At 36.6% G+C, this 107,769-nt stretch overlaps 1 protein-coding gene and 1 non-coding gene across 2 annotated transcripts; both read left to right on the top strand.

Annotated features, from left to right (window-relative positions):
• The first annotated feature begins 33,102 nt into the window (after window positions 1–33,102).
• On the top strand, window positions 33,103–104,885 carry Rlf (RLF zinc finger). The gene is given in 23 exon segments (XM_047566927.1): window positions 33,103–33,348; window positions 58,802–58,956; window positions 60,322–60,403; window positions 64,589–64,721; window positions 70,845–71,047; window positions 88,132–88,268; window positions 94,156–94,297; window positions 99,993–100,212; window positions 100,215–100,322; window positions 100,325–100,882; window positions 100,885–101,441; window positions 101,443–101,511; window positions 101,514–101,709; window positions 101,712–101,795; window positions 101,798–102,143; window positions 102,145–102,341; window positions 102,344–102,796; window positions 102,799–102,834; window positions 102,837–102,923; window positions 102,926–103,726; window positions 103,729–103,809; window positions 103,812–104,447; window positions 104,450–104,885. Coding segments are annotated over 23 exon segments (5,700 nt in total). The 5' UTR covers window positions 33,103–33,108; the 3' UTR covers window positions 104,629–104,885.
• Trnal-caa (transfer RNA leucine (anticodon CAA)) lies at window positions 43,164–43,237 on the top strand. The gene has a single exon. It is a non-coding gene; the product is annotated as a tRNA-Leu (tRNA).
• Window positions 104,886–107,769: the final 2,884 nt, after the last annotated feature.

Genomic DNA, 107,769 nt, shown 5'->3' with positions numbered 1-107,769 from the left:
CATCTATATATTCATGTATTTCTAGTGGGCATTGACAAGAAAAATGAAAATAGGTGTATAAAGATATCTGGGACTTAAAAGTTATATTCTTTTTCTTAACATTTTTTTAGTTATAGATGGACACAATACCTTGATTTTATTTTTTTATGCAGCGCTGAGGATCCAAACCAGTGCCTCACAAGTGCTAGGCAAGTGTCTTACCATTGAGATACAATCCCAGCCCAAAAGTTATATATTTTTTAAAAATATTTTTAGTTGTCAGTGGACCTTTTTTATTTATATATGGTGCTGAGAATCAAACCCAGTGCCTCACACCTGCTAGGCAAGCACTCTACCACTGAGCTACAACCCCAGCCCAAAAGTTGTATTCTTGAGAGATGTATTATAAGGAACTTTCATTTTTTACTTTATAAATTTCTGTACGGTTTGAATTTTTACAGCAAGGATATGTAACTTTTATAATCACAAAAAATGAAGATATGAACATATTAAAATTTAATGCATGTAAACGTGCTGCACCTGCGAGGGTGGAGCCTGATTTTGTTTGGGCACCTGGGAGAAGCTTGCACCCCACCTTCCTGAGGCTGGTGGTGGCAACACCCACACCCCACAAAGGCAGAAGCCAAGGCAGCAGAAAGGGAAAAATCACTGAACTTCTAGGTTAAGAGAATAGAAGAAATTGAGACTCATTTTGAAGCTGAGTATTTGGTTGGTTTTCAAACATGTTCCACGTGTGCTTGAAAAGTCTGTCATTGTACATGCGATGGGTTCAGGTTTCCATGTATGTCCCTTAGATCTGCTGTTTGTGTTCATCATCTCTTCTACACAGTTATTGGTCCATTTCATTATTGAGTTTCAGGTAGTGATGTTAATATCTATTATAATTATGGATTTTTCTTGTACTTCTATTAGATTGCTTTCCCCCCATAAGTTTGTGGACATATTTTTTAAGGTGTTTGTGTGCTATGAAGCCTTATATCTTACTGAGGAGTTACTTCTTTATAATTTTTCCCTCAACTTATTATTTAGTATAGTTTTTGGCATTTGTTTGACATTATTTTTTTTTTAATTCTTGAACACTTCTGTGTTTTTTTCACAATACCTTTATTTTATTTATTTATTTTTATGTGATGCTGAGGGTCAAACCCAGTGCCCCACACATGCTAGGCAAGCACTGTACCACTGAGCCAAAACCCCAACTCCAACATTAATTTTTAATACTGACTTTTGGTTCATATTTGTCTAAGGTGTACTTTTTCATCCTTTTTTCCTTCTTTTTCTTTCTTTTTTAAATCAGTTTTTCTAAAAATACAACAACAAAAAATAATACATTAGTTTTTCTTAGGAAATTATCATTACAGATACAACGAAGTCCCTCCCTTTTCACCTCCTTTCTTCCCCACAGGTAAATCTCCTGAATTTAGTGTTTATTATTCTGGTACACGTTTCCATACAATTACTACAAATGCATGCATGTATCTGTCTGTAACAATGAGTGGTATTTTATGTACTTTTTCAATTTTATATTAATGGATTGTTACTATACTTGCTTTGAAAGATTTTTGTTCAACATTATTTTGAAGAATTTATCTGTATTAATACATTCTGCTCTGTTTCACTGAGAGTAAAAATAGAAAATGGAATAAAGCTGTCTCACAGACTCTTTCCATTAATATCTAGAAAGTTTAAAAAGTTGAACTTTCCACCACAAAAAACAAAGGGCAACAGCTCCATATCTTAAATGTCAACAAGTGGCAGTCAAGGAAGGGAACAGAAGATTCTGGACTGGTGCATGTCAAGGCTTCCTGTCCTTCCCCCATTCCATCAAATCTGGAGCAGTTAGGTTCATGATATCCTGAGAATTAGCGTACACATATGCATATACATTACAAAAAAGAAGAAAACTAGGCAGTTTCCTTATTTTCATCTCTTCTCTTTGGAAAAGTAAAAATGGCTACTGGGGAGAAAAAAGTGAGTGGATATTGTGGCCTAGATTAACCCTTGAAGGTGGCCTGAGGGCTGCAGGAAAGCATACTGAATTGGAGGAGGTTCAAGGATTGAACTGTTCTCCCCACGGGAATGGTATACACCAACCACTGGTAGAGTGAATTCTGGAGCAGACACAACAAAACCTCAGAAAAAGCTGCACAGGATCTCTCTTGAGTCCTGACCCCTCCCATCCGTTGGACAAGCTTATAAATCACAGAAAAAATGTATGTAGCATAAAATAACAGCCTTCGAACTACAGTTCAATAGGAAAGACACATTATTTTCAGATAAAGTTGAGAGCAATTCGAAGGCAAGTACATAAAAAAAAAATCACTCCAAGTGCTTAAGCTCTAGAACAACCAAATAAGACAATGAGTCACAACAGAATTAGAACTCAAAAATGAAATAATAGGACTAGAGACATGGCTCATTAGTAGAGTGCTTGCCTAGCATGTGCAAGGCCCATAAGAAGAGAGAGAAATAATAAAACAACTGAAATAAGTGAATAGGGAATGTATACATCTGAGAAAGCAAACATGTCCCTTCATAGAACTGATTAATAACACTAAACCCAACAAGAAACAGAGTAGACATGACTGGTAATGTAATTACAGGCATCCAAGTAGGGGGAAAAAAAAAGACTGTTTTCAAATTTCTCAATAGCAGTTTCCAGAGACAGAAGAAGACAACAGAGCATGGGCCACAGGATTCTGAAAGAACAAAAGTGTGCTCCCAGGAGCTGGGGTGTGGCTCAGTGGTAGAGCTCTTGCTTAGCATGTGTGACGCACTGGGCTCCATCCTCAGCACTGCTTATGAATAAATAACATAAAGGTATTGTGTCCATCTACAGCTAAAAATTTTTTAAAGTGTGCTCCGAGTATGCTAAAACCAGCCAAACTGGGTGCGATGGTGTATGTCTGTATCCCAGCAGCTTGGGAGGCTGAGGCAGAGGGATCACAGTTCAAAGCCAGGCTCAGCAACTTCGCAAGACCCTATCTTAAAATAAAAAATAAAAAGGACTGAGGACGTGGTTCAGTGATTAAGTGCCTCTGAGTTCATTCCCCCATACCAAAAAAAAAAAAAAAGATGTCATTTGTAAATAAAGGTACTAGACAGAGTCCCACAAATATGAAAGAACTCCTAGAAAAATGCTCTCAAATTCTTGAAAAAGTACTTCAAAGTTAAATTCAGCCAATTAAGAAATAGGATAAGCCAGGCACCATGGCGCATGTCTGTAATTCCAGTGACTTGGGAGGAGGCTGAGGTAGGAGGATCTCAAGTTTAAGGTCAACCTCCACAACTTAGTGAGGCCCTAAGAATTTCATGAGATCCTATCTCAAAATTTTAAAAAGGCAGGGGGAGGGTGGTTCGTGGAGACTGGAGTTGGGATGTGGCTCAGTGATTCCCAGTACAAAATAAATAAACAAACTGTCTTCCTACACCTACCTCCTTTTACTCCCACATTTGACAGAGCTAATCTATAAGGATATTCTCCTAAATCCCTGCTTCTGTTTCTTTATCCAAATCATTTCTACCATCTGGAACAGGCTTAACATCTTTATTCTACTTAAACAAATGCAGCACAGTGCACACAACTCAACCTGTGGTCCATCTCTCCCAGTGACTTCCCCAGACTCCCAACATTTTTTTTGTTTGTTTGTTTGTTTTTTGGGTGCTGGGGATCGAACTCAGGGCCTTGTGCTTGCAAGGCAAGCACTCTACCGACTGAGCTATCTCCCTAGCCCCCCAACATTTTTTAATCAAAGAATTAAAAGGATGCATGTAGAGAAGTACAGAATTCTTACTTCCTCTGGATTTGGTTTCAGGAGGAACTATTCTGTGGGAGACAAGCAAAGTTCTCTCAATTTAAGTCAATTCCTGAATTTTTTTTTTAATAAGCAGCCTCTGAAGCTTATTAAAATGGTACAGGAAGTACGAACTTGCAAAGCCTGAATTTCAACGTAACTTCAAAGAGTACTGAAAGTTAATAAGGTGCATATCAGATATTCCTTGAATAGACTCTACAGTACAGGGAACAATGGGAACATAAAGAAGCATATGAATGTTCAAAAGTTTTAGATTTCTTTTTTGCCTGCAAGAAATGATAACACCGTATAGATTAGAAATTTTTAATAAAGTTGCTTGCTTTAAAAAAACAAACTTATTGTAGGCCTTTCAATAAAATGAGATGAAATTTCACCATCTGACTAAAAACAGGAAATACTCTTGGACGGAGACACAATCTACTTAATCATTTGAGTCGTGAAAAAAGGCTGCGCGTGTTGCCAATACCCGTGGCAGCAATGAATACAAGCAACACCAAGATTTTTTGATTTGTCCTATTGAGGGCTCCAAAAGTGACATTAAAAGTTGGGCTGGGGGTGGAACTCAATAGAAGAATACAAGTTTAGCATATGTGAAGTTCGGTGTTCAATCTCCAGCACCAAAAAATTTTTAAAAGTTATATTAGAGAGGCTGGGGTTGTGGCTCAGTGGTAGAGTGCTTGCCTGGTATGTGTGAGGTACTGGGTTCAATCCTCAGCACCACATATAAATAAATGAATAAAATAAAGGTCTATCAACATCTAAAAAATATTTTTTAAAAAAAGTTATATTAGACATGCCATCTATACTAAAACCTTCTAAGAAAATGCTTTTATCTATTTTCTTGCCAAATGGAAAAGAAACATTTTTCTGTACCATTAAGAAAACTTCTAAAGCTTTCAAAAAATGCTACCATGTGTACACACGCGCGCACACACACACACACACACACACACACGCTGCTTAGAATTTAAGATTATGAAAAAGAAGATAAAGCCTCTTTTTCTCCCTATTTCTGCTATTTAGTTCTCCTTATTTCTTCAATCGGTATAATTATTTATTGATTTACCAACTTTGTATCTCCTCCCAGTGAAAGATAAAGAAATTAACAATTTTTCCTTCATTCCACCTCTCTTTTTCATCTCTAAATTTTAATCATTGTAAACATTTATAACATTTATATTATTTTCTGTGACTAAATTAAGTCTTCTGTGACTTGCATGTACATTAACTAAAATTAAAAACTCAAACCCAGGGGGCTGGGGTTGTGATTCCGTGGTAGACCGCTTGCCTAGCACGTGTGAGGCACTGGGTTTGATAGTCAGCACCACATAAAAATAAATAAATGAAATAAAGGAATTGTGTTCATCTACAAATGAAAAAAAAATACTTTTAAAAAACTCAAACCCAGTATTTGCCATATTATAATTTTATATATGTTATATATATGTATATATAATAAATGGCATGATATAATAAATAGTGATGGAAGTATAGTGCTATGTCATTAAAACTTTGAAACTCAAAAGGGAGTGTTGTGTGCATCAAGATCTTAGGATCTTACTTTTTTCACTTTGCTTATATACCTGCATTATTTATATCCCCTGGGCTCCTCTTAGATTCCTGTTCTCCCCTCACACCATCCCTTCTCCCTCTCTCTACTGAGGATCAAAAGGAGAACCTCAGGCATGCTAGGCAAGTGCTCTACCTCTAACCTATAGTCCCCGCCCTAGATCCCATTTTCATTTTGTTAAAGTCTGTCTTTGAGAGATTTTCACATGGAGCATGTAACATACTCTGACAAATTCTGACAAACTCTCTCTTTGATCAAACTTTGGATAGATTCCTCTGAGCTCTCTTTTCACCTGGGCCTCATCCTTAGTCCCGGTCCTTAACCTGCCTTGCCCAGATTTAGACTAAGAATCTTGCTAAGTCATTTAATGAGAAACCCTCCACCCTTGATATCTGATCACCATTAATATCTGATTCCCCACCCTCAGTGTCTTAAGTCCTTGGTCTACCTTTAGCAAGAATCCTGTTAGGCCAGTTTACCAAGAATACCCTCACCCTTGAGGTCTCTCTTGTAATTCTCTACCCACTGACACCTCACTGTTTGTTGGCTGTAGATCCCAGCCATTTTAGCTGTTTTTACTATATTCAAAGTTCAGCTCAGTTTTACTGAATTTATCTCTTTTATTGTAATAGTACTGAAAGAAATCCCTCTTAAGGACCTTTAACTAATGTATGGCCCTGAATCTCTTGAAAAATTCTAGGGTTAAGTACTTCTTTTTCTTTTTTTGGGGGGGTGCTGGGGATCGAACCCAGGGCCTATGTGCTTATAAGGCAAGCACTCTACTGACTGAGCTATCTCCCCAGCCCCTAAATACTTCTTACCTTACAACTTTGAAGACATTCTTTGTTAAAGATATCTCATTTCTTTAAGGAAACTTGGGTTTCTTTTGTTTGCTTGCTTGTTTTTTGTTTGTTTTTGTTTTTTCTTTTGTCTTGTTTTTTTCCTCTTTGGATGCCTGGTTGCCCACTCGACAGTCCTGTGGAGCAAGATACCATGGGTATTCCTCTGAATGGGTGTTTTCCCCTTAGGCCTATCCCAATCATGGGCTCTATGAGAACAGGAAGAGCATATCATCACATAGGGTGTTCACAGGGTGCATGGATGGGGAGTGGCAGCAGTGGGTGACTTTCATAAGTGACTCTATCATGAGGGGAGTGGAGCCATTGCATAAAACACTCCTGAGTAAAAGCTGCTTCTTCTTTTTACCCCCCCCCTCTTCCTTTTAAGGAAGTCTGATGTGTTTTCTGTCAGGTAAAATATTCTCTCTAGGAGATTTAAATCCCTTCTGTCTTTAGAGAGCCATTCTCATACATTGGCCTTTGGGCAAAGGATACCAGTACTAGGTACTCTTACAAAGGAATAAAGACCCAACTGTCCCATTTTTTTTCCATTTAAAAAATGTAGTACTTTAATAAATTACCTAATATTTAGCTTGAATCTCACTTTTGATCTTTTCAAAACTTCTTGACTCTGAGAGCCACCCGAATCTTCAGTACTCATCTCAAGCACTTTTTTTTTTTTTTTTTGCGGTGCTGGGGATTGAACCCAGGGCCTTGTGTTTGCAAGGTAAGCACTCTACCAACTGAGCTATATTCCCAGCCTGAGCATCTTTCCTTTACTAGACACTCCTGTGTTCTCCCATAGCCCTCTTGTGCTCAACTTGTTTAGAGTTTCTGCATCCATCTATTTACTTCAGTCTTTCCATGAAACTGGTAAATTCTCAAAAGTAGAGGCTAGGTCTTATTCACTTTGTATTCAGAGGATCTGGCCCAAGTTTGGTGCTCCACACATTCTTATTTAATAATTGATGAGTATTAAAAGCAAACATTGCAAATGTGAAAGTCCTTCAAAGGACAGCTGTCCAGGTTGTAGTCTGAGGAAGGGGGACCTGGGGAGCCTGCAGTCTACTCATCTGCAGTTGCTGAAGGAAAAGCCCAGGTCCCTTCTCTGTGGCCTCTAGCACAGGAAGGAAGTTGATCATAGGCTCTAGGCAGTTGAAATTTTTAAAAATTCAATTCAGGAGCTGGGGTTGTAGTTCAGTAGTAGAGCACTTGCCTACCACGTGTGAGGCACTGGGTTCAATCCTCAGTACCACATAAAAATAAATAAATAAAATAAAGGTATTGTGCCCATCTACAACTAAAAATATATTTTTAAAAGAAGTTGGTACTCTTTTTATTTAAAAGAAGTTTCTTTTTAAAAAATTTTCAATTCATATAAGTACTGTGTGCTAACAGATTGCACAACTGGAGCCACTGTAAAAAAATTTCAATTCGGATCACACCATTCCTGTATCTAAACTCTTCAATTATATCCAATTTATTCAAGTATAGAGAAGGAACTTGGGGTACTGTGGTCTACTAGACCATATTCTGTAGGCCCTCAATATCTCTCCAGGCCAGTCTGGCAGTCTCTCCATCCTTCTCACACTGACCTCACCGGACTTCTGTCTGTTCTTCAGATGAGTTGTGTATTAGTCATCTTCATGTTACTATAATTAAATCTTCATGTTACTATAATTAAATCTCTGACATAATTAACTTATAAAAAGAGTTATGCAGGGTACAGTGGTGCACACCTGTAACCCAGAGCCTTGGGAAGCTGAGGCAGGAGGATCACAAATTCAAGGGCAGCATCAGTGACTTAGCAAGACCCTCAGCAACTTGGCATGACCCTGTCTCAAAATAAATAAGAATGGACTGGGGATGTAGTTCAATAGTAAAGCACTCTTGGATTTAATCCCCAGTGAGGGAGGGAGAGAGGAAAAGAAGGAAGTGTTATGTTAAGAACAGACCGATCACCACTGAGAAGTTCAAATTTGAGAGTCTTTATTAAGCCGGTCGGCTGACTGTCTCACACAATGCCCCAAAAAATGGCTATTGGGAGAACAGACCCGACCACAGGGTTGTAGGTGTTCTTACACCAAAAATCACATTAATCATCTAAGTGTCTGTTGCTATGATTCAAAATTACACATTGCATGAGATCATCAACAGATGGGGAAGTGGGTCAAAATGACACTTATGAAGGTACAAACTAAAGAATCGTTACTAACATCCACACAATCACTGTTCACATGGTACATTGTTTAGGAGCAATAGGAATCAAAAGAGAGCAATTCTTTACTACATAGGAGTTGCCATTGTATATTATTAAACAGGTCACACCAAGTAACTGATGATGGGCACAGAGGCGGGGTGTTCCCATGGGAGAAGCTTATTTCCTTCATAACATGGAGTCTCAGAGCGAAATGGAGTCTGTTTAGTCATTTCCCTTAGAGTCTGGCCTATAACATTCTCATGGAGTCAGATCTGTCAGTCCATCATGGAAGAAGGAAGGAAGGAAGGAAAGAAGGAAAGAGAGAGAGAGAGAGGAAGAAATAAGAGATAAGAAAGAACGATGGATTTATTTTGGCTCACAGTTCTGGAAATTCCAGTACAAGATCAGGTGGCCCATTGCTTTGGCTCTCTGGTAAGGGTGGCACATCATGATGGGTGGATGGCAGAGAAAACCACTTACATCATGCGTCAGAAAGTAAAGAGAGCAAGAGGAAGAGACTGGGGTCCCACAATCCCCTTTGAGGGTACAAGAACCTTCCACTTGGCCCCCTCTCCTAAAGGTCCAACCACCTCTCAATAGCACCACCTGGGGACCAAGCCTTTAATATATGGGCCTTCGAAGGACATTCAACATCCAAACCATATCATAGTGCTTACCTGAAATTGAAATCGATTCTGGCTGACATGAGTTAAACAGCAAATGAACTGGAATGTTCCTGTGATACCTCAGAGAAGTGACAGAAGAGTTGAACAATACAGTCCTGGGAAAGGCAGGTAATATGGCATCTCTGAGGATATCAGAACTAGGTTTGTGAATCTTCTCAGATAAAGGCTTCAATTAAGATGACATAGGTCTGGCTGGCATAGGTTGCAGCTGAGTGGTTGAGCGCTTGCCTAGCATGTGTGAGGCACTGGGCTCAATCCTCAGCACCACATAAAAGTAAATAAATAAAATGAAGGCATTGTGTCCATTTACAACTTCAAAACATTTTTTAAAAAGATGACATAGGCCTAAGGAACTTTCTATCTCTGTCTCTTAGTTCAAGATTCCAGTTCTTAGGAGAAAAATTTGGATTTGCCTATAGACTGGTTTTGTTTGGGTCTCATAACTCCGAACCAATGTGCTTTAGTGTTTTAGATTAGATTCCTCAAGAGCAGACCTTGAGATAAAGACTCACGTAAAAGTGGTATATTAAAAAGTATCCTGGCTGGGGTTGTGGCTCAGTGGTGAAACACTTGTCTAGTATGTGTGAGGCCCTGGGTTCAATTCTCAGCATATAAATAAATAATAAAGGCCCATTGACAACTAAAAAATATCTTTAAAAACAGTGTATCTTGGCTGGACACAATGACGTACACCTGTAATCCCAGCAGCTCTGGAGGCTGCTCAACAATTTAGCGAGGTCCTAAAGCAACTCAGCAAGACCCTGTCTCAAAATATAAAAAAGGACTCGGGATGTGTCTCACTGGTTAAGCATCACTTGGTTCAATCCCTGGTACCAAAAAAGAAAAAAAAGTACCCTGGTCAGGGACTGTGGCATGTGCCTATAATCCCAGCAACTCGAGAGGCCTTCAGCAACTTAGTGAGAATCTGTCTTAAAAGTTAAAAAGTTTTTAAAAATGTCTAGGGGTGTAGCTCAGAAGTAAAGTGGCCCTGGGTTCAATCCTCTATACCAAAAAAAAAAAAGTATTCTGAAGAGTAAGAGATATGACTGGAAATGAAAGGAGTCTAAGTGTTATGGCTTGGATCTTAAGTGTCTCCCAAAGGTTCTTATTTTAAAGGTTTGATCCCCAGCTAAGGATGCTTTTGGGAGCTGGGGGAACATGTAAGAGGTAGGGTCTAGTGGAAGGAAGTGGGGTCGTTGTGGGTGGGCCCTTGATGGACAGGTATGTTTCCATCTTCATTTGTCTCCAAGTATATTGGGACCTCAGCCCCTTCCTCTCTTCTGCTTCCTGGCTGCCATGAGGTGAGCAGCTTTGCTCTGCCATGCACTCCCTGCCATGATATTCTGCCTTGCTACAGGCCCAAAACAAGGGGTTCAAGCAACCATGAACTGAAACCTCTGAAAGCACAAGCAATAACCCAGAAGAAATCTTTCCTCCCTTTAGGTTGATTAGCTCAAGTAGTTTGTCACAGCAACACAAAACCGACAAACCCAGTAAGCAAAGGTGTGATATCAGCCAGTCTCACAGATATTCAGTTTGGCTCAAGCCCACAGGAGACCCCTGTAGACTGTTATAGTAACATTTCAGGGTTTTGTCCCAAATGGGACAAGGGAACTGGAGTATTTAAATCTCCTTGGACTCATCAGCCATTGATTAAGGGCTGCTTCCAAGAATTACTACATTTCTAGGCATATCTGGTTCTTCCTCAGCATGTACAAGGAAGGCCCTCCAGCCTAGGAAGCCCTCCAGCATGTACAGATGTAGACATGAGCCACGGCACCAGGCTCTAAAGGATGAATTCTTGGCAAGATCTAAGGTTTGTGTTGGATGTGCCCAGCTCTAAGTCATCCATCAATTTGGCTTTTGTCTTAGGCATATCAAGATGAAGGTCAAGGCAACTGCTTTTCTTTAAAATGTTGCTGAAAAGTCAGTGTAATAACATTGTAGGATATTTTTTAAAAACTAACCTCTACAATCTTCCAGCAAATATTGCAACTATTTTAATTATTTGTACACTGACTTCCAGATTTTGTCCACAGGCAGATAGAACTCTTTACCCTACTTTGCAAACACAGAGGACACCATCAAAACTTTTTCCTTATAGGTGGTCTACTGTAATCCCAGCTACTCAAGGGGTTGAGGCAGGGGGATTCCAAGTTCAACCTGAGCAATTTAGCAAAAACCCTGTCTCAAAATAAAAAACAGAAGGGCTGGGGAGTAGCTCAGTGGTGGGGTGCTTGCCCAGCATGGATGAGGCACTGGGTTCAATCTCCAGTGCCACAGGTCTGGACAAGGGTACTGCACAGCTATAATCCCAGCACCTCAGGAGGCTGAGGCAGGAAGATCACAAGTTCAAAGCCAGCCTGAGCAATTTGGCGAGGCCCTAAGCAACTTGGCAAGATCCTGTCTCTAAATAAAACATTAAACAAGGGCTGGGGATGTGGCTCAATGATTAAGCGCCCCTGGGTTCAACCCCCCCACCCCCACCCCGCCACGACACACACACAAATTGGAATGGTCTTCAAGGTTCAAGGTTATGGATTTAAGATAACACACCTGGAGACTGGAAGTTGAAAAATCATCTCAGTCTTCTGATACTATGCAGTCAGCAGAAATACCAAGAATCTGGAGCCAGATAAGACAAGGTCACTAAAATCAAACCACTGACACAGAACAATTGGCTGTACTGTTCTGAAAATAATATTATGAACTCTCCCAGTTGATAAGGAGGCAGATTTCAGGTAATGAGGGGCAAACACAGTAAAAACTCACCCTGAGAAAGAGGGACCTAATGTGGTAATGAAACGTGCGTCACAAGGAGAGGCATGATGAAACACACAGAGGCAACTGAAAGTCCACGTCTACATGTGACAACATCAAGAGACCAGGTCCCTTCCTACCTTGTAGATGACATAAAAGCTGTCTACACCTTTGCCCTTTGTTTGAGTCAGTGTAGGATTTCTGTCCCCACGTGCTGTCTTCCTTATGCTCAGCAAAAGAATAAAGTCTCAGTCCTGCTTTCATCTGATTCTTCCGATAGCACAAGAATCCATGGAGGGGCTGGGGTTGAAGCTCAGTGGTAGAGCACTTGCTTAGCACATGGGAGGCACTGGATTCGATCCTCAGCACCACATAAAATAAATGAATAAAATAGAGTTATCTATTTCTACAAATAAAAATGTATATTAAAAAAAAGAATCCATGGAGTTGGTAACAAAGAGATTTCACTACCCCACATTCATTCCGCCCCTCCCCCCACCTAGTACCGGGAATTGAACTCAGGGGCACTTGATCACTGAGCCACATTCCCAGCCCTATCTCGTACTTTATTTAGAGATAGGGTCTCACTGAGTTGCTTAGGGCCTCTCTAAATTGCTGAGGCTGGCTTTGAACTCGTGATCTTTCTTTGTCAGCTTCCTGAGCTGCTGGGATTATAGGTGTGGGCCACCACACCCAGCTCCCACAGATGTTTTTGAAAAGCACCAGGCAAGGAGACAAATGGCTCAGCCCAAGATGTAAGGCAAGCGATGATCACTGGAGAAGCCAGATGTTACAGAGGGCAGGGGCTTTGCTGGTTTACTCATTCATCCAAAAACTATTTATTATACTCTACTATAGAATTTCATAAACATTTTTCTTGTTTCTACAGACTGACTTTTTTCTCTCCTTAGGACTGGGTGATGGACATACCATAATTTATTAAAACTATTCTGTATTGGATTATTGAGCATGTAAGTCAGACCCATTATTGAATCTTACAGAATTCTGAAATTAACTCTTCCTGCATGGAGCTTTCTACTTTCATTGTATTACTTCCATATAGTGTAGAATAGTGATTATGAGTTGTAGGTTCTGGAAACAGAATGTCAGTTTTTCAACACTAATTTTATGACTTACTATCTGTGGTAGTTCAGGCAAATTACCTGACATGTTTCTCAGCATTTCATTTGTAAAATAGAGTCATTAATACTATCTTCCTTATAGGACGGTTGTGAGAATAAATAACATGTTAAATGCTTGAAACTGAGTTAGTATTCGATAAGGGATAATTACTGTTATTGTTAATTATTGACCCAAGAGTAATTTCAAGGATATAATATCTTCAAGCCTGTTTCTAGGTTGTGGAAATAGCTGTATAACTGCAAAATATACTAAAAGTCATTGAACTATAATTAAATAAAATCTACCATTAGTTATGGCTATTTTGTTTTCCCAAATGGTATTCCTATTTTCATGTCTATTCTCATCTCAGTTTTGTCACTATCTCATCAGAAATGGGGGTTCTTGTTTTAAGTATAGTTTGCTTTAGTTGAGAAGGGCCAAATGGAGTGTTGAATGTGCTTTCTTTTTTCTTTTTTAAAGGATTCAATATCCAAAGCAATCAGGGAAATGCAAATCAAAACTACACTGAGATTCCATCCCACTCCAGTCAGAATAACAATCAACAAGAATACAAATAATAAATTCTGATGAGGATGTGGGAGAAAAGTTACAAAATATATTGCTGTTATGAATGCGAATTAGTACAACCATTTTGGAAAGTGATATAAAGATTCCTCAAAAGACTAGAAAGGGAACCACCATATGACCCCTAAATGTGCTTTCTTTTGCATTTTTTCCTCATTTCTAGCAAAAAAGAATATTGGTACATGTATTGTTTACTATTTATTTCCTCTTTTTTTTTTTCAGAGGCACAGGCAGACTCACTTAGGAAAGCCAACACACAGGAGAGAATGAGGGTTATCTAAAGGGAGAGATTTTTGGGGGGACAAAGTAGGAAATACTTATTTAAGGGAGAATGCTGGTCATCTTGAAAGTGAGAAGATTTGGGGGTAAAGCAAGGATTATACATTTAAGGGAGAATGAAAGCCATCTCCAGAGAGACAGCTTCATTTTCTTTTTTTCAAATGCTTTGTCCATTTAAGTATTGTGGTTAATGCTCTTCATATGTGTATATACAGGTATCTATCTATATATATATCTATGTATATATATGTATATGTATAGATATCTATATATATACACATATATGAAGAGCATCTGTATATATGCATATGTGTGTAGATATCTATCTATATAGATATATATAGATATCTATATATACACACATATGAAGAGCATCTGTTTATATGCATATGTGTATATGTTCATATATATATACATATGAAGAACATCAACCACAGCAGTTAAATGGACAAAGCATTTGAAAAACATATATATAGTATATATATTTGAAATATATATATATATTAGTTGTAGATGTACACAATACCTTTATTTTAGTTATTATCTTTATGTGGTGCTGAGGACTGGACCCAGGACCTCACACATGCTAGGCAAGCACTCTACCACTGAGCTACAACCCAGCCCGCTGCTCTTCTTGAACAACTTATTCCTTAATATGTCTAATTGAGTCATCCTGGTGAGTTGGTCTCTAATAAGGAGAGATTCAGAGGCCAATTGTTTGTTCCACAAAGGCCTCCTCATTGCTCTAGTAGACCCAGTTCCTCATTAGCCCAGGGTCTTTCCAGTAATTAAATCTTCTTCCAGTATTGTCTTTCCATCCTAATGCACCTGTGGCATTTTGCTTAGGGCCTGAACTCTAAAGACAGGCTAAGGAAAAGCCTTGAACACATGCATATATCCCTTTCTTCTTGATCTTTGTATCTGCTGATTGCTGTATGTTGCTCTTTGTGTCTGTTCTCTGATCTTCAGCAAGGTGCAAGGCTTCTTATCTATCTGGAGGAATCTGCTCCAGAAGATAAGTCCACATCATGCTCACAGGGAACCTTGGATCCAGAAGATTCCCATTTAGAGATCATAAAGCTTCAAATGAAAAGAAACTATACCGTTTCCTAGTAGGGTAATGTTTATTAAGATATATAGAATGCTATAACTTGCAATTTTGTCTAGATAAACTGGAGACGAGATGACAAGCAAGCTACCCAGATAAGGGTCTGCTAACCCAGGGTCTGAGCTCTGTTCATGTGCAGGAAGAGAATCAGGTTCAGAGAGCATAGTCATGATAACCAAATTCACAGGAGCCTAAACCTTCATAAAGGATTTCTGAAAGTTCTCTTTGTGATGGTCATGCCCTGAGAGATGAGGAAAGGGGTCCAAATGTTAATCTGCTTACATGGGAAAGGACTGAAAACCCTCTAAGAGGACTTCTGAAGCTACAGGTGACACCTTGGAATTTCCTTCCCAACACACAACTAAGACGTTGGTTTCCAGGAACAGTTGGTTTAGGAGGGGCCCTGGCAGAAACTTCATCCTGAGGGAGAACACTGTTGGGAAAAGAATGGGCAATTAGAAATAATGAGACTGTTGGTGCCATTGCTTACTCTTTTGTCTACTGGTGCCCAATAAATAAGCACCCTTCCCCCTCTTATTAATGGCCTCTTGTTTGGAGGGCTCTGTTTAATTGTCTCTAGTGGGTGGATTAAGAAGAATTGGAATTTCTTCTATCTTTAATTCTCCTGCCTCATTTGGGAGCCATTCAGAGCAAAACATGTCAATTTATTAGTAAATATTCTCTTTAATGAGAATGCTCTTATCTGCTGAGATGCAAAATAAAAATGGTCTAGCCCTGAAAAGCACCAGGAAGCTTGAAACTCAGCTTTATTGGATGTTAGCCAGAAACACGAAGCCATCAGAGTAAAGAGAATCTATTCAAGTAGACATGGTCAATTATTTACTTAGAACAAACAAAAATCTTATTTCTAAGTAAAATAGAAAATGCACATGAGATTCTTTCACTATAAAGCCAGTTATCAAAATTTGTAGACTTCACAATATTATTGAATTATATAGAACTCAGCAATCCCTGATTGGCTTGCTAGTTACCCTCAGAACTGTTTTTATGCTAACTACCAGAATTTTGTAAGTCAACCGTTAGTAATAGTTGAATTGCATTTCATAATACAATGGTTAGCAGCCCTTAATAAAATAATATAACTATGGTTGTTGGAAAAATATATCTTTAATTAAGAAGGAATTGGAGGAAAGCACTAAATTTTAAACAGTTTATGCAAAAATGTCACAATAAGAAAGAAACTTTTGCAGAATATAGCTTGACTGAAATATGCCTTCAATCCAGAAGTCATTAGTTTTACTGTCACTTTTGCCAGCAAATGTCAGTGTGCTAGGACTTCATCAGAGAACACAAGCTTCAACTCTCTGCTGTCAGCACCCATTAAAAGTCTATTATAGGACTGGAAATATAGATCAGTTGGTAGAGTGCTTGCTTTGCATGCACAAGGCCCTGGGTTCAATCCCCTGCACCACCAAAAAAAAAAAAAAAAAAAAGTCTATGATAGCTGGGCACAGTGGTACATACCTATAAACCCAAAGTGGTACATACCTATAAACCCAACAGCTTGGGATCCTTAGGCAGGAGGATCATGAGTTCAAAGTCAGCCTCAGCAATTTAGCAAACCACCCCAAAGTCTATTGGGGGGAGGGTTGGAGTTACAGCTCAGTGGTAGAACGCTTGCCTAGCATGTGTGAGACACTGTTCCATACTCAGCACCGCATAAAAATAAATAAAATACAGTTATTGTGTCCCTCTTAAACTATTTTTAAAGTCTGTCGTAGGATTGGGGATGTAGCTCAATGGTAGAATACTTGTTAGCATGTCTAGGGCCCTGGGTTCAATTCCAGACACCACAAAAACAAAAACAAAAATCTATTGTAGCCAAGCATGGTGGGGCATGCCTGTAATCCCCAATACTCAGGATCCAGAGGCAGGAGAATCTTAAGTTCAAGGACTGCCAGGGTAGCGCTCTCGCTCTCGCTCTCTCTCTCTCTCTCTATCTCTATCTCTATCTCTGTCTCTTTCTCTCTCTCTCTCACTGTCACCCTGCAGGCAGACACTCTGCCTGTTCGCTTAATAAAGTCTCTTGCATGGGAAAAAAAAAAAAGCACTGCTAGGGCAAATTAATGACACTCTGTCTAAAAATAAAGAAATAAAAAGTCCTGGGATGTAGCTCAGTAGTAGAGCACTTGGGTTTAATTCCCCCATATAAAAATAATCTATTAGTCTATTGAGGGATGTAGCTCAGTGGTAGAGCACTTGCCTAGCAAGCCTGTGGCCCTGGGTTCAACCTACTTGCCATAAAAAATTTTTTAAAAAGGTATAGATGGTGTCAGACTTAGCAGTAGAACTTAATTTAACAGTTTTCTACTTCATATTAAAAAAGGAGCACAACCAAAGAGAAAAGCAAAGAAAACTGTACCATACCAGAGAATTTAAATTAAAAATTGTAGGCAACAGCTCCATATTCAAATACTGAAAAGAAAATAAATCTACCTTCTTGACAAGTTTTGAAGTTATTTTGGTTTAAGGATCAAGAATGATGTGATCCTATGTGGTGAGGTTGTTCATTGCTACGTAAGATCTACCATAATTCATCCTTGCAATTTGGAGTTCTCCAAATTTTTATGAGCAAAATTAAATGCTTGATTTTCTGTAATTTGTGCACACATGTATATATGTTTATGTTTATAATGGGGTGTGTGGTCTGTATCTGCAATTATTTGGAAAATTTAGGGGCAAACCCAAAAATAAACAAAGATCAATTTCATTAATTTTGTTAATATAAATGTAATGTGTATCTCAAAATGCAATGGAGAGAAACGGGTAAGCAGGCTGCCCTAATGCCACCAAGGAATGCACTTTTACCTTTGAATCCTTAATATGTAAGCAATGAGATTCTGGGAACTCAGTTTAAACGGCTTGGCAACACTTTGGTGACTAGCTCCAGTGTCCTAGAGACCAGAACAGCAGTGTAAGAGAATACTCTGAATTTTCAAAAAGTTTTGTAAAGGTATGAGATTGTACTATTGGGTATAATTTGTAATATGTAATTTGTATTTTTAAAGTTCTGAATTTTGGAAAATCATTTGGAAACTTCATGTTGGCATTGAATAGTGAAAGCCCATATATATATATATATTTTTTTTTTTTTTCACACTTGAGATGAGATCTCACTATACTACCCAGGCTAGTCTCCACCTCATGGGTTCAAGTGATCTTTTCACCTCAGCCTCCCAAGTAACTGAGACTATAAGTATGTGCCAACACACCAGGCTCACCTATGTGTTTTTAAAGGCTTTAGAGATGGTCAAGCTCATTCAGTCAATTAATTCAGGTAATATTTATTGATGTTACTGAATACTGGGTACCATTTCAGGCACATGGATCAAATCAGTCAACAAAATGGACAAAAATTCTTGTGGTACTCAGTGAACACAGATGACAGCAATAAGCATACTAATAAGCAAAGTAAATAATAGGTTAGACAGTAATAACTGAAATCAAATTTTAAAAAATAGAACAGAGCAAGAAGGAGATGTTGTAAATTTAAATAAGATGTTCAAGGCGGGTCTCACTGAGATGGGACATTTATTTAAAGACTTGAAAAAGGAGAAGTGATTCAGTCACATAGTTATTAGGGGAAGAGGCTCTTAAGCAAAGAGAATAACGTTCAATGATTCCAAGGCAGAAGTGGATTTGGTGTGTTTGAGAAAGCAAATAGGCTACCGCTATTGAAGGAGAGTGAGTTGAAAGGGGAGTGAAGGGAGATGACTGTAGAGTCCCCCATTGCCAGATCAGTAGAGATTTATAAGCCATGATAAAGATCTTTCTTTTTACTCTAGATTGATCTGTCTACACTTGGACACTATTGACATTTTGGGCTGGGTATTTCTTTGTTGTGAGGGACTGTCCTACGCATTGCAAGCTGTTAAGTAGCATCCTTGGCCTCTTCCCATTTGATGCCAATAGCATCCTGCCAGTGTAACATCCAAAAATACCTCCAGTCATTTTAATGTTCACTATAATAAAATCCTCCTCTCCTCCCCACCCCGGTCAAGAACCACTATCCAAGGCACTGTAAGATCAGAAGCAGAGGAGTGATATCTGGCATATTTTTAAACTACTTTATTGACATGTAATTATTTACTAAACAATCTACCTGCAGTGTAAAAGTCAGTTCCTTTTAATATATCTAGTAATGCAACTATCACCAGAATCTAAGTTTAAACACTATTATCACCACCCGCCAAAATTCTTGTGCCTGTTAATAGTGACTTCCCAACTCCATTCTTTTGTATGTGGATATCCATTTGTCCCAGAACTTTTTATTGAAAAAAAAATTCTTTCTGATTGAATTGGTTTGACAACCTTGTCAAAAATCAATCGATCATAATAGGAGGGTCTGCTTTTGAGCTCAACTCTACTCTGTTGGTTTATATTTATTCTCATGCCATTAGCACACTTTTTTGGTTACTGTAGCTTTGTAGTAAGTTTTGAAATCAGGGAGTATGAATCCTGCAACTTTGTACTTCTTTTTCAAGATTGTCTTGACTTTTCAGTTCCTTTGCATTTCCTTGTGAATACTGGAATCAGCTCATCAATTTCTGTAAAAGAAATCCAGCCAAAATTTAAAAAAATTTTTTTCAGTTGTCGATGGACTTTTATGTATTTATATGCAGTGCTGAGAATCGAACCCAAGACCCTCACACATGCTAGGTAAATGCTCCAGCACTGAAACACAACCCAGCCCCTCCAGCTGGAATTTTGATAGGGCTTGCATTGAATCTGTATATTGATTTGGGGATATGTCCAACTTAACAATAGTAAGCCTTCTGATCCATGAATTATGTGTATCTCCCCACAAATTTGGATCTTCTTTGAATTTGTGGGGGTGGGGGAAGTACCGGGAATTGAACCTAGGGCCTCACACATGCCAGGCAAGTACTCTGTGCTGCATTACATCCCCAGTCTCACTTTAAAAATACATACACACACGATTTATTTTGAGACAGGATCTTGCTAAATTGCCCAGGCTGCCTCCAACTTGTGATCCTCTTGCTGCAGCCTCCCAAGTTTCTGGGATTATAGGGTTGTGCCACTGTGTCCAGCTTCTTTAACAACTTTCAACAATGTTTTGTAGTTTTCATTATTAAAATGTAAGCTTCTTTTCTTAAACTTATTCCTAAGTACCTTATTCTTTCTGATGTTATTTCATATGGTATTGTTTTTTACATTTCAACTTTGGGTTTTCCATTGTAGAAAGTTTTTGTATGTTAATCTGATATCCTGAAATCTTAATGAACCGGTCTATTAGTTCCAATAGTGTTGTGTTTTTTCCTTCTCTTTAACACAGTTCTGGTTTTCAAAGTCATACTTCCACTGTATCACAAGTAGTATAAAATAAGTCACGCCGAAGGACAACTTTTCTATTCTCCTCCTCACCTTCTGCCCCTTTCTATTCCCCAGTAGGAAGTGGTTTTTTGTTTTGTTTTGTTTCTATTTGTGCTTAACTTCATATTTCTAAATAATATACTGAGCCACTATTTATTATTTTGTCTTTTTACTATGATAGATCACAATTTATTTAAATATATCCCTTTCCCCTTCTTTCAATACAGTTGTGGTATTATTTTAGATACTCTATTCTCTCTCCTCTCCTCCACTCCACTCTCCTCTCCTCCCCTCCCCTCCCTCTTCTCTTTCTCTCTTTTTCTCTTTCTCTCTCTCTCTCCCTCTCTCTCTCTCTCTCTCTCTTTCCTCCTCCTCCTCCCTCCCTCCCTCCCTCCAGCATGGGAATTGTACCAAGGGCCTCATGCACAGTGGCAAGCCCTCTATCGCTGAGCTATATAGCCAACCCCTAGATCCTCTCTTCTTAGTTTAGTAATTCTAACTAGTGTGATTAAACACTTGTTTTATATCTACTCAATAATTTAAAAAATCTCTAGGTTCTTCATTTTATACAATGCTCCTATCAGTGACTTTTTCCCCTGCTGGTGCTAGAACTTGAACCCAGAGCCCTGCATATGCTGAGCACGTGCTCTACCACTGTGCTACACTCCCAGCCCGTATTAGTGACTCTGTGTTTCTCCTCATTATTTTTAACCTGCTTTCATTTGTACTGCTACTTTTACATCATCAACATGGAAAGCACTTACATTCAGACTTCTGGGCTTTGCCCGTAAGTTGATTCCACAAGTTGAAATCTATAGTCTACTAATTTGACTATGTAATTATTCAGAGCAAAGCCAAATCATAAATTACAATTTATATAAATTAATTAATTAATTTTATTTCCTTTGTGTGTGTGTGTTTGTGTGTGTTGTGCTGGGGATCAAACTTACAACCTCATGCATGCTGTCCCTGACTACATCCTGGCCCTTTGCTTTCTTTCTTACTTAAGTTTTTTTTTTCTTTTTCTTTTTTGTAGTGCTAGGGATCCACCACTGATTGAATTACATACTCACCCAGGTATTTCTTATTGTATTTTAAAATTTAATTATTGGCAAAACTGTTTATGGTAAAAATATGAACAAAGGAACTCATTTCCTCTCATTTACAGGAAATAGTCAAAGTAGATGTTTAAAGCAGGATTGTAGTGAAAAAATGAGGGCCAAGAACCAAGATCTGGAAGCAACACTCTCTTAGTGGTACCTTGGCCCAGAGGGATAACTCCCAAAGTCTGAGCCTCAAGCACAACTGTATTGAGGGCTTTGACTTTTATACATAAGCAAGTTTTGAGTACAGCACGGCAAGGAAGTTGGTGCGATTCTATTGGAGGGTGCCATTCAACATTCCTTATGTGGGTTCAAGTTTGTCAACAACCTAGGGACTTTTAGCTCATACAGCTTAGGGACTTTTGCTGCACTAAGCCTAAAGGATGATGGTTATGTCCCCATTGCTTTGTTTCCTGCTTCTACTACTGTAGTTGTTACAGGTACCTGTGCATCAGCATGCAAAACCACAGTCTGGCAGCTATTAAACTGCTAAAGTTCCCGTTGTGCTCTACCATAGAATCACTTAGTCAGTGGCCATGTATAGAACAATTTAAAAGAGGAGATGAAAATAAATGAAAAATACGATTCACATAGTAAAAATAACACAAATTTTAAGATATCTGATAAAATACGGGGGACCTCAATTTGTTGTTTAAGGGCTGCGCATATAGTTCAGGGATAGAGAGCTTGCCTAGTATATGCAAGGTTCTGGATTCAATCCCAGGCCACCACACACACACACACACACACACACACACACACAACTTTACTTTTTATTTTTATATTTTTAATTGGTACATTGTAGTCATACAAAATGGTGAAAACAAATTGTGCTTCAAGACTATTAGTGAAATTGCTGGGCCCAGTGGTACGCGTCTATAATCCTAGCTCCTTGGGAGCTGAGGCAGGAGGATTGAAAGTTCAAGGCTAACCTTGGAAACAGTGAGATACTGTCTCAAAGTTTAAAAACCAACTATTAATAACTTATTCTACTCTATAGGCATCAATTTGAGGTGGTGCAGGTTTTATGAAATGTTTCAGTGTTCCTTATTTCATGTAATGTTGTTTTTGAATTAGATGTGGTTTGTGAAATTATTCCATACGTTAGTTCAAATGTTTAACAGTTTATCCTACTGAGTCATTCAGTACTTGCCCTGATATAGTCATGTGCCACATAACATTTCAGTCATTGTCAGACCACATGTATGACAGTGGTCACCTAAGATATAGTGGAGCCCAAAACTTCTTATTGCCTAGTAGCTTCGTAGCTGTCATAATATTGTTGGAGTGTAATGCATTGTGGTGATGCTGATGTAAACAGACCTACTACATCGCTAGTCATATAAAAGTATAGCAATGCCTTAATGTGTCTTAGTGCTGGTCCCACTTCTATGTTTATTTTTTTTCACTAAATTTAGCATCAGGTGATATAACTAAAAACTGTTTAGTTTTCATTGAGATTTTGTTAAATTTACAAATTAATTTACACAATAATATGGTCCTTCTATTTGTAGAAAAGTTATTTTTTTGTTTCAGTGGTATTTTAATTTTTAATAGATCTCATTTTTATTGACAATCATATTAATATATTTTTTCTTACTGTTACATGTGAAATCTTTTCTTCCATTAAATCTCCCAAAAGATTGTTTGAATATATATAAACTACTGATTTTTGTATGTTGATTTTGCATTGGTAATCTAATTGAGCTATCTTACTGTTTGCAGTACCTGTTAATAAAATATCTTGAATCTAAAAAAAAAGTAAAGCAATGTAATTATAAACAATACACGATGTTTGTTAATGATGATAATCCAGGAAACTATGATACTGGCTCACGTATTTACTACACTATACTTTTTATTGTTGTGTTAGAGTGTTCTTCTTCTGTTTATGTATTTTTAAAATTATAATTGTAAAACAGCCTCAGGATTCCAGAATAAGGCATTGTTACCATAGATGACAGCTCCATGTGTTTTAGTGCTCCCAAAGGTCTTTCAGTGGGACAAGATGTGGAGGTGGAAGCCAGTGATATTGATGATCTTGACCCTGTATAGACTCAAACTACTGTGTGTGTTAGATTTCTTTTGTTTTGTTTTGTTCTGGTACTGGGGATTGAACTCATGGGCACTCAATCACTGAGCTACATCAGGGATAAATGTCTGTAAAGCTTTGGACTGCACTGTAATGTGTGTGTGTGTGTGTGTGTGTGTGTGTGTGTGTGTGTGTGTGTGCATGTGCATGCACACGCCTGTGTTAACAGTAGGGAGTGAATGCAGGGTGTCATATTGACTACTAAACACATGCTCTGACACCCTGAGCTCCAGTACTGTGACATTTTCCTAGTCTGATAATTTAAATATATGATTTGGTATGGTCATCTGGCATGTGTCCATGTTTGCCAAAGACTTCTGGGAACATACCTATTATCAAAGTTGTGCTTAATGGCTTGTTGAAGTGAGGGAGACAGTAAACTATTAGGTCCAAGGGACATCTCAGTTAGAGGGTGTCATAAAGGACATGCAGAGTTGGTTTTGGATGTGATGGTTTAGGGGAAAACTTAAGGAGTTAGAGTTCTGCTCTGAATTGGATGCTTTCAGGAAGCAGGATTAACTCCAGGTATCTTTTTTTAAAACTTTTTAAATTTCATTTATGAGTTTGTGTCTTCTTCTCCTCCTTTTTTTTTTTTTTTTTTTTTTTTTTTTTTACGGTACTGGGGATTGAGTCCAGGTCACTTCTTTACCACTGAGCTACATCCCCAACCCTTTTTATGTCTTATCTTGAGGCTGCCCTCAAACTTGCTATCTTCCTGCCACAGCCTCCTGACTCACTGGGATTATAAGGTGTGTGCCACACTGCCCAGCATGCCTTTGTATCTTAATGTTTTATCTAGAAGACAGAAGGTGCAGGGTTAAAGTTGTCCTTGATAAATAACACTAATCACATATTTTCCAGAAAAAAAAAAGATGGGGCATATTTAGTTTAGTTTCTGTGGATTAGATCATGTTCTTGTTTTTGTCTATTCAGACAGAATTGTGGAATAGTCTGGTTTTGTCTACTTCCATCATGACCATAGAGTGGCAGCCTTAGCTGATATTTATGTTCTGTAAAACTTTTTTTATGTTCAACAAGAGAATACCACTGCTGAACTGTGCATATCAGGTCAGCTCCCAGCTATGCTATGCCCCAGGTTGAATGCCAAAACAGTTTCAGATGTCAGGCTGTTCTCTTCCCATATGATATTAAGGATGTATATGGAATGAATAAACAATGTGTTAAAAATTAAAAAGCTAGCTGGGCATAGTGGTACATGCCTATAATTCCCACAGCTCTGGAGGCTGAGCAGGAGGATCATAAGTTCAAAGCCAGCCCCAGCAACTTAGTGAGGCCCTAAGCAACCTGGTGAGACCCTCTCTCAAAATAAAAAATAAAAAGGGGTGGGGATATGACTCAATGGTTAAGTGCTTCAGGGTTCAATTCCTGGTACCAAAAAAATAAAAAATAAAAATAAAAAGCTGCCAGGCATGGCAGTGAACACCTATAATCCCAACAACTCGGAAGGCTAATGCAGGAGGACAGTCAAGGAGGAGGCCATCCTGGTTAACTTATTGAGATCCTGTTTAAAAGTAAAAAATAAGAAGGGTTAGGGATATAGATCAGTGGAAGAAAGCTTGCCTAGCATGCACAAGGCTCCGGGTTCAATCTCCAGTACTGCAAGTCAAATTAATATAAAAAAGTTAGGAACATAGATAAGAAAATAAACATTAGGAGGTGGTATGTTGGAAAAATATAAGTACCATGGGAAAAATAGAGTAGGATATGGGAATCAGGAATGTTGAAGAGTGTGGATTGCTGTGTTAAATTATTAGAATTTTTAAGTAGAATTTTTCTATTTTTTTCTTTTCTTTTAGAAGAGAGGGTCTTGCTATGTGGGCCAGGCTGGTCCCCAACTCTTGGGCTCAGCAATCCTGTGTCTGGCTGAATTTTTACTTTTATTTAGAACTATTTATTTTAGATTAAGTAAAAGTAATGAGGTTAAGATTAAATTGAAGGACTGGGGTTGTAACTCAGTGGCAGAGTGCTTGCCTAGAATGTATGAGGCACTGGGTTTGATCCTCAGCACCACATAAAAATAAACAAATAAAACAAAGGTATTGTCTACAATTTTAAAAAATTAAAAGATTAAATTGAACTCAAGACTCTGAAATTTTTACTCTCCAGGGAAATGATTAGTATTTTGTTGTTGTTTTTTGGCTCTGTCGACACCAACCATTACTGAGAATGATACAAATTAGCCCCACTCCCCAAATCCTTCATATTATCCATCACCGAAAAGGACTAGAGCTTCTTAGAGAGCAGTCAGTGCCAAATCTCAAAGCAGAGAAACTCCTGGTACATCTTATTACTGATGAGAAGCATCAATTCTTTGGGGATTTCAGATATGGTGTTGGAGGGGACACACAGGACAGTTTGGGAAGATAGTTTCACACAGGACCAGTGAAGCCATGAGAAGTTGAATACTGCCAAGTGTAGTGAAGCATGCCTGTAATCCCAGAGATTCAGGAGACTGAGGCAAGAGGATCATAAATTCAAGGCCAACCTCAGCAACTTAGTGAGACAGTCTCAAAATAAAAAATTAGAAATTAACATTTCATAAAATGTGAAATGTTAACATGAAGTATAGTTAATATATAGTTGTAATACAAAAGTAAGTTATTGATACATATTATAAATATTTGGAAATTTTTTATTAATCAATAGTATTTATTGACTAAGCCAAATTAGGGAAAGTTCACCTTAAGGCTGTGGCCATAGCCAGATGTGCTAACACAAGCTTGTAATCCCAGTGACAGGAGGCTAAGACAGGAGGATGATAATTTCAAGACCATCCTGGGCAACTTAGTGAGACACTGTCTCAAAATAAAAAATAGGGCTGGGGAGACAGCTCAGCTGGTAGAGTGCTTGCCTCGCAAGCACAAGGCCCTGAGTTCGATCCCCAGTACCGCAAAAAAAAAAAAAAAAATTAAAAAATAAATAAAAAATAAAAAGGGCTAGGATATAGCTCAGTGATAGGGCATGCCTGGGTTCAATTCCTAGTACTGAAAAACAAAAACAAGCAAAAACAAAACTGTGGCCTTGATTTGAGTAAGCAATTATTAATACAAGGCAGTGCTGTACAATAGATATAAATGTTAGCCACGTAGGAAAAAAAACAGGTAAAATTCATTTAGTAATACAATTATTTAATCCAGTATATTTGAAATATAATTAAAACATGATCAATGTAAAATTATTAATGAGGTTTTTTTTTTCATTCTTTTTCGCATACTAAGAGTTTGAAATCTGGTATGAATTTTCTCTTTATAGCTTCAGTGTGGACTAGCCATACTTTGAGGGCTTAATTGCTATATGTGATCACACGCTGCCATATTGGGCAACATAGGCAGAGGCCTAAAAATAAGTTTAGCTGAAGAATAACCATGAAAATATGGTGCATATTATGATAACGAATTTCCCATCTATCTGAGTTATGAAGAAAGGTAAGATGTACCTAATAAAGGTGTGGCCTTCATAGGAAAACCCAGAAAAATCTCTTTATAATGATCAACAGTATTTTTTTAGCACGTTCTATCTGTCAGGCACTGTACCGTAGGCTCCACAGAATTTTCTCACTTACCTTAATCCTCACAACACCTGATAAAATGATGATACTAATAATATTCACATAATATTGTTCTAACCATTTTGCATATATTAGTACCTTTGCTCTTCAGGCAAACTCATGAAGCAGTTTCTATTATTTTCCTATTCTAAATATCTGAGGCATAAGAGTTTAAGAGATGTACCTAATAAGTACAGAATCACAGAATATGTATCTGTTTTTTTAATTTGTATTTTTTATTTTTAAAAGTTTTTTGTTTTAAAATATTTTGTAGTTGCAGATGGGCAGAATGTCTTTATTTTATTTGTTTATTTTATGCGGTGCTAAGGATAAAACCCAGTGCCTCACACCTGCTAGGCAAGCACTCTGCCACTCAGCTATAGCCCCAGCCCAATCTGTTTTTTAAAAATACACTATTTTTACTTTTTATTGTCTTAGAAAAGTCATGTTGAATAGTTTAATTTCAAGTGCATTATATTATTTAAACAAATAAATTAAAGATCATTTTATTCTACTGAGTGATACTTAAAGGCTGCTGTGAGTGTACAGTACTTGTTAAATTTCGTCCCCATGAATAAGATAAATCAAACCTATATCAAGAACCACTAAGTTCATGACTCTGAAAAAGCCTGTGGAACAAACCAACCAATGAGATAGATGCTCTCTTTTCTAACGACCAGAAATAGGGAAGATCTCATAAAATGTTGAGAAAAGCAAAGAACTGCCTACAAAAAAGTGCATAGTTTGACCATATTCTTGTTCTAATTCATTTTTTCCAATTCTTAGTTATTAGAGAATAAACTTGTCACCTTGCATAAGTAAGGAAAGTGGAGAAGATGACTTATTTTCAACAATAATAGCAGTTGCCACTTACTGAGCAATTACTATGTATTGAGCAACTTATTAGCACTTGCATGAATCTATCCAGGTCTCATTTGATCCTTACAACCTTGAAAGGTACCTACCTATTATTACCCCTATTTTACACATGACTCAAGAAGTACCACACGAACCTATCATCCATTTAGCAATATTCTAAAACTCCAGAGCTTCAGCTAAGTTCTGAACAACCCACTACACGCTTTTAAGTAGCAGTAAAGGAAGGCTTTCAACCACGTTCCCTCTCCATTCTCAGAAATAATTGGAATTCCCCCTGTGACTCTGCTGCAGAGACTGCTGACTTTGCTGTCTGTGCTGCCCTCTCCTGGACCATTGAACTTTTTATCTGTCACCCACTGCTATGCTGTAGTCAACCCAGGGATGATATGGAGCCCTCCTCTGTCTCTAGAGTGTCTGAGGAGCTCACAAAAATCCTCAGACTTTCTTGGGGTTCAGAATCTGTTCTCCCAGAAGCAATGCTCCTCTCAAGGGCAGTGCGAATGAACTCTTTGGAATAACCTAACGAGGTACCTCTGCCCAAGTTCAAATTCTATTACACATAAGGGAGGAACATAAGGGAGGCTCAGAAAAATTCAAAAATTTGGTCAAAATTACCAAGGAGTCAATACCAGAGCTATGATTTCAAATTCCCTCTAACTCCAGAATGACTTCTTTTCACTCTGTGGGGTTACTTTTCTAACTAATCATTAAACTAAGGAAAATAGGACATGGCCAGTAAGTAGTGACTAAATAAATAAATATATGTAGAGTACCTACTCTGAGCCAAATCAATGAAGTGAAAAAAGGGGGAAAGATACCACTTGGGAGAGGCACTGTCTTTTGGGGAAAGCCATGGCTAAATGAAAGCAGAGAAGCAACTGAGAATATGGGAGATTGGGGGATTTTGCTGATGACAGATCATGAGTTCTATGTATAACTCATTCAATCACTCAGACATTCAGCAAAACTCATACTTCCTATGACCTGGCAGTATGTTGGGCACTAACATAGGGTAGAGAACAAACAGACACAAACACTGTATGCAAGTTTATAGGCTAGTAGGGGATTAAATAAATGAATATTTAAATGTATAATTACAGATTTTGGAAAGTGCTATGAAGATATAAAAACAATTTTAGAAGATGAAAAATCAAGGGACTAAGTTTAAGAAAAGAACTCTGAAGATTAAGAATGAGCTGGATAGTAAACAATGTTTCAGACAGAGGGAAGAGCAGGTACAAAGGCCCTGAAGAAAGATTAATATAACTGGGTTTCACTCTTTTAGGACTAGATGACATCATTCCTTAATTCCATTCAGTACAAATAAGAGGGAGTTCCAAGAAGAAATGACAAATTGAACAGACACAAAGGCAGAAAAACTGTATATTGGGGGCCAGAGGAGCAACAGGTTTGGGAAACTGGCAAGGAACTCTGTGATCTTAGGAATAGCAGGTAATAAAGCTGGAGGGTCAGAATTAAAGGTAGGCTGAAGATTTTGAATCCATTTCAAGGAAGAAGGGGCTGAACAAGTTTAAACAGTAGAGTTAGGAAGACAAATCCCGTGGAACAAAGGGGATGAACTAAGAAATCTTTTCAATAGTTCAAGCAAGAAAAAATAGGATTTGTCTAAAGTTAGCAGTACAACGAAGGAACTGGCCATTCCTTAAAAGCCCTGGAGAGGAAGGAAGCATTCTCCAGAGGAATCTCTGGCAGGAGGGGAAAAGCTGAAAGAGCTAATAAAGTCTGTGAAATTTTGGAGTCATCCTCTCCTCTGAGGGTTCTCTGATTTTGGGCCCGCCTTCCTTCATCAAAACACAGCAATAAAACTTCTCAGAAAGGAACCATAAGCTACAGGGAGAAGCAAAGGAATGTTCCTGGGGTCCCAGTGAAGTGTTAATAGCAAATCTGAGGGTACCTGGAAGGTCATGGTGACAATCCCAGAGGGTAGTATTTATAAATGAGGTTCAGAAGCATTTACTCTCTTCCCCTCACCCAGCAAGTGTTTCTACTACCTTTAGAGGAATATGTTTTCATTCCCTAGGCATGAATAAGTAGAAATGGGTAAGAGAAAAGACAGATGAAGCCAGGTGTGGTGGTGCACACCTGTAATCCAGCTGCTCAGGAGGCTGAGGCAGGAGGATTACAAATTCAAGGCCAGCTTCAGCAATTTAGCAAAACCCTCAGCAACTTCATGATTCTTTGCCTCCAAATTAAAAAATAAAAAGGATTGGGGACGTAACTCAGTGGTAAAGCACACCTGGGTTCAATCCCCATGGTTCAAAAAAATAGGAAAAAAATGAATGAAAATTGTCTAAGGACAAATTGAATTGATAGTACTTGAAATATAACTTTACTAGATTTTGAATAAGTGAAAGAAAATACAAAATAACCATGAGAGAATTCTGAGTGTGCGATCAGTGGTGATTTAAGAACTTGCTTTCTTTAAACTGATTCCACCTTCCCTAAGTAAAACTTCTGGTGCTCATTTTGTTTACCAAGCTGATTTTTCTATAAGGATGCCATTGTATATCTTAAGATAAATTAGAAAATTGGGCTCTTGTGACTTAATCACTGCCTGTGTGAAATGATAGTTCTTGAACTTGCAAATTGGAAATTCTATCCCAATCAGTTCTTTTAATGATCCACAATACGGATCTGTCCCTTGATCATTCTGATATTCACAGGACCAAGTCATGAAAATAGATGGTTTCCATAATCAAAATATATGGAGCGTCTACAAGGGAAACTAAAGTTATCCTCTGAAACTGAACCTTGTAGAAGTACCAGTAATAACATTTATTGATTACTTACTACTTATATGGCACTGGCACTTTGGATATGTCTCATTAGAAGTTCATCTTATTATGATGTCCGTCTTAAAATGAGAAAACACCTGGGCCCCAATATTGCTGCCTAGGGATTCAATGCTTCCTTTCTCTGTTTGCATTTGCCATGGTGGCAGCAGGTGTGGCCTTGACATGCAGGACACCAGCAAGTTGGTGTAGACCTCTATTTGCCAGCAAAAATGCCCCACCAGCAGTCACATCACAGATGCCAAGGACCATGTCTCCATTCAGATGAATGGAGGTTGACAAGATCATGGTGCTGTAGTTTAGATCTAAAGTGTCCCCTAGGGCTGGGGGTTGTGGCTCAGTGGTAGAGCACTTGCCTAGCATGTGTGAGGCACTGGGTTCGATTCTCAGCACCAAATATAGATAAATAAAATAAAGTCCATCAACAACTTTAGAAATATTTTTAAAAAGAAAAAAATGAAAGGCTGGGGATGTAGTTGTAGAACACCCCTGGGTTCAATTCCCCATATTGAAAAATTAATTACCTAATTCATCACTTGTAAATGTCTTACTGATGGTGTATTGAGAAATAACTAGGGGAAGCTGGTACGGGGCACACGCCTGTAATCCCAGCAACTGGGGAGGCTGAAGCAGGAGGATCACAAGTTTGAGCCAAGCCTCTACAATTTAGCGAGATCCCATCTCAAAAAAGAAAAAAAGTTGGGACTGGGAATGTAAGTTGGTGATGGAGCACACCTGGATTCAATTCCCAGTATCACACACACTGAGAAAGAGAAAAACCAGGGGAACTGGGAGTATCTGAACTGGGTACAAGTAAAGAAAGTTACAATTCAATTAGCTGTATTGTAACTCCTAGAGGGAATGGAATGAAAGAACACAAAAATCAGGACTTGTTTTATTCTGTCCTTAAGACAGAGCCTGAACTGGATTGGACAGGGGCGAGTGAAGGGAAGGAAGAGGGGATGGGAATGAGAAAGTCAGTAGAATGAATAGGACATAACTTTCCTACCTTCATATATGATTACATGGCCAGTGTAACTCCACATCATGTACAACCACAAAAATGGGAAGTTATAATCCAGAGTGTATGATATGTCAAAATATTCTGTCATGTATAACTGAAAAGAATAAAAAAATTAAAAGAGCCTGAAACATAACTGCCAATAAATATTTGTTGAAGAAACTAATAAATGCCACTCAACATTTAGATTGCCCTGCAATCTTCCTGCACATATCTAGTATGTGTTCTTCCCTAACTCAAACAACTCTTAAAGTTTTTCTTTCTCCCCTAATTCAGTTGATTTTTATCTCACAGTTCAAGGAGAAAAAAAAATATTCAGGAAACGACTCCCAAATTTCTCACTATCCCATCTACACACCCTGTACCCATACTCTAAATTTCCCTTTGTTGAAATAAAAATGCATTTCTAATTTCTATTCTAATCCAAATCTCTTTTTGTATTCTGGATGCTATCTCCTCTTGCCCGCTCCAAGACTTTTCTGCTGCTGTTTCCCCCACTCTTTCTCTTTTCTGCATCATATTTCCCTCCATTTTTCTGTATCATTTCCATACATATAACCATGCCCTTTAAACTCATTTCTCAACACTTCGTCCCACTCCTTGGGGTCCAGTCACCTTGACCTTGCCATTCTAAAACAAAATAGACCCCATGACGTTTGCACCTACTATTTCCTGTGCCTGAGAAGCCTGTACTTTAAAATTTTTTTTAACTTTTTTTTTCTTTTCGTTTTTGAGGTCTTTAATCCATGTGAGCTTTATTTTTGGATATGGTTTGAGATAGAAACCTAATTTTATATTTTCCCTTTCGGAAAAGCTGTCTCAGCGCTATTTATTGAAGTATATCTTTCCCCTCACTGACTTGTAACACAATCTGTGTCATAAGCCAAGTTCCTTTGGAGATAGTTTCATTTCGGCCTAACAACCTAGGCTTCCTATTTTCCTTCGATCGGGCACGCTTTTCTCTTGGTTCCTCTCAGGGCCACCTTCCCCTCTCTTTCTTCAGATCGCCGCTCATCTGTTATCTCCCTAATATCTAGATTGCCAATAAGAAATTTCTGGCTCCGTGACTCCATGACTTCAAAGATCCTGGAAGAATCCAGGCGGGCTAGAGCCTCCGACCAGTTGTTGCTAGGTTGTTGCTAAGACGGCTGAGCCGGAGGCCGCCAAGTGGACCAGCCCTCGGCGCCCTAGTGATGGAATCAGGCGGGCGCCAGCGTCGCCAGGGGGTGCGTCACCACGCGCGGACGACAGGGGGCGGGGCTGGGGATGAGTCACGTGGCTTGGTTGCCTACGCGCTGCTGGGCCGTGGGAAGATGGCGGACGGAAAGGGAGACGCCGCCGCCGTCGCCGCCGGGGCCGGGGCTGAGGCTCCGGCGGTAGCGGGAGTCGGAGACGGAGCCGAAACAGAGTCCATGGCTCGGGGTCATCGCCCTGCATCTCCGGCGCCGGGAGCCCCGGGCCTGCGACCGTGTTTGTGGCAGCTGGAGACAGAGCTGAGGGAGCAGGAGGTGTCGGAGGTCTCATCTTTGAACTACTGCCGGAGCTTCTGCCAGGTGAGGAGCTGACTGGAGGACTGAGGGCAGCGGGGCGGAGAGACCAGGGAAGGAGGCCCGGTATCCGTTGCAGCAGTCGAGGCTGAACTCAAAGACACCACCCCCGTGTCTCGCCGCGCCCCCGGGCCGCAAAGGCCCAGCTCGACCGCTGGCCTCCCTCCGCCCCAGTCTGAGTTTGGCCACTGTCGGGGCGGGTTTTGCTGGGCTATACTGAGAGCCGCGAGAGCGCCGACGGCTCCCTGGAAGGGCCGTGCCCTGTTCGCGGTTGCTTGTGTCCTGGCCGGGTGGTTAGAGCGCCACTGCCCCCTGAGGGATTGATTGCTTGATCTGCCGGGAGATGCCTCTTTGAGTAGTATGGGTCTCCGAACTAGAAAACCCAGGTTTTCCTGAATTATCGGGAGAGGTGTACTGGGGCCAGAGGCTTATCTTTGGAGTCAATGTCTTCTGGCCCCTAAAAGGCATGCTAGTTGGCTTTGAAAGGCGTGTAGGGCTTTCTGATTAGAGATTGCGGAGCCGTTTGGTTGTTTGGTTTTTGCCCATTTTGGAGAGCGGGGAGGTATGTTAATACCTTCCTTAACCTCTTTTGTGTTCGTTTGTGGGTTGTGGTACCAGGACTGAGGCTGCGATTAGAAGAGGTTCAGGAAAGAGATGTACAGTGTGGTTTCTTTTGGCAGTCGTATGATCGATCATTTCTGTGACATAGTGGGTCCCCAATTTGATTGCATGTTTATGGATGTGTTGGTTTCCATGATCAGTCCAAGGTTTTTCTCGGTGTTTTCTAGTCTCTTACATATGTAAATATTTGCCATTATTATTTCTACTTCTCATGTTTGTTCTATCAGGTTTCAAAGTCACTCCTTGGCTCCCCACCTGTCGTACCTTAGAGAATATGAAATAATTGAAGTATATTGGTACTTGAATTCTTAATGAGCATTTGAGTGCGCTGAATAAATTGTGGCATTCCAGAGTTATAATTTGGGTGTGGGGTGTTTTCTTTGTTGGTTGTATCAAAAGTTGACTTGCCTGAGTTCTTTTCTTTCCCCTCTCTGCTGAGCCAGAAGCACCTCATCTCTTTGAATTAATTTTATCCTCGCTAATCTTTTTCATCCGTTGTCTCACTCCAACTTTGTGAGTTCGACCTGCAGCATTCCCCTCCCCTATTTTATGACAAGGTGTAATTGTTTTCTGCTTCCTTGCTAGTGATACTAATTTAGAACACTCATTTATTTACAAACTTTTACCAAGTCCTTTAGAATGGTGCCAGACACCACCAAGTGCTGAGGAAGCATGAATAATGTACAGTTCCTACCCTTGATGAGCTTATAGTTGATGGGAGGTTTTAGAAATGACAGTACTTCCAGTGCAGTTTTGGTAATGATAGAAAGGGAGTTGTTATAGAGACAGTAGTGAGGAGAGAGCCCTCTTGGGGCATCCTTGTGGAAAAGACAGTTAACTAGGAAAAATAAAGTTAAAAAGATTGATTATAGAAAGTGTACTATGTGTTTAGAACTTGTAGAGGCCATTGTAGATAGGATAAGGCCCTATCGCTGAAAGGTTGTAAATGGGTCTGGGGGGTCCGGGGGAACATCACTCCAGTGCCAAAGGCAGACATGAGAAAGAACACAGAATGCTATGGGAGAAAAGGGAGTCATTTGCAGGGGGAATGTGGGGACAGGAAAATAACCGTGGATTTTGAGTAAGGCTTCTAAGTTTGAATTGTCTTTTGCAAAGATAAAAAGAATGAATATGGCCAGCCAGAATAAAGCCTGTCAAAAAATATACACATATGTATTTCATTTTAGGTCTACTACTTTTATCTCCAATTTTATTTTTGTCAATGTTTTAATGTCACAAGTCTTGATAAGGCCTACAGATGTGAGGACCCAGAAGAATTTTAAAAAGTACTTTTGTGATTTGTCTTTTCTATGAACTTTTTTCCTGAACATTTTCCAAAAAACATTTTTTGGAATAAGAAAATAAGAACAGTGTTCCTGCAACATTAGGTTGTTATTGAAGGCACATTGAATTGGGAGTTAGTTGGATCCTAATTCTGACTGTACCACTTACTAACTAATAACCTTGGGCAAACTATGACTATGAAACTATATCTTGATTTCTGACCTTTATGTCCTCATAATGCTTTATACAAACAATAGAACAGAAAGTTTATGTACAACTCTTCACAGAATTTGTGGTCATATTTTGTTACATTTTTTCCAGTAGCCCAGATAAAATCAACTGTGTCCTTCATCACCAGACACAAAAAAATTTAAAAATTAATGAAGAAACAGGAAAAGTTTTACCATTAAGTTAATTGAATAGCTCTTGGTTTCTCATTTGAAAGGCAGAATAAGACTTATTCATTCTTTTAAAAACACTGTGTGACTAAGTGCTGAAGATGGGAAGGTAGGAGCTCACGATATACAGAGGTAGATAGTGAGTATTGCATTATCGTAAAGGCCTGACCTGTGTTCATGGATGTTTAACTACTACCACAAATGTATTTTCATCCGAGGTTTGGTTAGAAATACTGTCCTGAAGACTCAGATTATATCAAGTAGATCCCTTCTGTGACATGCTGGGACATTTTCTATCTCCTGGATCACTTAAAAGAAGTGACTTATCTTTGGAATTGCACTAACTCAAGAAATAAACTAAGTGGATAGAGAATCTTGTCTTATTCTGGGTATATTTGAAATTTTCTTAAGTTTGTGAAAATGGTAAATAAAACTCTAGAAGTAGTAGTTACTAAGAAAATGATACTTAGGTCAAGTTATAGTCAGTGAAAATTTGTATTCAATGACTATGGGATGTGTCGTTCCCCCTACACCCCCACCCCTTCTATTTCACTCAGTTCCCTTTCTGAAAACATTGTCATTGTAGATAAAATTAACATCACAAAACAATCTTTGTTTTGCTGAAAAAGTGATGTCTAATTAAAATTTAGCTATATTTTAGCAGTCAAGATTCCAAAAGTTTTACAAACTTTGTAACACAAGTTATGAAGCTTTTAAAATAAATGTCATTAATACACGGGAAATTATTTGGTGAATGGTTATACTTCGAGAATTCTAAAGGAATTTTATGAGTAAATCATGTTTATAGGAGATAGTTTTAGGTTCTAGATTAACAGTGACTTTGTATGTTTTTAATCATTAAAATAAATAAGTGTTGCTTGGTGTAGTGACACATGCTTGTAATCCAGGAGGATTGCAAGTTTGAAGCTAGTCTAAGCAATTTAGCAAGGCCCTAAGCAACTTTGTGAGATCCTATCTCTAAAGAAAAAATAACAGGGGTTGGGGATGTAACTCAGTGGTAAAGTGCCCCTGGATTCAATCTCCAGTACCAAACAAAAAGTAAGTGCTGCAAGTTTTTATTTTCCTTGGATTGGCGATTGAGTATAGAGCTTTGAGTCCAATAGACCATATAGTAGTCCTCTCTTATGCACAGGGGATAGGTCTTAAGACCCCCAGTGGATGCCTGAAACTGCTGATACATACTCTGTATACTATTTTTTCCTTTTACTTACCTGTGATGAAGTTTAATTTGTAATTAGGGACGGTAAGAGATTAACAATCACTAATCATAAAATGGAACAATTATATTAATATATCGTAATAAGTTATATGAATATATTTTCTCTTTCATAATGTCTTATTGTGCTGTACTCTTCCTGTGATGATGTGAGGTGAAACAGTGCATATGAGATGGAGTGAAGGATGTAGGCATTGTGACTTAGGCTACCACACAGGGTTACTTAAACATAAGCATTGTGATATCCGAACTGGCTAGCACATAACTTGCGCAGGTAGTGTATACAGTTTGGATAAACTGGACAATGGGATGATTTATGTCCTGGGTGGGATGGAGCTAGATGGTGCAAGATTTCATACATTATATAGAATGGTGTGTAATCCAAAATTTATTGTATTATTTCTGGAATTTTTCATTTATTATTTTTAGACTGCAAAATAATTGACTACTGGTAACTGAAATCTCAGATAAAGGGGGGCTAAGTTTACAGGACCCCAACATGTAAATTAACTCTGTGACCTTGGGCATATTATTTCTTAACCTTAGTTTGCACATTTGCAAATGGAATGATAATAGTACTTATTGTTCTATGTAAATATATGGGTGTGAGGAATAAATAAAACAATCTATTTTAAAAAGCCTTTGAAATTGTCTAAGTAATCCAGATTTATTAGCTTCAGAATAAAAGGTTTTCATGATCTTGGCTCTAGCTTGCCATACACTTCTCACCTGGTCAGTCACATCACTCTGGTTCTACTCTTATTGACACTTAGGGGTCAGTATTTGGGGTTCTTTATTAGGAGTCCGTGGATCAAAAGTATGATTTCAGTTACTCCTGTGATTAAAATTTTGCTTGTGAGTTTTCAAGTGCATTATTTTGGGAATGATTATTTTAATTTTTATTTGTATCTTCAAGATCCATGATATATGGTTTTTTAAAAAAAAATTAGTTGTTGATGGACCTTGATTTAATTTATTTATTTACATGTGGTATTGAGAATTGAACCCAGTGCCTCACACATGCTAAGCAAGTGCTGTACCACTAAGCTGCAACCCCAGCCCACATATATATATATATTTTTTAAAAAGCAAGTATTTATCAACTGACTGATCTCCAAAAGGATAAAATTACTACTTTGACAGAATTTCAGGTTGTCAGGCATTCTCAAGTCTTTCCCTTTCATTGTGCCATTTTGCTTTCTATAATTCTCTGTCTCTCTCTCTCTCTCTCTTTTGGCATGGCAGAATTTCCTTCTTTAATGCTAAACACAAGTGTTATCTGTGAAGTTTCCCTGTTTTCATCAGACAAGTTTCCTCGTTTGTTTTTTGACACTTTGTGCATAACTTTAACATATTTTCTTGCTGTCAGTGTCTTAATTTAAGCTTCCTCCTTTGCAGCAACCTCTGCACTCTCTTGACTTCTAAATGACCTTATCTACAGTCCATCTTTGTGTTGTAAATATAATATTGAGTCACTCTATTCCTAAAAAACTTGAAGTAGTTTCTTTTTCCAAAGACATGGTAAAGCTTGGACTCATTAGCCAAGCCTACTAAGCTTTTTAGAACCTAGACCCCCCAACTCCCACCTTTCCAGTGTTGTTTGTTTTTCATTTCACCTTCACCAGTGTCCTTTTCTGCTTGATTAACCCTAGGATTCTACCCTTCCTGCCTATTCATCCTTTAAGACCTGGCTCAGATATGGTCTATCAGAACATTTTTTGGATTTTAACATACAGAATTAGGTGATTTTTCATCACAGTATTCTGTTAGCATCCTGTACATAAAGCCTGCTGTCTAAATATTTATTTCCACGTGTGTTTCTTGTATTGATGAGTAAGCCAACAAAAGCAAAGATCTTGTTTATTCTCTTTGGTATACTTAGTATCTACCAGTTAGTACAGTGCCTGGCACATAAAACTAATTTGTTGAATGCATTATATTGTGGGAACTGCACAATACACTCAAGAGATGAGTATTTTAATATAACACCTGACTAGTGGTGCGGCTCAGTGGTAGAGCTCCTGCTTAGCCTGTGTAGGAACTGGGTTCCATAACCAGCATCAAAACAAAACCAACTCATGTATCAGAAGGAACCCATAATGTAAAGTTTGGTTATGTAAAAACAATTTTACCATGGAATATTACTGTAAAGGAGCAGAATAAAAGATTTTGGTCCTTTCTTGGAGACATTATCAACTTAAACCTACTCAAATAATAATATATACATTTACATGTGTGTAAAAAGGAACAGAGTTGATGGAGAGAGAAAATGGGAGGCAATGTAGTATTGGTGAAGAGTTAGCCACCGAATAGTACAACAGTTTGGAGATGTTGAGATGGAGATCAATCTTCCCAACTCCTTGAGGTTGGTAACCATGAGGACTCTTGATCTTGAGGGGGAAAAACACATGACACACACACATCTTTCTCCCTCCCTCTCTCTCTCTCTCTCTCTCTCTCTCACTCTCTCAAACACACACACACACACACACACACACACACACACACACACACAAATACGCACATTTTTTTTTCTTTTTGGTACTGGGTATTGAACCCAGGAGTGCTCCACCACTGAGCTACATCCCTACCCTTTTTATTTTGAGACAAAATCTGGCTGAGTATTCTGTTAGCATCTTGTACATAAGCCTAGTGCCCAAATATTTGTTTCTATGCCCAGGCTGGCCTTGAACTGGTGATTGTTCTGCTTCCCCAGTTGCAGGCTTTATAGACCTGTGCCAGCGCACCTGGCTCTTTCATATATTTTAAAAAGAGTTTCTAGTGTATTACCTTCTTTTTTTTGTCCTGCCTTCTCTTGGGAGAAGTCCAGATAGAAACTACATGACAAGTTGTTACCAACTTGCAAGAGCTAGCTTTGTAGTGCTTGTGACCAAAAACATGGTATAAATGTGACCCGCGAAACAGTGAAAAACTAGGTGCTATCATCTGCTGTGGTACTACTCTGTCTTTTGATGTATGTTGGGACCCCTACAGGCTTCTATTTCTTCCTATGGATCATGCTCTTCTGAACGGTGATAATTAAAAAATATAAATAGAAAGCACCACTTAATGCAAAAAAATGGCAGACATACTGATAAACTGTGTTTTGATTTCAGACACCTGTTACCTTTCCCAGAGACGGTCCATGGCTATCTTATCTAAAACAGCACTTCCAGCTTACCTTTGACCTTCTTAACACTGCTTTGTCTTCAGATCACTACTATCTGATCTGCCTGACTGTGTTTTCATCTGAAATCTAAGTGCCTTAAGGTGTTGACTGTTTTGTTTACCGGGTACTTAAAAATAGTCCCCAGAATAGTCCCCGGCTCTTAATGAGTACTCAATAAATGCTTGCTGCTCTTTATAGTATAGCTTTCTTTCCCTAAATCCTCTGCTAGACTTTTCAAGAGTTAACAACCAAGTCTTACCTGTCTTTAAGGAGAAAGCAGTTTTTGCTGCTTCCCAACAGGAACCAAACCTTTTTTATTTGTATCTTGATTACCTTAGAACCTTTTTTTTTTCTTTTTAACTCTTTTTAAAAAATAACTTTATTTATTTTTATGTGGTGCTGAGGATCGAACCCAGTGCCTCACACGTGCTGGGTGAGATCTATCCCTGAGCCACAACCCCCAGCCCTACCTTAGAACCTTTAAACTGGGTCTGGGGCACTCCTGTAATCCCAGCAATTGGGGAAGTTGAGGCAGGAGGATTGGGAGTTCTACACCAACTTGGACAATATAGTCAGATCCTATTTCAAGTGTATGTGTGTGGGCGGGGGGAGAACAGAACTTTATTTAAACAGACTTTATACAATAAATTCTATATAAATAATTTTAACAAATAAAAATTTGTATATTAAAACTTTCATGCTGGCACAAAGCCAACTTGTAAACCATTATATGAAAAATTAGGGAGACTATAACTTCCTGAGTATCTTTGTGTGCCATCCTCTCAGGTGGGTGTTGTTATTTTCATTTTACAGATAGAGAACTGAAGCCCAGAAAATTGAATAACTTTCTTAGGTCACACATCCAGTAACCCGTGGCAAGGTCTTCAGACACCAAAACCCTGCATGCTCTTTTTGCCCTGTATCATCATTTCCTAGGTTGTGTTTTGTGCCTCAAGATGTAAAAATTAGTAAACCTTATTCTTAAATTGGGTTCTCTGTTCATATAAATTTAGGATAATAATGGGGAAAATGTTTCTTAATGTGTCTTTTGTATGTTAAGATCAGTGGGAATCTTCTAAAGAGACGTATTTTGTGCGGCATTTACCACTTACGAGGTCCAAGACGCTCTACCATGTCTAATGTTTATGTCAGCCCAAAAGTCACACCCCCCCCCACCCGCACAACTAAAATGAAGCAAAATGTAATGGTGAAGAATTGGTTGCTTTGTCTTTCAGCATACCCCTGAAGATTTATTTAAAAAAAAAAAAAAAAAAAAGACTGATCTTTCTCCCCCCATCCCTCTTTCCCTTTTGGCACACCACCAAGCTTTTTGTATTTATTGTTTGTTTGTGTCGTATTGGGTATTGAACCAGGGGTGCTCAACCAGTGAGATACATCCTTATCACCCCTGCCACTTTTTTTGAGATAGGTTCTTGGTAAATTGCTCAGGCTGACCTCACATTTGTTCTCCTGCCTCAGCCTCCTGAGTTGCTGAAATTACAGGCATGTGCCACTCTGCCTGATCACACTACTGACATTTTGATTCTCTGCTTTCTGTCTAAAACATGACAGTGGTCTTTCTTCCTCCCTCCCTCCCTCCCTTTATCCTTTCCTTCCTTCCCTCCTTTGCTGGAAATCAAACCCAGGCCTTGAACATCCTAGGCAAGGGTTATCCATTGAGCTACACCCCTGACTATGAGCTTTTTATGAAAAAAATTCCCACCGAGGTTTTTCAAGTTTAAAATTATATTTATTTCATATAAAATGAGTTTCAATGTATTTGGGAGAAGTTGAGAATGAATTATATTTCAGACTTGGTCAAGGTTTATTCTTCAGATTTACTTGTATTGTAACATAGCTAGCCTAGGAATTACTAATGTAATTTATGTATTTCTCCCCACTTTTGTGCTGATTTCTCCAATGTCCTTTTTTTTTGAGTGCCTTCATAGTTTGTTATTTTTTTTCTTTTCTTTTTGGTTTGTTTGTTTGTTTTAGATTGGTAGCATATTTTCATAGTATTTTTAGCATAATTTCATAGTATTTTTACTCCCAAGAAAATAACCCGAGTCTGTCACATTAGCCAGCACAATGTCTAATTAACGTGGAATTATTACTAGACAGGATAAAATGAATGGCCTAGTTTGGGAATTGTTTTTATGATACATATTCATATAAAATAGTCATTTTTATTTGTGATTTATTTTTAATTTTTTTTCATATGTATGTTTAAATACGTACGGTATCTTAAATAATAAAACTAAATTATTTGGTTTTTATGACTCAAAACTAATACATGGTCATTCTAAAAACTTCAAACAATATTTATAAATGCATAAAGCATTGTTTAACATGTCTGAGACCCTGGGTTCAATCCTCAGTATGGCAAAAAATGCATAAAGCACCCAGTAAAAGTACTACATAAACTCAGCTGTTTACAGCTTGTTGTATTTATCAGATTTTTGGAAAAGTATGTATAGAATGTATTTTTATGTAAATAAATTTTTAATAAATAAATTTTTAAATTGCCCAAGCAATTCATGAATACATTCTAATTGTAAAATACTGAGTAACACATAGAAAAAAGTAAAAAGTGAAAGCTGCATCCATACCCTCCCTTATGTTCTAGTACTGTTTTATCCTTGGTGGGTCATTATTAACAGTTTAGGAATTTATATTTGAAGAGTTTTCTGTAAGCTAAGTACTTACACATGTGCTATTTTTAGAAAAATTACTTCAGGTTTATTTATATAGTAAAACTTGCATATTTCACTATACAGAAACTTTTTTTATTAAATATATCCAAATTTACCGTATTTAAGAAATAAACACATAGTGCAGTATTCCACCAAAAACTGCATTGGTTTTTAAATTCTACAGGTAGTAAAACTTCAGTACTTACCTTTAAAAAATTATTTTAAAAATACAATGCCTATATCAAAAGTGATTTCAGTTTTTTAAAAACTATAAATCCAAGGATCAAAGCAAAAAATATGATTAGATAGGGTTTTAAGGAAAAGCTGAAGCTCCTTTCCTTCTGCTCTTTATCTCTCCAGTCACTTCCCAGAGGAAACCCTGGTCTTAGTCTCTTGTATGTCCTTAAAAACTCAAGGACTGGGGATGTAGCTCAGTTGGTAGAGTGCTTGCCTCAAATGCACAAGGCCCTGGGTTCAATCCCCAGCTCCGCAAAAAAATTAAAAAATTAAAAGATTTTAAAAAAACCTCAAGTATACTTTCACAATTTAGTTTTTAATTTAGTATATTGAGAAGATTTTTCTTTATCAGTACATTTTGGCAGGCATCATAATCAATTATTCATGTTCTTGAATAAACAAATAGTGTTTCAGAGACTATCTTTAAATATTAAACCTTGGTTATTTATATCTGTAGTATAAATTCCTGGAATTAAAATTACTTGTTAGAGAGAATGTTGTTTTTAATTTTGATGGTTTACAAAAAATTGAATATATACTTCTACCTGTACTATTTTGGAAATCCTCTTTCCTTATATCCTTGCCAACCTGGTGTTAAACTTTTAAATATTTGCCAGTCTGTTGGGTAAAAAGTTATTAACACATTATTACTTTTCATTGAAACATAATTTGAGTATTTTTTCAGACATTAAATATTTGAGTATCAGACATTAAAATTTTTGCAAGATTTTTTTTATATAACTCTCTTGAAATGTTATTAGTTAAAAATCATTAAAACTAGATTTTGTCTAATCACTGACTTTGACGCTACCATTTTGAAAGTCTGTGCTTATTTATGTTTTCAAGAAACAGTACTTATAACTAAAGAATAACAGAGTCACAGCCTAACCCTGAAGACATTGGAATGTGTGATACAGTTAGTGATTGTGGTTTTGAGAGATTTGTCAGTGTAATCGTTTATTGATCAGACATTGATCTTTTTTATACATTAGACTCTAGGAAGACAAAGTCATAACTGAATAACTATAAAGACCTGGTGTTTTCCACTAAGTAACTTTAGCTTACATTATGAGCTCTTAAGTTTTCTAGCAGAGTACCACTTGAAGGATCTGTGACGTTGGGCCAAACCAGTTTATTGTGTGGGGAACTTCAGATTGTTGCTTGGCTAAGGTGACCTTTAAGTTGATTCTGCTCCAAAATTCTGTAATTATATTGAAAAATGTTTGCTAATGATTAATTTTAAGTTTTCTCCAAACATTTGTTTATTGTATTATCTATTTATTTAAAAAAGTTTTTAGTTGTTAATGGATCTTTATTTTGTTTATTTATATGTGATGCTGAGAATCAAACCCGGTGCCTCACACATGCTAGGCAAGTGCTCTACTACTGAGCTACAACCCCAGCCCTGTTTATTGTTTTATTTTTGAATTAAATGAATATCTGTAAGTCTTATTTATGCCATACTGATACATTGTATAAATTACAAAACAATGGGATGACATTTTTGTAGACTTATTTAAATGTGAGTGTTAATATTATATTTTTGTCCCTGATGGGTTATCATTTACCTCTCTAGAGTAAATACCCATCCCAAAGGAAGTCATTCTACTAATTTGAACTAAAACTATTTGTTTATGTTAATTGTTGTGTTTCTTTATTTGTTTTTTTCTTTTGTAGTGAAATCTTGAGTTCAGTCTTAAAAGGAGTTGGTAAATAAAAATGTTAAATCTGGAGCAAATTATCCCATAAAGTTCTAGCAGTAATGCAGATAAAACATCATGTTTGGCTCAATTTCATGTTTTAGTGTTGTATAAAATAGAGAATATATATATATATATACACATGTATATATGCACACACATTTGAAGTTAGGAAATTTCACCTTTTTTTGGTGGTACTGGGGATTGAACCCAGGAGTTCTGTACCACTGAGCTGATTCCCCAAACCTTTTAATTTTTTTATTTTAAGATAGGGTCTCAGTAAATTGCAGAGACCTTGAATTTGTAATCCTGCCTCAACCTGTGGAGTAACTGGGATTACAGGTATATGCCACCATGCCCATCAGGATATTTCACTTTAAATCCTCATTTCAGTATTCTTGTCAAAGATAGGTGTCTGCAAAACTCTTAAACGTTGAAAATAACATGATTTAATAAACGTATAAAACATAAAAGCAAATAATGACAGAGTACTTGCTATGTGGTAGTCAGTGTGCTGGGTTCTGGTTGACAGTGCTGAAAAAAAAGATATGGTTCCTGCCTTTATTCTCTGGTGGAGAAGATAAACATTAAAACATTTGCTTATGGTGCATAAGAGCAATAGTTACTGTTTGATGATCATGTGTGTTTATCTACCTTCTAACCAGTTTGTCCTTAGGGAACAGGAACATAGGTAAAATAACTTAGTGGGGCTGGGAATGTAGCTCAGTGGTAGAGTGCTTGCCTTGCTACTGTGAGTTGCATGGGTTTCATCCTCACTAATATGAGCTAAAACAAAACAAAATACCTTCCAGGGATGTAGCCCAGAGGTAGCATGCTTGCCTAGCATGTGTAAGGACCCTGGGTTTAATCACCAGTATAGGAGGGGCAGGAAGCCAACAAAATCAAACAGAAAAGCACCACTTCTCAGTACCTATCTCTTGCATAATAATTTGAAAATCTAATATAAGTGATTTCTGAATAAGTCGCATTATTGCTCTCTAGTTAATATAGCTTAGAAGGAGATGATTATCCTTATCATATTTCTTTAATCAGCTTTGTTGAGTTTGGTTGCCAAACTAAAATTGAAGCTAGTGTGTGCTTCAGAAAAGAAGGGAAAACAGGAATGCAAGACTCTATCTTGGACTGGATGAGGGCTTTTTATAAGGTATTGTAGGTTTTGAAATGTCAAAACTAAAATGTGTTTTTTAACTTTCTAGAACCGTAAAACATTTGAGCCCTAACAAAAAGAAAGCTTTTATTATTGTGTATAATGCCTTGGGATAGGAACCAAATTTGTTTATAGTGTTTTTTTGGGAATGGGGATGGAATTGGATGGATAGGCTGTGGACTTTCACTTCTTTGTTGTATATAACATTTAAAGTGGTAGGAGTGAGTGAATTGTATTTATTTGTGTATGTCAGTATTCAAATAAAATTTAAATGGGTAAAAAGGTAGTGTTCTGTATATTGCTGTAAAGGAATATGCAAGATCTGTTGTAAAAAATGAAAATAAAGCTATTTTCTCAATTTATAAAGAAACGATGTCTAGAACATGTTTTGAAAGACAATTACTAAAGTATTATTACTTGTTACATTTCAGTGAACAATTAGTGAGACATTCTCTTTGTTTCTTGTGTTTTTTTCTTTTTCTTTTTCTTTTTTTTTTTTTTTTTCCCAGTACTGGGGATTGAACTCATGGGTGTTTTACTTCTGAGCTACATTCCCAGCCCTATTTATTTTATTTTATTTTATTTTACTTTATTTTATTTTATTTTATTTTATTTTATTTTGAGACAAGTTCTCAGTTGCCAAGGCTGACTTCGAACTTTCGATCTTCTTCCTGCCTCAGCCTCCCAGGTTTCTGGAATTACAGGCATGAGCCACCTTGCCTGACTTCTTGTATTTGTTTGTTTGTTTAAGGAAAGGTCTGGCTGTGATGCCTAAACTGGACCCAAACTCCTGGGCTCAAACGATCTTCTTATCTCAGCCTCCTGAGTAGCCGGGACTACAAACATATACCAGTGCACCTGGTGGTTTGTGGTGGTATTATTTTCTTAAAACTTTTTTAATTTGTTCTTTTTAGTTATACATGACAGTAGAATGTATTTTGACATATCATACATACATGGAGTATAACTTCCCATTCTTGTGGTTATACGTGATAGTTACATTGGTTGTGTATTCATATATGAACATAGGACAGTTATGACTGATACGTTCCACTTCCTTTCCTGTTCCCATCTTCCTCCTCCCCCCAGTTGTGTGTTAGCATCTGCATGAGAGAACATTCAGCCTTTGGTTTTGGGGGGACTGGCTTATTTCACTTAGCATGATAGTCTCCAGTTCCATCCATTTACCTTCAAATGCCATAATATCATTCTTCTTTATGGCTGAGTTATTATTTCCATTGTGTATATGTACAACCTTTGTTTATTCATTCATCTATTGAAGGGCACTTAGGTTGGTTGCATAGCTTAGCTATTTTGAATTGAGCTACTATGAACATTGATGTGACTGTATCACTATAATATGCTGATTTTAAGTCCTTTGGCTATATACTGAGGAGTGGGATAACTGGGTCAGATGGTGGTTCCATTCCAAGTTTTCTGAGGAATCTCCATAGTGGTTACACCAAGTTGCAGTCCCACGAGTAAAGTATGAGTGTACCTTTTCCCCCACATCTTTGCCAACATTTATTGCTGCTTGTATTCTTGATAATTGCCATTCTCACTAGAGTGAGAATTATTATTATTATTTTTAGTACTACTGCTACTACTTCAGGGAATGAAACCAGGACCTCCCACATGCTAGGCAGTTCCATCACTGAGATATATCCCAGCCCTTTTAAAAATTTTATCATACCCAGAATGGCTTTGAACTTGGAACCCTCCTGCTTCATACTCAGTAGTAGCTGGGATCACAGGCATGCACTTGTGCTTTTTACCATCTATAAATTACTCTTTTAAACTACTTTTCTTGTTGTCACTTGTTTCAGTATTTGTCATTGTTTCCTATCTTTTTCCCCCTGTTTTACTTAATATTTACCTTATATTGGATATGGGGGGATACTCTGGTAGTGTCCTGTGGCTTTCTTGCCTCTTGATTATCTTAGACTGACTGGGTATGGGATCTAGGCTGAAAAATCAGTTATGCTCCAAACTTTGAAAGGTTTTCTACTTTTTAAAACATTTAATGTCTCCAGCATATAAAATAGTTAAGAGCATATTCTAATGAACATAACTGAAGAATACCTATGTATCCTCTCACTGATAGCTTCTACCTTCTGCCACCATCTGATTTGGAATTTTTTTTTTTTTTTTTTTTTGCGGTACTGGAGATCGAACCCAGGGCCTCGTGCTTGCAAGGCAAGCTCTCTACCAACTGAGCTATTTCCCCAGCCCCTGATTTGGATATTTAATCATTCCTTGACTTTCTTCGATTTTTATTTATACATTTTAGAACAATGTGTAGTAGTATTTTACAGGGGTTTCTGCTTTACTTGATATATTTTTCTGAAAAAATTTAACATGTTTCTAGTATATTTCCACTGGTATGTAGTATTTCATTGTGTAATTATATCAGTGCATGTCATTATTCATTCATTGATGAATTGAAAGGCATTAAAATTAACTGCTGGATTGGACATCCTTCCAGTGTATCTTTAAACACATGCACAAGAATTCTTTAGGGTATATACTTAAGGTAGAATTTCTGGGTTCCTGTGTAGGCTTTATCATCAACTTCAATAAATATTAACTACCAAGTCGTTCTCCAAAGTATTTGACGAGTTTATGCCGGTTGTTGATGTATAACAGTTAAATTGCCTAACATTATTGCTAATACTTGATGTCATTTTAATTTTAGGCATTCTAGCGGTGGACTATGATTATCTTATGATAGTTTTAATTTGTATTCTTCTATTTGTGAAGAATTGCTTATCTTTTTAACATTTATTGCTGTTCATATTTCCTCTTCTGTGAATTGCCTTACTTTCTGCTCATTTTAAAAAATTGAGTTGTCTTTAACAGTTTTTATGAAATTGTTACGTTATAGCTGTTTCTTGGTTATATGCCTTGGAAATTTCTTCTCAGTTTATCTTTTCACTTTTTATATTGCCTTGAATGCACAGAAGTTTTACGTTTTATTGTAATAAGCATCATGTTTGTTATTTGAAATGCAGAACTTATTTCTATTTATGCTTTGTTTTGCTTTCCATAGCCCATTTGCATTTTTAAAACAGTCTTATTGAGGTATAATTGACATATAATAAACTGCTCATATTTAAAATGTACAGTTTGATAAGATTTGGCATTTCTTTCACATGCATGAAATAATCATCATAATCAAAATAATGATTATATCCGTGTCCCTGGAAATTTCTTCCACTTCTTTGTATTTGTTTTTTAATCCCCTACTCACATATACACTTACATTTCTGTACAATTACTGATCCACTATAGATTAGGTTGCATATTTTAGAATTTTATGTAACTAATCTTACAGTCTCTTTTTGACCTCTTTCACTAAGTATAATTATTTTATTCATTTTGTATAAATCAATAGTTAATTCCTTTTATTGAAGAGCATTTATTATAAGTTACATCATGGTTTGTTTATTCATTCACCTGTTGGTAGATATTTGGGTTGTTTTCAGTTTGGGGCTTCTACGAATCAGTCTGCTAGGAACATTCCAATATGCTTTTGTGTAGACAAATGCTTTTTTCTTTTTCTTGGGTAAATACTTAGGTGGAGTGGTTGGGTCATATGATGGCTTTTCCAGGGTAGTTATATCATTTTACATTCTTATAAAAAATGTATGAAGGTTCTAGTTTTCTATCTCCTGATTAACACTTGGTGTGGCCAGTTTTTTAGTTATAGCTCCTTACAAATTAGTGATACCTCATTGTGGTGCTAATATGCATTTTTCTCCTAAGTTATTATATGGAGTGTTTTTCCATTTGCTTATTTGCTTTTATTTGGTGAAGTGTCTTTTAACATTAAAAAAAAAAAAAAAAAAGTTTTCTTACCCTTGAGGCTTTCCTCCCCCAGTACTGGTAATTGATCCCAGGGCTTCCCATGTGCTAGACAAGCACCCTACCTCTACAGCTTGGCTCCATCTCCAGCCCTTTATATTTTGTTTTGAGATGGGTCTTTGTTCAGGTGCCCAGGCTGGCCTCAAACTCCTGGGCTTAAATGATCCTCCTGCCTTAGCCTCCTGAGTAGCTGGGACTATAGGCATGTGCCATACCTGGCTGGAACTTCTTTTTTCAATGTGAATATCTAAATTTTCCAATATCATTTGTTGAAAAACTATCCTTTCCACTGAATTGGCTTTGCACCTTGTTGAAAATCAGTTAGCCATATGTATAGGAATCTGTGTCTAGATTATTTTGTTTCATTGATCTGTTTGTCTGCTTTAATGCCAATGCCACACTCTTGTTTTTCAAACAAAATACATGGAAGCTATATTGCACATAACAACTGGAAGTAGAATGGAGGGAGTGGAGAATATGGAGTTATATTTTAATGGGTTCAGAGTTTCCATTTCATAAGATGACAAGAGTTCTGTGGATGAATGTTGGTGATGATAGTATAACAGTGTGAATATACTTAGTATCACAGAACTGTACACTTAAAAGTGGTTCATATGGTAATTTTTATGCCAAGTGTATTTTACCACAGCTTTATAAAAAGCCTTACTATAGTGGGACTTGGTGACAGGTGACTTTAATCCCTGCTGGAGGCTGAAGGAGAAGGGTGACAAGTTTTTGAGGCCAGCCTAGGTAACTTAATGAGACCCTCTCTCAAAAAACTCTTTTTAAAAGGACTGGGAATATAGCTTAGTGGTAGAGAGCACTGGCCTAGTATGAGTGAGACTATGGGTTCCATATCCAGTACCACAAAACAAAACACCAAAACTATTGCAGCGTCCAGTTCAAGACTGATCTTAAAAAATCAAGACCCAGAGAGATTATCTTTTTTTTCATTATATATATTTTCTTCTTAAATTAGAGCTTTATAGTTATGTATAGTAGTTGGGTTCATCCTAATCAACTCACACATGCATGGAATTCGATTTTAGTTCATGATCTGGATAGGTTATCTTATAAATGATGGGGCATTAATTGAAATCCAAACAGCCAAAAGGTGTGTTCTTCTAGTCTGTTAGACATTTCCCTCAGAATTGCAGTACTTTTACCCAGCATGACAAAGCTTAGATTTAAAAATCTCCAGACTTAAAAAGTGTTGTAGATCAGTCCTTTTAAGAGTAGCAACTCACTGAAGCAGAAATGGGGGATAATTTGTCTTTTTCCTCATCCCCCCACCCCAGTAATCTTCCTTTTGCATACTTGCTTTGGTTTCTTGAACATTTCTAATCTAAAATCTTGAGACAGTACTTTAAAAAAAAATTCTGGTAGCATATACATAACATACAATTTACCATCTTAACTTTTTGTTTTTGAAATGGGGTCTTGGTGTGACCTCAAACTCCTGAGCTTAAGAGATCCGTCCTCCTGCCTCAGCTTCCTGAGTAGGGGGACTACAGGTGTGCACCAAGAGTACCTGGCCTCAACCATTAAGAGCACAATTTCAAACAACATTACCCTATGTAAATTTATGATTACACAAATGGTATGCCTTTACGCCATGTACAAACAGAGAAACAACATGTATCCCATTTGTTTACAATAAAAAAAAAGAGCACAATTCAGTGGCATTAAGTACATTCACATTGTTTATGAGAGCTATAATCTGATCAGTCCATTCTCATTTGAATGGACTGACTGGGTGGTAACTGTAGGCAGGTGGGTGCAGCTGAGGAAGCAGGTCACTGGGGACTACCCTGAAATGATTCATCCCCCCAGTGAGCACCACACCCTTCTGCCATAATATTCTGCCTTACTTTGGGCCCAGGGCAATGGAGTCAGCCAACCATGTACTAACCCTCCAAAACCGCAAGCCCAAATAAACTTTTCCTCCTCTAAGTTGTTCTTGTCAAGTATCTTGGTCACAGCAGTGAAAACCTGATTAACACAAGTGGTATTTCATTGTAGTTTTGATTTGCATTTGCCTAATTATTAGTATTAGGCATCTTTTCATGTGCTTATTGGCCATTTGTATCTTTGGAGACATGTCTATTAAAGTCTTCTGCCCATTTAAAAATTGTTTTTAAATGATTGTGTCTTAGAAATTTTTGAATGTATTCTAGATATTAATTCATTAACATGTGATTTGCAAATATTTTCTCCCATTCTGTGGGTTGCCTTTTTACTCTGTTAAGAGTCCTTCAAAGCAGAATTTTAAATTTTAATGTCAACTGGTTTGTCTATTTTTACTTTATTGCTTGTGCTTTTGGTATGCTGTTCAAGAAATCATTGCCAAATCCACTGTTAACAAAGCTTTCCCCCATGTGTTCTACTAAGTGATTAATAGTTTTTAGTTATTATGTTTAGGTCTTTGATACATTTTGAATATTTTTTGTGTGTCTGGTCTAAGGTAAGGTCCAATCTTAATTGTTTTGCATATGGCTATCTGGTTTTCCTGACACTATATAATGAATAGTCTCGGTCTACTTGTTGAGAATTATTTTACCATATATAGAGAAAGATTCATTTCTGGGCCATCTGTTAAATTCCATTGGCCTTTATGTCTTTTATTGATAACATCAGTAATTAGATTTTAAGGTTATATCATTAAAGAAACAAATTTTTTTTTGCTCAACCACAGCAGTGATGAAAAGATTATAAATTGAGTAAACAAAATATTGTATCATGCTGATCCTCAAAACATTGTGTTTAAATTATATCTAAGAATTGTATAGCTCCTCAATCTGTCACCATTTTATCCTGATAATAGGAATGTAAATTGGAACAAATTTTCTGGAGCAGAATTTGATATTCTGTAAAGTCTTCAAAATCATGCACCCAGCAATTCTATTTATAGGACATTATTCTAAGAAAATTGTCATGAATACATGGAAAAAGTTAGGCATAGGGTACTCATCTCAGTGTTATATGTAATACTGCAAAGTTAGAAAGCATGATGTCCGTAAATAGAGAATGAGGTAATAAGTTGTGGTAGCCACTCAAGGTTGTACAGTCATGAGAATACTGTTGTTAAAGAAAACTTTACAATAAATGTAGAGACATATAGGATGAGTCTATTAAAATACTTTAAGCATTAAAGACACTGTCAGTATTACCTGTTAACAGTATTCTGTTTTAGGATGGTGGTAATAGTAAAATATATGATATTACTATTATGGCAAAACAGCAAAAGGTATTTTTTGAAGTTGAAAATGAAACAAAGTTAGAAAGCATACTTAAATCCCTGATAGGATCTGTATCTAAAAATAATCTTGGTAGACTGGGATGACGGATAATAAGATTTAATCAGTACAGAAGAAAAATTATAAATAGGTGAATGGACAACTAACAAGTAGTGTTTTTTTTGTTTGTTTTGTTTTTGTTTTTGTTTTTGTTTTTGTTTTGGTGTTGTTTGGCCTTAAAAAAAAAAATCAGCCATAGCCATGCGCGTTGGTGTACAACTTTAATCCCAGCTGACTTGGATATTGAGGTAGGAGGATCACAAATTAGAGGTCAGACTCAGCAATTTAGTGATACCCTGTCTCAAAATAAAATTAAAAGGATTGGGGATGTAACTCAATGGTAGAGTGCCCCTGGGTTCATTCCCCAGTATCCAGAAGAAAAAAAAAATTAATTGTAACTAATATACAAAGTGTGAGTTGAGGCACAGTGACAGCATAAGTAAAAGATTTAGGGTTATAATTTATTTACTCTCTCAGTTTAAGCAGACTGCTGCTCTCTTCCTGTTTTGTGTCATCTCATACCCAGCTTATTTTCTTCACAAGAAACATTCAGTACTTCCTCATTATTAACAGATATTTAAGTCTCTTCACCATTTATCCCCCATTTGCCCTAGTAGTCATTTTCTGACTTTGTTCAAGATGCTCTGTCTTTGGAGTCCTCCCATTCCCTTCATCTTTGCATTTTAAAACTTGACTTCATACTTCAGAGATTCCAGCTCAAGTGCTGCTTCCTCCTGGAAGTCTAACCTGTATAGTGCAATCAATTTTATTCAAATTTATAATTTTGAGACATTCATATCTAAGAAATTTCAATCAAACTAAAAGTTTCTTTATATGCAAAATTCAAAATAATGCATACCTTTCTTTGTTAAAATCACAATAGTTCCTTTTTGCCATGAAATGTTCAGTTTTCAGAATAAATACCAGCTATCTTTTGTCAGGTTTGTGCAAACCACTAGCATTCTAAAGTATGGGTTGTCAGCAACATTGCTGGAATACTTGTCACTTTAGAATGGAAATTAGATGTACACTCTTGGGAAGATGACCATGATACTACTTGCTACAAAATATTAAAGATAATGCCAAGGAAGGAGCAGAACTTGAAAACATATTTAAGAGAATGGTAGAATTGTGCATTCTGAGACAGTACAAAGCTTAGTGATAAGTGTGGTCTTTGGAGCCAGATGGCCCTAGTTCAAATCCTGAATCCAACACTTACCCCCTGGATTACTTAAGGCAAATAATTTAATATGTTTCCTAATTTTTAAAATGGGCTGGAGGCCTGGGGGTGCAACTCAGTGGTGGAGCACTAGCCTAGCTTATGCCAGGACCTGGGTTCATCCCAGTATTTGTGTATCTAAATATATATAAACATGGGAAGGTACAGTAGAAATACTAGGCAATGAGAATTTTTCACCCTTGTTATAATCCTATGGGACCATATTGTATAAACTATCCTTGTTATGCAATACATGACTGTAAAGCATGAAGGCTCTTAAAGTGTCTAACCCTAACCCTAACCATGTGCCCAATACATATAACCACAAACCAAGTATGGTGGTGTTATACCCAGCTACTTGGGAGACTGAAGCAGTAGAATTGCAAGTTCAGGGATAACTGGGTAACTTAGCAAGACCTGTCTCAAAATTAAAAATAAAAAGGGTTAGCGAGTGCAGCTCAGTGGTAGAGCTCCCCTCGGTACAAGACCCAGTACCAACCCCAATGTAAATAAATGTGTGTGTGTGTGTGTGTGATCATTCTCTCAGGGAAATTAGTCCTGAACTATGTGAGTTTTAAGTTGGAATGCATCCCTTGCAAAAAATGTGACCATCCTGCAAGAAATTGTCCCCTCTTGAGAGAATAGAGTCAGGATGCTGTTCATCTATTTGAAAACATGTAATGAGGAATGTAGATAGAATTTGGGGAGATATTTCTTTTCCTCTTTGTAAATGTATAATGCTTATTAAAGAAGCAGACAGAATGTTGTGTGTAATCCTATTACTAATACTCCAGTGCTAACCATGCCAGCATTTTAGTTTTCTTTTGGTCTTTTTCTCCCTGTGCATTTTTTAAATGTACAGATATATTGTGATTACAACACACATACAGAACTGGAGGGTATTGGGCCTATAGAGGTGAATTCTTGAAACAGTCTAGATGAGGGATGTTGGGATCCTGGTTTAGGTCATTGACTATAGAGATAAACTATAGAAACAAGAGAATAAGGTATTTCTGAGATGAAATCAACAAACTTTGATATGGTGATTTCAGATAATATTTTATTTTTGGCTTCTGAAGAGGCAGATAGAAAATGGAAGGAAGAGTGTATTTTCTGGGGAAGATGTTTGGTTTTGGACATATTCAGGATTTGAAGAGGACATACAGATGGGAATGCATAATAGGTAGTTGAGGCATGTAATAAAGGCTTGACAGAGTGATCTGAGGGTAATATACTTGTGATGTGAATGAGCGCATCCCCATTAAGAGTGTTTAGAATAGTCATATTTGATGCCTAACTTGGCTAATTTTTTAAAACATCTCAATATGCATTATCCTTTAAAGGCAATAATAGTTTCCATTCTTAGTACTGGGCTACAACAGTGTAGATGTTGGTGGAATAAATGACTTTACTGAAATAAAGCGAAGAAGCCATCAATTTGATCTCTCTAGAATGCCACTGAACTTGAAGGGGTCATATTTATTATTTATGCACCATTTCTCCTTCAGTTTTGTTTATGTCTTCTAGAATTTAAAAAGAGAAACGAGAGACCTCTGTTTTTTTCTTTACTGCTCCTGATGGGGTTTTATTTACATGAAGTATTTAAAATGTTATTTGAGTGACTATAATTCATTCAGCCTAATCTTGCATTGAAAAAAAAGAGGGCTGGGGAGATAGCTCAGTTGGTAGAGTGCTTGCCTCGCAAGCACAGGGCCCTGGGTTCAATCCCCAGCACCCCCCCCAAAAAAAAAAAAAAAAAGAAGAAGAAGAGAGAGAACTGGGAGGGTAGCTTAGCCCCTACCATGTGCAAGGCTCTGAGTTCAATCCCCAGTGCTGAGGTGAGGAGAGGAAGATATTATTGAAGAAGACTGTTCCAGTGATTCCTCAAATGCCCGGAGTATGTTCATAAGGGGGTATGTTATGGTCTTCACTATTATTTGAACTAACATATGAGAGAGTAAAGACTTAAAAATATAAAAATATATATATCTGGGCTGGGGTTGTGAATCAGTGGTACAGGACTCACCTCGCATGTGTGAGGCTCTGGATTTGATCCTCAGCACCACATAAAAATAAAATGAAGGTATCGTGTCCACCTACAACATATATATATATATTTAATTTTTTAAAAAACTATAAATCAGTATAGAGCAAATTGTAAGCATAAATTCCACAGTCTGTATAATATTAGGAATCGTGTAACTTGTGGAAGTTTTAATGGAATATCTGCATCAGAAGATATTAGATTGGTGGCAGGGTCTCCCTTAATGGGTGTGGGAATTGTGAAGAGGCCAGTCCTATATGTATGTGTTCTGTTCTTTTTCTGTACTAGCAAAAGTTGGTACTTTTTTTTTTTCTGTACCAGGGATTGAACCCAGGGATCTCTATCAGTAAACAACATCCCCCTTCCTTTTTATTTTATTTTTTTAGATTGAGATAGTGTCTCACTAAATTGCTTAGGGCCTTGCTAATTTGCTGAGTGTAGTCTGAAACCTGCAGTCCTCCTGCCTCAGCCTCCCAAGTCACTGAGATTATAGTTATGTGCCACCATGCCTGGCTAAAAGTTCGTAAATTTGCATGTGTGTTTTGGCTATCATGTTGACTCAATTCTGAAAGGTTGTGAAGTTAGGTCCTATCTTTCTCCAGCACCTAGTACTGTATGATAATAATAAACTATCAATAAATATTTGTCAAATGAATAAAAAAAGTGAATATTCTGCAAATAGGGAGACTCGAGAATGTCCAGTAGATGTGGGTCAAGGAGTGGTAAACTTACAAAGATTGATAAGATATAGTATCTGACTTAAAGACCATAAAATCTGATATAAAGAATTAGGGATATAATTTGGTGTTAGACTAGTTGTCCAGCATGCAAAAGATCCTGAGTTCAATCCACAATGCTACCAAAAGAAAATTTAGTGTCAATATAAAATTTTAAAGCTCCCTGATTGTTAGATTAACTGATGCAAACAATAAGGAATTTGCTGACTTAATCCAGAATCCCTAACATTGATTTTAATACGTTTCTTGTTTACGTAGCAGATAAGCACAAATTCTCCATTCCTCCTCTCTACTCGTTTAACTGGGAGGCAGAATTGTTTGAGGGTCAATTTTATGATTCTCTCATCATTTTATTAAAATTTGGAATTTGATTAAATGAGGACATGATGCTCTTCTGAAAATATAGAAAGTAGCCACTTACTTAAAGTATCTGCAACCAGGTGGCAAGATACTTAATTGAATGAGCATACTAAAATAGCTTAACTGATAATGAAGTGTGCAAAGATCAGACAGTTCAATGTGTTGATTAAGAGGACTTTCACTATGTACGGTATAATGACTTATATGTTTCCTTATAAGGGTCTTTAAAATTTTAAGCAACCAAGGCCGTGCTGTCATTTCTCAATTACCAGAACTGATAATAAGGACCATTTTTGTAGAAACTAAAGCTGCAGAAAATCTGGTCGAATCCTGCAGTGCAATCATATCTATTTGTAGTTTTCAGGCAGGAAAACCTAAGACAGGAAGTTAGGAAATCTTTAAGAAATTATTCTGGGGAGTAATAAATTTAGATCAGATATAGTGTATTTAAGATAAAACTACCCTTTAAAAATAAGACCTGTAAAAGTTATTCCTATCAAGTTTGTTAGGAACTCCCTAGCCCAGTTAGAATGTATATTCCAGGAGGAAAGTGGTTATAGCCTGCCTGTATTAGGCTTTGCACATAATTCAAGTCTTAACCTAACTGGGTTTATCAGTTGAGCATAGACAAAAGAAAAAAGTATATTAACAGGAGAGAGAATAATTCCCTTGAAACTAGAAAGAGTTCTCAAATAAGAATTTGGCAGTAATTTTTCAGCACTGTCCAAGGAGAATATAAACCATCATTTGAACAGATTCTTAGTGATATGACACATGTAATTTGTCAAGCTTTAGTCACAGTTCCATTTAGTTTTGATTTTAATTCTATGCTCACCAAAAGTTATCACTCCTCAACTACCACAGTATAAGGAATGGGGGTTGAGAGCAAATAAACTAGCTTTCAGTCTTTATGTTGAATTCTTTTTAAAATAAAATAAAACTTGCCTTTTATATTTTGGTTAACATAAATTAATCCCTGGAAGCCTAATCAGTTTTTTGTATACAGAAGAGGATTTCATAGAACCCTAGAGCTCCTCAGCCCTGTGCAAGATTAAGTTTCCACCCCACCCCTTGTCATCGTCATTCTCCTCCTCCTCCCTTCTCTCTCTCTCTCTCTCTCTCAACTTAATGTTGTATTAATGAAACTCATTGTTTCATTTCAGACCTGTAATGAGAACTATAGGCATTTTATGGTTCTGCTTTTAAATGTATTCTCATATCAAAAGAGTAGTTCTGCCTTTTCTTTAACTCCACAGAAACAATTCTTTAAATGATGAAAATAGTATTCTCTTAATAAACCAGAGCCTTAAAAAGACTAATAAAGGGTATATGCATCTGTTAGAAGAAAAGGGAAGGGCCATGCTTTTGAGAACAAAGACAAATTGTTTCATTAGTTTTATTTGTAAAATAATTTAATATTTTTATTTTTTAGACTTTATTGCAATATGCAAGCAACAAGAATGCATCGGAACATATTGTGTATCTTCTGGAGGTATATCGACTTGCCATCCAAAGTTTTGCCAGTGCACGTCCATTTTTGACTACTGAATGTGAAGATGTCCTCTTAGTGCTTGGCAGATTAGTACTGTAAGTTTAAGAATGTAAATCACTGTAAAAATTGAGTAACCTGTACCATAGTGTTTTCCTAATTTCTTTTTACAATGACATTTCATTTATTCTTCAAAGCACTGTTAATGTAATAACTTTGAATGAAATTTCTTTGCTTTCTTCAGTTTCCCAGGGAATATATTCCAGGAGACATAATAATAAACAACATAATCTTACTGCCTCTGGAGTGTTTTTTCCTACTCTGTCTGAAGATCCAAGAAGGATACATTTTATCTCTGTCCCTTAGGCATAATTGATTCAAATGACAGTATCTGGAAACTGTGGTGGTCTTTGAGAATCACAATATACTTTGGGGAAAATAACCATGAAATCCTGCAATTCAGTTGTGTTATTTGAACTAGGGATAATTGAACCAGCAGAAAACATCAGGATACAATATAAGATCACCACCCTAAGGTCCATAGTCATTTTACTGCTGTTTTAATGTTTGACTTCCTGGTAGCAAAATTACATCTTTAATGTAGTAAATTGAAAAAATACAAAAGCTATTCAGGTTTAGATTGGCATTACCATATTCAGTTTATAGATTGTTTACTAGGATGACTTCTAGTCTAGGTAGTTCCTTTTACTTTTCTCTGGTCTGCCTTGTTTTCCTTCCTATTCTTCAAAGCCAAAACCTCTAACATCAAACCTTTATGGAACACAAACATTCCTGGTTTTATAATCCCATTTTTCCTCCTGCCAAGTCTCATTTTTTCTGTTACCTATCCTAATCCCTAAGTGATAAAGTAATATTCTGCGAGATTTGAGAGAGTTCTTGTTTGATTGGTATTTTGAGTTGTTCTTCATTCAAGTTGTTACACATTTCCTTTTTAAAAACTTCTTCCTGTAACTGTTTTCCCTGTGCCTGGGTAATGATTGGGACACAAAGAAGAAACTTTTTTTTCTTGTTTGGTTTGTTAGTGATGAAGAAATGACTGCCAATTGTTTCTCTACAATCATTTCTCTACAAGTGACAGAAACCTATATAGATGACAATTACATGTATTTATCTCTTTATCAATTAAATTGGCAATACTTGAGCTCCTGTTTTTGATTTATAGAGCCAAAACTATTCCTGTATGGGTTATCCCTCCTACTTAAACAGAACTGTTTGGGATATGATTTCTAAAAGGCTTATGTTCTTACCAAATCTGTTAAAGCAACAAGCTAAATATAAAGCCTTGTGGATTTTCTTTTTTAAAGTTGTAAAGCTAATATATCAATTTGAAGAGTGAGAAAGTTTAAAATAATCTCATCAATGTAAAATGTGTATTCAGTGTTGCTTGCATACTGTAATTATTACTGTAACCACTGTTTTATACTTAGTTATTTATATTGTAGGAGTTGTTTTGAATTACTGCTTTCAGTGTCTGAGAGTGAACTGCCATGTGAAGTCTGGGTACCATTCCTTCAGTCTCTACAGGTGAGTTGATTTTAAGTCAAAATATTCTCTGTATAGGTATCCAAGATACCTAGTTACTTACTTACTCCCAGCAAACTACAATTAGAAACATAGAACAAAAACAAGTTCATTATATATAGATATTAAGTTTATGAGAAAAAAGATCTCATACACTGATGAGGTGGTATGTTAAAAAAATGGGGATTTTGTTTTATTTGATTTTGCTTCTTTACATAGCTTAGAAATCAACAAAACATTTTTCATTATTTGAAAATATAGACAAAATAAGGCTATCAAAAATTTAAAATCTGTGCTGGGGATATAACTCAGTGGTAGAGCATTTGCCTAATATGTGCAAGGCCCTGGGTTTAATCCCCAGAATGACAGAATGATTTTTTTTAATTAGAAATAATCTTTTTATTGAATGACCACCTACTAATATAAATACACATTTATTTTGAACTCAGGTCTCCTAGTCTCTTGTAGCTTGGGAGGGATTTTCTAACTGTATTGTGTGTGGTGTTAAAACTAAATAGTTTTATAGGGGGGAAAAAAAGACAATTTTACTTACTTTGGGCAAAGAAAAGTACTTGAAGGAAGATGCCTTTTACAAATAGAAAAATTCAAAAGTCTTTGCTACTGCATTTCTGTTTCAGAACTGAGATACTAGATTAAATATGTGGGAAGGGGCTGGAGTAAACATGTGCATGCAGGACTCCTCCTGAGCCAGAAAGAATTTTTTAAGAAATTAAATTGTATGTGGTTATATAGTAGCATATTTGGATCATTTGTAGTACATTTATGTAGAAACCTTCAACATGTAAAACACCATATTTCATCATATCTAAGCTCCCCCCCCCCCAATACTTAATGGGTTTTACCAAAGATAGGTCACTGAAACAGCTAAAATAGTTATTATAGATTATATTGGTACTTTTTACTTATGGGAGAACTTCTTGGGCTCTCACGTTGATTCGATTATCACCTTTCTTAGGTGAGCAGATCAGAAAGTGATAAATTAGGGTTGGAGAATAGGATATGGAAAAAAAGCAAGTACAGGGCCAGCAACAGAAGACAGTTTTATTACGGATGGAGACAGAAAAACTATTTTAAAAAACAGATATAACAAATAATAATAATCATTCATTTATTCATCACTAATTATGATCACTGCTCTACACTGCCAGGCTTTATATCCATTAATCAAATAAACCTTATAATATGAGGATTATTTGATTCTCTATTTAAATAGAAAGGCAGGCATAGAGGGAAGTTAGTAACACCCACATTCAAACCCAGAGCTTATTTCATTAAATGCTTTCTTCAGGATGCAAACTCCATAGTGACTTGGATCTGTTTCATGTAGAAACAAATAAAAATTTGCATATTAACAGACAGAGTTCATTATCTGGAAATTTCTTTCCTTTGAGATATATAACCCATAATGAAATGACGTTAATGTTTTTCTTTTTGGGAAGAAGAGGAATCTTTGTCATGTTCTTGTCTTTTGTGGGGCGGGTAGTGGGGATTGAACCCAGAAATGCTTAACCACTGAGTTACATCCCCAGTCCTTTTTTTCAATTTTTGTTTTGAGACAGGGTCTCACTTAATTGCTTAGGGCCTTGCTAAGTAAGTTGTTGAGGCTGGCCTTGAATTTACAGTTCCCCTGTCTCAGCTTCTTGATCTACTGGGATTTCAGGCATGCACCACCACACCTGGCTTGACCTCTTTTAATCCTTGTAATGCAGTCCTGATTTCTCATATACCTTTATAGCTACTAAAATGATCTTTCATGCATAGCCTTTTGATTTTTGTCACTATGCTTTAAGGCCTACCAGGAGTTTCATCCTAGCATATGCCATTCTAGAAGGACACGTACTTTTAACACTATTACTATTAATTTTTATTAAAGTCTTTAGAGAAAATACTCTATTTCTTCCTTGTTTTCTTGGATTGTTTGCCCAAATAAAACAAATGCCTTCTCCCTACCCCTCGCAAGTTTTTCAGTGGTTACCAGATATGTAGGATATATTTTTGAATATGTGTTCAGTAAAATTAATGAAGGAAGAGTACAGATTTAGGACATGGTTCCTTTTGAAATCTGAAATTGAAAACTCTGAATTTCTCTTATTTTATGTGATAAATAGACAAGGCCCAGAAGGTATTGAGGATACTTTTGACAAAATAATCTTTTTTGTTTCTTTGTATGCTTGTGGAAGTAGGAATTGGTTCCAGGGTCTCACCCATATGAGGCAAGTGCTCTACCACTGGGCTACATCTCTGCCCCATTCTGTCTTTTCTGAACAGGGTCTCTTTAAATTTCCTTACTGGCCTCAAATCTGTGATCTTCCTATTCTACCCTCCTGAGTAGCTGGGGATTAAGGGTAGATGTGATAGTACTCAGCAAAAGAACAGTTTTTGTGAAAATAGGCCTCAAATAGAACATTTCTTAATGATGTTTAAACTGTATACTCTTCCATTCTTTTTCCCCTATGGATATGAAAATATACACTGAAATGATTTTTTAATAAACAAAAATGAGAACTTATTTTCTCAACTTGTTCTTTTACTTAATAATTATCATGGATATGTAGCTTGGATTGCATATATAGATCTCCCCTTTTGATAATTGCCTAGAATTGCTTTTTGGTAACACCATGAATTATTTGACCAATACCTTTGATTTTTATTTTAAATGGTATGAGAGTGAACATATTATGTTGTATTTCTGTATAATATTTTCCCCTAAATGGAAAACCGAGTTTTAAAATTATTTTTAAAATGCCACCATAAAAAAAATGCCACCATAGTTTTTAAAAACTTTTTAAAAGTAATTTTGTTAGCATATATACACATATATTACATATATATTATATGTATGTATTATAGATACATATATATAGGTAACAGGGTTATACATAATTTGTATTCTGAGTGAGCTGTATTTTGAACTTCAACAAATGAAAAAAAGATTTTTTTTTTAAAGTCAAACTTTGATTTTTAAATTACAGTGTCTGTGTTTCATGATAATATTTTCTACCAAAGTGTAACAGTACAGGTTGTTAGATGTTATAAATTTGATAGACAGACAAAGAAAATTATGAAATTTTCACATAGAATCTTTGTCTTCACTGCAACATAAATATCTATTCTAAGTTAAAGAAGCCTGAGGACCTGTCAACTGATAAGGAAAATTGCAGCATTAGTTAAGTATTGCTGTTAGCAAACTGTTGATTGGAATTATCATTTCTATATTAGTACCATATCTTAAACTCCTTTTCAGCAGGAGATAACTTAGTATATTGGGGTATGTGTAGTTAAATCCAGTCTTTACCATGAAAGTTAAAGGGAGGTTTATATGTTATATATTACTTGAGTGAATATAAAACTATATTCTTAGTTCTCTGAATATTTTTGGTTTATATTTTCCCAAGAAAAATTGCTGTAAGTGGAAACTTACGATTGTAGAGATTTTCAGAACTTTTAAAAAGAGAAACAAGTTAAAATTTTAGAGCATGGGAACAATCTCACTATAATCAGTCATCCTCACTAGTAATAAAAGCATGATATACATAATCATTTATGGTAAAATTTATGACCCTTTTCCCTTTAACCCATTGTATATAAATACTTTAAAGAACAAACTGTTGGCAATTTCCCTTTTGTTTATGTGCTAAAATGGAATATCAGATAATAGTCTAGACGTATCTTAAATTTTATGTGGAGCCAACTCATTTAAACGGTAATTAAAGAATTTAAATAGTTATACAACAATTAGTGTCATCAAGCAATGTTTTTCTTTGAAGGAATAGACTGTGTGAATACTTCAAAATCTTTTAAACAAAAAGACCAGTGACCTCAATAATTAAATCAGCTATTGCTAAGACTGTTAGGTCTTCAGAGAGTTTGACCATATTAATAGTAGGTCACCTTGAATATTCAATAATAATGCAAGACCTAAATTATTGATTGTGGTGATAATTTTACCCAAGGAAAATTCAGGAAAACATTTTAAAGTTTTACTCTAATTTAAAAAGTGGCAATGGAATTGCATAAAACTTTGAGGATAGTGTAGTCCTTTTTTTTCTTATTTATTGTTAGGAAATCCAAGTTGAAGGTCTTTTCAGTTCAGAGATGTTCAGCTCTATTGATAAGACAAAATGTTAATTATTGGCTTATTTTCTGAATTTGCTGTTTTTGTTTTAGGAGTCACATAATACATTGTTGGAATTTGGGAATAATAACCTACAAATATTGGTTCATGTTACCCAGGAAGGGGTGTGGAAAAACCCAATTCTTCTTAAAATTCTGTCTCAACAGCCAGTAGAAACAGAAGAAGGTAAGTCTTAATACTTCATTGACTGTTCTGGAAGAGGATTTAGTTGATGATGGGTTTAAACTATGAATTTTACCCTTATATACCTTATCATTCTTTTTTCTTTTGAGTAGTAAAAATTAATTATTAACTTTTAATGTTTTGCTTATGTAAGTAAGGATTCTTGGATTTTTAGGTAGTGTTTAAAGTATCACTTTGCACTCTTGTTTTACCTGTTTTTTATTTATTTATTTTTGCAGTGCTTGGGTTTGAACCCAGAGTACTTTGCACTTTTTTTTTTTTTTTTTTCAGTGCTGGGGATTGAACTCAGGGCCTTGTACTTGCAAGGCAAGCACTCTACCAACTGAGATATATCCCCAACCCTGCACTTATTTTTTAAATGTCACTTCGAGTAACAGTGTTCATACAGAGTTCCTGAGGTAGAAATGAATAATCTGCTAATCTTTGGTATATGGCAGAGCTTTACATATAATGAAAACTTTTATTTGCACAATAGTTTAAGATTAGAAAAAGTATGGATATGAGTTGACATTTGCATTTTTGACACTTTTTAGACATTTTAGCCTATATTTGATATAGCCAACAATTATAACTTTATTGACTTGAAGTTAGTGGAAAGCTGAGAGGATCACATTGTGTTATATTAAAAGCAGGTTCAGAACAGTTTTACTTTTCCACAAATCTTTAGGTCTTGGAACAAGAAACATTGCTGCTTTAAAATATCCCAATTGGTTGATTTATTCACCAAGTTTGACTACCATATACATGCTGTTTGGGTCTTTCTGTATAGTGCAAAAATTGGCATAAATTGTTTAGATTTCTTCTTGGTCTTGTCCTTCGATGAGTCTATTGCTTATTGCACTGACAAGAAAAAAAGAATAAGGAATAGAGCTGTTAAATGGAAAAGAGTTTGGTATTTATGTTGAGGTCCTCTATAAATAGTATCCCTTTGTAAATACAGGCAGATTGAAGCTAAAGTATTAACTTTCTAATTGATAAAACCTGTTAGAGGACAGAACCAAGTATAGTCATGTGACAGTTAACAATGGGAATATGTTCTGACAACTGTCATTAATGATTTCATTGTCAGGTGAAAGTCAAGAGTATACTTAAAGTCACTCATTTTAGGTGACATCTTGGCAGTCAAGAGGTGCAGTATAGCCGGGTGCACCTATAATACCAGTTACTGAAGAGACTGAGGCAGGATGATCTCAAGTTCCAGACCAGCTTCACAACTTAGTGAGACCTTGTCTCAAATAATAACTAAAAAAGGGCAGGGGTTGTGACTTAGTAATAGAGTGCCCCTGGGTTCAATCCCCGGTACCACGTATACAAACACAAAAAAGAGGTTCTGTAAAAACAAGATGTGTGAGGCTTCTGCTGATGTAACACAACATACTGTTTTACAGTAAACTGTTGAATAAATAGAAGGAATACATTCAACTATAAAAAATAGTATTGAAAGACTGGTAGTCTAGTAGGTTTATTTACACTGGCACCATCATCACAAACGTGTGAGTAATTATTGCATTTTAATGATGACTATGATGTCACTAGGTGGTAGGAATTTTTCAACTCCATTATAATCTTATAGGACTACCTTGATGTGTACAGGCTATAATTGACTAAAATGTTGTTATGTAGCCCAAAGTTAGTTTCAAAAGCATCTCATATGAGCATCCTAATCCAGATAAGTCTTGACTGAGACAGAGAAGAATTCATGCTCCGTCCAAGCAGGCCCAATTCCGAGAGGAAAAAGGGTAGAGTTGAATTAAATATCCCCAGTACATTTTCCCATGATGTACTATCAAATATGTCACCTACCTTAGGATTAGTAGTAATTTTTTCACATAGGAAAACATTAAGAGGGATTGGGGATATAGCTCAGTTGGTAGAGTGCTTGCCTCACAAGCACAAGGCCCTGGGTTCAATCCCCAGCACCACAAAAAAAAAAAAAAAGAAGAAGAAAAGAAAAGAAAGAAAGAAAGAAAGAAAGAAAAAAAAAATTAAGAAATGGGAGGAAATGTTCACATACTATCCTGTGGTATCTTATCTGTTCAGTAAAGATTAATTAAGCATCCACCATTTATAAGATTCTGGGTTCATGATATCTACTGAAGAATTGTACTGAGGACCCCAGTGTAAATGGTGAGCAACCTGAGGCCTGCCTACTTTTAAATTGTTCCTTAGCCTAATTTCAGATCAGAAGACTGGAAACCTTCCTTTTTTTCTCCACTGTCCCCACAACACAGACATCAACATACTTGACACCAGAAAACAGTAATTATCATTTCATTGATTTATTCTGTTTAAATAAAGTAGTAATAAGCACAGAAGTGCACAACTTTAACCTCCAGGGAACTCAGTAAATGTATTTTAGTGTAGTTTTTTGAATCAATAAAGTCTTTAAACATTTTTTTTCCTGTCTCTAATTTTGTGTGCCTTCCCCTCAAATAAAAAGTTTATAACTTCAAGTATGTATTAAGTGCAAGCTGAAATTTCTGCCTGGCATGATCAATAAAAACATCATGATAGAGCTCTTTTTAACTGAATCTTAAGTTAATTATTTTTACATGATGGCATATTTGTAAGGTGAAGTTTCATGATTTCTGCAACTTGCTTTTAAATAGTTCAAGAAAAGAAAAGTTAGGCAAAGAAATCTAACTGGAAAGAAAGATATAGGAATTTTAAATTTTTTATATTAAATGGTTTGAAAAAACAGATTTGGATGCAGTGGTGCACACCTGCATAATAATAATGATAGTTATTAAAAGATTTTAAAATACAAGTTTGAACTGCATGTTTAAAATGGGAATAGCAATGGTTTAATTATGATATACTGAATAAAATAGTTTTACCTCCTACAAATAATAGCTGATTTTTAGAGTGCCTGCTATTTGTTGGGCACTATATTAGTGCTTTCATATCTCATTTAATCTGTAAAACAGGTGAGAGATCACACATGCGCAAGACCATGTAGTTAAAATTGTGGAGGCAGAATTTGAACCAAGGTGAGATGTTAAAAGTTTTTGACTGGGGATTGATAACCCTTCAGTTGCTAAATACATGGTTTTATTAAATATCTGTAATGTACAAGGCATTTTGCATAATTCTCTAGGGAATACAAAAGACATGGTATTTGATTACAAATTGCTGACAGTGTAATAAAGGTGTTATTACAGACAAATACTAACAAGCACTATTAAACTTGTTAGTATTGTATACTATATGCCTGGCCTTGTACTAAGTGTCTTATCTATACTATGGATATTTCATAAAAGTTGTGGGAACTTAAAAGGGTTTGGAGTTATGTAGATGACATGCCTGTTTTCAGGTGTTTTACCTCCTGTGGGATTTGTAAAATTGCTTACAACCTAGTAGAGCAATGTGTTAGGTTAGGTAGAATAGGATACGGGGGAAAGAGATGTGGCAGAAAATAATATGGAGGAATTAACTTGAAGAGAGTTAAAAACATATTTGCAAGAACAAAAAAGCTCAATTAATTTCCTTGAGGAAAGGAGATAACAAGGAAGAAAAATGCCAAAATTTTACTTTTTGTGTAATTGGGAGAATATCATTACTGAAAAGAAATGAGGAGCCATTTGAGGGGGGATATATAATTGTGAGTTCATTTTCTGGAGAAATAGAAAAGGCCAACTAAATGTGATGTCTTCCCTTAGTGCTTTTTCACCTTGGCTACATATTATGAAATGTCTGTGGAATTTAAAAACAAACAACCAACAACAAAAAAGAAAAAAAAACAGCTGGGCATGATGGTGCACACCTGTAATCCCAGCAACTTGGGAGGCTGGGACAAGAGGATCACAAGTTTGAGACCAGCCTCAGAAACTTAGATAATAACTCAGAGTAACATTTTTTTTTAAAGGGCTGTGGGTGTGGCTCAGTGGTAGAGGACCTCTGGGTTCAAGCCCCTTTACCGCAAAACACCACCAGGAAGAAAACAAACAACACAACAAGATCTATGTGGAATATCCAGAGTTGGAGCTCTGGAGCCAAAACTTTCTGAAGTGCCTTAGGAAATGGGCACTTATGTTGTTGGGAGTGCAAATCGGTACAACTTACAGAGAGCAGTTTACAAATGAACAAAGCTGCCAGGCACAGTGGCGTACACCTGTAATCCCTACTGCTCAGGAGGCTGAGGCAGGAGGATTGAAAATTCAAAGCTAGCCTCAGCAACGTAGTAAGGCCTCAAAGCAACTTAGTGAGAACCTGTCTCTACAGTCTAGAAAAGAGCTGGAGATGTGACTTAGTGGTAAAGTGCTCCTGGGTTCAATCCCTGGTACCAAAACAAACAAACAAACCACCCAAATGAACAAAGCCTTTAATCTAGCAATTCCACCTCTAGCAATTTGTTCTACTGATAAACTCAGGTGTATAAAATTACCTATGTACAGGGTTGTACATAGGTGCAGCATTATTGATGATTGCTAAAAATTGGAAACAGCTTGCAAGTGTATCAGTTGGAAATTGTTGAGACGCATTATAGTCCAGCCATACAGTGGATAATATTCATTTTTTTAAAATAATGAGGTAGCTCAAATGTGCTGATGATAGAATGATCTGTATAATATATTAAGTGAGATAAAAATGTCCTTTGTGCTCATAATATATTTCTGGAAGGATAAACAAATTGAGAGCAGTTATTTCTCAGGGAGGGAAACTAGGGCACTGGGGTCAGAGTACAAGGGAGACAACTTTTATCTGTAGACCTTTTTGTGTGCCCTTAAAAGTATAGTACTATCTATTTTTAAAGAATTTAAAAACTCCATAGTTGATATATATAAAGAGAGAGAGTGAGAGAATCATCAAGATATTGTTAGAAAAACAAAATTTAAGGTCCCATCTAATACCTAATTAAATTTATTAAGCCCTAATAAATGAGAATCTGCATTTTAATAAGCTCCCTGGGTAATTCAGAAGACCCTTTTGAGTTAGAGAACACTGTTATAAATTAGCCACCCAAAGCAGTTTATTCACCCATCACATGGCTTACCATGCAGTATTTCAACCTCTGATCTATAAGTAATGTCATGTAATATCACATCCTTGTTGAGTATCTACTATTCAAAAATTGAGGGGTTTTCCAGAGCACTATACACTCAGTGCACAGGTGCGTATTATTTAATCCTGCTCTCAGAATAGCTGCCCCCAGCCCCCATTACTGGGGATTGAACCCAAGGGTGCTTTACCATAGCTACATCTACAGACCTTTTAATTTTATTTCTGAGACATGTTCTAAGTTGTTGAGGTTGGCTTCAAATTTGCAGTCCTCCTCTCGGTCTTCCAAATAGCTGGGATTACAGGCTTGTGCCATCACTACTGTGCCTGACTAAGCAGCATTTTCCAAAGTGTGTACTAAACCAGGAACATATATTTTACAGGGTATTAACAATATATGTAAAAGGGTTCTCTGGTCAAATCAGTTTGGGAAACAATGGGATAAATAAAAGTGAACAGTTTTCTTTATTGCAGGACTGTTCAAAGATTTGACCAAGGAATCCTTTTTTTTTCTAGGACTACCTCTCAGTTCATTTGGTCGGTGGAACACACTTTGAGAAATGCCTGGTTTAGAGGAAAGAGCACCACTGGCTTTGGAATCCTTGGCAAGTTACCTAACTTCTCTGAATATTAATTTTCCTAACTTTAAACTGGGGATAATACTTGCCTTGGTGGTGGTGTGAAGAATAAATGAGAAATATATAAGAAAAATTTAAAATGCTTATAACTTGGTACCTCATAAGTATTCAATTGATAGTAGGTTTCCTGCTTCATTTTCTTGCCTTTATTTGCATAGATCATTTCACTATTCCTTACTAGTCTCATCAGAAAGTAAAGGGAGGACAAAGTCAAATAGTTCATTTTCATAAAATATTGGTAACTTTACTGAAAGGTTTGGTATTCAGAGTAAAACTTCCAATTAATGTGAAAATCATTAGCAAAGTACTTTCCTTTCATCTCTGATAGATGAATATTGAGACCAGAATAAACTTCCCATTTATTAACTAAAAGCAAACCAACAACAAAAAGATATGAAACTTTCATCAGTGTGTGATATGACATGTTATGTGATATGTTATCAAACTTTTATTTTTCCTTTTTTTCTAGTCAATAAATTGATTGCACAAGAAGGACCTTCCTTTCTACAAATGAGAATAAAACATTTGTTGAAATCTAACTGCATTCCCCAGGCTACTGCTTTATCAAAACTATGTGCAGAATCTAAAGAAATTTCACATGTGTCATCTTTTCAGCAAGCTTATATCACATGTTTATGTTCCATGCTCCCTAATGAAGATGCTATTAAGGAGGTAAGTAAATTAAATAACTGTTATTCTTGTTTGCTGCAATAGATTAATAGATTAATAGATTTGTAGAGATGTTATATGGTTTACTTTTCCCATTAGAATGAAAACCAAGATTATTTATTTTCAGTTGACTGAAAAGTATTGCTTTAACTGTGTATGTAACTGTTTAACAGACTGAATGTATAGCAATATTTTATAGGTGTATTTGAAAATAGGTAATTAAGTACTACACAAATGATGTTTATGTTTGGATAATGGTTTTCTGTGAAGTCTTTAAATTTGAAAGTTTTTTCTTCATTTTGTTATGTTTGGGAAGTGCAGAAATTATTAACAGTAGTATTAAGCGATAAACTAAAAAGAGTCAGAGCTTAGTTACTTTATATATTTAACTTTGTAAACAGATAAATGTATAACTCTGGACTCCATGAATATATTTTGAACAACAGTAGAGTGGCCAAACTAGATAACATGAAAAATAATTATGTGGCTGGGTTGTTTTATTTTATCAGTCACATTACATCGTTTATTGGAAAACCTGAATCATCATTTTCCTTAGAAAACTTGGAATTAATTTTCTCTTGTAGTTTTTGATAGAGTCTACAGAAAAAAATAAGACTGCTTCATTTTTATTCTATCATCTACCTTTAGTTTTCTCAGATCTGACCCATGGATTTTATTTTATTTCTACACTGGTTTCTTACTAAATGTAGGAATCTCAAAGATCTACTTCTATTTTATAATGATTCTTAAAATTTTACAATTTTACCTGTAAATATCCTACTCATCTTCTACCTCGTTCACTGTAATGATAGACTCCACCTGGATCTGTTGTTCTCACATTTCGATTCTGCCTCAATCTCATGTACTCATTTCCTTCCTTACTCTGCTTTTCTGTTGTCATCATCATCACTTAATGGTACACATTCTCAATTCCTTTCATTATACTTGTTTGACAATTGGGATCCTGGTAATATCCCTAAATCTCCACCTGCGGGACCAAAATTAGATGGAGAAAACCCTGCCAGCAAATTTCACTTTAGCTGGATGCTTGAAGCACACCTGTAGTCCCAGCAACTCAGGAGGCTGAGGCAGAATTGCGAGATTGAGACCAGCATCAACAACTTAGCAAGACTCTGTCTCAAAATAAAAAATGAAAAGGTCTGGGGGATATAGCTCAGTGTGTAAAGCACCCCGTGTTCCATCTCTAATACCCAAAAAATAAAATAATGCCCTGTATCCCTGATCTACCCTATTTTCAATAAATATCTGCTATCATTATTATAAATGTATACTAACCCATCTAAAATGGCCTCTCTCTGTCCCCTTATCTACCCATATTTTCTTTCTAGTACATATTATTTCCATGAGGCATTATATTTGCATATTTTCTATGTGCCCCCCTGGATTGTAAACTTGGAAAGAGACACAGGTTGTTCACTGTTATATCCCTACATTCTAGAGGAATACTTAGCCACATAGGCCCTCATTACTTACTTGTTAAATGAATGAATGACAATTACAGCCCCACACCTTGCTATTTTGTTAATAAGATTTCTAACTTTCATTGTATGATTTATGACCAGGATGTCAAACTGAAATATTCCAGTCATGCTTTGTAAGTTTTTAAATTTTGTTTGAAGGTCTTTTTGAATCTTAAAGTGATTCATATTTTTCTCTTAAGTGTATTTCACCTTAAAATATAATATTTAATGCTCTCTGTGCATTTATAAAAACATAGACTAAGATGAAGCCAGGCTAACAAATTTCTGTACAGATTGGTTGCATCGTGGATCAGTAGTTATTTTAAATGGCTAAAACCCCCTATATAACACAGGTCTTACCTCCCCATTGTGAGAAACTTTTGTCAGACTCCTTGCCAAAATTTAAGGTGCCTCCCAATGGTCAAAATAGTACTCCAAGAATTTGTGATTCCATCCTGACTCCCAGTACCCTTTGTGTTTCTACTAATTTTTTTTTAAGTGTTTACAAACTCTTTCTTTGGTGGTGTTGGATTAGGAACATCCTGATGAGAAACAGTGTAGCCTAGACATTGAAATTTAGTAGTCAGTTGAATCTGAGAGGATTGTCTAGGCAGGTGAAAAGTGGGTAGAGACACAGAATGTTGGTCATCTTTGTTTTGAAATATGACCCTAGAGAGGAGTGCCAGAAACAGAATGCAGAGATCAAATAGCCACTTGGTAGCTGTGAAGTGGGCAACAGCATGTAGTTCCCCAAGATGGGTGTGAAGCTGTGACCCATGGCATCAGTTATGCATGTTCTAATTTGTTGGTCTGTGGTCAAAATGAAGTCAGAGGATAAAATGCTTTACAATGCCTGTCTTTCCAGACTTCTCACTTCAAGAATTATTACAGAATGACTCTGGAGGCTGAGGCAGGAGGATTGCAAATTCAAGTACAGTCTTGGCAGCTTAGTGAGATCCTGTCTCAAAATAAACATTTTTAAAAAGGAACTGGGTGTGTAGTTCAGTGACAGATGCCCCTGGGTTCAATTCCCAGTACTACCAAAAGGTGGGGGGGTGGGCAGTGTAGAGAAGAACAATAACTATTACACAAAACATTTATTGGTAACTTGTCTACCCTAAGTACTATGCAATGTGCCTTCAATGTGTTGACATGTAATCCTTATAATAATCCTGTGAATTTTATAATAATTAACAGAGACTCAAAGAGATTATATAACTGTTCCAGAGTTATGTATCTACTAAGTGGGGGAATCCAGGGTTTAAATCTAAGTTGGTCTGCCTCTGCTTCACTTTTATACTTATTAATTTCATATTCACACATGTCAAATACACAATTTAGTTCTTCAGCATGGCCAGCCTTCTTTCATAGATATCTGGTTCTTCCTGTTTTCCAGTTCTTAGAGTGGGTTTTTTGCTCAGGCAATTTTTAAATTTCTTTTGTTTGCCCAGAGGGGAAGCAAACAGTCACACTTATTTTTTTGTTAAGTCAGAAGAGATGAGATTGACTGTAGAGTTCTAAAAATTCTGGGCGACTGATTTCTGGATTGGTTTGACTGGGGAGCATAGATTGAGTAGCTAGATATTTCAAAAGGGATAAAATCAAAAGTATCTAACATTGTTCCTAGTATACATATCATAGAGTACAAGAAGAATTCTTTACTCCCCCCCTCCCGTTTATTTTTTATTTTTTATTTTGAGACAGAAACTTGTTAAGTTGCTGAGGCTGACCTTGAACATTCGATCCTTCCGCCTCAGCCTCCTGAATTGCTGAAATTACAGAATAGTCTTTAGGCCTAGGGCACAGAACTGGGGAGCAATAATCCAGGAGAATTAATCATAGATGAAATATGGATTTGAACAGAGAAACAGTGTGGTATTTACAGAGATAGTTAGGAAAATAAGTACTAAGTTCATATGATTCTGCCCCTTAGAGAATAGCCATGTAGATTGAGATATATATGGCTTTATAGAAAAATTGATGCTTAAGTTTTACCTTGGAATAATGGTGGGATTTGAATAGATAGAATGGTTTAGGAATAACTGACAGTGGTAGTAAAGGCACAGAAATTAATGTGTACTTTGTAGGAACTCACTAAAGAGTACCTTGCCTAGGACAGAGTGTGTGTATGTTGAGGTTTTATGAGACATGAGACCTGATGAATGGGCGAAATGAGGGCCTCAGAAACTCTGTAGCATATTAGAGTTTAGATTTGATGCTGTAAAAATTAAGGAGGCTTTGAAGGTAGGAGGCGACATGACTAAAGTGACATTTTAGGAAAATCGGGCAGAAGGGGTATATATTAGGTTTAGGATAACAGGTTGGAGTTAGCAAGAGAAGAAAGTGCAGAATTTGCTGACAGGGCCAAATAGAGGATAATGTACAAAATTGACTCCAAGAAGCTCATGAAACTTTAACACTAGGAGAACAGTGGTGCTATTCTACTAACTAGAATGACAGAAAGGGTAGAGGCAACAGTAGAAGCATGGGAAGATAATCAGCTTCATTTTAGGGGTTTTTTTGTTTGTTTGTTTGGTACAGGGGATTGAACTCAGGGGTACTCAACCACTGAGTCACATCCCCAGTCCTATTTTCTATTTTATTTAGAGTCAGGGTCTCACTGACTTGCTTAGCACTTCATAGTTGCTGAGGCTGGCTTTGAACTTAAGATCCTCCTGTCTCAGCCTCCCCAGCTGCTGGGATTACAGGCTGCACCACCATGCCCAGCATTAGCTTTGTTTTACACATGATCTTTCCTGGTTTATTAATAACAAGTTAAGGAAATAGGGTCCTTAAATTACTTAATTAATTCCTTTCAACAAATGTGTTGTGTTTGCAAGAAACTGTGTTATAGGAAGTGTGGTTTTATGCTACGCTACATAAACCACATGCATAGACTGTGGTCTGCCAGCCAAAATTCACCCAGCTATAGTCTTGCATTGCTTAATGATGGGGATATGTTCATCATTGTGCCAACATTGTAGTGTATTTACACATATGTAAATGGTATAACCTAGTACATGTCTAGGGTATATGGTATGTACTGTCATATAAGACTTTATTGGCACACAGTCATGCCAATTTGTTTGTGATTATTTTTATACTACAGAGGCAGAGTTGTTGTAGCAGAAACTGTGTGGCAAAGGCTGAAAATATTTTATTTCAGCCCCTTTGCAAAAAATATTTGCCAGTCCTTGTTCTATCATATTTTCCTGAACCACAGGAAAAAAAAAAACATATTTTTCTACATGTCTGTAATGCCAGCTACTTGGGAGGATCACAAATTCAAGGCCAGCCTTGGAAGCTTAGACTCTGTCTCAAATAAAATAGAAAGGACTAAGGATACAGCTCAATGATAGAGCACCCCTGGGTTAATCCCCAGTGCCACAAAACATAGAATATATTTTTCAGTCTGCTGAAAATAAATATGTTAGTCCTCCATGTTTTACAGATGATGAAACTGAGGCCAAGATAGTAATGTCCCCAAGGCCCTACATGCATTAAGGTAATTATCAAGTCCAAGACAAGGCTAGAATGCAGGGCACCTGAACCTGGATCCCTGGACTAGCCTTCTTTCCACTCTACCATTTATTTCCATTTGGTGGACACTGAAAAGCATCCATGAATTAGGGGTGCCTTTCCACCTACAAAGATTTGGGGGTGGGGTTCGGCAGTGCTAGGATTGTACTTGGAGCCTTACACATGGTAGGCAAGCACTATACTACTGAGCTATGTATACCCCCAACCTTAGAGCTGTTTTGATAGGAAACATCTTGGTGGTATGTCATTCTGTTTATATTTATGTATAGGAATAGATGTGATTTTAAAATACCTTTACCATAATTTGGATTATTTTTTAAAATATATCAATATGAAAACATTTAGCACATGTAAACCCCACTTCACTCTCGTGTTGGAGATTGAACTCAGGACCTTGCCTATTCTAGGTAATTTCGACTCCCAACCTTATAAAATTATTTTAAAAGGAACAATGTTATCAACATTAATTAGTCTCTTATTTAGTGATGTTTTCTTTTGTAAATGATAACTGAATTAAAGAGAATCTCTAATTTGCTTTGGAATAGTAGTAGTGAATCACTAGATGTTCACAAATTGAAGTTTAAAATCAGTGTATGTTCTAAGGTAACAGTTTCACATTAGCCATCTACTTCAGCTGAGTTCAAGAGAAGAATTTAACTTGAGAAACAGCTGGGAATAAAGGTACTTTGTATGTTGGCACCTGTGGGTATCCCAGTAATGGGTGTGTAATAAGAAACCTCTGCTGGGGACAATTTTGCCATACACCTGCAATTAAGGTTAATTGACTGGGTCTAGTGAAAACCAAAATTCCAACCTTAATTTATGAAGAGTTGGGCTTCTGAGAAACCGGTTAGCTTGGGGCTAGGGTTGTGGCTCAGTGGCAGAGCACTTGCCTAGCACGTGTGAGGCACTGGGTTTGATTCTCAGCACTGCATATAAATAAATGGGTAAAATAAAGGTATTGTGTCCATCTACAACTAAAAAAAAAAAATTAAATTAAATCAAAAAAAGAAGTCAGGTACATCTAAAAGGCAGAAGATTACCATGGAATCCTAGAGTTCTAGGAGGACAGATGATGTTTTAAACACAAATGCCTCTGTTATTTTAAAGATCCGAGAAATCTGTCAGCAGAGTTCTTGGCACACAGCAGAAGTCCATTTCATTCTTGATCCCTGAATGAACTGCATCTGCAGTGTCTCATGTGGTTGATAGGCACAATAGCAGAGATATTTCTTCTCTTGATGGAGAAAGGAAAAGACGAACAGGATCTAATTTACTCACCAGTCTAACACAGTTGGGAATTGACACAGTCACTCGGTATAAATGATAAACAGCAAATACATTTAAACAGGACCCAGTGGGAATTCAGTTTGGGAGTAGAAGTAAACAAGAGCATAGAAATTTTATATTTAGCTTAAATAAGAATCAAGTAAGAGGAATCCTGAATAAAAAGTAGTTACAAAATGTGTAATTTAAAATCACAATCTTAATGTTTTGACTTTTTCCTTATCATGGGGGGAATGAAATGAACACTTACAAAATACACAAATGATAGAAAAACTGTATAAAGACATTTAGCAGTTATCTATTTAAATATTTAAATTCCAAAGGAAAGTTATTTTAAATAGCATTAGAAAGACCTCTTCCCAGGATTTATTATGCATATGGATTTTACTTCTAGTCTCACTTTATGAGTTATATGTGAGTGTTTTGGTTGATGTGTGGTGACACTGGCAGGGTCACTATGGAGAGTCAGTTTCAAAAATTCTGTAGAACATTTAAGGCTTCTCTGAGATATAAAGTCATTAGGTTTAAATAGAAGTATTGATAACTTTGTTTTTTCTCCTCCTCCCCTTCTTCAGTGGGGTCTTGGCTATGTTGCCTAAGCTAGTTTAGAACTCCTGGGCTCAGACAATCCTCCTGGCACAACCTTTCAAGCAGCTAAGACTACAGGTGTGTGCCATTACACCCTGCCTTTTATTTCTTTAAGAAGCATTCTAGTGTCCATGTGATCTATGGAATTAGTGCAGTCTAAAGGGAGTCTGAGCTAGGTGCAGTTGCAAATACCTCTTATCCCAGCTCTTGGGAAAGTGAGGTGGGAGGACCACAAGTTCTAGTCCAGCCTGGGCAATTTAGCGAGATTTTGTCTCAAAACAAAAGAAAAATGGTGAGGATGTAGCTCAGGGGTAGAGTGCTTACCTACTATGTTCAGCTCCCACCCTACCAAAAAAACCCTGATATTCTTAAAACTGTGATACATAGCCTTTTTCCAGGTATTACGTATCAATCTAACAGATGATTTTCCCTAAATGTAGGCCCAAGGTTACTTGAAGTACATGCTTGCTAACTGTATGACTCCCACCTTTCTCCTAATCAAGAATTCAGTCAGGACTGGGGGTTGTAGCTCAGTGGTACAGCTGCTTACCTAGCATGTGTGAGGCACTGGGTTCAATTCCTCAGCACTACATAAAAATAAATAAATAAAAAAAAAAGTATGGTGTCCAACTACAACTAAAAAAAAATATTAAAGACTTCAGTCAGAGGAACTTCATTTTATGGGAAACTTAAATCTACTTTCATTCCTTTTGAAAAAAATAAAGCATCAACTAACTTTAGTTTTTAAAACTTTGTAATATCATTATTTGCAGTATACCTCAGAACTGATCAGGAGCATACTGCATTGAAAACCTCTGTTCTAGAGAAAGGTAAATGATAAAATATTTCATTGATGGCATTGGCCAGAATACTAGTTTACATTGATAACCTAAACAAGAAAATAACTTGGGAAGATAAATATGCTGTCTCTACCCACCTTCTCTTATGCCTGCTACACTATTGCCTGATTATTATGAAAGCTTTCTAACTATGTCTGTTCCCACCCCCTTCATTTTCAATAGTAGTCAAGGTTATCTTTTTTCATTTTTAAAAGAAAATTAGACCATGTTATTTTGAGATAATTCTAGATTCTCAAGTTGTCTTAAGAAATAATACATAAATGCCTTCTATTTGTTCAGTATATATTCATTGGAGAACTCAGAGAATACAGAGATCATAAAGACCCAGGGAAAGGGTCATACACTGTGAGACTTAGGCAGAGGTCTGCCTGGAAATTAAGAGTTCTGGGTCATCAGCATTTTAAGCCAGAGAGTAAATGAAATTAACCTTTTCAGAACTCTGGAAATTAAAGGTTTACAATAATCTGAAGAGGTTTTATGCTCAAAAAGAAAATAAATCTCAGAAGAATAAGCTTGGTGGTTCTTTTACTTGCCCTACTTTCTATCTCTCTTTCCCTAGATTCACAGCAGTCTTGAAAATGAATTGGTTTCACAACTACACTAGGTGTGAAAACCAGCAACCTAGCAACTACCTAAAGAGGCATTTTGGTTTGGAGTTCTCCAAAAGTCCACTCCAAAAGTCCACGTCCAGAGAATTGTCTTTATTTGAGCTGTCTGACAGCTTGCTGAAAATCTCCATTCTCAAGACTTGTCTTTTTTTAATTCGTAGCTTGCTCTGTCCCCAGGGCTTTTGTCAAAAAGCAGTCAGTGGTAATTGTTTAATGTGACAGTTGTCTGAGGAGACATCACTAGTTGTGCTAACAAAAGATTGGCCAAAAATAATCAGAAGGAAAAACTGGAATATGAGATGTTCATAGGTTACTTACCTCTGATATTTTAGAGACTGTAGAAGGTAATATACATATATAGGGTCAGGTGACTGCCAAGGAATAGCTTAAGACTCAAATCCCTCACCTCTGGTTTCCTGAGGCCCTACATAGGAAATCAGGGCAAGGACAAGTTGTAAACTGCCTGAAATATTGAAAGCATGCCCCACCACACACACAAAGCCATTTAGCAAAAGCAAAGAGATTTGTTAAGTTAGTTAGGTTTTTGTTGCTGTAATCAAAATACCTGATGAAAACAACTGAGAGAAGGAAAAGTTTATTTTGGCCTAGTTTCAGAAGTTCAGTCCATGATCCTTGTCCCACCTTCCTACTTATCACCCAGTCCATCCAAACTGTGAATAGATTAGGTTATAGCTCTCAGAATCTAATTATTTCACCTCTAAATATTCCTGAATATTACAGGAGCTTTGGGGGTACATATCATACCCAAACCATAACACTTGTTCAAAACATTTAAGGAAATTTCCATTGAGTATATAGTTGACCATTAGGCTAATCCAGCAGTGACTATAAGTAAGTGAACACAAGAGACAAAGAATTCAGACTTACAAAATTATTCCAGAAAAGTCACTAAACTAACAAACAGTAGGAGGTGGGGGATCTGATTTACAGAGTTGTCATAGTACGAAATATCTAGTTATCATACAAAGAAATATGACTCATACATAGGGTAAAAGCAGCCAGTAGCATGGTAGCACATCCCTATAATCCTAGTTCTTGGGGGGAGTCTGAGGCAGGAGAAGCAAGTTCAAACCCAACCTTGACAACTTGACTCAAAATAAAAAAGTAAAAGGACTGGGAATGTAGTTCAGTGGTAGAGCACTCCTAGGTTCAATCCCCAGTACTGCAAAAAAAAAAAAAAAAGCAGGTAGTAGAAACCATTTTTGAGTAAGCCCAAATGGGGGACTTAATAGGCAAAGATTTTAAGTAAGCTGTCACAGATTCAGTAAGTTCTTGTTATTCATGGCAACTATGTTCTACTGTTGTTGCAGATATTAAGTTATCAACAATTGCTGCTAGGGGAAATACAGGGTTACCTTCCCTGAGTTTCTGGTAACAACATTTCCATCAACCATTTAGCACATACCTGTCTTTATGTGAATTTCTGCTTAAGGATGCCGTATTTTTTTTTTTTAATCTTTTTTTTAAATAATATTTTAGATATTGATAAACCTTTATTTTATTCATTTATTTGTATGTGGTGCTGAGAATTGAACCCAGTGCCTCACACATACTAGGCAAGCACTGTACCACTGAACCACAACTGCAGCCCCAGTATGCTTTATTTAATGCACATTGTTGCTTTTTTAACATTGAACTCATGGACAGTAGCATTATAATTCATACCTGAATGAAGCTTACGCAACACATGTATATTCTTCATTAGGCACATCATAGTCTTTTTGCTTTTAGGAATATTGAATAGAATCTCAGCATTACATTTGGGGCCATTTTTAAGTAGACTCCTTAGTGAAAAGCACAAAAATGAGAAAAATATGTCTGTAAATAGAATGCAAAATTATTTACAGTATGACAGCTAAACTAGGAAGGCAAAATATCACATTGTTTACCTCAGCTGATAATGTGCTCATCAGCTGATTCAGATTTTCTTGCCAGTTTGTGAAAGACCACATAGATATAGTATTGATATTTGGGGTTACAAAAAATTCAGAAAGTAGGCTAATTCGCAGATACGGAATGTGCAAATAGTACAGATCAACTGTATATTCAAAGAATTAAACATGTCTAAAGGATTAAAGGAAAGGGATTGGGGATGTAGCTCTGTGGTATAGTGTTTGCCCAACATGTGTGAGGCACTGAGTTCAATCCCCACCATGACCACACCAAGGAAAAAAAAATTAAAAGTCTGAGAAAAATGTCTCAACAAATAGTGAATATCATTAGAGATGGAAATTATAAAAATAACCCAATAGAAAATCTGGAGTAGGAAAATTCAGTAACTAAAGTTAATTCATTAGAACACCATCAGATTTGAATTCACAGAAGGAAAAAAAATCAGCAAATTTGAATGAAACAGGGCAGTTGAACTTATGTAGGCTGAGGAATAATAGTACTTCACAATATATGAAATGATGAAATTAAAGGGGAAAATAGACAATATGGTAGTTGGAGACTATACCACTTTAAAAAATGGAAAGCAACCAGGAAGTGGAAGATTTGAATGATGTAAACCAACAAGACAGAACAGATATCTATAGAAGGTACTACCTAACAGTAGCTTCATATACATTATTCCCAAATGTACATGAAGTATTCTCCAGGATAAGAGTGCGTTAGACCATGAAACAAGATTGCGGTCATACAAAAAGTAAGTTATCTGATGGAATGAAATTAGAAATCACACGTACAAGGTCCTGGGTTCAATCCCCCAGCACACAACCCACCACCACCAAAGTGTTAAGACTTGTACAGGTTTTTAAAAACTTTTGATAGAAATTAAAGGTCTAAATGGGGGTGAAGATGTATCTCAGTGGTAGGATACCTGCCAGGTGTGCTTGAAGCTCAAGAGTTCAAACTCTAACTCTGCAACAACAAAATGATCTAAATGACAGCATCCATGTTATTGGATCAGAAAATTTTATTTTGTTAAGATGTTAGTGCTCCCCAAATTGAATAGTACAATGCTATTCCTATCAAAATCTCATTTTTTTTTAAGAAATTGACAAACTAATCCTGAAATTCTCAGAAACTTGTCAGTAAACTTAATTTTACTTAGTTGAGCTGAGAAGTGTTTTGTAGCATGTATTTGGTTTGTAATGTGAGCTGTTTATTACAAAAGATTGGGGTCAAGTAATACAACCATTTTTTATTTTGTTTTTTATCTCTTAGATTCTTCATTATCAGAAATACAGTTGTATATTCTATGCCAAGTGAAAAGCAGTGTTAAGTGCTATTAATAGAACATTTGTTGTTTCAAGTTTGCTGGGAAATATATAACATTTGGAGAAAATTGAGGTTAGGTTTGATTTAAGAGGTTGGTAGAGAATGTTAAGCTTTGCTTGATTAGGGCTGTGCCAGGAGTGTAGTTACCAGCATTGAGGTACTGGGAAAACAAAAGTGTTTCTACTCCTTGCAACTGCCTAGATTTGATGCTCCAGCACTACTATGGGTTACCCTTAGCTATACTGAAATAATTTTATTTCTGTTCCTCAGTACTGTGCATCATCTTACCCTTAAACATTTGCATTTATTTTTCTCCTTGTCAGAAGCATTTTTCTCCTTTTATTCCCCTTTGCCATTGCTTATTCCCATTCTTTAATTCTTTTGAGGTTTTTCTTGTTTTATTGGGGGGATGGGGATTGAACTCAGGGGTACTTTCCCACTGAGCTACATTCCTAGCTCTTTTTATTTTTTATTGTGAGGCACCGTATCCCTGAATTGCCAAGGCTGGGCTCAAATTTGCTCTCTTCTTGTATCAGCCTTCCAGGTAACTGGGATTACAAGCCTGCACTCCTGAGCCTGGCTTTAGTTTTTATCTTTAATGTTACTTCATCCAGAAAACCCTTTTTGACCTCCCAAATTTACATTAGATTCTTCTTACCAAAGGTATTTTTAAAATGTTCTTTCTTCTCCTGTTGTAGCTTTTAACATACTTTGTAATTCTTAGTAATTGCTTCCTTATTTCTGACTAGACTGCAATATCCAAGAGGGCAAAAATCAACTTGGCTATATCACCAGTTCTTAGCACAGTGCAAGTATTAGTGAATAGCTGTTTTTCCAGGCACGTACATTTTAATAGGGTTTTTTTTTCTTCCTTATAGCATTTTATGCACTGAAGATTTTGAATATTATGTATAGGGCTATGGTGTTGTTCTCAAGGAGTTTATGGTCTATTTGGAGGACCAAAGTAAAAGCACATAAATAATAAAATAATAAAGGGCAAAGGCTAGTCAGTATGAGTCAGAAGGTTAAATGTTGACAAGATGCTGTGAATTCAGAGCAGAGAAAAACACTGGGTGCTAGAATAGTCTGTGAAGGAAGACATCATAAGGGAAAGAGTTTTCAACTGAACCTTGAAGAATGAGAAGAATCAAGACTCAGAGAAGGAAAAAAGGGATCTTTTAGGCCTACTGTACTCTAGTTATTAGACAGTTTTCATCTGCAAAGTATTTGTAATAAATGAAGATAGTACAAATAAGTGTGTCCTTTAAACCACTAACCCAGATTCTTCATCTCATTTCCTTCCCCCCCATTACATTAGGTTAATGAAATTTTACTTGAAATGTACCATTTTAAAATGCAAAGACTTCCCTGTAGAAATGAGATTAGTTTTTCATTTTGTTTACTGTTACTTCTGATTCTTTGCCATAGTTGACTTGAAACAAGAAGTAGTCTCTTCTTGATTTTTTTTTTTGGGGGGGGGTCAAATAGAAATAATATTGCCTGCCTTACCAATCTTACAGATTCTCATGTTGAGATACAACAAAAAATGAGATAATACAATAAAAAGGATAAAAAATGTTCTAGAAATACAAGTTGGATATTATTTCCATTCTGATTTGTAAATCTGGTTTAGAGACTTATCCTGCCTTTTCTTAATTGCTACCCAAATTGGTTTTCAATGGGCACTTCAGCATGGCATGGATAATAGTGCTTGTTCTGATGTAGTTCTTTTCACTTACTGTGGGAACTTTTTGATCTTTGAATGAGTATGATTTTAAGTGGCTCTGTGGTGATGATTTTCTCTCTGGATGGTACTTCTGATTTGTTCAGCTATGGATGAGGTTGTGGTTGTTTTAGGAATCTTCATGATGTCCAAGTAAGGTTTTTTCCCCTGAAAATAGAATTTAATTTTAGTTATATTTTAGGCTTTAGCAACCTACTTTTGCCAGTAAGTACTAATCAGATAAAAATTAGCATCAAGTGGTTTTCTGAGAATAATGTTATTTTTGAAAATGCTTTCTATAGTATTCATTTTTTCTTTCCTTTTTGGGTGCTGGGGATTCAGAGCCAGGGTTTTACACATCCTAAATAAGCAAGTGCTGTACTACTGAGCTACATCCCCAGCCCATGAAAACAATTTTTAACAACACTTATAAATTGCTTCCTATTTGCCAATTCCTTTAAAAATGTATTATTCTACGGCAGGGGGTGGGGGGTTTATGCCTGTAATCCCAGCAGCTTGGGAGGTGGAGACAGAAGGATCACAAGTTCAAAGCCAACCTCAGCCACTTAGTGAAGCTCTAAGCAATTTAGTGAGACCCTGTCTCAAAATAAAGAATAAAGGGGCTGGGGTTGTGACGGAGTGGTAGAGCGCTTGCCTAGCATGTGTGAGGCACTGGGTTCGATTCTCAGCACCATATATAAATAAATGAATAAAATAAATGTCCATCAACAACTAAAAAGAGCACATGCAGTGGCCTGTCAGGCAGAGTATGTGCTTCTTTTAAAAATTAAATAAATAAGTAAATAAAATAAAGAATAAAAAGGGCTAGGGATGTTGCTCAGTGATTAAGTGCCTCTGGGTCCAATCCCCAGTACCCCAAAAAAAAAAAAAAAAAAAATTATTCTTACATTAACTCTGTGAGGGAGCTTCTACTATTCCCATTTTACAGAGGGGGAAACTACAGCACAGAGAATTTATATATCTTACCCAAGCTCACACCACTGTTAACAAGAGAGGGGGAATAAAATCTGCACAGTAAGATTTTATACAACTTACCTTATCCAGTAGCTCCAACTCTGGTTCTGAAATGATGCTCTTAACCATTATACTACACTATTGCTCTTAACTCACTACACATTATTTTGGAGAAGATTAGAGAACACGGAATTGTCTAAGGTTTACTTACCTTGACTAAACCTGATTCATTTATTCTGTTCATTGATAACCTATTTACTGAATGTCTTCTATGGTCCAAAGTCTGTGATAAATGCTAAGTTTTGAACAAAATTGTACCTAATCCTTGACCTCATGGATTTTATATTCTAGCAGAGAAGACAGATGGTAATCAATCACTCAGAAAATTATTGAATTGAAGTTGTGATAAGTGCTATAAAGGAGGAATTTGAAAGTGATTGATGGGAATTCTAATAACATAATCTTGAAGTTAGGTATTTTAGTCAGCTCTTCTACCACTGTGACCAAAAGCCTCATCAAGAACAATTTTTTAAGAGGAAAAGTTTATTTTGGGGCTCATGGTTTCAGAGGTCTCAGTCCATTAGATAACTGGCTCCAGGTAAGGCGGAACATTATGGCAGAACAATGTGGCAGAGGAAAGTAGGTCAGGACATGGAACCAGGAAACAGAAAGCTGTCACCACCAGGACAAAATACAAATCTTAAAGGCACACCTCCAGGGACTCACCTCCTCCAGCCACACCCTGCCTACCTACTGTTACTGCCAAGTTAGTCCCTATCAGTGTGTTAATGCAGTGATTAGGTTAAGGCTCTCATGACAATCATTTCACTTTTAAACCTTCTTACATTTTCTCACCCACATGAGCTTTTGGGGGACACCTCATATTTAAATCATAACAAAAAGATTCTATGAGAAAATGGCCTGAGCTTTGAAAGAAGCCTTTCTCCTCTTGTGTTAAGATCTTACTAAATTGGGGACTTAGAACCACCTCCTGCAACTTGATAGCACTCTGGAGGAGTTGATTTGTTTACCTCTTTTGCTGTGATACATATCACATTTGTGCTGAGATTATCCCTGTTTTGTATATTTGATGCCCAATATAAATGGTATTTATAATGCTAACAGTTAGGAGATTATGTTCTTTTTTTTTTTATTTTTTTTTTATTTTTTAGCGGTGCTGGGGATTGAACCCAAGGCCTTGTGCTTATGAGGCAAGCACTCTACCAACTGAGCTATAGCCCCAGCCTGAGATTATGTTCTTGATGTGCTGTTTACTAAGAGAAATGATATAGTAGAATGAGAAAAGGTCTTTAAATGTCCGATTCTCATTTTATCCTCATTTACACTATAGAAGGAGAGCCCCTCAAAATTTGGCTTTTTCCCCCCAAGGTTTTTGTTGTTGTTGTTTTTTAAAGATTCCTTTAAATAAGCTGGATGCAGTGGCACACACCTATAATCCCAGTGACTCGGGAGACTGATGCAGGAAGACCACAAGTTTGAGCAACTTAGACACCATCTCAAAATAAAAAGATATAGTTCAGTAGCAAAGCACCCCTGGTTCAATCCTCAGTACCAAAGAGGAAAAAATTTATTTAAAGATTTCTTTAAATAGTATAAATGAGAACGATGTATTTCTAAAAAGAATTCTACTTGTTTAAACAAAAAACAAACTCATAAACTGGACATAATAGTGCACACCTGTACTCCCAGCTACTTGGGAGGCAAAGATGGGAAGATCACTTAAACATTAGAGGGTTTGAGACTGACCTGAACCAAAAAATTGCAAGACCCTGTCTTGAAAACAAATAAACAAACAAAAATCCAGAAACTAATTGATACAAATATTTTTTCAAATCTTATGAAAAACTGATTTCTTAAAATATTTATTTATTTATTTGGGGTACTAGAGATTGAATCCTGGGCTTTTTGCCACAGAGCTACATCCCCAGCCCTGTGTTGTTATTGTTGTTGTTGTTGTTTGGTACCAGGATTTGAACCCAGGGGCACTTAACCACTGAGCCATATCTCCAGCCCTTTTTTGTATTTTATTTAGAGACAGGGTTTTGCTGAGTTGCTTAGAACCTCACTAAGTTGCTGAGGCTGGCTTTGAACTCCCAGTCCTCTTACCTCAGCCTCCTGATCTGCTGGAATTACAGGTGTTCAACACTGCACATGGCCCCCAGCCCTTTTTTCTTTTTTATTTTGAGACAGGGTTCTTGTGAAGTTGCTGAGACTGCCTTAAATTTAATCTTCCTGCCCCAGCCTCCCGAGTTCCTGAGATTTCAGGCATGCACCACCATACCCAGCTGAAAAAAATAATGTTAATATACCATTTATATTTAAAACAGTTTTTGAACTCCTTTGGCCCTACTTGGCAGTAAGGGCAAGCATGTATTTTAATACCTGTAACTAGATTGACCTGAGAAAAAGAATCAAAAGCAGAAAAAGAGATGATTATACTTCAAGGCAAAAATAACTGAAGTTATTATGCAAAATTTGACTCATTTATATGTTTTTTTTTTAACTATATACAATGTTTATATCTGTGTTGGGAATGTAGTGGAAGTTCCTTCGAAGTGTCAGTTCCCTTCTCTGTTTAATATTTTCCCATGTGAACTATTTATGCAGTACTATACAGCCACTAGTCAACAGAAGAAAATTTCTGCCTCCATAATTATCAAAGATAAAAAAATACTATAAGGAGGTTTTGTTATTACATAACAGAGTTTATAGGAAAGTCACCAATATTTTCTCTTTAACTTAGTCATCTCATTTTTGATAGATTGCAAAGGTCGACTGCAAGGAAATACTAGACATCATTTGTAATCTGGAATCTGAGGGTCAGGATAACACAGCATTTGTTCTTTGTACAACTTACCTTACCCAGCAGCTCCAAACTGCAAGTGTGTATTGCTCTTGGTAAGTATATTTAGTTTGTATATGTTTTGTTAGAATGTTATAGCATTTAGGGGCTTATGTGAAATATTGTTTTGTTTCAAATATAAAGTCTTAGTAAATTAAATGATGACATGATAAATCTTGCTCCCAAGTGAAATCATCTAAATAAAAATATCAGCTTAATTTAGTCAAGAAACAGAAGTTCCTCATGTTCTTCCCATAGAGGGTTGTCTGTTGACTTCAATATATATCTCATACCTTGTAAAAAATTATGTCCATATGAAATAAATTGGTGTTAGAATGATTTCCTTTACATTTATTAGTATCTCCTGGAAGCCCTTGCCCCTCCTATTTGGAAATCCACAGTGAAAAGGATCAGATTATTTAGTTTCCAGGTCATATTTGTACCAGAAAAGAAAATCCATTTGAGTACTAATCTCTTTTGCAACTTTGCTACTGTGTAACTGAATTGCCTTATTTTGGTTTATATCTTGTTTGCCTACAGAGTATAGTACTTGCTTAAAAAAAAAAAGCAACAATAAGTGTACCCTTGGTTCTTTAATTGTAACTGTATTGGATCTATTTAGACCAGAGGGACAAACCTGATACATAGGAAAATTCTAAAATGTAAGAGTCAGTATCAGGTTAGCGGGTGTAGATAATACTATCGGATATTAGAAAGAGGTACTCACTGTTCACCAAAGTATTTGCAGAGAGGTGCAAGGGAGGAAGCTGTATGACTAGCTTGTCTTTGCATGATCTTGATTAGGGGACCCCAGAATACTTTTGAACCTACAGATTATTTATGTTGAAAACAGCATTTTGTTTTAAAGAAAACCTAGTAAATCCTTTCTTTTTCTTTTTTCTTTTTTTTTTTTTGAGATACTAGGGATTGAACCCAGGGCATTGTGCTCATGAGGCAAGCACTCTACCTACTGAGCTAGATCCCCAGGCCTGTAAATCCTTTCATGTACTTCAGCCTTCATTGACTTGAAGTAGCCTTATCTGTTTGTGTAGTTACTTTTTTTTTATTCTTTTTTACTATTTTATATAGAAATATTATTTGTGTATAGTAAATTATCTTACCCAGTCTTTATCATAATCATTACACGATATGGCAATAAAGGATCATAGTGACTAAAGAAATCTTGTGATTGCCCAAGGTCTCAAGTCCCAGGTAATAGAGCAGAGATTAGACCCAAGATTTTAAATTCCTAATCTAATTAGTGCATTTCTTCTGTTGGCTTATTCCCTTGCACAGGTTAAACTTGATACTGTAGTCTACCACAAAGACCATTATGCCAAAGTTATATCTTGTGAGAAAGGAGATCATGGGATAGGAACTAAATACATTTTGTAGTAATCATTGTGGGTATTTTGATAGGAAACCAAATAAGTGATATTAGAAAAAAAGAATTATTGAGTAGCAGCGTTTAGTTTTACTAAATCAAGTGGAAGTTTTTCATCATCAGAAATGTAGAGATTAGAGATTTTAACTTCAGTAAAACAGATATATTTAGTTCTGCAGTTTTTCTTGTTATAATTAAATTGATTTTATTGTCAGTAATGAAATGATATCTGCTGATTACAGCTAGGTTCTTTATGCAAAGAAAAAAATAAAATCATATATAGAATGTGTTATAGATATATACACAGTTCTTTTAATATTCCTGACACAGCTTCCCTTTTACATTGCCCCATAAATTTTTTTTCTTCCCTTCTTCACTCAGCCACCATTCACTTTTCCAAAGATGTTAGTGGCTTTAGGATTAATGATGTTGCCCTGCAGCAGGAAGGGATTAACAGGGATTTCTTCTCTTGACTCCTGAGAAGCTATAATGAGTAAAGGAAAGAAAAAATTAGTCACTTCAGTTTGTTAAAAGTAAGTGTCTTCTAAGCAATTCAAAGAGAAATAGAATCTAATTTTTTTAACCCTTCCATGTTTTCATAGGTTTTTGGGGAGGGATTATTGGAGTGGGATAGTGGAGTTAGGATAGCCATAAAGTAAGTAAAGCAATGAATTTTACTAGGAAATATTAATTCCACAAATTCTTTTCAAATAGGATAGATTCTTTTATTAACACTGGAGGTTTTCTGTGTTCAGGATGTTGGGACTGTGAAGTATTTGTTTAGAAGTCTTTTACTAAGTGGTAATTTTGAGTGCTTGCCTAGCATGCACAGGTCTTGGGTTTTAATCCCCAGCACCACCCAAAAACAAATGAACAAAAAAGGTAGCTTTGATATGAGAAGTATCAGTAGAGCTTTTTTTTTTGGGGGGGGGGGGAATGCCAGGGATTTAATTGAAGGGCATTCAGCCACTGAACCACATCCCCAATCCTATTTTGTACTTTATTTAGAGACAGGGTTTCATTGAATTCCTTAGTGCCTGGCTTTCTACTAAGGCTGGCTTTGAACTCATGATCCTCCTGTCTCAGCCTCCTGAGCTGCTGAGACTACAGATGTTCAGCACTGTGCCCAGCCAAGAATTTTTAAAATGTGACAAAATGGAAATACCATAATAAAAGTAATAAAAACTGTCACATTTATTTTTATTTTGGGAGAGTTTTTTTTTTTTTTTCCTAAACATGTATGCTAGCATTTATTTCTTTCAAGTATCATTCTTGAATGAGGTCATCATGAAGATAATATTTCAAATGTAGACTATGTAACTAGCACCCAGAACATTTTTATTTGTTGAGATGTTTCCTTCAGAGACATTTACAAACCATAAAAAAAATTTTAAAAAAAGAAAGAAAACTACAGCAGTCACCAAATTATTTTTCTTAAAAGGTTTATCACTTAGTTTATTCATAAACCCCAGAAGATTTTTGACTATCTGAAAGAAAGAAAAAAAAAAAAAAAGAAATACTGGAGTAGTAAACGCCCTGTAGATGTCTGGCATTGGTAATATAATTCCAGTAACCTTGCAAACAAAAAAGGTAACCATTCCAATAAGATTGATGTATCATCAATGTGTAATTACTGCTGCTACTCTAAAATAAAATCATACAGTTGAATTTTGAACCTCCTTTCAGTCAATATTTGATGGACTGGCCTTTTCTTTTTGTAACTTATTTGACCTTAAATTTTGTATATTGAACATTTTGTTTCTTAAATATATTTACCTGTCCATTCTGCACCAACTGAACTATGATATATCAGGATTATGAGTGTTTTCTAATTCACAATTGTGTCCCCAGCACCTGGCAAAGACTAACTTGTGTTTTATTCAACTGAATTTTGTAAGGAAAAAGATCATGGGATCAATTACTATTTTAGTGACCTTCTTTAGAATACAGTCATTTTTTTAATATTTTAATATCTCCCCTATATTGTAATAATTGAAGAAGAATTGTCCTAGTACATATATGATCCAGCAGGCTTTTAATTACTGTTGCCTGGTGATTTCAGTGTTTCATTATGCAGATTTGAATGGATAGTTGAATACTAATCTTCACATTCTCAGGAGTATACACTGGTTGTCATGGTTTCAGGCATGTTATATGTTTGAATGTTGAATGGGTAATAGTAGTTGTAGAACCTGATTTGTAGCTTTGCAAATATACAACATGTAACAGTATGCTGTTTTTTGATCATGCTTATTTGGAGTTAAGACATAAATGTGAAATCCTATTTGAACTGCACGACATTATCAAAGCCAGTTACAATTATGAAGATAAAATGTAAACAACGTCAACTATCTAAAATTCACTGACTAGCTACAAGTTTAAAGTTAGGCAAATCTGCTAAAGTGGTTTTAAAAGGTTGGTTGAAAACCAAGGTTTTTCAAATGCTTTTTAAAATAGTAAGTCAGAATGTCTAGGACTTGAATTATTCCAAATTAAGCATTTTGGGGCTCTATATATTTTGAAAGATACTCCTTTTTCTCTCTGGGCATATATATAATTCTTAATTGCCTTTGTTCTTTACAATTTTGCACTATTCTCAGAAGTTTCTGTTAAGACACTTAAATCTGAATAAAGGCAATCTTGTGAGTATAAAAATAATCATCTCATTTTGCCTGACTGGTAGCTGTTTTCAAAGCTGGCCTACCTCAATTTTTATTTCCAATTAGGAGAGCAGCACTGGTCAATATATAAAGACATATTTAAAGTCATCTTAATTTAATGTTATTCATTAGATATTATAAGCTTTGCTATGTATTGAGACACTGTATTTGCTTCCATCTTTGAAGCAGGTTTTATTCCTACTTAAGAGTTTCAGGGCAGGAGATATAGCTCAGTCGGTAGAGTGCTTATCTTGAGGCCCTGGGTTCAATCCCCAGCACCGAGGAAAAAAAAAAAGAGAGAGAGAGAATTTCACCTTATGAGCCAGGTGTGGTGGTGTATACCTGAAATCCCAGCAACTCAGGAGGCTGAGGCAGGAGGAGTACAAATTCAATAACAGCCTCAGCAACTTAGCAAGACCCTGTTTGAAAATAAAAAGGGCTGGGGCTGTAAGTGCCCCGTGCCCCTGATCCCTGTGTTCAATCCTTGGTACCAGAAAAGAAAGAGAGAATTTCACCTTGTGATAGCCCCAGTTACCACTTAAGAAACATAAGAAAATAAATTCTGTTAATGTTTATTTTCAGACTATTATAAAAATAGGTGTTTGGAGGTTGGAAGTATAGCTCAATTACCATTGAGCAGTTGCCTAGCATACTTCAGGTCCTGGGTTTGGTCCTCAGCATTTAAAAAAAAAAAAAAGCCATTTTCATTTTTTAAGCCCCAGGTTTGTTTTTTGCTTCTTAGAATAGTCTGTGTTAGCTAGGTACAGTGGCACACGCACTGTAATCCAGCTTCTTAGGAGGCTAATAAGATAGGATGATTGCAAGTTTGAGAACAACCTCAGGAATTCAGCCAAGACCCTGTCTCAAAATAAAAAATAAAAAGGGCTGGAGGTGGGTCTCTAATAAAATATAAAAAGGGACTGCAGATATGGCTTGTTCATTAAAAGCCCCTGCGTTCAATCCGTAGCACCAAAAATAAATAAATAAATGAATAAATAAATGAGACAAATAAATAGGGCAGGAACTGTAACTCAATACCCCTTGGTAGAATACCCCTTGGTTCAATCCCCAGTACTGCAAAAACAGAAAAAGAAAAAGAATAATCTGTTAATAGCACGATAACAAACATATCTGTGTTTAAAAACTGACTTATGAAAATAATGTGAGCTTTTTTATGAAAAACACTCAAATAATATATAATATCCATTGAGTTGTACTTCAAAGAGCTACTTTTTTTAAGTGGTAGCCTTCTCTTCTGTTCTGCTATTGACTTTCCTTGAATTCATATTTACATAACATTTCTGTTCTTGGTGGTTTTCAGTTTTCCAATGCTTTTGCTTTAGTATTTCCTCTTACCTATTAAATATTTTTATCTAATTCTCTTCAAGCTTTCCTTCGTTTTCATAATGAATATTTTTAGGATTTCTGTGTGTTGGCCATTTCCTGGAGTGCCTTTTTATGTAGCTTTATTAGTATTTAAACATTCCAAAATACAAGCTTAAGTAGCATCATGACATTTTAGAGCAGGAAAGACCCAGTAAGATCAGTGTAGAAGTGTGCCCGTAGACTCTTTATTAACTCTATTGATTTCATTGGTAGTATAGTCTAATGATGCTTTCCTAATAAGCTAGCATGTAATTCAGTCAGTATAATTAATAACCAATGTTAAAGATAAGACCTTTCAGAACAAGGTGGAATCTAAATTAAAAATTTTTATATGCCATCATAAAGGAAGTAGTCTTTCACTGATTTTGATTTTCTGCAAACAAAAAAGAAGTAAATTGGAATTTTCAGAGAGAATTCTTAACAATGTTACCAATTTGGGAGGTTTTTCGGAGTGAAATAGTACATACCAGTTGCTTTAAATGCTTTAACATAATATTTTCTTCTTTTTTGCAGGGAACTGACTCTCTTTTGGAGTAAACTGCAAAGAAGAATTGACCCTTCTTTAGATACTTTTTTGGAGCGCTGTCGCCAATTTGGTGTCATAGCTAAAACACAGCAGCATTTGTTTTGCTTGATTAGAGTTATACAGACTGAAGTGAGTAATGTATGCTTTCTATGTCGGTTGTGGCTAAAAAGAAGAAATGAGTGATGTAATTAACTCCTCAGGCAATTCCTATTAGATAAGGGAAAAGGAAAGATAATGAAGTTTAATAAAATTGTTTCTGCATATTGTCTTCTTAGAAATCCACATATTCATTTTTGCTGATTTCTTTAATGGAAAGTAGCAATTTGAAGTGAAGACCATCTCCCCTAAGGGAAGGGAAGATTATGTTTCCTGTATCTTTTCCTAGAATAATGCTGTATATTTTTTTACAGGCAGGTTTGCTTGCTAATTAACATATAGTATTATAAATGAAGAAAAAAAATTGTTTTTACCTCCTTGGCAAAGGAGTGGTACCTTTTCTAGATTTCAATGTAGAAAATCCAATAATAGAATAGTTGAAAAATAAACTTTTTAAATACAAGTTGTAAACTTCTATACAGACAAATAGAAGATAAGTTAAATATTTTGAGTAAAGGTTTTTTCCTAAAATGAGATGAAGTGTCCTAAACAAAACCTTATTCTCGTAGGGGCATGGAATGAGAGTTATGTTATACTCTATTTTTTTTTTCTCTTAGTGTCTACTTATGTCTGAGCTTTTAATATGCCTGTACCTATAAAGGTTCATGATTTTATGTTTTATGGGTTACTTATTTGGTATCATCCAAGAAGTGTTTTTATTAATGTCAAGGAACCGTTGCATCTTTGATAATCCATTCACCTTCCCCAATGCAATGCTCCATATCCTATCCTTTACTTGAAATACATTGATCTAGTCTTCTCCATTGAAGACAGGAAAGGGTAAAAATGTCCTCTGCCCAGAGTGTCACAAGACTAAAATCAAGGTGTCAGCTAAGGTAAGTTTCTTATGGGAAACTACGAAAAATTCATTTCCAAGCTCATTTTTATTGACAGAATTCAGTTACTTAGAGTTATAGGTCCGTCTTTTCTTTCTGGCTATCAGCCAAAATTATCTCAATTCCTAGAAACTGTATTTACAGATTCAACTTATGCTTAAGGGAAAAGATTATATAAAAGTCAGAGTCTACTAGGAGTCGTTTTAGAACCATAGAAAATGAAAAAGCCATTAGATGATTAGAGAAAGTGAGTTTCTGAACTGGGCCAAGAAATTTGCTGTCCACCAATTTGATTATAGAATCAGAACCATTTCTCTTGAATATAAGTCTAGGGCACTTTTTACCATAATTGCCTTACAATAATTGGTGTGAAGGATAGATGACATATGAATTGGTAGTTGAAAGAGGAGTGAGTATAGAATGCCTTTCGAATTGAGACTCCATGCTGGATGCTGTGGTGTGCACCTGCCATCCCAACTGCTCAGGCTAAGGCAGGAGGATTGTGAGATCAAGACCAGCCTGGGTAACATAAGTGAGACCCTACCTCTAAGAAAATGAAAATTGAGCCAGGTGCAGTGGTGTATGCCTGTAATCCCAGGAACTCAGGAGACTGAGGTTGGAGGGTTGCAAGTTCAAGACCAGCCTAAGCAATTTAGTGAGACCCTGTCTGAAAATAAAAAAAAAATTTAAAAAGGACTGGGGATGTGGGTCACTGGTTAAGCACCTCTGAGTTCAATCCCCAGTATCAAAATAAATACATAAATAAGTAAATAAATAAATAAAAATGGAAACTCCAGCTCTTTTAAGAGAGTAGTGTTTTAGTCTATATTATCTAGACTCTGGTTCTATTGCAAATGGAAGCTGTCCTACAATGGTAATAGCTCAAAGTAGATAGAAGTTTCTCCCTTTTTCATATAGAAATGCAGGTGTCCAGATAGATAGGCAAGGTTGCTTTAGTGACTCCACATATCAAAAAGCCAGGTTCCTTTTATCTGTCATCAATACAAGCTCCACTTCCTAACCATTCCAATCCTAGCTGTAATGTTTCCATTCCAGATAGCAGGAAGAAAAAGATGAGGGTAGGACAAATCACACCATGACTCACCTTTTCCCCAAAACATACACACAAGCATGTGACCATATCTAGCTGCAAGAGAGGCTAGTAACCAGGTACACTGGCACACATCTATAATCCCAGCTACTCAGGAGGCTGAGGCAGGAGGATTGGAAGTTTGAGGCCAGCTTGGGCAACTTAGTGAGACCCTTTCTCCAAGAGTGCTGGAGATGTAACTCCATGATAGAGCACCCGTGGGTTAGATCCTCAGTACTGGGAAAGGGATTGTGGGGCCTAGGGAATATGTTCATTATTACAGGTGGCTCTGTAACTGGTTAAAAAAGGTGTTGTTTTCGTAGAAAAGAGAAAAGGATGTTAAAAAGCAACTAACAACAAGACACAGCCCAGCTGGATGTGGTGGCACATGCCTGCATCCCAGTGGCTTGGGAGGCTGAGGCAGGAAGATCATGAGTTCAAAACCAACCTCAGCAACTTAGCAAGACCCTGTCTCTAAATAAAATATAAAAAAGGACTGGGTTGTGGCTCAGTGGTTAAGCGCCCCTGGGTTCAATCCCTGGTACCAAAAATCAACAACAACAAAAGACACACAAGACCTTGGGATGGATGAGGTTAATGATGCTGAAAATCCTGTATGGGCATTTGATCTCTTGCAGAAGCCAATAGTATAGAATAATAGAAAGGTCCTTAAAATAGTGCCTCTTTATTTTCTGTGCTCTAGTTTTCTACAAATAAAGAGCTTAAGCCAGACCATCATTTGGAGGTACTCAGAATAATTGAACTTTGATTCTGTGACTTGAGAAAGTCAAGTGAAAAGGATGACTTTTCAGTATCATGAGTATATCTAGGACTTTAAAATTAGTGAGGCAAAATGAATGTAAATGTGGTTGTTTTTTTTTTTTTAATTTTGTATTTGTACTTTTTGGTTATATATGACTAGAATGTATTTTGACATATTATACATACATGGAGTATAATTCCCATTTTGTAGATTGTACATGATGTGGAGTTAAACTGGTCCTTTATTCATATATGAACACAGGAAAGTAATGTCCAATTCATTCTACTGTCTTTCCTTTTCCTATCTCCACTCCCTTGCCTTCTTTCCCCTTTGTCTAATCCAAAGTACTGCTATGTGGTTGCTTTGAAGTAGATGTGAGAAGGGGGATCATCTTGGACCTAGTTCAATATGACCATTTAATATATTTTCATTTTTGATGTAATATATTATGGTATTGTTCTACTGGAAAACATGACTTTGTCTGGTTTAATCCCGTCTCCTTAATAATAAAGAAGCTGCAAATGAGAGAGATGTGCTGCCTTGTTCACAGCAGTCTGGGCTAGACTGGATGGATGGATGGATGGATGGATGGATGGATGGATGGATGGATTGGATGGATAGATTTTAGTGCCAAGGTTTGAACTCAAGGGCACTTAACCACTGAGCCACATCCTCAAGCCCTTTTTTGTATTTATTTTGAGACAGGGTCTCACTGAATTGCTTTAGCCTCACTAAGTTGCTGAGACTGGCTTTAAACTTGTAATCCTCCTGCTTCAGTCTCCTGAGCTGCTGGATTACAGTTGTGTGCCACCATGCCTGGCTTGGATCTCTTGATAATAGCGTAAAGTGATATAAGGTTGTCATTTTTAGGTAAGAGCATAGAGGACTTGGAGGAAGTCAGGTAAATTTTAAAATAATTCACAGGCTCTCACCAAGTGATTATTACTTAACTCCTTTTGGAAGACTGTATGAAGCACACTGCACTGAATGTCCATTTTTTTCTTAAACATCCTAATCTGGTTGAGATGGTAAAATTTGTGAAATTTCTAACACTTTTGGAAGAAAAATAACTAGAAATACCATTACACATTCTGAATAGATCTGTCAAGAACTTAATCGCTAAAGGAGTAATGAATAAATTAGAATCAGGATATGGAATGTGGAGCTGAATTTTGAAGAAATTGATAGATTTTAAATCAGGAAACTGCCAGAACAAGAGTGGCTTGGCGGGCTGGGGAGATAGCTCAGTTGGTAGAGTGCTTGCCTTGCAAGCACAAGGCCCTGGGTTCAATCCCCAGTACCGCAAAAAAAAAAAAAAAAAAAAAAAGAGTGGCTTGGCATATTTGTATCAAGGGCACATGGAATATAGCCAAATCAGTTAAGATTGGGGTCAGTATATATAATAAAAGTGGTTAGGACCTTTGGCTCTGGAAATATACCATATGTTTAAATTCTTGCTCCTCTGCCCACTAGCTGGTGTTGCCATTGGACAGCTTAACCTCCTGAGCCTTGGGTTTTTTATCTGCAGATGAGGACAATGTATGCAAAAGAGTTTATTTAGAATAAGTGCCTATGATAACTAAGTTTCTGTAAATTAATAGTATATGTTTCCAGTATTTAGAATGATGCCTAATACAAATAATTGCTTAGCAAATGTTTTCTGAGTTTAATAGTGGAATTTATTCTCAGTTATTTTACATGGTATTCTGTTGAGTATGCCAGCAGTGTAGCGATCACTATTATATTACCTTTGTGTGTGTGTGTATGCATGTGCATTTGTGGTGCTGGGGATTGAACCCAGGCCCTTGTGCATGCAAGGCAAGCACTCTACCAACTGAGCTATATCCCCAGCCCACTTTACATTATCTTATTTCATTTTTCATTTTTATAACACTGAGTAGAAAAATCTAATTCTACCACCTTTGTTAATTTACCAGTTAAGTCACTGATAGTAAAGGGAGTTGAGGAATTCATCCCTTTAGTAAATCATGTTCAAAGACCATTAGATTCTGACTTTGTCTGTACTTTTAGTCACTATATTTTAAACCATTTTCCCACATATCCCACTTCTTTTCTCATGCTATTCTCACATTCCATTTTAGCCTCGTCAAATAATTATTTTGTATACACTAATCTTTACCTCATGACAAGATCATCTTCCTGATTTTTTACTATTTTTGAGAATTTGCTCTGATAGATTTTCTAATTCCTGATATTTTTCCATGGAAAAACTGAGATTTGGGGCTGGGGAGATAGCTCAGTCGGTAGAGTGCTTGCCTTGTAAGCACAAGGCCGTGGGTTCGATCCCCAGCACCAAAAAAAAAAAAAAACCTGAGATTTAGTTCACCTTTGTCTATGAAGTACTAAATTCTTTTACAAGAAAATAGAAAAGAATCATTATTTTAGCTTTGGTTGTGAAAAAAAAAAAAAAAAAACAGGTGTTCATGAAACAGTGAAGTTCCTTAAATTGAATTCAGTTTTAGACTAAATTCTGTACCTGTTTCCTTTTTAACCCAGCTTACCACCATTTTTAAATCCTCATTTGTCCTGGATTCCTCTTAACTCATACATATTTATTGTTTATATATTTGACACATAGATAATTACCTTGAGGGTTAGGACTTCTTGTTTCTTTTAATGAACTTTTTATTTATTTTATAGTTGTAGATAGACAGCATGTCTTTATATTTTTAATGTGGTGCGCTAAGGATTGAACCCAGTGCTTCACATGTGCTAGGCAAGTACTCTGCCACTGAGCTACAGCCCCAGTCCCAATTGTTGTTCATGGTTGTAACATCTTTCTAATACAGTACTTTGCTTCTTGAAACAGGAAGGATCTAAATGTAATTTGCACGAACCAAGATTTAAAATGGAATTTAAGAAGTCTAAAGGTTTTGAGAGCTAAAATACCTTATTAATGAGAATTAATTTTATCTCTATATATATTTAACAATGACTTTCCTTCTCTCTTTCTTACAGGCACAAGATGCTGGTCTTGGGGTGTCAATTTTATTATGTGTCAGAGCTCTTCAACTCAGATCAAGTGAGGATGAGGAAATGAAGGCATCAGTTTGTAAAACAATTTCCTGTCTTTTACCAGAGGATTTAGAAGTTAGACGAGCCTGTCAGCTTACAGAATTCTTAATTGAACCCAGTTTGGATGGATTTAATATGTTGGAAGAATTATATTTGCAACCAGATCAAAATTTGATGAAGAAAATGCACCTGTTCCAAATTCTCTTCGATGTGAGCTCTTACTAGCTTTAAAAGCCCACTGGCCTTTTGATCCTGAATTTTGGGACTGGAAAACTTTAAACGACACTGCCACCAACTCCTAGGACAAGAAGCCTCAGATTCTGATGATGATTTAAGTGGCTTTGAAATGTCAATTAATGACACAGATGTTTTAGAGTCATTTCTCAGTGATTATGATGAAGGTAAAGAAGATAAACAATATAGAAGAAGAGATCTGACAGATCAGCATAAGGAGAAAAGAGACAAAAAACCCATTGGTTCTTCTGAAAGATATCAGAGGTGGCTTCAGTATAAATTTTTCTGTTTGTTATGTAAGCGAGAATGTATAGAGGCCCGGATTCTTCATCATTCTAAAATGCATATGGAAGATGGAATTTACACCTGTCCAGTTTGTATTAGAAAGTTCAAGAGAAAAGAAATATTTGTTCCTCATGTAATGGAACATGTTAAAATGCCACCAAGCAGAAGGGAACGCTCTAGAAAGAAATTACTGTTGAAAGGCTCTCAAAAGAATATTTGTCCCAAGAGCCCCTCTGCAACCCTGGAGCAAAATCAGTCATTGAATGAACAAGCCAAAGGAGAGTCTCATGAATATGTCACATTCAGCAAATTAGAAGATGCCACCTGCAAGACAGAGATTTGTATCCATGTCCTGGTACAGACTGCTCCCGTGTGTTTAAACAGTTTAAATACTTAAGTGTGCATCTTAAAGCTGAACACCAAAATAATGATGAAAATGCCAAGCACTACTTGGATATGAAAAATAGAAGAGAGAAGTGTACTTATTGTCGAAGGCATTTCATGTCTGCTTTTCACCTGCGAGAACATGAACAAGTGCATTGTGGTCCTCAACCTTATATGTGTGTGTCTATAGACTGTTACGCTAGGTTTGGATCCGTAAATGAACTACTCAATCATAAACAGAAACATGATGATCTTCGTTATAAATGTGAATTAAATGGCTGTAATATTGTTTTCAGTGACTTGGGACAGCTTTACCACCATGAAGCACAACATTTTAGGGATGCATCTTATACTTGCAACTTTCTTGGCTGCAAAAAGTTCTATTATTCCAAAATTGAATACCAGAATCACCTCTCGATGCATAATGTTGACGGTTCAAATGGAGACATAAAGAAATCAGTGAAACTTGAGGAGTCTGCAGCAGGCGAAAAAACAAGATTGTGTTGCTCAGCACCATCTCCTCGACCAAACTGATAGATCACATTTACCTGAGGATCTTCTTTCTGTACAGGATCAGCTAGTTCTCAAATAGATACAGAAACTGCAGAAAATCTGAAAGAAAACTCTGACAGTAATTCCAGTGATCAGTTAAGTCACAGTTCTTCAGCTTCAATAAATGAAGAGTTAATTGACACACTGGATCACTCTGAAACCATGCAGGATATATTATTATCTCATGAGAAGGTATTTGTACCCTCCAATTAAAAGAAAAATGTTCCAGTATGGCAGTTTGTTTTGATGGGACTAAGTTTACCTGTGGTTTTGATGGCTGCAGTTCCACATACAAAATGCAAGAGGGATGCAGAAGCATCTACGGAAGGTACACCCATACCATTTCAAACCCAAAAAGATAAAGACAGAAGATCTCTTTCCCTGTTTAGGTAATGAACATAATCAGACAAAGTTTGATGTAGATCCTAAACCTAGTTCAGATACAAATAGTGACTCCCCAGATGAAGGTCTAGATCACAATATTCATATTAAATGTAAACGAGAGCCTCAAGGTTATTCCTCAGAAGCTTCCATTTGTGCTTCTAAAAGGCCATGTACAGAGGATACTATGTTGGAACTTTTGTTACGTTTGAAACATTTGAGCTTGAAAAACTCAATAGCACATGGATCTTCTCAGGGTCATTGCAGGGTACCCATCCAGTGGTGCTAAGTCTCTTCAATCGGTTTCATCTAATATCTCAGACCTTAATTTTCAGAATCAGGATGAAAATGTACCAAGTCAATACCTTGCACAGTTGGCGGCTAAGCCTTTTTTCTGCGAGCTTCAAGGATGCAAATATGAATTTGTGACCAGAGAGGCTTTGTTAATGCATTATCTTAAAAGCATAATTATTCAAAAGAAAAAGTCCTTCAGTTAACAATGTTTCAGCATCGGTATTCCCCATTCCAGTGTCATATTTGCCAAAGGTCATTTACAAGAAAAACACACCTTAGGATTCATTATAAAAATAAACATCAAATTGGCAGTGACAGAGCAACTCACAAACTGTTAGACAATGAAAAATATGATCATGAAGGCCCATGCTCAGTAGATAGGTTGAAAGGTGATTGTTCTGCAGAACTTGGAGGTGATCCCAGCAGTAACTCTGAGAAGCCACATTGTCATTCTAAAAAGGATGAATGCAGTTCAGAAACAGATTTGGAGTCATCTTGTGAAGAAACAGAAAGTAAAACATCTGATATTTCATCACCAATAGGCAGCCATAGAGAAGAAGGAGAAGGAAGAGAGGGGAGAGGTAGCAGGCGAACTGTTGCTAAAGGAAACCTGTGCTATATTTGAATAAATACCATAAACCATTCCATTGTATCCATAAACTTGTAATTCCTCATTCACTAATCTAAAAGGCTTGATTCGCCATTATAGAACTGTACATCAGTACAACAAAGAACAATTATGTTTAGAAAAGACAAAGCAAGAACCAAAAGGGAACTTGTAAAATGTAAAAAGATATTTGCTTGCAAATACAAGGAATGTAACAAACGTTTCCTGTGTTCCAAAGCTCTTGCTAAGCACTGTAGTGACTCTCATAATCTTGACCATATTGAAGAGCCTAAAGTACTTTCTGAAACTGAATCTGTGGCAAGGTTTTCCTGTAACCAGCCTCAGTGCCCTGCTGTTTTTTATACATTCAGCAAGTTGAAACACCACTTGATGGAACAGCATAATATTGAAGGAGAAATACATTCAGATTATGAAATTCATTGTGATCTTAATGGTTGTGGCCAGATTTTCACCCATCGCAGTAATTACTCGCAACATGTATATTATAGACATAAGGACTATTATGATGATCTATTCAGAAGCCAGAAAGTAGCAAATGAAAAGCTACTAAGAAGTGAAAAGGTATGTCAAACAGCTCACACTCAGGGGCTTGAACAGACTACCAGGAGGTCATTTAATGCTAAAACTAAAAAATGTGGTTTAATAAAAGAAAAGAAAGCTCCAATTAGTTTTAAAACAAGAGCTGAAGCCCTCCATATGTGTGTAGAGCATTCTGAGCACACACAGTACCCCTGCATGGTTCAAGGATGTTTATCTGTGGTAAAGTTGGAGAGCAGCATAGTGAGGCATTACAAACGTACCCATCAGATGAGCAGTGCCTATTTAGAGCAACAAATGGAAAACCTTGTTGTTTGTGTTAAGTACGGTACCAAAATAAAGGAGGAGCCCCCTTCTGAAGCAGAGCTCTGTATAAAGAAAGAAGAAATATAAACTGTGAATCAGAGCACCTGAAGCACAGCCATTCCCTGGGTGACAGTAGTGCACCCCTCCAGAACACTGATTCTTCCATGCAGGTGAAAGGGATGGTGGTCAGAAAGGGTGTGCAGAAAGCAACCCAGCATTTGATACAGACACTCTGCTCTACAGGGGAACTTTGAAATGTAACCATAGTTCAGAAACCACTTCTCTGGAACAATGTAATATAGTTCAGTCTCCTCCCTGTAAAATAGAAAATTCCATACCTAATCCCAGTGGGACTGAAAGTGGGACTTATTTCCCAAGTTTCCAGCTGCCTTTACCAAGGATCAAAGATGAAGAAACTGGGCAGCACACTTCAGGGCAAGAAAACACTGTAAAAAATTCAACCCATGTCCCAAAAGAGAGTTTTAGGAAACATTCACAGCCCAGGTCATTTGATTTGAAAACTTACAAACCTATGGGATTTGAATCTTCATTTCTGAAATTTATTCAGGAAAGTGAAGAGAAAGAGGATGATTTCGATGATTGGGAGCCTCCAGAGCACTTAACATTAAGTAATTCTTCACCATCTAGTAATGACTTAACAGGGGATATTACTGCAAATAATATGGTGAATAACAGTGACCCTGAAGTTGACATACCTCATTCTTCCAGTGACTCTACAGTTCATGAGAACTTGACTGCAATCCCACCTTTAATAGTAGCTGAAACAACAACAGTTCCTCCTTAGAAAACCTGAGGGTCGTATTGGACAAAGCATTAACAGACTGTGGAGAGCTTGCCTTAAAACAGCTTCATTATCTTCGGCCAGTGGTTGTCCTTGAAAGATCAAAGTTTTCCACACCAATTTTAGACTTGTTTCCAACAAAAAAGACAGATGAGCTTTGTGTAGGAAGTTCCTAAATAACAATTTTGTTTCAGAAACAGACTGGCTCCAACACTGCAACATGGGGACAATAGCCAACATGAACAAAGGCTGAGAACCAGCCACACCATTGTTTAGGGTAGAATAGGCTGTGTATTTACATGAATGTATAATATCTACGTCAGCAGTATTGGCTGAGTCCATTAGCTCTCCAGTTGGTTTATTGATTGGGTTTTTTGTTTGTTTGTTTATTAAAAAAAAAAATGGAACTGTACTCTTGTTTGGTGCTAATTAATACATCAAAATATACTGGGGCTTCCTTTTTCAAATTAAGTGTGCATGATTGTATATGAAACAAATACTAAGGTCCCAGGGTGGGAGGGCTAGGGAAGGGATATGGCGTTCTTACTTGACTTGAATGTGCACCCAAGGGTGCTTTGTGTAATATATTGTACACTACAGCATCTATATTTTTTGAGTTGAGTTTCAATAAATTACAATTTTTCACCCATTTCTTGTTTACTCATAATGAGTTTTCATGTCACACATAAACTGGAATTACACTTGTATTTTCTGGAATGTGCACTCATATTTTACCCCAGTAATTTTTTTGTTAACCAAATCATATCAGATCAAGGTTCTTTTTGAATGACCCTTGACTTTTTGTAGAAAGAAAATTCTGAGATAGTAATTAGCTCTGGAATTCAAGATAGCTCCAGAGAAGGAGGTTCAGAAGTTGACCAGTAGAAAGAAAAGTGTACGCTAAGCAGAATGTGAGGGGCACAGCAAATTCAAAGGCCTTTTTCCAGGGAACTACAAATAATTTGATATGCTAGCAGTAAAAGGGCCGAGATTATTGTAGAGGTAAGTAGGAACCTGTGTACATTGAAGAGTTTGGGCTTGAATCTATAAGCGACTGAGAACCTTTGAAGGATGTTAAGTAACACATTCAAATTAATTTATAGATGACTTGAAATGTGGAGTGTGATTTGAAGTTCCAAGTATGGGATAATAGGCAATATGACTGTTGAAGTAATAACAGCAATTATAGCAAAGGGAAGAGCAGATGAAACAAGATATGTAAAGAGACAGGATTGTTGGGACTTGAAGGGTGAAGAAAAGGATTTGAGGAAAACTTAAAGATTTGGCAGTTATGAAACCAATAAGATGGGAATACAAAAAGAGATGGATGGGTGTTTGGGAAGAGCATGGCAAACTGATGAGTTTGGTCATGTTGAGTTTCAGTGGACAGTGAATGACAAGGCTAGCAGTACGTTCTCACAAATGCAGCAGTTTCATTGTCTGTTCTTATGAGGTTTTCAGCCATTAGTGTTAGCTTGCAGAGAGGAGACACTATTTATATCCCTTTCTCTTCCCTGGCTAGGCTTACAAGACCTTTTCTTTCACCCTGTTGGGTCCTCCAAGAATTCCATTCTGCTGCCTCCCCTCTCTAAAAGTCTAAACCTTTACACAGACATGAAAGCATTGACTTGTCTTCAAAACCTTTTTCAGTTAAAATGTGCCCCTCTAAAATGGTAGATAGGAACCAACAGCTCCAGACAATTGCTTTCTTGTCTTTTTTCCAGATTTCAGTGTTTCCCCCCATTTTCATGTGTACATATGTGAAAGAGGATGAGGAACTATGGAAGAGTTTTATTAGCCTCACTAGGAGCATTCTATCTCTACCCTGTATTCTCTCAGTCCCAGATTGCCTACTAACCTGAGTCAAGAACATAGTCATTCATCAAATACTTAGGTACACACACATCTAAATGCATTTCTAGATTCTTTGGCAGACAAAAAATAAATTTATCAAAGCCATTTTGGAGTTTTACTTTAAGGAAAGGGAAGGGACTTAGAACATTGTTACACAAAGTGGCAATCGGCCAGCACCCTGGGCATCATCTGGAAGCTTATTAAAAATGATTTTCAGACCCAGCCGCAGATCTGTACCAAAAACTACATTTTAGTAAGATCATCAAATTTTCATAGGCACAGAAAAATTCCAGAAGCACTGACCTGGAATACAAAGTGAGAAGTGCTGTTAGAATTCAGAGTAATTACAGTTTATAACACCTTACATTAAATTGTTGAATTTTATAACCCTATCCTCCTTTGACAGATAATAATGAAGTTGAGATACAGATGAAGTGTCTTCTATAAAGGACACAAATAGAAGAAGCTTAGTTTCTGATCTCTAGAATACTAGCAGGGAGGGCACTTAATGAGAAGGAAAAACAGGTATAAAGTTGTAGGTGGTATTGAAGTACCCAAAAATATCACCTTGCCATAATTAAGCTGAGTAGTATTAATAAGTAAATGGTGGGACTAAAGTTCCAAGCGCAGGTGAAAACCAGGTCATACAGATCAACTCATATATCCAGTGTTGACATTTCCTCATTGGAGTATAGAAATGGAAAACTTGTGCATATTGTTCTGTGATTAACATGTAGCCTATGAAAAAGTCAAGCTTACTTTGTAAAAGAAAGAAAGGTGGTTCCTCCCTATGTCCCACCCCAAATAGACTAATGTCTCCTGGCATCATACTACTGATTTTATGTATAACCTATTATGTAGAAAGTCTGGCCTACTCTGATCTGCTTGGTTTATACTCATAGGCATAGATATTTTTGAAAGACTGCATTTGGAGTTCTAAACCCCTTTGGGAAAGGTAAACAGGATAGGCAGGAGAGTACAAAACCTGTAAATGAGGTTTAGGGTGTGACTCAGTAGCAGAGGGGCAAGTTGAGTAGCATGTGGGAGGTTCCAGGTCAATGCTCAGCACTATTAAAAAAAAAAAAAAAAAAAAAACTAAATAAGTATTTGGCAGATTTAGCCTGGGAGTGGTGGGGGCAAGGGGGAGACCAGAGACCAAGGAGATTATCTGACTAGTTAGTAAAAAATCATGTATTTACCAAGCACATACCATCTGCTAGCTTTTGATTGATGAGAGTGTAAAACAGGGTGTAAGTTTCCTGTGTCATACACATCAGAGTCTAGTAGAGAAGTCTGATATTAAAACAGTACAGATAATTAGATGAATGTTCTACCATAAAATTTAACATTAAGTTGGGGACCAAAAAAGCACAGCAAAACTTACTCGAGAACATGGTATTTAGAAAAATGTGAAGAATCAATAGAAGTTAGCTAGGTAAAGTAAAGGTAATCCTCTGGGCAAG

This window comes from Sciurus carolinensis, chromosome 1 (genome assembly GCF_902686445.1).
Source record: "Sciurus carolinensis chromosome 1, mSciCar1.2, whole genome shotgun sequence".
NCBI classification, from domain to species: Eukaryota; Metazoa; Chordata; class Mammalia; order Rodentia; family Sciuridae; genus Sciurus; species Sciurus carolinensis.
This window is presented reverse-complemented; position numbering and strand designations above follow the sequence as displayed.